Raw genomic sequence first — 144,179 nt, 5'->3', positions numbered from 1 at the left:
GTCGCGGGTTGGCTAATTCTTACGTACAAGGGAGCTTATCGGACGGTGATGGGGAAGGCGTCTAAATGGCATCACTGGAGGAAGAAGTGGGTGGTCATCAAAACCACAAATCTGGAGATGTGCGAGCGGATGAGACGTTGGAACGTCAAGCCCAACTTGGTTGGAAAAGGCAGCTCTTTCCCTCCAGTCTCCACCGTTCTCTGGGAACGGATCTCGACGTTGTTCAAGGCCAAGCCACTCGTCATTAAGGACAAGACATCCTACATACCCGAGGGGTGGTTGCCTCATCTGGATCAACTGGGCGATCCCGTTTTCCTCTCGGTTGTGGGCTTGTGTCCGTATATGCCGAGAGGTAATGTATCTATACTTCCAATCCTTCACTGTTTTATCAAAACTGTACTAATGTCTTTATTTGTTTTTTTAGACGAGGCCATGGATAAGCTGGACGATGCCTCCAAAGGCCAAGTGGATATGCCGTCCTGGCTGGCGAAGGTACTCGACGCCAGCACCTATAAGGCTTGGCAGCGTCAGCAGGCGGCCGAGCAAGCCATCCCAGAGAAAATGGCTCCCCCTCCTGCTGAGGAGAAGGTATTGATCAAACCTTCCTATGTAATTCCCTATATTGTTTGCAACTTATATGTTTTCATTTCTTCAGAAGGCGAGGAAGACGGCCACGGACGCGGCTCCTTCTTCTAAGCGCAGGGCTGGCGGCACAGGGAAACCCGTCTTCAAGTCAGCGGCTTCGAAGGCTCCTAAGGGGTTTGCCGTCCCCAAGGCTGCATCCGCTTCTCCTAGCTTCCAGAAAGCCGGTGAGACGGCTGATCCTCTTGCGGGGATTCCTGAAGTCGTCCGCCGAAACATTCCTCTGAAGGCGGCGGAAAGAGCTAGGAATTCTGGGGGTAAGTTTTACTCCAACATCATAACCACCTGCCGTTCCTCGCCTAGCAGTTCTCTAGTTTCCCCCAGGGATTCTAAGGCCGTTGTTTTTCCCATAGAAATTCTCGATCCTCAGAAAGACATTGATGCTGAATTGGATCAGATCCCTTCTTCAGGCGGGTTCAATTCTCATGACCGCAGGAAGATAATGACGTTGATGCGCAATGCCATTCCTCCCCAATATGCTGAGACTCTCCCCGAGGCGGCCGAGAATATGCTTGCCGCCATGCAGTCCTCGGCACTGGACGTGAGTTTCATTATGCCTTTATTTTTACACACTCGTTTCTCTTTGTTTTACTCTTGCTATTTTTGTGCAGATGTTCATTCTGCTGGACTCACTGAAAAAGTGGCGCACTGCTTTGGTGCATGAAGAGGCTCGACACCGTCTTCTGGCCAGTCAGTGTGGCGACCAGCATTTTGCTGAGCTGGAGAAACTTCGCTTCGACAGGCGGGAGCAGATTAACGCTGTGACTACCGCCCTGGCCTCCAAAATGCTGAGAACGCGGCTCGTCTCCTGCAAATTCATCAGAACTTTTCTGAAATGGAGGAACTTTCCAAGAAAATCAAGGAGAAAGAAGCTGAATTTTCTCGTCTTGAGACTCAGTTTAAGGAGTTGGAGGTCCAGCTGGAGGCGGCTAGCAAGGAGGTTGCTTCGTCAAAGAGTGTTCTCGACCAGTCGACCATGCTAAGTGAGAAATCAACCCGAAGGGGTATGGAGCTTGCATGGAATGCTGAATTTGCAAGTGAACGTCCCTTCAGCTGGTTCGAGAAGTTCCCCACCTATCAGATTGAGGTGGAGAAGGCTCAAAAGGAAGGACGCACTCCTCCTGAGTTTGTTCCCAGCGAGGATGAGGAATGAGCTCCTACGCGTCTTGTATTTATTTTCAACATGTTTTCATGACGCCTTGCTTAGTGGCATTGTGCATAATTTTTGTAATTATGACTAACTTTTTGGAATGACATGGCGACTTTTGAACGTCTTATTGCTTTTTAGCTTTTGTCATCATTTATTTATTTATTTTTATTTTTTGATGCTATGATTATGTCTGACGCCTCCGACTTGAGACGTCAGATGTCTGCCCTGGTCTTTTTGCCGAGGTCTTTAGCTACTTTATATAGCTATGTGTAGAAATGTGTAACCCTGTGTTCTAGGTGATCAGCCTAGTGAGGGTGCTAATCTGGGCCACTTCTTAGGCCTTTAAACGATAAGTCTTTTTTTGGGAGAACGTTAGTTTGCATTTCCGAGGAATTTGATAACATATTTGCCATAAGGATTTCCCAGCAAAGCCGGCTTGCAGGGAATTTTTCATTTAATGTTTATAACATGCTACATGGTGCGTCTAGGTTCTAGACGTCTTTACAAAGCATATAATCAAGATAAGTGTCAATCTAGAAAAAGTACTTCTTGAGGTTATCCGCATTCCATGTACGCAAGATCGGACGTCCCTGCATGTCCTGGATCCGGTATGTTCCGTCTCGGACCTCCTCGTAAATCTCATACGGACCTTCCCAAGTAGGGGTGAGTTTCCCTTGTTCATTGGCGCGTCCGACGGCTTTCATTTTCCTAAGTACAAAATCTCCAACTTTAAGTTTCTTCTAGAAACCCTTTTGTTGTACTCCCTCGTCATTCGGAGTTTGTATAGCCGCTGTCGTAGAGCCGCCTTCCCTCTGGTTTCTGGTAAGAAATCCAAGGCCGCCTTCATCATTTCCCAATTGGCATCTTCATTAAACAACATGATGCGCAGGGTTGGTTCACACATTTCAATGGGTAGGACGGCTTCAGCTCTATAAGCTAACAAGAATGGTGTTTCTCCTGTGGAATTTTTTGCCGTGATCCGTATAGACCATAAAACATTGGGTAACTCGTCGGCCCATAAGCCCTTTGCCTCATCAAGCTTCTTCTTCATCCCTTCAGAGATGATTTTGTTGAATGCTTCTACTTGTCCGTTAGCTTGGGGGCGTCCTACTGATGCAAAACATGCTGTGATACCATGGTCAACCAACCAATCTTCCAATTTGGGCGTCTTGAATTGTGGCCCATTGTCGAAGACAATAGACTGAGGCACGACAAACCTTGTGATTATGTTTTTCCAGATGAATGCTCTCACATCTTGTGCCTTAGTGTTCTTTAAAGCTTCAGCTTCTACCCATTTAGTGAAGTAGTCGACGGCTACTATTACATAACGCAGTCCTCTTGGTGCCGTCGTAGAGGGGCCTAATAAGTCCATCCCCCGCTTGGCGAATGGTATAGGGCTGGTGATTGGCGTCAGTTTATGTGCTGGTCGTCGAATTAGGTGAGCAAATCGTTGGCATTTATCACACCGCTTGACCAAATTGAGAGCGTCTTTTTTGAGAGTGGGCCAATAGTATCCGGTTCTTATAGCTTTTTCGGCCAGGGCCCTCCCTCCTATGTGAGAGCTGCATAATCCCTGATGAAGGTCTTCCAGTACCTCCTACCCCTTCTCGGGGGTTACGCAGCGAAGAAGAGGCCGTGAGAAGGATTTTTTGTATAGAGTTCCATTCCATATCTCGAACCAGGTGCATTTCTTTTGTAATATTTCTGCCTGCTTGGGGTCATTAGGGAGTACTCCATTCATTTTGAAGTTGACAATATCATCCATCCAGGTGGCTGTTCGGTCTAAGATGTCTGTTCTCGAGGCGTCAATGCTTTTGGACTGTTTTACCTCCCAGAATACATGACGTGGCGTGTCGCAGGATCCTGAGCTTACTAGTTTGGATAAAGCGTCTGCCTTGTTATTTTCAGACCGGGGTATGTGTTGTACTTCAAAGTTAGACAGTTGTTGAACTTCTTGACGGACCCTTTCCAGATATTTTATCATGGCCTCATCCTTGGCCTCATATTCTCCTTTGACCTGACTGACGATTAACTGCGAGTCAGATAAAACCAGGACGTCTGTTGCCCCTGCGGCTTTGTGTTAGGTTATGATACATATGATAATACATAAATCATGCGGAAACAACCATTAAGCCAGGAATACATATTATTTACACATAATCATATAGCATAATTTAGATGCATACTTTTGTTGCGTGCCTTCCCTAGCTGCGCCCGAACCGAACAAGAACAAGTCTTTAGGACTCCAAGTGTCGTCCCTCCGTAGATAGTCCACAGCACGTCCGGATCCGCCTTAAGATTGACCAACTAGAATCGCCCTTAAGGTACTAGAATTTTCGGCACTCTTAGGTAAGAATTATGGCTGAATTTTTCTCTCAAAACTCACTTTGAATACTTGAATTAATCTCTGAAAATATGTGACCCTAGGCACGTATTTATAGAGTTATGGAAAGGGAATTGGAATCCTAGTAGGATACGAATTAATTAAACTTAGAATCCTATAAGAACTCTAATTAATTAATTTATCCTTTTAGGAATAGGATTTTAATCATATACTAATTCTAATAGTTTTAGGAATCGTGCATGAACACAAACTCACACACACACGGCAGCCACGATGGGCCGCCCATGCGTGTGCGTGCGAGCAGCAGCCCACGCAGCGAGGCCATGGCCTTGGCGCGCGCTGGGCCTGCCTTGCGGTGGGCCTGGGCGCTGCCTTGGCTGGGCGCGCGTTTGGCTGGGCGCGCGTTTGGCTTGCTGGGCGATGGCCCAACTTCGTGCTGGGCCTTCGTCCGGCAGGCCTCGTCCGATGCTAATTCGTACGATACGATTCCGATTAAATTCCCGGTTCCGGAATTCATTTCCGATACGAACAATATTTAATATTTCCGATTCCGGAATTAATTTCCGTTTCGAACAAATATTTAATATTTCCGTTTCCGGAATTATTTTCCGATTCCGATAATATTTCCGATTCTGACAATATTTCCGTTTCCGGCAATATTTCCGATTCTGGTAATATTTCCATTTCCGATAATATTTTCCGATACGTACCATGTTTCCGTTTCCGGCAACATCTACGACTTGGATAATATTTATATTTCCGATACGATCCATATTTCCGTTTCCGGCAATATCATCGTTTCCGGAGTATTCATTTCTTGCCTGTGACGATCTCAGCTCCCACTGAAACCAAGATCTGTCGATTCCGAATATCCATAGATGGAGTATCTAATGCCATTAAATACTTGATCCGTTTACGTACTATTTGTGTGACCCTACGGGTTCAGTCAAGAGTAAGCTGTGGATTAATATCATTAATTCCACTTGAACTGAAGCGGCCTCTAGCTATGCATTCAGCTCACTTGATCTCACTGAATTATTAACTTGTTAATTAATACTGAACCGCATTTATTAGACTTAACATAGAATGCATACTTGGACCAAGGGCATTATTTCCTTCAGTCTCCCACTTGTCCTTAGGGACAAGTGTGCATTTCCTAATTCCTTTGTCGCTCGATGCTTGCTCTTGAACATAAGGTAAGAGTTGTCATCCTTATTATGTCCAGAGGTGTTCCTCGGTTTCAGAGTTCAACTGATCAAATAAACAGATAATCATAGCCTATGATTCATCCGAGCACGGCCATGCATTTCACAGTTTCTAGCTCTCCGAGTGGCCTTGTACAACTTTTAAGCATCTCATCCCGATTTATGGGAGGACAATCTCAATCTTGCGATCTTGAGATTAGACTTCGTTTGATAGGTGATTACCTGAGCGTTGCCTTTATAGCCTCCTTTTACGGTGCGACGGTTGGTCAACGTCAAAGCAACCAGTTCTCAAACAAGTAATCTCAAATCACTCAGGTATTGAGGATTTAGTGTCTAATAATTTTAATGAAATTTACTTATGACAGATTTTCATCTCTTACAGTAAAGTTTCATAGGTCTTGTCCGATACTAGTCTTCCCAAAGTAAGTATCTATGCAAATGATTATGACATTGCCATGTCCACATAGTTCAAGAAACAGAACTACTAGTCATCTTGCATTCTAGTCGTCTAACGTTTTCTATGCGTCCAATTTTATAGAAAACTCCGACTAGGGACCATTTTCAACTTTTGACATTCAAGTTCACTTGATAGACATTTCTTAGTCACAGGACTGGTCCTGACAGTCTATCTTGAATATATTGTCAAATTGAAGGGACTCATCATTTAATACTAAACCAAGATTAAATGGAATGTGAAAATACATTTCATATATGATAAATGTTCAACCCCAATGTTTTATAACCATGGGCCTCAAACCCATCTTCTAAAACAATTCATGGAATTCAAAGCTATGCTTGATTTCCAGTGCTACAACGTGAGTGTTGCTTCTCATTTGTTGCATAGGTTTAGTTATCATGCTTTGCCAATCTTAATATCCTTTTCATCGAATGTTCTTCGAGATATGATGATAAGATCTTTTCGAGTTTGTTTATTATGTGATCTAGTCTTTCTTACTTCGATGGTGGTTTTACTCATTTTGCAATGAAGAACCATCAAGTTAGCAGACGTTTTTCTTGCTTCAAGAGTGGTTCTACGCATTTTTCAATGAAGAACCATCACGCCAGCAGATAGGTGATCTACCCAAGTTCAGTGAAGAACTTTAAACAACCATGTTTTATTGCTTCTTAGGCAATAATTACTTTTACTTCAACTGTATAGGTTGCTAGTGATGCTTTATTTGGATTTACCTATCCAGGCAGTTCATAGATATGTGGAAGATTCTCCAACTATATCTTAGAACATAGAAATTATTATTTTAATTTCCCACGCAACAACTCATGGTCTCCAACCCATGTTGCCATTTTCAAAACACGATGCTCTATAGCTCGTCCTTATCAATGGTTAACTCCAAAGGGTCTTGCTTGATCCTTTGCCAGTGTTTATGCGTGTAGCATCAATATTTAGCATATCTTTATTTCCTTGAATCAAGAACTATTCCTATGTACCATTTCAAGTATCATAAGTATTCTTGATCTCAATCTAGTTGATCTTCACTTAGATCAATAGAGATTGGTATATGTTCGTCATGCCTAAAGTCATACGATACGTTTTTGGCGATCCTCATATTATATTATACATGATAAATTCTTTTGCAGAATAATTTCCAATTGAATTCTATTCATGTAACTTTAGCTTATCTAGTTTCAGTAGATACTAAATTCAGCTAAATTCTTTGACATATAATATAGGTTAAGAATCTCATTTAGACTCTTTGATGTTTAACTTAGTAAATGCTTATACATAGTTCAAACATCCTTTACTTAGATTTATTCACATGGGTCAAATATCTCCAATGGAGACTTTCGTGTTTGATTTAGTAAATGCCATTACTTAATCCAAAACAATATCATAAGATCTTTGTAAATAGATCTTAATACCCAGTATGTACTAAGTTTCGCCATGGTCCATCATTGATGAATAATTTCAAATCTAAGTCATTAGCATTTGAATGTTATTTCACAATAGAGAGATATGTGTGTGATACACATAGGACCAAATAAGTTTTTATGTACTCCCACTAAACTTCTTATACATCTATAAGAATCATGTATATTTTATGAAACTAAAATACTTATTAGCTTCATTAAAATATAATTCCAATCCCCAATTGCTTGCTTAAATCTGTACTTAGATTTTATAAGCTAGCTTTCTCTTTCAAGCATTTATTTGGATCCACAAATCCTATGACATACCATGTACATAGTTTATTCCAACATTTGATTGAGGAATACGTTTTGTCATCCAATTGCTATATGTACCAATATGCAATCATTGCTTGAATTATAGACTTGAGCATTACGATTATGCATGAGGTTTCAACACAATTCACACCATGAATTTGCTTGTGACCTTTAGCAACTAATCTCGCTTTGTGTGTGAACACAATTTCATGCTTGATGGTTTTTATCCTTAAAACAAACTTGCAACCAATAGGTGTGAACCTATTCTTGCAAATCAACAAAATTTCAATCAAAACATTGAGTATGTTTTATGGCCTCTAACCATTTAAAACATTTGAGTCTATATATGGCCTCTAACCATTTTAGGGAATCTAGGTTTCGTCATAGCTTTCTTACAAGTCACAAACTCATTAATCTACATGATAATAGTTTGACTGCAAGTTGTAGGTTTCTTCACTATTTAATAGAAGAATCTCATAGTTTCATTGACCTGATCTCTATGTTTCTTCACTATCTAATAGAAGAATCTCATAGTTTCAGTGACTTGAATTCTATGCCTACTTGGGTATAGAACATCAAACATTAGAATATCAATAGCCACTTAAAGTCCTTTGAATATTCTGTTCTCTTTGAAGCATTTGTACAGTCTTCTAAGAGATGTCTATTCTTTAAAGCCACTTCTAAAGTCCTTAAAGAATAAGTTCGGATTTTCTGAAGCACTTCGAAAAGCCTCCGGAATGTCCGTTTATGTTTGTTGTTCGCCTCGAAGACTTTCGAGGTCTATTTTCTCCCACTTGTTATTTTGGAAACGAATCTCCAAAAGGACATTATTTCGAGCAAACAAACATTATGTTCTCAAAAATTCGTGGTAGAAACAATACCCTCGTGTCTCATTTGAATAAATCACAATGAAACATATATCTAGACTTGGGCCTTAGTTTGTTGAATAACAAACACTAAGATCCCACTGAGTTTAGCAACTCTTTAGATATATATGATTGAAAAGATATCCTGAAATTACTTTTCAATAGTTTTGACGAATTTGGTTTAGTTTGGTGGTAGTTGAGCATTTTGTTTTAGAAATTATAGGAAAAGTCTTTATGATTTATCATTGATCGAATCAAGTACTAATTGACTTCGATCATTCCAACGTAGATATGCCATATCTTATGGAGCTAGATTGTGAAATTACAACACACAATCATTGATGATCATATTTGGTCTCAAGTAATCATCAACATGATCTAACCTAGATCTTTATGATTTCTTGCCAAGTGGTTTTTATACTTCTGAATCTTTGAACTAGCCAAACAGATTCAACTTATATCACATTTGAGTAAATAAACCTATATTCACTCAAATCCATGTGAAATAATAAAGTCATAAAACCTTTCTTTAGCTTTGAACTCTATCGTCTAGGCGTTCTAACAATAGTTCATATTCTTTGTTACTTTCAACAAGTAAGACTAGCTTGTCTTAAGTTGATCTAGAAATCAACCAACTTTCAAAAAGTCCATCAAAATAGAGCTTATGAATGTTAACTTGTTGATATGGTCTAAGCAACAATGCCAAAGATTAATGGAACTCAATCAAGGGTTTGATTTGAACCTAATAAAGTTCTTTAAAGAGTTGTTTGTTTTAATCAAGCATATTGACTCAACCTGTAATTGACCATTTCATTCAAATAAACAAACAAACAAGCATTGTTTTTGTTCTTCTGAATGTGAGTCTTTCTGTGTTTGAAGCAGAAATTTAGGAATGCTGATTATGGAACAAAATAGCCATTAAGTTCCAGCCTTTGAAAGGACTTAAAACAAACTAGATGACCCTACAACTAATGTAGCATTGCCATGCTTCATTTCCCACTTGTAGGTCATTAGTGTATCCTAGCTTCCATTGTTTGAGTTATTACCGAAGTAAGAACCTCAAGCGGTATATGATACCAAGGAAGTTTGATTGCTAGGTCACTTCTCTTTAAACATAAACTTATAGGTAGAAACGGAATCGTAAATTCCTTTCATTTGTTCCTCGTTTTCCTATTTCTTGTACCATTTCTTATAGTCTTAAGAATTGATTTCTTTAGTGTTGACTTTTAGACATGTCCAATGTCACTCTAACAAGGTTCTTACCATTTAATTTATGTTGAATATTCTGTTTCAACTAGATGATCTTACCAGAAGCTTCTAAAGTTCTCTAAGTATCGATCTATTCGAATGTCTAGGGACTAGACTCATTCGAGAATTAAATGGACAAAGATATTAGGTTGTTAACCATTGGTAAGGCTGAGCGTTTAAACTCAATGCTTTATGATCTCAAAACTACATTGTATTTTGAATTCACAAGCACCAATTGGTTTGCCATTCGATTTTGATATTCGAAAACAACCATAAAAGTCGATATAAGAAACGTACATTTTAAATTGCTCACTTTCTCTCTTTTCCGTGAATCGTTCTTGGATTCACTACCAATCGAGGAAATTTACTGTTACCTTTCTAAAAGGATTTATTGCAGTGCAAAATATTTAATTATAAACAATAATTAAAACATACATTGAAGCATGCAAAGTCTAAACATTTATCATGAATAATAACTTGAAATTAAAGCAACCATGCAATTCAAACAAGTTATTAGCATTTTATTCGATTTTATTGTTCCGGCAGGTGTGAATAAAATGATTCCAAGATCCTAAAATCATTGAAGAACTAAGCACAGTTTGTCGACTTAATCCTAAAACATCTTAGGTAAGCAAAATCCTTTTGCTAATAGTCTAGAAACTATTCTTGGTTGATAGGTACGTCTAAGAACTTATTAGGTAAACCTATCGATTTTGCCACGACATAAAAAGACTCCTTACTTATATCGTTGAGTTTCACCAAAACTAACATGTACTCACAATTATTTGTGTACCTTGCCCCTTTAGGACCAATAAGTAACACCTCGCTGAGCGAAAACTATTACTAGATTGATGTAAAGGATATCCAAGCAAGTGTATATTTTGGCATGGCACCTTATAACTCAATTTTTAAGTTTGGAACTTAAGGCTCTTACTATGTTGGTTAGATTTTAAGTGAACTAAAATCCTTAATCATGCAACATAATCAAGCCACAATCTCATGCATAATTAAGACATATTTAAAGCAATAAATAACTTAAAGCATGCATAAGATAAATGTGATCTAGTATGGCCCGACTTCATCTTAAAGCTTTAACTTCAAAGTCCGTCTTGAAAATCTCCGTGGGAGGCACCATTTTCTTCAAATAGGATAAGCTATAATTAAAACTAATTACAACTATTTGATGGTACGCAGACCATATTTGAATTGAAAAACAACTTTGGTACTTTAGACCAATTACATTCAAATTAATGGTACGCAGACCATATTTTCTATCCTATTTGGGTCATACTAGTCACTTCATAACCTGCAAAACAGTACATATACAATATATACCATTCACCCATTCATTATCATGAATGACCCACATAGCTGGTTAGTAAAACACATTATGCATCACGTAAACATTTGCAGCAATTAATCAAGGGCACTAATAATCTACCAATTATTCAGTCCTTATTAATTCTAATCAAGTTGTTTTAACCTTAAGGATTTGTAGACCTAATCAAGAGTTTTATGACTAAAAGGGCTCCCACTTAAACCAATAAATTCATATGCTTTACTAATTTTAAACATAAAAATGTATTTCTAGTCTAACCGGAAACATACAAATTTAATTAAAATTTAAAGCTCATATAAATTTATAATTGAATCCAAAAGTTTAATTTAATTTCAGTTGTATTAATTCATGATTTTAATTTTAGTAAAATAATTAGAATAAATAAAATTTATTATAATTACAATATTCAAAATTAAAATCCAAGAAAATAATTTAAATTATTAATTTTAAAATTAATTAAAATTACGTAAACTGAAAAATTTCAAATTAAACATTCAAAACGATCTAATCGCGACGCAAACACCCTACGCATTGCACGCCCATGGGCCGCACGCACACAGCCATCGCTGGCCATGTGCGCGCAGCCCATGCACTCGTCGCATAGCTGCTGCATCTCCATCGCAAGCCATCGCACGCTGTGGTGCTTGCTGCGCGCGCGCCAGCGCTCGACGCACGCGAGCCATCGCTCGCTGTGCGCGCTCCATCGCTCGCTGTGCGCGCGAGCCATTGCTCGCTGTGCGCGCGATCAATTGCGCGCGATCAATCGCTGGGCGCAGCGCTCGCTGCGCGCTCTTGCGCGAGGCAGTGCGCGTCGTGGTGCAGCTCGCTTGCTGCCCACACGCAACTGCCTTGGCTTGCCTTTCGCCCATGCCCATTCGTCCATAGCTCGTGGCCCACGACACAAGGCAGGGCTGCTGCCTTGTGCTCGTGCACCATGCCTTGCTCATTGCATTCGTGCCGCACGGGCGACGAGCTCCCTTGCTCGTCGTCGCATGCCCGCACTATACAACACCCCTTAAGGGTAACACGAAGCGTCCATTGCTTTGTGCGTGCAAGTTATATGAACGAATCGCATAAAAATTTAAAATTTATATTTAAAATTAATGACAAATTAATAAATAATATTAATTTCATAATTTTAGGGCGAAAAATCGAAAATTTATTATTCAATTGATTTCCGATTGTCTTGGATTCAAGTCTAGGTCATAAAAATTTAAAATTTATCATAAATTTACAATTTTTATGGTGGTTTTTAATCATAGGTTTCTAATTAAATTATAATTAATTATGAAAATCAAATTAATTCTAAATTATTCTAATTTTCAACAAATTAATCATAATTACAAATTAGATTGCATAATTAACAAGGCTAGGCATTCAAACTTGTTAAACATATACAGTAGGTCAATCAAAAATTCAAGATTTATCAACAAGAATCGCAAATATTTAATTTAACATCTTAAATTTACGAAATTTTGCATTCGAAAAACTAAAACCTTCGAAAAGTCATAGTTAGGCTTCGAATTTGAGAATTCTGGGTTCGGCAGAAAGATACTATTTTTGTCAAAATTTTAGAATGCCTTTTACATGCGGAATTGACACAAAAATCACTCGATTTGGTTGAGTAACGAAGAAACTGCCGAAAAACTGCGTACGTATAATTAAATAAACGCAATTTGCAATTAATTAACAATTACGAAAATTAATCACCCCTTTTAATTCATGCAAATTTGTAATATTTAACCATGTTTATGCAATTTAGATTATGAAAATAATAAGGGGCTCGTGATACCACTGTTAGGTTATGATACATATGATAATACATAAATCATGCGGAAACAACCATTAAGCCAGGAATACATATTATTTACACATAATCATATAGCATAATTTAGATGCATACTTTTGTTGCGTGCCTTCCCTAGCTGCGCCCGAACCGAACAAGAACAAGTCTTTAGGACTCCAAGTGTCGTCCCTCCGTAGATAGTCCACAGCACGTCCGGATCCGCCTTAAGATTGACCAACTAGAATCGCCCTTAAGGTACTAGAATTTTCGGCACTCTTAGGTAAGAATTATGGCTGAATTTTTCTCTCAAAACTCACTTTGAATACTTGAATTAATCTCTGAAAATATGTGACCCTAGGCACGTATTTATAGAGTTATGGAAAGGGAATTGGAATCCTAGTAGGATACGAATTTATTAAACTTAGAATCCTATAAGAACTCTAATTAATTAATTTATCCTTTTAGGAATAGGATTTTAATCATATACTAATTCTAATAGTTTTAGGAATCGTGCATGAACACAAACTCACACACACACGGCAGCCACGATGGGCCGCCCATGCGTGTGCGTGCGAGCAGCAGCCCACGCAGCGAGGCCATGGCCTTGGCGCGCGCTGGGCCTGCCTTGCGGTGGGCCTGGGCGCTGCCTTGGCTGGGCGCGCGTTTGGCTGGGCGCGCGTTTGGCTTGCTGGGCGATGGCCCAACTTCGTGCTGGGCCTTCGTCCGGCAGGCCTCGTCCGATGCTAATTCGTACGATACGATTCCGATTAAATTCCCGGTTCCGGAATTCATTTCCGATACGAACAATATTTAATATTTCCGATTCCGGAATCAATTTCCGTTTCAAACAAATATTTAATATTTCCGTTTCCGGAATTATTTTCCGATTCCGATAATATTTCCGATTCTGACAATATTTCCGTTTCCGGCAATATTTCCGATTCTGGTAATATTTCCATTTCCGATAATATTTTCCGATACGTACCATGTTTCCGTTTCCGGCAACATCTACGACTTGGATAATATTTATATTTCCGATACGATCCATATTTCCGTTTCCGGCAATATCATCGTTTCCGGAGTATTCATTTCTTGCCTGTGACGATCTCAGCTCCCACTGAAACCAAGATCCGTCGATTCCGAATATCCATAGATGGAGTATCTAATGCCATTAAATACTTGATCCGTTTACGTACTATTTGTGTGACCCTACGGGTTCAGTCAAGAGTAAGCTGTGGATTAATATCATTAATTCCACTTGAACTGAAGCGGCCTCTAGCTAGGCATTCAGCTCACTTGATCTCACTGAATTATTAACTTGTTAATTAATACTGAACCGCATTTATTAGACTTTACATAGAATGCATACTTGGACCAAGGGCATTATTTCCTTCACTTTGCTCATCTGAATTCCACATATCAGGGCTTCGTATTCAGCTTCGTTGTTTGACGCCTGAAAGTTAAACCGCATTGCATATTCATAGATATCCCCTTCTGGTGATTCGCAGATAATGCCGGCTCCTGACCCGTTCTGAGTGGCAGAGCCGTCCACATGAACTATCCACTGGGTTTTCTCATTCTTCAAATAGGGTGGCTTGGTCAGTTCCGCAATGAAGTCAGCAAATGCCTGTCCCTTTATTGCCTTCCGCGGTTCATACGAGATATCAAACGCGTTAAGCTTAATTGCCTAGTTGAGCATTCTTCCGGACACTTCAAGATTGGTGAAAGGCCGCTTTAGTGGTTGATCCGTGTATACTACCAGTCGATGAGCCAGAAAATATGGACGAAGCTTCTTACTAGCCAAGAACAGAGCGAAGCCAAACTTTTCGACTGTTGGATATTTGAGTTCAACATTCTGCAGCATGTGACTGACAAAGTAGACAGGTAGCTGCGTCCCATCCCTCTCTGTAAGCAAGACGGCACTTAGTGCGTACCTTGAGATGGCAAGGTACAGATACAAAACTTCCCCTAAGAGAGGGCTGACCAGTCGTGGAAAAGTATGCAGGTGTTCTTTTAGGCGAAGGAAGGCAGCCTCAGCTTGCGACGTCCACTCTAACTGGGTGCCCTTTTTGATGGTACTGAAGAAGTAATGACACTTGTCTCCAGCTCTAGATAAAAATCGTCCCAAGGCGGCAAGACATCCAGTTAGGCGTTGCACATCTTTGACCGTCCTTGGCGACGTCATATTGATGACTGCCTGCACCTTGTCCGGATTTGCTTCAATGCCCCTTTCGTCAATCTAGAAGCCAAGGAACTTGCCAGAGGATACCCCAAATATGCACTTCTTGGGATTGAGTCTCATCTGGTATGTCCTGAGGGTCTCAAAGGTTTCTCTCAAATCGTCGAGGTGATCCATCTTCTGTTTGCTTTTTACAATCATGTCGTCGATATAGGCTTCTATATTCCTCCCCAGCTGCTTTGCGAAAACCGTGTTCACCAACCGTTGGAAGGTGGCGGGGGCATTTTTTAAACCGAACGGCATTACTTTGTAGCAGTACAATCCTTGTTCAGTGACGAATGATGTCTTCTCCTGATCTTCGGGCCACAATGGGATCTGGTGAAATCCGGAGTAGGCGTCCATGAAGCTCATCATGGCATGTCCGGCCGTTGTGTCAACGAGTCGGTCTATCTTTGGCAGTGGGAAACTGTCCTTAGGGCAAGCTTTATTGAGATCGGTGTAATCAACACACATCCTCCATGTCCCATTGGGCTTGGGTACCAGGACTACGTTAGCTACCCAGTCTGGGTACTGAAACGGACGTATGAAGCCTGCATCCATTAGTTTCTTAACTTCGGCAGCGGCGGCCAAATTTCTTGCTTCTCCATGATTCCTCTTCTTTTGTCGTACTGGCTTTACAGCGTTGTCCACATTTAGCTTATGCATGGCCACCGCCGGGTCTATGCCTGGCATCTCCTCTACCGTGAAGGCAAAAATTTCCTTGTATTCTCGGAGCAGTTGTACTAATGCTGCTGACATGGGGTCGTCAGGGTGGACCCCAATGAGGACCGTTCGAGACGGGTCTGCTAAGTCCAGAATTATAGCATAGTGTGCTCCCACTGGCTCAGGTCGTCTTTCTATATTGTGCTCCGTTGGTGTCTCCCGGGTTTTACGACGGCTTGCCAGAGGTTTAGCTTGCTCTTTCCCCTTCGGAGAGGCTCCCCAGGCCGTTGGCTCCAATGTCGATAAGTAACAATCCCTGGCCAACTGTTGATTTCCATAGAGAGACCCAACGCGTCCGTTACTTCCGACAAATTTGACCAGTAGTAAATGAGGAACGATCACAGCTTTTAGGTCGTTGAGCGTTGGACGGCCAAGTATGATGTTGAATGTGGTGAGGTTTGCTACAATTATAAACCTGATGACAACTTCTTTGGTCACTGGGGAACTCCAACAGAGGCTGGGAGCAAAATGGAGCCGATTGGACGAACGATGCTCCCTCCGAATCCTACCAAGGGCCCGTACACTTTTTCTATGTTTTCAGGATTGTGTCTTAATTTCCGCAGACATTGCAGACTGATTATGTCGGACGAGCTCCCCGTGTCCACCAGTACTCTCTTCACCTTGAGATTAGCCACCTTAATCTCTATAACCAGAGGGTCATCATCATATGGCGCTGCCGCCCTTCTGTAATCGTCTTTAAAAATTTCTACAGAGGGTAGATTCTTCTGTGCTGGGCGAAGATGATATGGACCTTTTTGCCGTCCTTCCTTACATGGTTCTCCTACAGCTATTCCCCCTGATATTACCATAACTCTTTCGTTTGAATACTTAGAGGTGGGGCTTACTTCTTTGTGCGCGTCCTCTAAATGGACGTACTGGCGGAGGTGTCTTTCAGCCGCGCGATCAGTTAATATCTTCCTCAACATCCGACAACTTTGGGTGTCATGTCCTTCGTCGTTTTGGAAAGCACAGAAAGGGGCTTGTTGGCAGGAGGTGGTCAATCGTCGGGGAGACGGTTCTATTCCCAGACTCGGTCCTTCAGCAAGGAGGATGTTTTCAAGAGCCGTGTTGAACATAAAGGGACCCCTAGAGGACGACTTTTTTCGCCCTCTTTTTCCCTCGGAGCCGCGGCCATTCTTCCTTCGGGTGACGCTCTCATGCTGTCTTCTAGGAGCCTCTAGAGAGTAATGGCCATGGGCCTCATTTTTCTTCTGTAAAGTTCGCTTCGTCCATCTTCCTGGACGTTCCTCTTTGACATGCCGACTCTCTTCCTCCAGGGTGCTTCTCTTCATAGGTGAGTCGGGATCTTCTGACAAAAACTCTACCATCCTGCCATTATCGTGCTTAGGATTGACTTCGTGAGAACCATCCAATAAGTGCCGCACGGAAATGGCGGCAGCAGGCCGGCTAGCTGCCGCGTCACAATGAGTGTTGGACCCATCTTTAGACACCCCTTCTCTGGCTGGGAGTTCTGTTTTGCCCTTGGTTCGCAGTCAGTTTGAAGTTCAGCCATGACACCGTATCTCCCCACAGACGGCGCCAAATGTTGTGGGATCTTTTACGGTGCTGACGTGGCACGCGTTCCTCGGAGGTATCAAGTATGACCTGGCACGAACTTCTGGCAACCTGCAAAATAAGAATATTCCCGTAGGAATATTCCCTCCGATGCTTAAGTAAGTATAAGCTAGAGAGATAAGTAATTTGTAGAGAGAAGGCAGAGCAAAGATAAGTTTTTGTTGGTGGGAATGAATTGAATGTCCTTTTACCTTGGGATCTGAGCTATTTATAGTGTTAGGGTTTCTTGGGGACTGTGCCCTCAACTCTAGCTGTGGGGTGTGTGCCCCTTGGGGATTTAGGACACGTGGCATTCGTCCCGCAATGATGAGCCTTTTACCATTTGGACCTGCCTTCTCAGAGAGGATGGGCCTTCCAAAATGGGGTTCTGTTCTTATTTCGTTTGGGTACCAAGGTTTGGGCCTTCTTTCTAAGTTTGGGCCCAGCTGGCCGGTATTGATCGTTGTATCCTCTTTGGGCTTTGTGGTGGAGATATTCAAGCCCACATCAGGTTTATTAGCGATTGAGGAAAATATTTGACGACAAGAAAAGTAATGAAATCGACAAACAATTTAATCTGAAATTATTATTTTTTCTCTAATAGAGGCAAGAAACTCACGGACGACGATCATCTAGAAATTCACCAAGAACTCTAACTTATTAGAGTGAGTAAATCAAATTACAACTCTCAAAGAGTAATAAACTCATAATGCGTTTCAAAATCGTAACGTAGAAGGCTTATGTATGCATGGTTGCTCAACTTCTTAGAACATGTTCATGATTTTCCAACAAAGTAAGAATCAACAACAACAACAACAACAACAACAACAACAACAACAACAACAACAACAACAACAACAACAACAACAACAATGTCTTAGTCCCAAAATGATTTGGGGTCGGCTAACATAGACAACAAAGTAAGAATCATAGACCCAAATTCGCTTCGACATAAACCTTTCTAGTAGCTTCAAAAATTTTACCTCCATAAAACGAAACATAAGTAGTGTAATCATATAGTGCGAAGCATTAAGAAGTTGACTCGTTAAAACTCTGTTTTTGGAATGAAAAAAACGAAGATTTAGGATGTTTACACGCTTAGTGCTTGTATTAAGGAAAGAAAGCAAAATAACTAGGGAGTTGACTCGCTAAAGTTATATTGTTGGAATGAAAAAAGCAAAGATTTAGGATGTTTACACGCTTAGTGCTTGTATTAAGGAAAGAAAGCAAAGTAAGTAACTAGGGAGTTGACTCGTTAAAGTTATGTTTTCGGAATGAAAAAATCGAAGATTTAGGATGTTTAGTTGTTTACACGCTTAGTGCTTGCATTAAGGAGAGAAAACAAAGGAAGTAACTTGTGTGAAAAACGGTGTATGACTTCATTTTTGAACATTTTAGAACCCCGGAAGATTAGAGGTCCAGATGCTTCCCTTATACCCTAGGTCCCCAGCAAATTTGGACATTTTAGGAAACCAGGAACGCCAGAGGCCGGGTCTAAGCGCTTATCATATACCCCATGGGTTCCGGAGGGATATTGGGTGTTTAGACCCATCTTCTCGGCCTTCTAAATGACATTTTATATGACTTTCTTAAAAACGCGTGTTCTCAAATAAAAGTCATCCTGGAATTTTAAGGGACCAATAAGTTTGTTTTTTAAAACTGGACTTTGTTATATGACCATGAGGAACATTCCCCAAAAAATTCCGGAATAATCTTCTAAATTTTGACATGGGGGACATATTAGGTGATTAAAAGTTCAAAACTATCTCCTTAAGCCTTTAAAAGGGCACTTTAGATGATTTTCTCAAAAACACGCGTTGAAATAACCTGTTATTCCGAAGCTTTAAGGGACCAATAAGTTAGATCCTTTATTTAGAAGTTTGTAATAAAACAATGGGAAACATTCCCGAAAATTTAAGGAGATTCCAATACCGGGACTCAAACCCTCCAAATTCGATCAATTTGTCGTGTATAATAATTTCAGCAAATTTGGACATTTTCTGAAACCGGAAACATTTGAAGTGCGAACGCTTCCCATATGCCTACGAGTCTCCGGGTGGCACATTTTAGCCGATGAACCGAGATTATTCCGTGCCTTTTACCAACTACTGGTTGCAAAATATAAGGATTCAAGTTTAAAACCACTTTTGACCTATATGAATTGGATCCTTGACACATTTATGATCTAATAAGTATTCCAAAAACTCGGAATTATTACGAATCATCAAACAGAAATCCATAGAACATTGTAAACAAAATCCGGAAACAAAATATCATATTTATCCCTGTGACACTGATAACGTCAAATGACTCAAATCCAACCATTTTTCGGTTCGTTTTTCTTCTTTCTCAACCCGGAGGAAAAACAAAAACAAAATTGATTTTGCAAACAAATAACAAAAATGATTTTCAGTTTCCTCAAGATCCTTGGTTCCTTCGTCCAACACGAGCAACAAATCCAGCTTTGATCGGTGCAACTGACCGTCCAGAACCACACTGCAAAATGTAAACACTATTTAATTAAGCAAAGCCCGCGTGGGGGGAAATAGAGCTAATTATCCGCGAAAATGCAGACTTCAAACAGAGCACGTATTTCAGAATATATAGTGCAAATAAAATGGCATTTTCGTAAATAAACTGATAGAAAAACTAAAAAAAGTGTGGAAATAAAAAAAGAAACGAAAAAAGTGAATTAAATGAATAGAATATGAGGGTAACATAATAAAATTTGAAGTTGAAAAAATAAAATGTAAGCTTAAATGAATAAAAATTGAAGTTAAATGTATATCTTGAAAGTCTATTTATTTACGATTTTGCCATGTGATTTGTACTATTCATCAATAACCGTTATTGATTTAGAATCACCCAGGAAAAGGCCTCAGAACTGCATATTCATTATCATGTAATTTGTCAGACAATGTAGGCAAAATTTTAAATCATCATCGGCCAATGCAAGGAAAACACCGTTTTTTTTCCAAATGAGACCTAAACTCTTTGTAAAGATCTTGAAAATCATCACAGTTGACAGTTGTTTTATTTCAATAAATAGTCATAGGTTGAAAGTTTTTTGTGATCTCTCTATAGGACTATAGCATATAGGCAGAGAATAAGAAAGCATAATGATGCCTCGCTCGTAGTATAAATAGCCGAATTTATCAATTAAGGTAAATGAGAACAACCCTATACTTAAATATCACTGATCTGCCGTACAAGTTTTGCTTACAAGTATTTATTTCTTACATATAAGTATGCCCCACAAAACGGAGTTGAACTTATGCTAAAATGATGTTTCAAGTAAACACAAAAGCTGGGATAAGGCCTCAGAACTCGGATAAAAGTTATTTCATGTGCACATATTGAAAAGTGCTCAATGATAAACTAGTCATCATAAGCCTATTACACAGAACTTTTAACAAGAACTATTTTTTGAGCAAAAAAGTATTTCGAAAGAAAACAAAAAGGTAAGGCTAGAAAGGTAAAACAACATGGAAGGCCTGGATGAAAAACATTGGTTGCTCATGCACATGTAATGTTATATCGCAACAGAGACTCGAATATCAAAATATCATGTCAAAGCTTAAAAAGAGGACACCTAAAGAAAAACAGAGCATTTTTCAACAAACAACTGACCTGTTCACATCTGAGAAAGAAGAGTCGGTTTTCCTTTGACAGTATGGTGTCTGAACTCTTACAACCATTGCAAATAACATACTCATCTGCAGTAAGGCAGCAGTAGGTTAGAAGAACTGGGAATAAATAGAAACTTCTTCATTTTCATCAACTCGAGAAAGCACAAAAGAGGGCGGCACAACTATAGGATTTAAACACAAATTAGAAGGTACACCCAGTTGTATGTAGTTCTACATGCAACCGGGTTAAAAGCACAAATGTGTACATCATGAGTGAAGCAGGCTGCAGATAACAAAGCAACAACAATTTATCACCAATACAATTATTATACCATAAGTTGCTTACTTTCTTATCCAGATTGTTTGACAAATTACAGAATATGATAAGAAAACTGACTTCAAGGTGATAATTGAATGCAGGTACTTACTAACATATCTCCTCAATATCCCTTCAAAATTCTTTGGAGCAAATCGTCCTTTCACCACCAGTCTCTGCTGTCCATCTAGAGATCCACTTGTTCCCATTTCTGCTAGTAAAAAGGTCATGACATGTTCTGGTTGCCTATGCATACTGAAAAAGAACAAATATACACAGGATAATCAATATCAGGTATCATTCTCCTTTGCAGGATATAAGTCTGTAGAAGAATTAACCAGATTACAAAGAAAAGGTCAACACAGCATAAACTGACCACATTCATGCCTAAGACATTACATACTCAGCTACATTACAAAAGAAACTAGTTTTACCCTACCCCACGCAGCCACCCTTCACCCAAAAGGAAGACAAAAGGTATCCTTCAAAGAATTCAAAGGTGAAAAAAAATCGAAAAACAGCGAAAAACTAAGAGCTTGAGATAATCTAGACATCAGCAAAAGATAGAGATCTATATAGTTCAGAAGACAGGTAATTCATAGCGGTCCTTCATGTAATTTTGTTTTACGGTTGAATTTAAGTTATTTATACCAGTGACTAATGCCAGAAACCAAGAGAAAAAGCAAAGAAACACGGTGAGTGTTAGACATACGTTTTGCAAAGATCCATGAAGTTAACAAAAACTGTCTTCTTCGTGCCTTCACGCAACACTTGTGGAGGTCTCATAACTGTTCGACGCCTGTCTCCAGCGAGTTCTGGGTTGTTCTCACGAAGGATGTTGAAAACCCTTCCAAGAAGCTGCACACCATTAAAAGTTCAACACAATATACAATAGTACCTGATAAGCAACAAAATTCACAAAGGGAAAACAACATTCTGCTTTTTAAATTTGAAGATCCATCTCATACACAGGATGACAGGAGGCAGGCAAATGTACATGCCATATATGATATTCCCAGGGTTGATGATAAAAATCCGGTTATTCAGAAAAGGAGCAAAAACAAAAGGGCTTGATGTTTGTCTTCATCTAAGCCGACAAAACATTTCTAGTACGTCGATCCACCAACTTAACTACAGAACAACAATAAATCCACAATCATGCAAGTCGAAAGGAACCAGTCAGCTGGAAGGTCCAGCATCTTCCTTCTCCCTGTATGTTCTTTTAAGATTAAAAAAATGTAGCAATGAAGTTGGTAATTACAAATTTACAACAATGCAAAAGAAGAGGAACTAATATAAAGATCCCTTCTAGATATAGTGATCTCAGAAAGGACCAAAATTGACCATTAAAGTAATCATGTCTTTGTTTGAGTTTTATTATTCAAAACCAACAGAATCACAATATACCATGATAAGAAAAAGAAAAGCTACTCAAGTCCCACAGAAACTGTCTTGGTTTATTACTTTATTCTGTTTGACCAAATGATTGTCTTAGTTCGTGCATTACAGTTTCAACAGTTGGAAGTATATATCCCTGACATTAACATGTGCAGCTTAGTCGATATTAATCAATCGCACCAGTTTTTTGGGGGTAAGTTCTCTTTTGGCATGAGTTAGATGCATATTAATCATCTTTTATTTATGCGGGATTTCCAACTACTACAATCATAGTGATATGGAGGAGGTACAAAGAAAAGCATTTTAATTTTCCGTTTGCACCTCTAAATTAGTAAGAAAATATTTTCACCTCTAAATTAGTGAATGAAATGAAATACTTGCACCTCTAATTATTCAGAAAATGAAATCAATTCAAATTGTAAACAGCTAATGTCGTTATTCACGTAAAAACAACTCAAGAAGAATCCCGAATGACACATATGTTGACTACCATATTAGCCTGAGCACACCAAAGCAATTTCTTAAATGAATCCACTTAGATATATGGCTACTGAGCGTTAATCCAACATCCCATGGCATACAAGAAAAAAAATGATAGCAATTTAGCACTTCCGTATGCAACAATGCAAATAAGACAATAATATATCAAACAAACCTCCTCATATGTATAATCTCGGTCGCTTCCTTCCCAAGGATATAGCGATCGTTCTCCTTGCAAGACTATCCCCTCCCCCTCTTCATCTTCTCCAATGAAGTCTGAGACAAATAACAAATTTACTAAAAAGCTCCCCAGCATATTAGAAAAGCATAAATTTGTATCAACAAAAGCAAAAGAAAAAGAGTTCTCTGCCCGAGTAAACAGTAGGAGCACAAAGTCTTACCATCCTTCTCTTCCCCAAACTCAGGAACATCATCACCTGAAAGATTACTTTCGACCTGCAAAGAAAACCTCCTCATCAGAAATTATTCAACGAGTAAGGCAGTTTTAAAAGTAACATGGAACAGCTTGCCCATTCTTACAGGCTTCTTCTTCTTTTTCTTCAAGCCAGCGAACGAATTTTCAACTCCATCGTTTACTGCAGAAAAAGAACAGAAAACATCTAGAATGAGCATCCCTTGTACAATAAAAACACTAGGAGACTTCATTCCCTATAATGACATTCACATTTGACTTGGGCATGGAGATTAAATTTATATTAAAAACAGAGTAAAGAATATAGGAAGTACTGGGAGAGAGAGAGTAAAAGATTGATGGCATGGAGAGAGAAAAAGGAAGTTTATCTTGGGACAATGTGACGTCCCAAAATAATAAGAGTGAAGTCTATTATGGGTAGGGAATCGAAAAAACTCAAATGCTTGTCATTCCATGTTACAGACTTACAGTAGCTAACTGGAGAATGATGAGGCTAAATTCAGTACCTCATAAAATCAAAATTTAGCCAATGCATCCCAAATAGAAAAAGAAAAGGCAAATACTGCAACAACTTAAACGAGAAAGGCATAGAAACACATACCTGATAAATTCTCTGTTTTCTCAGCCAATTTATCCACAGATTCATCAGCAGGATCTTGAATGACAACCTTCTTCTTCTTTTTCTTCTTAGTGGGGTCAAATGGTACTATCTAGAAATAAAGAAAAAAGATGTGTTAAATTTCCATCCTGGCAACAGAGAAGACGGAGAAATTAAAGTTTCGACCCTACATAACAACCCAACAGAATAAACATGTTCTTGTGAAGGGTCCGTCATTTGGGTAATAACAGGCAAGGTGTTAGTCCTTAACCTAAACAAACCAGATAGCAAATTTCGTCAAAGTTAATAGTCTAGATAGGCTAGGTTAATCATTAAATGGTATTTCATCAAAATCTCACCTTAATGCAGTTTAACCACCAATTTCTGTGGTTAAATTACGATGAAAATATATTTAGGTCAAAATTTGTTGGTGCCATCTTAGTTTTAGTTTTATTTATGTTGCAAACTCAGAATATGTATATGAAGAAGTTGGTCAGACCTTAATCATTCTGTTGATGCAAACTCAGACTTAAGACAAAGATATATTATCTACAGCCTTGCACTCCAAGCAATTAAGATTTTGCTTCCGTAAGTTCTCTCCGTTCATAGTGGACAACAATTCAAGAGCCACATCGACTATTTCCCATAAGAGCAATGCTTTCCCTATATTTAAACCCTCAGCCAGTCTCATTGCAGCACAAATTCATAAGCAAGTAGCGTTGGATGGTTTTGTATTCAGTGGTCCTGCCTCGCATTTTATGCATCGAAGGGGATTATTAAGGTTAGTTAAAATGCATTTCGGCTTCTATTTCCACATCAACAGCTTCTGGTCCCTCAAATACGAAACTCCTTATCGCCTTATGGTGTTGTATGTTTACCACCCCAAAGTACAAATAATCCATACGACTAATGAGCATTTAAGGACCTTTGGTTGTCTGGTTTAATGGATGTATTAATGAGAAACAGACAGGGTTGACAGCAGAACCAGCTGTAGTATTCCGCCCATACCCAAATGGCAAAAAATGGGCTACAGTGTTCATGAATCAGAAACACGAGTAAATTGTTCATACCAGAAACCATGTTTTTCCAAGAGAGTACCTGACACTCCACAACCAAACTCTCCCACAAACATTTCCCCAAACTACACTTCTATGTTACATTCATTATCATTCTTACACTATTTTCATATCTATTTCTCCATATCCTAGCCTCACCCCTTCTCTTGTTTCATCACCTTCCTCCCTCCTCTTGTCATAACTTAATCTTTCGAGCTTCTTCTGCATTCCTGAAAGATGTTAAGTAGGACAGGATATCTTCAAGGTTACATTTTTTACATATGAGCTAATTAGTATCTTTAGACCACCTACCTGTTACACATTAAGATCATACCTCATATCTTTGTTCCTTGGCTAAACCACCAACTTAAAAAAGAAGCCTAAAATTATCCGAATCAGAGACCGATATAAGTACAGGGAATGAGGCTTCAAAGCCAATCAAACATGAGAACTTGGGAAGTGAGTAAATGACTGATCTCCCACCTAGCAAGAAGGCTATTCCTACCAAGTAAGTTTACAAAGTAACTTAAAAATCTAAGTTTGAATATTGATATTTCTTCGAAAACAAAAGGCACTTTTTGGGGATGCATTTCAAAGGCAGGGATTGAATACTAAGCTACGTGACTCTCTTTTAAGTTTCTAAATTAAAAGGCCAAACCTCCATGGTACTGATGGTAGATGTTAAGTTTTGGACAGAGGGTGAATCACTTAAAAGCTTCATTGTGACAATCAAGTCCTCTACAAACTATACAAAACCAAAAAGTCATAAGGTGCTTAGAGGTCTTCGCTACATAAGTTATTTTCGCACTAGTTCACAATTTGCATATCTCTAACCCAGGCTCCTACATGACACCAACATTAGCATCTTCTCTACAAGCTCGTCATGCTACAACAACAACAATATCTTAGCCTTATTGCCAATGATGAGGTCAGCTACACGAACAAAGATTTTTTCTCATGTGATCGTCAACCATGATCCTCTACCTCCACTCTCTTCTATCATTCTTAACTTCTTCCATCCACATCATCTTCGGTCTCCCTCGGCTTCGTCCAAGATCCCCATAATCCCAACCCTCTATTTTCCTTGCCCCTTATATATCCTCGAGCAGGGGATACTAAATTCTCAAAATTCGACAGCTAACCATACGAGGCGACACCATTTTAGTTTTATTGCATTTACGTTGCTACTCGAGCATGTTTTCTGTAAAGTCCTTAGGCATTTCCAATTCCATTACTAACTAATTACCCCTGTATACAAAAATATAATTTGTTTTCTGATAACAAAATACTTGATAAATTTTCTAACAACCAAACATAGAGAACTTTTACAACTTGTACCCACTGAACACTTCATATCAACATCATATATCCATCAAAAAAAACATCAACATTTGATGTGGACGACCACTTTGAGATAAATTCTTGTCTTTTGGGGATTAGGGGTTTTGTACAAATGTTAATGAAAAAAAAAAGATAAAATCTTTCCGTAACACCATGTAAATTAATCTGGCAAACCCTAAATAAATTCATATAAATTAAATTACCTAAAAAACAGATTCTTTTTCACCCACAAAAGGCTAAACAATTAAATTAAATTGGAACAAAAATGCTGCAAATTACTGAAAAATAAAATAAAAAGAAATACCCACATCAGGAATTTCTTCTTTCAATTCAGCGATGTTATCCTCGGTAGCCATGATTTCTTCAATTAACAAAAATCCTGCAACAATTAAATTAAAAAGGGTTAGAATTAAAAATAGATGGGAATAAAAATCTGATATTTTTCAATTTAAAAAAAAAAAAACTGGGTTTGTGAATTGAAAGAGAGATTAAAAGGCTCCCGTTTTTTAATCAAGAACACAAAATGAACGGAATAAGATCCGGTGGATCGGCGGCTGGGTTGGAGAGATAAAATATGAACCTGAGAAAAGGGGTTCACCTGAAAACCCTTGTTTTGCAAGTTGTGAGCTTTGTTTTTTCTGCAAAGTGTGTTCTTCTATACAAGAACCCCCAATATATTCGTAAAACACCTTTTTATTGTTTTCTTTAAAAATTAGAAAAAATAAACGATTTTTTTCGTGAAATGTAACTTAGGTTTAGGCCATGTTTAGTTCACCTTATTTCAGATTTAATCAGATTAGATTAGACCAGATCAGACCAGATCAGAAAAAATAAGTTCAGATTAGAAAAAATAAGTTCAGATCAGATCAGATATGACCAGATTATTATTATTATTATTATTATTATTATTATTATTATTATTATTATTTATTATTATTATTATTATTATTATTGGCATATATTTATATCATTCTTATTATATTTAATATTTTTTTACTATTATTGCTTTAATAAAAAATAATGTTGTTGTCGGCGCAATGAAAATCTATTACTTAAGGAATAAAAAAACATTAACAAAACATTCAAATTCATCATGTCCAAATCAAAATCATTAATTAAGTCCATATCAGAAACGATATGATCAGGTCATATCCATATCAGAACTGATTTTTATAGATCAGAACCATTATATATCTAGACCAAAACTTATAGGATGAGATAATATTAGAGCTGTAAAAAATCGACCCGACCCGAAAACCGACCCGAACCCGACGCGAAAATACTGGGTCCTGAACAAGATTTTGTGACCCGTAACCCGATTTTATCCGAACCCGAGCACCCCGAAAATGAAATGGGTCAAAACCCGACCGAACCCGATTTGGACCCGACCGATTGAAAATCATTGTATTTATAGTAATAAATGAGATTATGAGAAAATTTAAGCATAATAGACACGTTGTTTTTACTATTGTTGTGTGTAATATGATTTTAATTTGAATTATACGCCATTTTAATTCTTTATAATTTCTCAAGTATGTTAAACTAGCAATATGCGTGCTTTTCCATTATTGGTTCATTTTGATGAATAAAACAATAATCTTATTGATTGTTTTAATGATTAGTGGATTGAGGTTTTACTTGAGTATTTTTTTTTAATAAAAAGTGAAAGCCGATTTACACTATATTCAAAGAGACAATAAATGTCAGATTTTGAAAAAATGGAATCAGGATTAATGATAAAATCTAAAGCATTTAAAATAAAAAGAAAAGGAATCGTTATTATACGTTAATAAACGTGCAAAAGTCCAAACGTAACAAACAAAAAGAAACGGATGGAGTATTATAAATATTAAAATATTATTTTAAAAAGAAGATTTTGGTAATGGTGATTTGGGCCATTTACGTTAATTAAAGATAATTCTCATAAGAAAACTTGAATAAGATAATATTATAATATTTAATTTAAAAATTTATAAGAATATTAATAGATTATAGATTGATATGTGTAGTTTTTATAGTTTTTATAGTTTTTATAGACAAAAATAAAGATCAAGATATGTTGGATCGAAAGTCGAAATGGAGTGATAAAAAAGACGACAAAGATAATCCCTTACCCCGTAACAAAAAGGTCATTAAAATGCCAAAAGAGAATCAATTATGCAGATAAATATAATTTTACTTTTGTACTAAGATTTTGATTTTTCGTCATGTGAGGTCTTGAGTACTCCGTTTACATTTTAGATTGCAAGATTAACGTATTATATAACCTCAGTGTTTTTAAATATGAACTGTGTGAATGACTTTTTCTTTTCCAATATTTGTTGTGATTATTTGTAATAACACAATCTTATGTTTTTATATAATTTCGCACGCATCGCGTGCATAAAAGACTAGTATATCAATATACGAATGTCGAGTTAACGAAATTCTGTACGATAAGAATTGTTATCTTTACAATATTTTACATGCAAAAATGAAGAATAGTCAAATACTCAAAGTTACCCGACTTACCCCGATGCGAGTTACCCTTAAACTCTGTTTATAGAAATTCTGTTTATACTTTATATTACCCTTATAAAATAATAATCTCATTTCCTATTCACAGTAAAATAATATCAGGGTTAAAGTTACTCCAAGTTACTCCTCGTCACCGCCGTCACCACCGGCGGCGGCCCGCTGCATACCCTTCTCCCTCTACTTCGTCTTTCATCTCACCCTCTTGCGCAACTCTCTCTCCCTCGTGCTCCTCCACCGCCACCTTTGCCCCGGAGCCACGCCGCGCCAGTATCGCCGCCGGAAAGCGTCGCCGTTCATCAGGAACGCCGCCAATCCGGTTCCGCTCTTCTTCACGAATTTCTGTAAGTACATACACAAAAGAAAAAGAAAGAGAAATTATTTGCTATTTTAATTACTTCAATTAGATTTCTGATTTTATATAATTCAATTTCGTTATTGATTTAAAGTATGCCTATTAGCTAAATTTCAGATTATGTAGTATGTGAAAGTTGTGAAAATTGGTTGTATAAAGTGTTTAATTTGTGACTATTATTTCCTTTTGTTATATGATTGGACAACTTTTTTATGTCAAGTATTCTTATTATGAAAATTTAGGTTTCATGATTTAGTTTTAGAGGTTTATTGATCGCTATTGTTATTATTTGAGTAAGAGATTTAGATATGAGATGATGTTCTTGAAATTAAAGAAGGAACATTGTTTCTTGGGGTTTTAGCTTGAAGTGTGATTGAAAGCACGCATTTCCTTGCCATTTTCCATTTTAACTAGGTATTCTGATTTCAAGAATTTGAATTGTATTAGAATGTGTGTTTGTTTTATAAGTTCTGAAATTGTTTGAAAGAGTGATTTGAATAATTATAGAGTTTCAATAAGTCTTTGATTCTAATTATGACTTGAGTGTCCGCAATTTAGAAGGTGGACCATGGTGCACATAGAGCATGGTGCACCTTAAGAACACTACTATATAATTGAAAGAACATCTGGTTACGAGAAAAGAATATGAGTATTTTTTTTTATTTAGGTTTTTAATAAATAGTAAAATAATATACTTATTTTTATGACAAAAAAGTAAAATATTATATCGCATGTTCTTTTGCCGTAGTGTCATGTTCTTTTGGTTATGCACATATGTTCTTTTGGTGCACCATGGTCCATAGTCCACGGATTGCTTGAGTGTCAAAGTATGTTTAGAAATCATGTTGATGATTGTTAAAGTAAGTTTGATTTTGATGTGTAATTGAAGCTCTAAAAGAAATCTTGAATTTCGAGTATTTAATTAAGCTTTTACTAATTTTGTTATGCCTACTAAAAGAATTAGGAAATGTACTATGAGTACTAATATATACATATTTATTTTTATGAGTTATATCTTATATTTATTTCTCCTATTAATCACATTATATTATCTTAGAGAAAATTACAAAATAAAGAGTTTATTTTAGATTATTTGGTCTTGATCAACAAATTATTTGAAGTATGATTTGTTATAATCCTTGTTTAATTTAAAAGACAGAGTGAGTAGTCGTATGAGAAAGAAGATGTGTTGCCATGCAATTTCTGTTTCCACGTCAACTTTAGTACTTTTAGAGATACAGTTTTAATTAACCAATTAGATTAAAATTCAACTTACTCTACTATTCAAAGCCCTAGAAGCTCTTTTGTAAAACAATACAAGAACAACTTATTTATGTTAATTAAAAAACAACTTTGAAGATAATTATTAAGTGAACATAACTTATAATTATCATAAGCTTATTATTTAAATTGTAATAAACATGTATCAAAAGCGTCTTTATTGCTTAATACATGTACAGTTGCACCTATTAATACCCACCATTTTAATGAATCCAATTCACATATACTAAACAACCATACAATTTGAAAAATCTTACCGAAACAATCGACATGAATACATCTACAAATTTATGACTACAAAATTGGGGGTGCGCGCACATAGCTCCCACAACTAGTAACCGAAAATTTGAGAATGCTCTACTGAAGTTTGACACCAATAACCAAGTCTGAGTAGCAGACTATAAATATACAAAGAAATACTTCAATTGCATTGCTAAAAACTTGATATTAACTGCATTGTTTATACTGTAACTTGATAAGGATAGCTCTAATGTAAAATATTTGTATTAGAATAAAAAGTCTCTGGTATCTGTGAAAAAGAATTCTGGATGGGTGTATAATTATTTTCAATTATGTTTGAAAAATTAGCAACTTTGGTTAATTTATTCTATGATACTGTGTTGATTGAGTTACGAAATCAATCTATAATTTCTTAAAACTCCATTGTCATTTGTCAGCAGCTATTGAATTTTCTTCGGTTGGAGGAGTACCCGTACGTGCTTCGTTCTTAGTCAAACAATGGGCGATGAAAGTGAATTAGGAGATAAGATTGGAACATTTATACTTCCACTTCTCAAAAATATTGAAGAAAGTTTCGATTTTATGATCAGCAAAAGTCGGTTGAAGATTATACTATCTGGTTTTCCAAATGCAGACCTTCTATGTATTCTGCTTGATTCAGGATACTTGAAAATCACAAACGTAGACGAGAGGAAAAATGTTTTGCAAGAATTGCGAGAAACGGTGTGGGAGTGGTATGCAGATAAAGTCTCAATAGTCTTGTTCAAAAGTGGTGATATGTGCTCAATTGATGGCTACGGCATTATTCAGTGTATCGTAGATAATGACCCAAAGATTGATGAAGAATACTGTCATAGGGTGGATGAATTACTATTGGAAGGTGGATCAAAACTTTTTTTATGTTTAAGAAAATTGGATGACTTGAGTAAGTTTTTAGTCATTGAATTGAATTTATTTATTTTACACAATGTCTTTTTTGATTGATTATCTATTCTATTAATTTTGATTTAAAATATTTTGGTTTGTAATGTAAAAGCGATATTATTGTCCCGATTTGAACGTGGATACATGATGACAATTACGTCGATTGGGATTGATAACCTATTTCTGGTGATATTCGAGAAGCTTTCTCCTATGCTTGCTGACTGGAGATTTCTAATTGATCATAGTCAATTGGAGTCTCAATCTTTCTTGGTAAGTAACGTTTTAACCTTGAATTTGAACAATTATACTAATCAATTAATTAATTAGTTAATTATATGCCTATTGAAATGTTGCCTCTATATGTTTTATAGGATCTACAAATGTTGTGCGTTCAGGAAAATAAAAGACGAAAGGATATGAGAGAATTAATCGTTACCTCAGACGCAATTAAGGCTGGAATTCTCAAGTTCGCCAAATATGCTACTGGTGAAATAGTTATTCCATCAGACATGGTTGATTTGGAGGAATTGCAAGTTGTGAAAATTGATCGCCATTTGAAGTTCGCTTTAAGCACTGACAACAATAAGTATATGATTTCAATATATGATTTGATGAAGCTTTTATCAGTGAAACAGTTTTGTACAATCCTCCTTCTAGATAATGTAACAAATCAATCCACTTCCAATATTTTGTTGTTTTGGCTTATGATGTTTGAAATTATTTAATCCTACGGAGTATCTCATTCTTTTTGTTGTGTAGACTGTAACTGATTCAGCTGCCCGGGAAATCACGAGTCATCCACAACATTACATCTCTCTTGTGAAAGCTAATACATGTCGGCTTGTTGTGGTAATACTCCTAACCTTGTTAAATGTTATTGGTCATTGGCCTTTTAATTTTCTGTCTATCCTTTCTTATATCCGTCTGTCTATATTATATTCAGATAAGGCAATGTGAACCTGCAAAATACCTGAACACTAAAGCCAATGTCATGGTAATGCTATTTTGAAAACATGTTTTTTTTTTTGTATTTATTACTCAGAGTAAACTTTTCTAATGTGAACTTTGTAACTTCATGTATTGTGCAGCTTGATTTGGGTGACGTTTGCAGTAAACTATCTCCAAACGGCAACCAGGTCAACACACACTGGTACAAACTCTTGTTATTATGTTTTCTCTATATTAGTCATCGTTCTTTGTATGAATATTAAAATTTTCTTTAATGTATAGGAAATGGTTAGATCAAAAGACATTCAATGATATTCAAATCACTTTGGCTTATGAAATGAGGCGTCGTCATGCATTCGATGCATCTTTAATGGAATCTTCCCCTTCTGCTCACTGATTTTAAGAAATCGTGGTAAGGGACGTGGGTCAGAGAAAATAATATATATTGATTTTTCCTCAATTTGTTTCACTCTGGATGGTTGGCTATTGAGTGAACCTTTCAAGTTCTCTTTTATGTAACCTTTTTGGGGTGAGTTAAAAGTTATTGACAGAATGAAAATAAATTGATTCCCCGTTCTTTTACATACAATATGGAGAAATAGTGGGTTTTCGTTCTAAGGCTTGGTTCCTGTGGTTATACACAATTACACCTTTGGGCTTTATACTTGTAGTTGTATATGATATTGTTGGAGTGTGGATGACCTCTTACTGCCATTTCTAACTACTGATTTCATCTTTTATGTTATTACAGACGGGGGAATCAAGGAGGAAACAAAAGCCCACTAACATAGCCCAAGTGAGGTTCTATCCTAAAATCAATTGGCAATAGGAGGAGTAGCCCACTTAGGTTCTAAACTAGAAACTCTTTGCTTCATCTTTCGATGTGGTACACAATTACTCTCACTTGCTTTTTAACAAATCCCCCCTCAAGTGTAAGCCACTCCCCCTTGAACAGAATGGGCTAAAGCACCTAGACCCTAACCACGTAGGAGACACCAACTGGCAGGCCATAACCGAAACAAGCCCACAGACAACAGACGGGGGAATCAAGGAGGAAACAGAAGCACACTAACATAGCCCAAACAAGGTTCTATCCTAAAACCAATTGGTAATAGGAGGAGTAGCCCACTTAGGTTATAAACTAGAAGTTCTTTACTTTCTAACATTTTACCTGTACTTGTGCAATGTATTCTGAACCTTCTCATCAGTTTCGTCTTCTAGTATGCTTAATGCCACAAATATTGCCAGTATGAAGAATACATTTGATTGACCCGATTAAAAGGGGGATTGCTTACTTATACTTATATAGTCAAGGCTTTGGTGCCTAATTAAGTGTTCTCCTAATATCTGTCGTCAGTAGTTTGACTTAGAGTCTACCAAAAAGAAAGTTATAAAATCACAAGCTATGTTACCTGGAGTCGGGTACTAGTGTCGGATACGATTGTGTCCAAGTATCCGACTCGATTATTTTGGCCTAAAACCAAGTATCGAATCCATTCGGAGTGTCGAGGTTCCGACACGGTGCGTGAGGTTAAATGAAGAGTCCGGGTAACATACAATTTAAACAATTTTAAAAGTGAGGGTATAACCAAAACTTTTAATAAACTAAGGGGTACCAATTAGAAAACCCCATTGACTTATGTATCAGCACACTATAACTCTCTTCCAAATTATTTCATGTTTCAAAGCTACTTTTTCTGTTTTAACTTCATTTGCACAGATCAAGCAGCAGTGCAACAATGTCAAAGAACTTGATAAAAGAATACTCTTTAGTGGACAGTGAATCTATATTTATCTACATACAATGCAATTAGCAGATGTAATATAAATGCTGGTGTGCCTATTTTGCAGAGCTTTCTATCAGTGCATACTTTAACAGAGTAGTATACTTCTTACTTCATCCGTTTCTAAATAGTTGTACACTTGTTATTTACACATGTTATTTCTCTTGATTTATATATTTAAAATATCAAATATTTATCCGTTTAAATAAAATCAGCTATATATAATTTTTAATCTCTTTGTTTCAAAATAAGTGTTCTAGTTTGACCGACTCATATGATATTTTGAGCTTTGTAATCATTTGCCTATGTAAAATCTACCTGAAAACCCTAGACATTTCAATTTTGGTAAAATAATGGAAATTATGGGTTGCCCGAACCCATACTTTATCATTGATCTAAGACAATTTAGTTACTAGATTTTTCTTCTAGGCTAGCTCCTACCGATTAAGATTATTCTAGATTATAAATTAGCATCACATATTTTAGATTTTTCTAGATTAATATTTAACAATTTCCTCTCTCTAGTAGGAGATAGCTTGCCACCGAGTTGACTCGTCGTTAATGGCGTTGCAAGTGATCTGACGCAACACATGCTTCAATCTTCTTGATTTCGTCAACTCCATTCACTGCAAACAAATTAAGATTGATCCCATCTTTAAACAACAATGCAATATATGATAGAGATTTGAGGACGCACGCGGAAGTTTTGATGGACCTTAATAATATATCAAAATTTCATTTTTATCATTGATTTCATTAATAAGAACTGTACAACAATATTTGCAATAACTCATGTCCCTCACTTATCTCTCTGGCAGAACCCTTGTTTCTACTCCTCATATTTTGTGGGAGCTCTCTTGATTGGCTCATCTCTCAACTTATGCATACAACATATTTATAGTGGTATATCCTAGTTTCTAGATTTTTCTACGCTTGTATAATATTACATAATTTCACATCACATGCATGAGATACTTCTGGATACATCATCACTTGATTTTTCATTACTCATCTAGATTTTTCTAGAGTAACATTTGCTACTCCCCCTTAATCTAGAAAAATCTTGTACTCCAAAATGTTTATCTTTCGAAAATCTCGTTGATGCACTTGTCACCAACCACCAATCGGCATGAACGCTTTAGTTCCATTAATTGGCACCCGTGTTACCAACCTCCATCTTCTCGATACCTTTTAATAATCTTGATGATCTTCTCGTTTGTATCCATGTTATCAACTAGCCCACTGATGCACATGTCACCGGTTATCTCCTGAAATTTTTCTTCAAATTTAATTTTGTTATTGGTGCTCATGTCACCAACCATCCCGCTAATGCTTTGTCATTAGCAAACTTCAAAATTTTCTTCAAAATATTTTCTTCTACATTTTCTCCATGACATTTGTTTCTCCAAATTTTTCTTTGGTTGTGGTGCTCATGTCACCATCAGTCACTGGCTCACTGCTAATGCTCATGTCATTAGCAAACTGCAAAATTCTCTTTGTGAATATTGTTTTTTCACCAACCTACTTGCTAATACCCTTGTCATTAGCATCCTTCAAATACTTTTTTCTTCAAGGGGGTATAACTTTCACCTCCTCTTAGATCGCCGCCACTTCTCACCGGGTTTAAGTTTCCCCTTCTCTAGTTCGGGTCGTCGGAGTTCCAAACAGAGTTCTTGTTGTTTGTGTTCTTAATCGGGTTAAATTCACAACTTTTGAGCCTCTTCCAGCCCGGCCCTAATCGGCGGCGCCTGTGTTTGTCGGTAAAGGTAATCTTTTAGGGTTAGGGTTTGTGTTTGGAAGTAAAATTGTTTGATGGGTTGTGTGTGTTTAGGTAGTTAATTGGTTTTGTGGTTGATCGGCTTGTTATTCCCTCGCCCTTCTTATCGCTGCCGTCTTGTTTGTGTCGGACCACCTCGATCTGGACGGTAAAGGGAATCACCGCCTTCTTGTAGTGTCGGACCACCCCGATTTGGAAGGTAAAGGTAATCACCGTTGTCTTGTAGTGTCGACCTACCCCGACCTTGATGGTAAAGGTAAAGATTTTTAGGGTATCATGTTTTGGGTTTGATTTTGCCGATTAAGTTTTCCGTTTGCCTCCTCTACTATGTCTTGGTGTGACCTGTAGGTTAGTTTTTTTAATATGTTTCAAGTTAAGACTTTGTTTTGGGAAGTAATGTGTTGGTTTCTACTTGGTTTTTAGTTGTTCGTATGAGATTGTTGACTGTGGTGTCCAATTGAGTTTTTTGGTTTTAATTGTATGTATCTTAAGGGTATGTTCAATTTGGGGATTGTTTTACCCCTTAGTTCAAAAATTGGGGATAGTTGTTGTGTGTGGGGTGTTAATCTGTGGTCATGTGAACCTCCCTACCATTGGAGCTGATGTTGTAAGAATGGGGTGTGTTCCCGTTAGGTATGAGTGTGGGCTTGGGGGTTGGTGTTTTAGGTGTTTGGTTAGGGAAGGAGTGATGGTTAATGGGAAGGTTCAATGTCCTTGGGCTTCGGTTGTCCTTTGGTCTCGGAGGGTAACTTTTGTTATCCCTCCTTTTAGGTTAGCGCTTAGAGTTGTTCTTGGCGCTTTCAAAAACCGTTAGCTTCTCTCCATCTTTTGGTGGTCCATAGCATGCTAATCAAGTTTTGTTTAGACATTTGTGAGAATTACACAACGTCTTTTACCCATCCCTGCCACATTGTTTCTCTTTTGCTCCTGTCCTTGTTTTCCAAGTTCAACAGGTACTTCCAGGAGACTACTAGTGGTAACATCAGTGCCATCTTCTATAAAGGGAACTCAACCACAAATTTCCTTGATAAGACGTCACCGCGTAGATGGTGTACGAAAGGTTTTTCCAACAATCACGGGCCAGAACGAGGAGGACGTACACACTGCCCTTTTATTGTCTACTTTTGTGGGTTTTGTTATTGTAGTATGTGTAATGGTCTATAAAGGTCTTAATCTAGTTTTAGATTGTAGTTTGTTGTTACGTAATGCCTCTTTAATTTTGCAATATTAAGTCTATGTCCAAAAAAAAAAAAGTAAAATAATGAAAATTACGCATTGGGTTCATCTGCACTCCATGGAGCCCCATTTGTGATCGGAGGTGTAGGGACAATGTGGTCGTCGACCTAGTTTAAAGGCGTCAATAGGTGGTCAAGTGCACCCTTTTCAATATCCTCGACGTCACAAACGAGTTTCCGGTATTGAATTTCCACCTCGGCCGTTGATTTCCTCCCTCCAAGGTGGTCGGAGATAGCTTGCCACCGAGTTGACTCATCGTCGATGGCGTTAAAGTGATCCGATACACATGATTCGAACTCCTTTTTTTTTTTGGTGTAAGCACCCGGTTCACCTTTAGGGTTGATCCAGATTCCGAGCGATGATAGGTTCCAGTCCCCTCCCAATTGTTGTTGCGGGGGATCGATGTAACACCCTGATAATTCCTTATATTTATAATTCTCTTTTTCCGACTAATATAAAAGAATTATCAAGATATTACCGCCACCGTGATAACGGCTAAGGCTATTTACCAGAATTACACAGCCGAAATAACTAACTTTCAAAACATATTAAATAGTTAATGGTCACTTAACAAACTGGAACCATTGCGGCCCAAAACCAAAGTATTAAATAGTTTAAAATCCATTAACTATAGTTTAAGTAATAATAGTAGTCATGACTAGAAATCAAAACAGAGTTTGTAAATACGGAAGAGTAAATAGTCTCTCAACACTATCCCATGATAACTTCTCCCGCAAGTTATCTCTACGAACCTGCTTATTGAAAATTACTCCCCAACAATGCAAGTGCAATAGTGGATCATCATAGGGTCATTAAGGCGAAGGCCATGACCGAAAGACATGAAGCACGAAGTCAACAAAAGATGAGTACGAACAAGCTAGAATGAAATCCTAGACTAACATGCTTCACTCAATAATATAATAATCCATATGCAAAAGCCATTTAATAAACAATTAATCATGGAGACAGACTCGATACTTGACACGACTCTTAACTCACAAATTAATAAGAATTAGCTTCGAACGGATAAAATATAATAACAAAACCACTGAGGGAAACTGAGGGTACCCTAATAATTCCTTGCTTTTATAAAACCATTTTCCAACTTAAAATAAAGGAATTACTAAAGTATTACTGCCACCGTGATAACGGTTAAGGCTATTTACCAGAATTACGCACCGGAAAGTAATGTCAACTAACTTTCTAACCAACATAAATAATAATTATTGAGGCCTCCTACAAGTTGGAACCATAACGGCCCAAAAACAAAAGTATTTAAAAATCCAACAACTCAAAACATAAGTAAAGTATTAAAAAATGCAACTCTCTCAATCATCCCAAGCTACATGATTTCGATCGTACTTTGATCTACCAACCTGCTAAATTAATCTACTCCCCAACAATGCAAGTGCAAATGATGGATCATCATAGGGTCATTAAGGCGAAGGCCATGACCAAAAGACATAAAGCACGTAGTCAGCAAAAGCTGAGTACTTACAAGGCTAGAGTGAAATAAAACTATAAACATGCATCACTCGCTTAAGTACTAATCAACATGCAAAAGCCATTTAATAATAACAAGTAAACCATGAATACAAGACTCGACTCTTGACTCACAATTTAATTAGAATAAGCTTCGAACGGGCCAAAAGAATATTCCATAAAGGAAGAGTGTTGGGAGCCCACCAAACACCATAATAAATAATAAATATCGGACCATACCGAGTGTCGGGACATACCGACGGAATTCCAGCGCATAGATTAAATGAAACAACGTCTTGTATCATTAGTAGGAGATTCAAGCTTTCCGGCAAGTCTCCCCCCATTGTTCATACTCAAGGTATATACGTTCCAAGAGTTTTGAAGCTTGTTCTGGTTGCACTTTATGTTAGGTTATGATACATATGACATTACATAGATCATGCGGAAACAACCATTAACCCAGGACAACATATTATTTACACATAATCATATAGCATAATTTAGATGCATACTCTTTGTTGCGTGCCCTCCCTAGCTGCGCCCGAACCGAACAAGAACAAGTCTTTAGGACTCCAAGTGTCGTCCCTCCGTAGATAGTCCACAGCACGTCCGGATCCGCCTTAAGATTGACCAACTAGAATCGCCCTTAAGGTACTAGAAAATTTCGGCAATTTGAGCAAGATGTGTGTTTGAATTTTCTCTCAAAAACTCACTTTGAATACTTTGAAACTTGTTATAAATTGTGAGCCCTAGCCTCATATTTATAGGGGTATGGAAAGGGAATCGAAATCCTATTCAGATACAAATTAATTAAACCTAGAATCCTACAAGAACTCTAATTTAATTAATTTATCAAATAGAATTAGGAATTTAATCATTAACCGAACTCTGCATGTTTTAGGAAACGTGCACGAACACAAACACTTGCACACACACGCACGGCAGCCACGATGGGCCCCCATGCGTGCGCGCGAGCAGCAGCCCACGCAGCGCCCGCGCGCGCTGCGCGCTGCGCGTGCTGTGCGCGCTGTGCGCGCTGCGCAGCCTGCTGGGCCTGGCCTTGCGCTGGGCCTGGCGTGGCTGTTTGTGCGGCGCGCTTGGCTTGCTGGGCGATGGCCTGGCTTCGTGCTGGGCCTCGTCCGGCAGGCCTCGTCCGATGCTTATTCGTACGATGCGCTTCCGATTAAATTTTCCGATTCCGGAATTCATTTCCGATACGAACAATATTTAATATTTCCGATTCCGGAATTAATTTCCGTTTCGAACAAATATTTAATATTTCCGTTTCTGGAATTATTTTCCGATTCCGGTAATATTTCCGATTCTGACAATATTTCCGTTTCCGGCAATATTTCCGATTCTGGCAATATTTCCATTTCCGATAATATTTTCCGATACGTACCATGTTTCCGTTTCCGGCAACATCTACGACTTGGATAATATTTATATTTCCGATACGATCCATATTTCCGTTTCCGGCAATATCATCGTTTCCGGAGTATTCATTTCTTGCCTGTGACGATCTTAGCTCCCACTGAAACCAAGATCCGTCGGTTCCGAATATTCATAGATGGAGTATTTAATGCCATTAAATACTTGATCCGTTTACGTACTATTTGTGTGACCCTACGGGTTCAGTCAAGAGTAAGCTGTGGATTAATATCATTAATTCCACTTGAACTGAAGCGGCCTCTAGCTAGGCATTCAGCTCACTTGATCTCACTGAATTATTAACTTGTTAATTAATACTGAACCGCATTTATTAGACTTAACATAGAATGCATACTTGGACCAAGGGCATTATTTCCTTCAGTCTCCCACTTGTCCTTAGGGACAAGTGTGCATTTCCTAATTCCTTTGTCGCTCGATGCTTGCTCTTGAACATAAGGTAAGAGTTGTCATCCTTATTATGTCCAGAGGTGTTCCTCGGTTTCAGAGTTCAACTGATCAAATAAACAGATAATCATAGCCTATGATTCATCCGAGCACGGCCATGCATTTCACAGTTTCTAGCTCTCCGAGTGGCCTTGTACAACTTTTAAGCATCTCATCCCGATTTATGGGAGGACAATCCCAATCTTGCGATCTTGAGATTAGACTTCGTTTGATAGGTGATTACCTGAGCGTTGCCTTTATAGCCTCCTTTTACGGTGCGACGGTTGGTCAACGTCAAAGCAACCAGTTCTCAAACAAGTAATCTCAAATCACTCAGGTATTGAGGATTTAGTGTCTAATAATTTAATGAAATTTACTTATGACAGATTTTCATCTCTTACAGTAAAGTTTCATAGGTCTTGTCCGATACTAGTCTTCCCAAAGTAAGTATCTATGCAAATGATTATGACATTGCCATGTCCACATAGTTCAAGAAACAGAACTACTAGTCATCTTGCATTCTAATCGTCTAACGTTTTCTATGCGTCCAATTTTATAGAAAACTCCGATTAGGGACCATTTTCAACCTTTGACATTCAAGTTCACTTGATAGACATTTCTTAGTCACAGGACTGGTCCTGACAGTCTATCTTGAATATATCGTCAAATTGAAGGGACTCATCATTTAATAAACCACAAATTAAATGGAAAAATGAATTCATTTCATTTATTGTGAATGATTAACCAATAATGTTTTACAAAGATTTAAACTCTAAAACTTTAAAACATTAAACAGAGACATCAAAGCCATTCTCCAATATGCTTGATTCCCATAGCTGCAGTGTGCGAGTTGTGCTTCGCCTGCGGCAGAGGTTTAGTTAATGGATCTGATATGTTGTCATCAGTTCCAATTTTGCTTATCTCGACTTCTTTTCTTTCAACGAACTCTCGTAGAAGGTGAAATCTACGAAGTACATGCTTGACTCTCTGGTGGTGTCTAGGCTCTTTTGCCTGTGCAATAGCTCCGTTATTATCACAATACAGGGCTATTGGTCCTTTAATGGAGGGGACTACACCAAGTTCTCCTATGAACTTCCTTAGCCATATAGATTCCTTTGCTGCTTCATGTGCAGCAATGTACTCCGCTTCAGTTGTAGAATCCGCAATGGTGCTTTGCTTAGCACTTTTCCAGCTTACTGCTCCTCCGTTGAGGCAGAAGACAAACCCAGACTGTGATCTAAAATCATCTTTGTCGGTTTGGAAACTTGCGTCCGTATAGCCTTTAACAATTAATTCATCATCTCCACCATAGACCAGGAAGTCATCTTTGTGCCTTTTCAGGTACTTCAGAATATTCTTGGCAGCAGTCCAATGCGCCTCTCCTGGGTCTGACTGGTATCTGCTCGTAGCACTGAGTGCGTACGCAACATCCGGGCGTGTACATATCATAGCATACATTATTGAACCAATCAATGATGCATATGGAATCCCATTCATTCGTCTACGCTCATCAAGTGTTTTTGGGCACTGAGTCTTGCTTAGAGTCATTCCATGAGACATGGGTAGGTAGCCTCGCTTGGAGTCCGCCATCTTGAACCTATCAAGCACCTTATTGATATAAGTGCTTTGACTAAGTCCAATCATCCTTTTAGATCTATCTCTGTAAATCTTGATGCCCAATATGTACTGTGCTTCTCCTAGATCCTTCATCGAAAAACATTTCCCAAGCCAAATCTTGACAGAGTTCAACATAGGAATGTCATTTCCGATAAGCAATATGTCGTCGACATATAATACTAGGAAAGCAATTTTGCTCCCACTGACCTTCTTGTATACACAAGATTCGTCCGCGTTCTTGATGAAACCAAAGTCACTGACTGCTTCATCAAAACGTATATTCCAGCTCCTGGATGCCTGCTTCAATCCGTAGATTGACTTCTTTAGCTTGCATACCTTTTTAGCATTCTTTGGATCCTCAAAACCTTCAGGCTGTGTCATAAACACAGTTTCTGTTAAAACGCCGTTTAAGAAAGCAGTTTTGACATCCATCTGCCATATTTCGTAATCGTAATATGCAGCAATTGCTAACATTATTCGAATAGACTTTAGCATTGCAACTGGTGAAAAGGTTTCATCGTAATCCACACCGTGGACTTGCCTGTAACCTTTTGCGACCAATCTAGCTTTGAAAACTTCAAGTTTCCCATCCTTGTCCTTTTTCAGTTTGAAAACCCATTTGCTTCCAATGGCTTGGTAGCCATCTGGCAAATCGACCAAATCCCATACTTGGTTTTCAGACATGGAGTCTAATTCAGATTGCATGGCTTCTTGCCATTGCTTGGAGCTAGGGCTCGTCATAGCTTGCTTGTAAGTCGCAGGTTCATCACTTTCAAGTAATAGAACGTCATAGCTCTCGTTCGTCAAAATACCTAAGTACCTTTCCGGTTGAGATCTATATCTTTGCGATCTACGCGGGGTAACATTTCTAGATTGACCATGATTCTCACCAGATTCTTCTAAAGATCTCTGAGTTTCATCCTGAATGTCATCTTGAGCATTCTCTAGAGTTTGTTGTTCGACTCGAATTTCTTCGAGGTCTACTTTTCTCCCACTTGTCATTTTGGAAATGTGATCCTTCTCCAAAAAGACACCATCTCGAGCAACAAACACTTTGTTCTCAGATGTATTGTAGAAGTAATACCCCTTTGTTTCCTTTGGATAGCCCACAAGGATACATTTGTCAGATTTTGGATGAAGTTTGTCTGAAATTAATCGTTTGACGTATACTTCACATCCCCAAATCTTAAGAAAAGACACATTTGGAGGCTTTCCAAACCATAATTCGTATGGAGTCTTTTCGACAGCCTTAGACGGAGCTCTGTTTATAGTGAGTGCAGCTGTATTTAGTGCATGTCCCCAAAATTCTAATGGAAGTTCGGCCTGACCCATCATTGACCTGACCATGTCTAGCAAGGTTCTGTTCCTCCGTTCTGACACACCGTTCCATTGTGGTGTTCCAGGAGGAGTCAATTCTGATAGAATTCCACATTCTTTCAGATGGTCATCAAATTCATAGCTCAGATATTCACCGCCTCTATCAGACCGCAGTGCCTTAATCTTCTTGCCTAATTGATTCTCTACTTCACTATGAAATTCCTTGAATTTGTCAAAGGATTCAGACTTATGCTTCATTAGGTAGACATAACCATACCTACTGAAGTCATCAGTGAAAGTGATAAAGTAGCTGAAACCACCTCTAGCATTTGTACTCATTGGTCCACATACATCTGTATGGATTAAACCCAATAGTTCATTTTCTCTTTCTCCAACTTTAGAGAAAGGTTTCTTTGTCATTTTGCCAAGTAAACATGATTCGCATTTACCATAATCCTCTAAGTCAAATGGTTCTAGAATTCCTTCCCTTTGAAGTCTTTCTAAGCGTTTCAAGTTTATATGGCCTAACCGACAATGCCACAGATAGGTGAGATCTGAATCATCCTTTTTGGCCTTTTTGGTATTTATGTTATATACTTGTTTGTCGTGATCTAATAAATAAAGTCCATTGACTAATCTAGCAGATCCATAAAACATCTCTTTAAAATAAAACGAACAACTATTGTCTTTTATTAAAAAGGAAAATCCCTTAGCATCTAAGCAAGAAACTGAAATGATGTTTTTAGTAAGACTTGGAACATGGAAACATTCTTCCAGTTCCAAAACTAGCCCGGAGGGCAACGACAAATAGTAAGTTCCTACAGCTAATGCAGCAATCCGTGCTCCATTTCCCACTCGTAGGTCGACTTCACCCTTGCTTAACTTTCTACTTCTTCTTAGTCCCTGTGGATTGGAACATAAGTGTGAGCCACAACCTGTATCTAATACCCAAGAAGTTGAATTAGCAAGTATACAGTCTATAACGAAAATACCTGAAGATGGAACGACTGTTCCGTTCTTCTGATCTTCCTTTAGCTTCAAGCAATCTCTCTTCCAATGCCCCTTCTTCTTGCAGTAGAAGCATTCGGATTCAGAAGTGGGTTGACTGACCTTCCTCTTTGCAGATTTGGCGCCAGTTTGCTTAGTTGGGCTGGCCTTGTTGCCACCTTTCTTAGCATTCCTCTTCTTTCCAGATTTCTTGAACTTGCCCCCACGCACCATAAGCACATCCTGCTTATCACTTTTGAGCGTCTTTTCAGCGGTCTTCAGCATACCGTGAAGCTCAGTGAGCGTTTTGTCCAGACTATTCATACTGTAGTTCAGTTTGAACTGATCATACCCGCTATGAAGAGAATGGAGGATGGTGTCTATAGCCATTTCCTGAGAAAATTGCTGATCCAGCCGACTCATATTCTCAATGAGTCCAATCATTTTGAGAACATGTGGACTTACGGGCTCGCCTTTCTTAAGCTTGGTCTCAAGAATTTGCCTATGAGTCTCGAATCTTTCGACTCGAGCCAGATCTTGGAACATGTTCTTCAACTCACTGATGATTGTGAAAGCATCTGAGTTGATGAACGTTTTCTGCAGATCCGCACTCATGGTGGCGAGCATTAGACATTTCACATCCTTGTTGGCATCAATCCAACGATTGAGGGCTGCCTGAGTGACCCCGTCGCCTGCAGCTTCGGGCATCGCCTCATCCAGGACATACTCCTTTTCTTCCTGCATAAGAACTATTTGCAAGTTCCTTTGCCAGTCAAGGAAGTTTTTCCCGTTCAACTTCTCCTTTTCGAGAATTGATCGAATGTTGAATGAATTGTTGTTTGCCATATTAAAAACTACAATTGAAAAGAATAAACAAATAAATAACCATTCACAGTTTCTCTTAATAAACTTAAATTCTAGCATACATGCATAATTCAATGTTTATTAAGCATTTTATTCAAGTTATGTGTTCCGGCAGGTGTGAATAAAATGATTCCAAGATCCTAAAATCATTGAAGAACTAAGCACAATTTGTCGACTTAATCCTAGAACATCTTAGGTAAGCAAAAGCCTTTTGCTAATAGTCTAGAAACTATTCTTGGTTGATAGGTACGTCTAAGAACTTATTAGGTAAACCTATCGAATTTGCCACGACATAAAAGGACTCCTTACTTATATCGTTGAGTTTCACCAAAACTAACATGTACTCACAATTATTTGTGTACCTTGCCCCTTTAGGACCAATAAGTAACACCTCGCTGAGCGAAAACTATTACTAGATTGATGTAAAGGATATCCAAGCAAGTGTATATTTTGGCATGGCACCTTTTAACTCAATTTTTTTAAGTTTGGAACTTAAGGCTCTTACTATGTTGGTTAGATTTTAAGTGAACTAAAATCCTTAATCATGCAACATAATCAAGCTTTTGATCTCATGCATTTTAAGACATATTTAAAAGCAATAAATAACTTAAAACATGCATAAGATATTTGTGATCTAGTATGGCCCGACTTCATCTTGAAGCTTTGACTTCAAAGTCCGTCTTGAAAATCTCCATGGGAGGCACCATTTTCTTCAAATAGGATAAGCTATAACTAATTACAACTATTTGATGGTTCGCAGACCATATTTGAATTGAAAAACAACTTTGGTACTTTAGACCAATTACATTCAAATTAATGGTACGCAGACCATATTTTCTATCCTATTTGGGCCATACTAGTCACTTCATAACCTGCAAAACAGTACATATACAATATATACCATTCACCCATTCATTATCATGAATGGCCCACATAGCTGGTTAGTAAAACACATTATGCATCACGTAAACATTTGCAGCAATTAATCAAGGGCACCAATAATCTACCAATTATTCAGTCCTTATTAATTCTAATCAAGTTGTTTTAACCTTAAGGATTTGTAGACCTAATCAAGAGTTTATAACTAAAAAGCGCTCCCACTTAAACCAATAAATTCATATGCTTTACCAATTTTAAACATAAAAATGTATTTCTAGTCTAACCGGAAACATACAAATTTAATTAAAATTTAAAGCTCATATAAATTTATAATTGAATCCAAAAAGTTTAATTTAATTTCAGTCGTTATTTAAATTAATTCATGATTTTAATTTTAGTAAAATAATTAGAATAAATAAAATTTATTATAATTACAATATTCAAAATTAAAATCCAAGAAAATAATTTAAATTATTAATTTTAAAATTAATTAAAATTACGTGAACTGAAATTTTCAAATTAAACATTCAAAACGATCTTTAATCGTAACGCAAACACCCTACGCGTTGCACGCCCATGGGCCGCACGCACACAGCCATTGCTGGACATGTGCGCGCAGCCCATGCGCTCGTCGCATAGCTGCTGCATCCCCATCGCAAGCCTCCGCACGCATTGGTGCTCGCTGCGCGCGCCAGCGCTCATCGCACGCGAGCTATCGCTCGCAGTGCGCGCGCGACATCGCTCGCTGGGCGCGCGACATCGCTCGCTGGGCGCGCGACATCGCTCGCTGGGCGCGCGACATCGCTCGCTGGGCGCGCGAGCCATCGCTCGCTGGGCGCGCGACATCGCTCGCTGGGCGGGCGACATCGCTCGCTGTGCGCGCGAGCAATGCTAGGCGCAGCGCTCGTGGCACGCGAGCTTGCGCTCGCTGCGCGCGAGGCTGCGCGCTCTTGTGCGAGGCAGCGCGCGTTGTGGCGCAGCTTGCTTGCTGCCCACACGCGACTGCCTTGGCTCGCCCTTCGCCCATGCCCATTCGTCCATTGCTCGTGGCACACGACACAAGGCAGGGCTGCTGCCTTGTGCTCGTGCACTACGCCCTTGCTCATTGCATTCGTGCCGCACGGGCGACGAGCTCCCTTGCTCGTCGTCGCATGCCCGCATTATACAACACCCCTTAAGGGTAACACGAAGCGTCCATTGCTTCGTGCGTGCAAGTTTTATGAACGAATCGCATAAAAATTTAAAATTTATATTTAAAATTAATGACAAATTAATAAATAATATTAATTTCATAATTTTAGGGCGAAAAATCGAAAATTTATTATCCAATTGATTTCCGATTGTTATGGATTCAAGTCTAGGTCATAAAAATTTAAAATTTATCATAAATTTACAATTTTTATGGTGGTTTTTAATCATAGGTTTCTAATTAAATTACAATTAATTATGAAAATCAAATTAATTCTAAATTATTCTAATTTTCAACAAATTAATCATAATTACAAATTAGATTGCATAATTAACAAGACTAGGCATTCAAACTTGTTAAACATATGCAATAGGTCAATCAAAAATTCAAGATTTATCAACAAGAATCGCAAATATTTAATTTAACATCTTAAATTTACGAAATTTTGCATTCGGAAAACTAAAACCTTCGAAAAGTCATAGTTAGGCTTCGAATTTGAGAATTCTGGGTTCGGCAGAAAAATACTTATTTTTGTCAAAATTTTAGAATGCCTTTTACATGCGGAATTGACACAAAAATCACTCAATTCGGATGAGTAACGAAGAAACTGCCGAAAAACTGCGTACGTATAATTAAATAAACGCAATTTGCAATTAATTAACAATTACGAAAATTAATCACCCCTTTTAATTCTTGCAAATTTGTAATATTTAACCATGTTCATGCAATTTAGATTATGAAAATAATAAGGGGCTCGTGATACCACTGTTAGGTTATGATACATATGACATTACATAGATCATGCGGAAACAACCATTAACCCAGGACAACATATTATTTACACATAATCATATAGCATAATTTAGATGCATACTCTTTGTTGCGTGCCCTCCCTAGCTGCGCCCGAACCGAACAAGAACAAGTCTTTAGGACTCCAAGTGTCGTCCCTCCGTAGATAGTCCACAGCACGTCCGGATCCGCCTTAAGATTGACCAACTAGAATCGCCCTTAAGGTACTAGAAAATTTCGGCAATTTGAGCAAGATGTGTGTTTGAATTTTCTCTCAAAAACTCACTTTGAATACTTTGAAACTTGTTATAAATTGTGAGCCCTAGCCTCATATTTATAGGGGTATGGAAAGGGAATCGAAATCCTATTCAGATACAAATTAATTAAACCTAGAATCCTACAAGAACTCTAATTTAATTAATTTATCAAATAGAATTAGGAATTTAATCATTAACCGAACTCTGCATGTTTTAGGAAACGTGCACGAACACAAACACTTGCACACACACGCACGGCAGCCACGATGGGCCCCCATGCGTGCGCGCGAGCAGCAGCCCACGCAGCGCCCGCGCGCGCTGCGCGCTGCGCGTGCTGTGCGTGCTGTGCGCGCTGCGCAGCCTGCTGGGCCTGGCCTTGCGCTGGGCCTGGCGTGGCTGTTTGTGCGGCGCGCTTGGCTTGCTGGGCGATGGCCTGGCTTCGTGCTGGGCCTCGTCCGGCAGGCCTCGTCCGATGCTTATTCGTACGATGCGCTTCCGATTAAATTTTCCGATTCCGGAATTCATTTCCGATACGAACAATATTTAATATTTCCGATTCCGGAATTAATTTCCGTTTCGATCAAATATTTAATATTTCCGTTTCCGGAATTATTTTCCGATTCCGGTAATATTTCCGATTCTGACAATATTTCCGTTTCCGGCAATATTTCCGATTCTGGCAATATTTCCATTTCCGATAATATTTTCCGATACGTACCATGTTTCCGTTTCCGGCAACATCTACGACTTGGATAATATTTATATTTCCGATACGATCCATATTTCCGTTTCCGGCAATATCATCGTTTCCGGAGTATTCATTTCTTGCCTGTGACGATCTTAGCTCCCACTGAAACCAAGATCCGTCGGTTCCGAATATTCATAGATGGAGTATTTAATGCCATTAAATACTTGATCCGTTTACGTACTATTTGTGTGACCCTACGGGTTCAGTCAAGAGTAAGCTGTGGATTAATATCATTAATTCCACTTGAACTGAAGCGGCCTCTAGCTAGGCATTCAGCTCACTTGATCTCACTGAATTATTAACTTGTTAATTAATACTGAACCGCATTTATTAGACTTAACATAGAATGCATACTTGGACCAAGGGCATTATTTCCTTCACTTTACGTTTATTAATATTTTATTAAAGGTGAACTCAAGACTCAAACAACATACATGCATACATGCATTTATAAACGACAACCAAAACAATCTCATTTTAATCCTTTAGGACTTGTGATCAATAAATCAAGACGTAGTGAAATTACTACCAAGTTCCTTCTCACAAAAGGTGAGATTCTACATCATGCCTATTAACATGAGGGATGTGCCCTTGCACGACAATCCTAATTCATTTCATATAAAATATTCCCAACTGAACCCTACATGTCACGGCGGCTTACGTGAGCTAAACCTTCACATGTGGTAAACTAAATAGTACAACGAGGTACGAATAATTGGCTCAAAAGTATGCTAGATATCCCGTACAATAGCATAACAATAAATAATTCATCCCTTGCATGTGAAACAAACCATACATGAATAAATATTGAACAACATGATTGACAATGAAATCCATATTCACAATAGTCCCAACATGCTTGTTCAATCAACAAATCAATAATTCCATTATAATAATTCACATGATCGTTCACCCAAACAAATATGAATCCACCAAGTTCACATAATATAATTCACATCAATAACAATCATGTCATGTCCCTTGACACTTAGTGTGGTCGCCCTAGACTTGTACGTACCTTGAATACCTAAGCGTAGGGGCCACTTTGCAAAACGATCACTCACTTAGAAATCACCTCCTATCATCAAAATAATGAAATTTTAATTATTTCCATGTTCATTACATTTCCAGCAACTTTATAAAATATAAAACCTTGTTAATAATTAGAATTCAATAATTCTGTAATAAAATAATCGTCTCAATTTGTAAAACTAATCCCTAGTATAAAAATATACTTTTTCCACCCTTAAAACCAATAAAAATCAACACTTTAAACCTTTAAATCTGAAAATATAATTGATTATCATAATTAAATTAATCACCTAATTATGCTAATCAATTGACCCGTTAGTTCTAGGTTAAAACCCTAACTTGAATTTCCCAATAAGACCAATTTAACATCATAAAAATCAATTCTTTATTACATAACAAATCTGAAAATTCATACTTTAATCAAAATACGCCTCATGAATTAAAACACATAAATCCTCATAATACGGTGTTCATAACTGATTCCCAGCATTTTAATTATTCAAAACAATAATAATAATGTAATTTGAAATACGAAATTGAAATAAAATAGATTAAGGAAAATAGGATTATACAAATCCGGCCTATAGCACAGAACAACCACGAATTAATTGTGATTGGGCGAAAAAATTGAACGAACGAGCAAGAACACACACACACACACACACACACACACACACACACACACACACACACACACACACACACACACACACACACACACACACACACTCGGGTGTGTGTGCGCGCGCGGCAGGGGACGAGCAGGCACAGCGCGCGCTGGCGCGAGGGCTGGGCGACGAGGGCTGGCTGGGCGTGCAAGAGAGCGAGGGCGAGAGGGTTGGCTGGGCGCGCAGCAAGAGAGACGAGGCAAGGGGTGAGGGGCTGGAATGCAACAAGGCACGCAGCAATAGCAATAGCAGGGGCAAAGCAGTAGCGCAAGGCACTCGAGTGCACGATGCGGGCTGCAAGCAAGAGAGGGAGTGGGCGAGAGTGTGCGGCAACGAGGGCACAAGGCACGCGAGTGCTGTGCGGTGCGGGTGAGGAGCCGGCACAAAGAGAGGAGAGGGAGGAAGAGTGTGGGGCAAGAAAAAGAGAGAGACTTTAATGAAAAACAAGGGGATCATTTAATGAGGAGAGTCCTATTTATAGGCTCTCAAATCCCCAGTGGGCTAGCTAGGCTTGGAAATTTGACATTGGGCTTAGCAATTAAATGATTGGGCTAGCCTAAAGCTTAGAATTAAATTCTTTTGATCGGGCTCGTTTAATTAAACGAGTTGGACTTTTATTTAAAACCCAAACCTTTAAAATTACTTTGCGACCCATTAAATTTCTCGACTCGAAAATTAAATTCGTTTCATAATTAATTAAAATAATAAATATTCTAATTAATTAAAATACATTAAAATAATATTTAAATGCGAAATAAATTCTAAAAATCATAAAATGCTTTATAAATATAATAAAATATATTTATAATTATTATAAAAATACGAGGTATTACACAACCAAGCACCAAATAAATAAGGTCGGGCTTTCTACCGACAGTCGGACCACAACGTCTTGTATCATTCAAGGAGTACGAGTTTCTCCGACGCGACTCCCCCCATTGTTCATACTCAAGGTATATACGTTCCAAGAGTTTTGAAGCTCATTCGGGTTACACTTTACGTTAATTAGTATGTTATGTTCAAGACTCAACCCAAAGACATAACTCACAAGCAATTCAAAAATTACACAATTAAATAATTAAACAATGACACTTCATTTTAATCCTTTAGGACTTGTGATCAAACATAGGACTCAAGTGAAATTACTCCATTGTTCCTTCTCAAAACACTATTTGAGATAACCCGACATTGCCTGTTAACAAGCGAGGTGTGCCCTTAGCACGAATAGTCCTTAGTTCAATTCACATAAACTCCTTAAAGTCCCGAGCAAAACACTAGTTATTCCTCTCAAAACAACCAGTGAGGAAGTAAGCATTATTGTTTATCCTAATCAAACCGAAAATGTATAACCAAAATAAGGTGATATGGTAAGATATTAACACTGTCATATTTAAGTTTTTGTTTATTAATACTTACGGAGTAATACTTTCCGATCACAAAATAAGGTGAAATGAATCTGGAGCATAATATTCTGAGCTTTGTAATCATTTGCCTATGTAAAATCTACCTGGAAACCCTAAACATTTGCTCAATTTTGATGCAATTTTTTTTTTTTTTTTTGACATGATTGATGCAATTTTTAGAGTTATGGTGTGTGTGTGAATTGACACATACTCGGGCTGTGACACAACGCGAACCATACAGCTTGTTCAAACTGCAAAAAATAAAACACAAATACAGAGTAGATGAAGGCAATAATCAATAGCGAGTGAACTGGTAGTAGAACAAGAAATTATAGGTCATCCAGAGTTTTAGTTCCCAAAAAAGCAAATGTAACTCGAATACATAGATGCAAATCTGTACACATTGAATATTCAAACAGCTGATTTCCTGAATAGCTAGAATGGGATTTAAAGATAATAATGTACACACCTGTAAATCTGTAATACTATACATGATCAGGAAAAAAAAATAACAGAGCGCAAACATAGACATTCTGAACATTATTTCAGTTGAAACACCAAATCAATCAATGAGAAGGGTCACCCCCGAAGTCTTAAAGTAGGTTATGCAGGCAATGGTTCTTCCATAACTGTCAACGAAGAGCCAATGAAATCAATTGGTTGTTGACACAAATTTCAGGGAAAAACTAGACTTGATCATATATGGCCCGACCCAACCCGAAAAAGTATGGATTCGGGCAACCCCAAATACTCATTTTAGATCAAAGCCCGAACCTGATCCCAAACCCAAACCCGACCCGAAAACCCATTTCGCCCGAAAAACCTGCACTAAATTTATGGTTTGGCCATCTTTATATACCACTAGTTCATCTAAAATTATATTATATTGCTCGAGTAGTGTAGTAATATGAAGTTTTGTACCCTTTTATCTCTTGGTCAAGGTGTCCATTTTCTTAATTATTGTACATGATCTAATCATTCAAGAACATTCTGTATGTATATGTAATAACTAATTTTCTTTTTAACGTTTTTTTATAGGATTTTTCTTTTTAACTTTTAACACTTGTAGTTGCTTTCTTTATTACTTCTCCTTTACATTAATCATCTTGCACTAGTATAATTTGTAAGTTACTAGAATCATTCTAATTTTTCAAGTAATAAATCATAATTTTAGATTGAATATATATATATAATTTAACTTAATTGTTATTTTTGATGATCCTAATAGTTATAAACTAAAAAGTATGCTTATTAATTGGTTTAAAAATAATAATAAAATCATGTAATGATTAATTAATAATGTTATAACAATGTATAGTTATTTGAGCGACAATGACAACAATAACAAAAAATTCGGGCATAAAAATCCGACGCATTTGAGAACACTCGAACAATATATATTATCGGGCCTAAAAATAAGTTACGAGTATATATGAAAAGACCGTATGGAAACATTTATTTAAGTTAGAACAAAATTTGCCAAATATTACTTGGGTTATGTTCAGTTCAACTTATATAAGCAAATCTATATTATTAAAGCAAAGTGATGGTTAATGAGATGACTCAAAACCTCAATCCCTCAACTCTCATTCATCGGCTAAATTAGAAAATGTAATAAATTCTTATGAAAAAAAACAATAAAATCAAATTACATATCTTTAAATTTTAAAATTGGAAACTTAAATAACAATAAAACATATAGGTTGGAAAATTTCAAACACATTTTCAAAGTTGCTAAATTTTAATCAATCTAATAAATATAGATAATATCACTCATCCGAAACCCATTCTTCCCTTTATTGGACAATGATAGAGTGACCCCAAGGGTTTGTAACCCTTTCAATATTAAATTTTGATTGGTTACAAATGCATTGAAACTTTACATACAACACTTTCTCTCTCCAATTAATTATGCTTATGTATTATTTTATGTTATACTAGTCTTATATGCACGCGATGCGTGCGAGATTATATAAAACTTTAGTATTACAATTAATCATCACAAATATGTAGTATGCAAGAAAAAATGTTCGCAAAATTCAACTAAAGAAAAATTAATCGTCCCTATTTAAAAAAAATCTAAACCATACTCCGTAACACAATTTATTCATGTGCTTACATGATTAATAATCAAAACTTAATACCAAAGTAACTAAACATATAAAATAGTTTGTTTCCAAGCCACTTCAATTCCTTTATATTCATCAAATCCTATGTACCCGCAATAATCAAGCCAAATGAAAACATTCTAAATAGAAAACTACACTAGTGGAAAAAGGGTCATTTGCATCGCACTTTTAAGCACATTTGCGTCGCACATCGTGCGTGGCAAAAGCTCTCGACGCAAATGACTAAAAGTCATTTGCGTCGCACATTTGTGCGACGCAAATGAACCTTATTTGCGTCGCACATTTAGCTAATGTGCGACGCAAATAACTTTTCAGGCATGGTGCTGAAAAGTCATTTGCAACGCACATTAGCTAAATGTGCGACGCAAATAAGGTTCATTTGCAACGCACATTTAGCTAATGTGCGTTGCAAATGACTTTTCAGCACCATGCCTGAAAAGTTATTTGCGTCGCACATTAGCTAAATGTGCGACGCAAATAACTTTTAGGCGCAAAAAAAAAAAGTCATTTGCCACGCACAATAGCATAATGTGCGACGCAAATGACAATTTTAGCGCCAAAAAATTAAGTCATTTGCCTCGCACATTGAGCTAACGTGCGTTGCAAATGACTTATTTTTTTTTAAAAAATATTCGTTTTTTAATATTTTAGTTGGAAATTCCGACATGATCGTCTTTGAAATTAGACGCTTCATTCCCAATACCGGGAATACATTTATAATTATACCTGTCACTAAAGTTTACAACGTAATTAACGTTCCCAATAAAAGGCAATTAAATTCGTCATAGATCGATCAACCAACATGTTACAACAAACATAAAATTATTACAACAAAGGTACGTAGCTAGCTAGAGATCAAGTTCATATTACAAATTAAGCTAAAAATTCGACATTGTTCATGAAGTAATCTGCCCAAAAATCTTTCACCTCATTAATCTCCTCCGGTGAATAGGGCAATGTTCTTGAAAAATCCTAAAAAAGTGTAAATAATTCAATTTATCAACGATTGATCAATATAATAGTTTTGTGTACTTCAATTTATTATATAAAGTACGTAGTTTATGAGAACATACCTTAGTAAGATCTTGACTATTACCATGATTCATTATTATGTCGTACATAAAACGCATGACGTAGTAGCCACAATCTAGTGATCCCGGTTGTTGAGCACACTAAATGCATTAAAATAAATAACACAAGTAAAATTTCTATCACATTGTATGTTATAATTTTGAAAAACTTATTTCTTAGGTAAATAATAAACTAATTATATATATATATACCTGTGCTGGAATCCATGTTAATTTAGTTCCCTTAGATTGTCCACCTAGTCTCTTGTAACTCCGAAAAGCACTACACATTCGATAAAATATGCAATTATATATACTTTGTTTACACATGTAAATGCAAAGAATATTTTACATGTAAGTGCAATTATATACTTTGTTTACACATGTAAATGCAATTATATACGTAGTAGTCACATTTAAGGCTAATTGGGTCGTTCTAGGTCATTTTTAGGCAAAAATGATGTTTTCGAACCCAACTTTGAACCAAAGAACCTAAGGAATGTTTTCAAACTTATTACACGTCTCATATGCATAGTTATAACTTTCTAAGTCTCTTTACAATCTATTATTTCACATTTAAGGCTAATTGGGTCGTCCTAGGTCATTTTTAGGCAAAAATGATGTTTTCGAACCCAACTTTGAACCAAAGAACCTAAGGAATGTTTTCAAACTTATTACACGTCTCATATGCATAGTTATAACTTTCTAAGGCCCTTTACAATCTATTATTTCACATTTAAGGCTAATTGGGTCGTTCTAGGTCATTTTTAGGCAAAAATGATGTTTTCGAACCCAACTTTGAACCAAAGAACCTAAGGAATGTTTTCAAACTTATTACACGTCTCATATGCATAGTTATAACTTTCTAAGGCCCTTTACAATCTATTATTTCACATTTAAGGCTATTTGGGTCGTCCTAGGTCATTTTTAGGCAAAAATGATGTTTTCGAACCCAACTTTGAACCAAAGAACCTAAGGAATGTTTTCAAACTTATTACACGTCTCATATGCATAGTTATAACTTTCTAAGGCCCTTTACAATCTATTATTTCACATTTAAGGCTATTTGGGTCGTCCTAGGTCATTTTTAGGCAAAAATGATGTTTTCGAACCCAACTTTGAACCAAAGAACCTAAGGAATGTTTTCAAACTTATTACACGTCTCATATGCATAGTTATAACTTTCTAAGGCTCTTTACAATCTATTATTTCACATTTAAGGCTATTTGGGTCGTCCTAGGTCATTTTTAGGCAAAAATGATGTTTTCGAACCCAACTTTGAACCAAAGAACCTAAGGAATGTTTTCAAACTTATTACACGTCTCATATGCATAGTTATAACTTTCTAAGGCCCTTTACAATCTATTATTTCACATTTAAGGCTATTTGGGTCGTCCTAGGTCATTTTTAGGCAAAAATGATGTTTTCGAACCCAACTTTGAACCAAAGAACCTAAGGAATGTTTTCAAACTTATTACACGTCTCATATGCATATTTATAACTTTCTAAGGCCCTTTACAATCTATTATTTCACATTTAAGGCTATTTGGGTCGTCCTAGGTCATTTTTAGGCAAAAATGATGTTTTCGAACCCAACTTTGAACCAAAGAACCTAAGGAATGTTTTCAAACTTATTACACGTCTCATATGCATAGTTATAACTTTCTAAGGCCCTTTACAATCTATTATTTCACATTTGAGGCTATTTGGGTCGTCCTAGGTCATTTTTAGGCAAAAATGATGTTTTCGAACCCAACTTTGAACCAAAGAACCTAAGGAATGTTTTCAAACTTATTACACGTCTCATATGCATAGTTATAACTTTCTAAGGCCCTTTACAATCTATTATTTCACATTTAAGGCTATTTGGGTCGTCCTAGGTCATTTTTAGGCAAAAATGATGTTTTCGAACCCAACTTTGAACCAAAGAACCTAAGGAATGTTTTCAAACTTATTACACGTCTCATATGCATAGTTATAACTTTCTAAGGCCCTTTACAATCTATTATTTCACATTTAAGGCTATTTGGGTCGTCCTAGGTCATTTTTAGGCAAAAATGATGTTTTCGAACCCAACTTTGAACTAAAGAACCTTAGGCAAAAATTTAGGCAAAATGGCATTTTCATATGCATACTTTACTTACTTGTTTAGTGGCTCCTTAATCATCAAATTTCTCTTCATATGTTGAGAATCAAATATGTAGACCTCACGTTTAGACAAGCAAAGAACTAAAAGCATCCAGTGACTCCTACATACAAACAATAAACGTATGTAGTTAGAAAAAAAAAGTTAAATTTATAACAATCAATTAAAAACGAAGTTCAAAGTAATTTTCATACTTTTCGTAGTATGGACATAAGATGAATGTCTTAGAACTAAGTGCACTCATGGACCTCGTCATGTACAATAGAATTCGATCTGCATCGGACTTTAACATGGTGGCCGAGATCATCTCCGGGCACATGAATCCAATACTATTGGGGTGACAATCATCGTGAAAACACAACTCACTCAAAGCCCTATAATATAGAGTGTAAGAACGTTAAGACAATCATAAAAATCAAATTTAGGGGCAAAATATGAATTTAGGTAACTCACGTAACAAAAACTTGTATTATTGATATATTGAGCCATGCTCCCGAGAGAAGTTGATCGGTGTCTTCAACGGTGACACTAATTTCAAAGTCCTTTTCCATATTGAATTTCCTTTTAGTGCAATGTACCTTAACGTGCTCCCCTTCTTTTAATCCCAACATCATAGTTTTCATCACATTGCACTTACCACTCAAATTTTGCACTTTATAATTTTCAAGGAAATAGGTTTTTGATTTAGTGTTGGACGCTTTTGTTCCACTTCCCCCAACCACTAAAATTTTGCTTCTCTCATCTCCAATTCTCCATTAAAAGCTTCCTTCTCTTTTCGAAATGGGTGATCTTCAGGAAGATACATCCGGTAATCCATGTACACATCTTTCCCACAAAATTTTAGGCGCCTCGAGACCAAATCATCATGACAAACTGGACATGCCTTCTTTCCCTTTACAGAATACCCTGACAAATTTCCATAAGCCGGGAAATCATTTATCGTACAAAAAATCATGGCACGTAAAGTGAAATTGGTTTTGGTGTATGCATCAAACATCAACACCCCTTCATCCCACAACAATTTCAAATCTTCAATGAGTGGCTCTAGATACACATCTATGTCATTTCCGGGTTGTTTAGGCCCAGAGATTAAGAGCGACAACATGATGTATCTACGCTTCATGCATAACCAAGGAGGCAAATTGTATATGGTGAGAAGAACCGGCCAAGTGCTATATTGGGTACTAAGTGTCCCAAATGGGTTCATTCCATCCGTGCAAAGACCAAGCCTGAGATTCCGAACTTCTTCCCTAAAGACCTTGTACTTTCGATCAATGTTCCTCCATTGTGGAGAATCAGCAGGATGCCTCATTAACCCATCTTTCTTCCTCCCTTCGGCATGCCACCTCAAGAGTTTTGCAGTTTTCTCTTCTGAGAAAAGGCGCTTAAATCTTGGTATAATTGGAAGATACCAAAGCACCTTAGCCGGAGAAGGTTTCTTCTTAGTTGATGTTGCATCATTCTCCACGATCTTGTAACGGGACAATCCGCATCTTGGACACTCATGCAGATTTGCATACTGCTTTCGATACAACACGCAATCATTTGGACACGCGTGTATCTTCTCATAATCCATACCCAAAGGACACATAAGCTTCTGGGCCTCATAGTTAGACCTTGGAAGTTTGTTTCCTTCAGGAAGATTACCAGACGTGGCCTCCAAAAACTGTGAAAAACTCTTGTTGGTCCAACCGTTTTCCACCTTTAAGTTGAAATATTCGATGACGGCACCAAGTACAGTTTGTGTAGAACCAGGATATAATGGTGTTGCGGAAGCTTTGATTATACTATCATACATATGGGGACGCTCAACGAAATGATGGTCTTCCACATCATGCATCATATCATCTATCCTATCTTTCTCCTCTTCTTCCTCACTTTCAACACCAATATCATCCTCAATTTCATTATCATCACCAATATCACAATGATTATGCTGACTCGAGCTCGGCATACTAGAACTTGCCCCATGATCTATGCTCTCACCATGCCATGTCCACGTCGTGTAGTTACCCTTAAAACCGCGACGAACTATGTGATCAACAATATCATCAATATCCCGATACCCCCTTGAATTATTGCAATCACAACAAGGACACAGAATTAAACTTGATTCATGTTCTGATTGATGTTTCAAGGCAACCTTAATGAACTCTTGAATCCCTTGTAAGAACCTTGTAGAAAATCGTTTACTACCATACATCCAACTCCGATCCATTTTCAACCACTAAAGATAAAACAATATGACCAAATTTTGTCAAAGGTTAGAATATAAACTATATAGGCTATTCATATCATTATAAATCCATGGCTTCCAACAAAACCTACCATAACTAATAACAAGTTCCCATAGTACAATTCATTTCACATCACAAATTCACAAACCCGAATTTTGTAGCAAACCCAAAACATCATTTCATAACCTACACAAACCATCTCATAAACCTACACAAACCCAAAAATTCATTTCATAACCTTAATTCAACAAAACCTAATTGTAATAAACAAATAATTTCAACAAAACCAACTATTACAATTCATCAAAAACTACAATTAAAATTCAACAAAACCTAAATCTTAAATGTGCACAATTAAAATTCAATTAAATAATATCCACAATTAAAATTCAATCTTAAAATTCAACTAAAATGTACCATTAAAATTCAAACATAATATCCACAATTATAATTAAAATGCACAATTAAAATTCAATTAAATAATATCCACAAAATAAAATTTAAATGTACCGAATTAATCGATGGAGCAATTGAAGAGAGGAGGGCCAGCGGCGTGGCAGCCGACGGCGTTAGCAAGCAGCGGCGACAGTGACCTGTGAAGAGGCCGGGGGTTGAACGACGATCAGGGGGCGGCGACGAGCAGGAAGTTGGAGGACAATGAGCTGTGCGAAGAGGAGGTTGACGCGGCAGGAAGACGAACAGCAGGTCGAGGAAGACGGAGGTTGACGGCGGAGGACGAGGTTGACGGCGGAGGACGAGGAAGGCCGAGGAAGTTGGAGGAAGAAATTGAAGCAGTGAGGGGTGAAGCTTTTGCAATTGGGTTTCAATTTAGGTCGCTGTGGAATATCGCATTGGAGAGCTAGCGCCAACAAAATTAAATTTTAGAAAAATTCAAAACATCATTTGCGTCGCAGAATTACTAAACTGCGACGCAAATGACTCTAGGATGCCCCCAGAGTCATTTGCGTCGCAGATTAGTAAATCTGCGACGCACTTGATTGAGTTAATTGCGTCGCATTTTTACTAATCTGCGACGCAAATGACTCTGGGGGGCATCCTAGAGTCATTTGCGTCGCAGTTTAACAAAGCTGCGACGCAAATGACTAAATTTTATGCTAAAATTTGTCATTTGCGTCACATGTTCAGAATGGCGTGGCAAATGCGGGGATGCAAATAAGCCTTTTTCCACTAGTGCTACCTTATACAGGGTTTAACTTTTATATAAAGAATCCACATATGCCAAAAGCTTAATCGTACCTATTTATTGATAATCTCATAATATCATAATAAGAAGGTATTGCATAAGAGACGTTGCATATCAGACTTAATTACTGAGATTCTCATTCTTGTATCAACCTAGATTTAGCATATAAGGCTGGTAATATACTAAATCCTACAAAATTGATTTGGAAATTTTCTAAAAAAATCAAAGAAAAACAACTTTTCTGCTCAAACACACAAAACCAAGAATTTTAAAAGTTGTAATTAAGCATTAATTATCCAAAAGCAACAATATTAAGTATTAATTATCCAAAAAACCAGCTAAAGACCTCACCTTTAGGAGGTTTCTGACACTAAATCCAACACCCGGTTTCCACTTTTTTGCTTTGGTAAAAAAAACAAAATTTAATCAGCAATTACACAAAACCTAGAAATTTTATGCAACAGAAAAACAACTACAGATTTGATAACCTTCATCGTTACAGCTCAGATTTGATTTTGTGACTCGCACCTGTCTCTAATGATGTTGATGCTATGGACACCATGAATTCGTGCAAGCTGAATGACGCACTGCCCAACCATGCTTGTTGCCCCATTTTGTACAATTGCATCACCTAGTAAAACTCATCCGGGTATAATTTTTTTTAAAAAAAAAGGCTTAAGGCTGCAGAAAAAAAATTGGCATATAACAATGAGGACTATATGATCTGAACATACAATGACAGCATTGTTAGGTTATGATACATATGACAATTCATAAATCATGCGAAAAAACCATTTAGCCAGGAATACATATTATTTACACATAATCATATAGCATAGTTTAGATGCATACTCTTTGTTGCGTGCCTTCCCTAGCTGCGCCCGAACCGAACAAGAACAAGTCTTTAGGACTCCAAGTGTCGTCCCTCCGTAGATAGTCCACAGCACGTCCGGATCCGCCTTAAGATTGACCAACTAGAATCGCCCCTAAGGTACTATAAATTTTCGGCACTTTTGAGCAAGATGTGTGACTGAATTTTGTTAGGTTATGATACATATGATATTACATAAATCATGCGGAAACAACCATTAACCCAGGAATACATATTATTTACACATAATCATATAGCATAATTTAGATGCATACTCTTTGTTGCGTGCCCTCCCTAGCTGCGCCCGAACCGAACAAGAACAAGTCTTTAGGACTCCAAGTGTCGTCCCTCCGTAGATAGTCCACAGCACGTCCGGATCCGCCTTAAGATTGACCAACTAGAATCGCCCTTAAGGTACTAGAATTTTCGGCACTTTTGAGCAAGATGTGTGACTGAATTTTTCTCTCAAAAACTCACTTTGAATACTTGAAAACTCGTTATAAATTGTGAACCCAGGCCACATATTTATAGGGGTATGGAAAGAGAATTGGAATCCTATTAGGATACGAATTAATTAAACCTAGAATCCTACAAGAACTCTAATTAATTAATTTATCAAATAGAATTAGGAATTTAATCATTAACCGAACTCTGCACGTTTTAGGAATCGTGCATGAACACAAACTCACACACACACACGGCAGCCACGATGGGCCGCCCATGCGTGTGCGTGCGAGCAGCAGCCCACGCAGCGAGGCCATGGCCTTGGCGCGCGCTGGGCCTGCCTTGCGGTGGGCCTGGGCGCTGCCTTGGCTGGGCGCTCGTTTGGCTAGGCGCGCGTTTGGCTGGGCGCGCGTTTTGGCTTGCTGGGCGATGGCCCAACTTCGTGCTGGGCCTTCGTCCGGCAGGCCTCGTCCGATGCTAATTCGTACGATACGCTTCCGATTAAATTCCCGGTTCCGGAATTCATTTCCGATACGAACAATATTTAATATTTCCGATTCCGGAATCAATTTCCGTTTCGAACAAATATTTAATATTTCCGTTTCCGGAATTATTTTCCGATTCCGATAATATTTCCGATTCTGAAAATATTTCCGTTTCCGGCAATATTTCCGATTCTGGCAATATTTCCATTTCCGATAATATTTTCCGATACGTACCATGTTTCCGTTTCCGGCAACATCTACGACTTGGATAATATTTATATTTCCGATACGATCCATATTTCCGTTTCCGGCAATATCATCGTTTCCGGAGTATTCATTTCTTGCCTGTGACGATCTCAGCTCCCACTGAAACCAAGATCCGTCGATTCCGAATATCCATAGATGGAGTATTTAATGCCATTAAATACTTGATCCGTTTACGTACTATTTGTGTGACCCTACGGGTTCAGTCAAGAGTAAGCTGTGGATTAATATTATTAATTCCACTTGAACTGAAGCGGCCTCTAGCTAGGCATTCAGCTCACTTGATCTCACTGAATTATTAACTTGTTAATTAATACTGAACCGCATTTATTAGACTTATCATAGAATGCATACTTGGACCAAGGGCATTATTTTCTTCAGTCTCCCACTTGTCCTTAGGGACAAGTGTGCATTTCCTAATTCCTTTGTCGCTCGATGCTTGCTCTTGAACATAAGGTAAGAGTTGTCATCCTTATTATGTCCAGAGGTGTTCCTCGGTTTCAGAGTTCAACTGATCAAATAAACAGATAATCATAGCCTATGATTCATCCGAGCACGGCCATGCATTTCACAGTTTCTAGCTCTCCGAGTGGCCTTGTACAACTTTTAAGCATCTCATCCCGATTTATGGGAGGACAATCCCAATCTTGCGATCTTGAGATTAGACTTCGTTTGATAGGTGATTACCTGAGCGTTGCCTTTATAGCCTCCTTTTACGGTGCGACGGTTGGTCAACGTCAAAGCAACCAGTTCTCAAACAAGTAATCTCAAATCACTCAGGTATTGAGGATTTAGTGTCTAATAATTTAATGAAATTTACTTATGACAGATTTTCATCTCTTACAGTAAAGTTTCATAGGTCTTGTCCGATACTAGTCTTCCCAAAGTAAGTATCTATGAAAATGATTATGACATTGTCATGTCTACATAGTTCAAGAAACAGAACTACTAGTCATCTTGCATTCTAATCGTCTAACGTTTTCTATGCGTCCAATTTTATAGAAAACTCCGACTAGGGACCATTTTCAACCTTTGACATTCAAGTTCACTTGATAGACATTTCTTAGTCACAGGACTGGTCCTGACAGTCTATCTTGAATATATCGTCAAATTGAAGGGACTCATCATTTAATAAACCACAAATTAAATGGAAAAATGAATTCTTTTCATTTATTGTGAATGATTAACCAATAATGTTTTACAAAGATTTAAACTCTAAAACTTTAAAACATTAAACAGAGACATCAAAGCCATTCTCCAATATGCTTGATTCCCATAGCTGCAGTGTGCGAGTTGTGCTTCGCCTGCGGTAGAGGTTTAGTCAATGGATCTGATATGTTGTCATCAGTTCCAATTTTGCTTATCTCGACTTCTTTTCTTTCAACGAACTCTCGTAGAAGGTGAAATCTACGAAGTACATGCTTGACTCTCTGGTGGTGTCTAGGCTCTTTTGCCTGTGCAATAGCTCCGTTATTGTCACAATACAGGGCTATTGGTCCTTTAATGGAGGGGACTACACCAAGTTCACCTATGAACTTCCTTAGCCATATAGCTTCCTTTGCTGCTTCATGTGCAGCAATGTACTCCGCTTCAGTTGTAGAATCCGCAATGGTGCTTTGCTTAGCACTTTTCCAGCTTACTGCTCCTCCGTTGAGGCAGAAGACAAACCCAGACTGTGATCTGAAATCATCTTTGTCGGTTTGGAAACTTGCGTCCGTATAGCCTTTAACAATTAATTCATCATCTCCACCATAGACCAGGAAGTCATCTTTGTGCCTTTTCAGGTACTTCAGAATGTTCTTGGCAGCAGTCCAATGCGCCTCTCCTGGGTCTGACTGGTATCTGCTCGTAGCACTGAGTGCGTACGCAACATCCGGGCGTGTACATATCATAGCATACATTATTGAACCAATCAATGATGCATATGGAATCCCATTCATTCGTCTACGCTCATCAAGTGTTTTTGGGCACTGAGTCTTGCTTAGAGTCATTCCATGAGACATGGGTAGGTAGCCTTGCTTGGAGTGCGCCATCTTGAACCTATCAAGCACCTTTTTGATATAAGTGCTTTGACTAAGTCCAATCATCTTTTTAGATCTATCTCTGTAAATCTTGATGCCCAATATGTACTGTGCTTCTCCCAGATCCTTCATCGAAAAACATTTCCCAAGCCAAATCTTGACAGAGTTCAACATAGGAATGTCATTTCCGATAAGTAATATGTCGTCGACATATAATACTAGGAAAGCAATTTTTCTCCCACTGACCTTCTTGTATACACAAGATTCGTCTGCGTTCTTGATGAAACCAAAGTCACTGACTGCTTCATCAAAACGTATATTCCAGCTCCTGGATGCCTGCTTCAATCCGTAGATTGACTTCTTTAGCTTGCATACCTTTTTAGCATTCTTTGGATCCTCAAAACCTTCAGGCTGTGTCATAAACACAGTTTCTGTTAAAACGCCGTTTAAGAAAGCAGTTTTGACATCCATCTGCCATATTTCGTAATCGTAATATGCAGCGATTGCTAACATTATCCGAATAGACTTTAGCATTGCAACTGGTGAAAAAGTTTCATCGTAATCCACACCGTGGACTTGCCTGTAACCTTTTGCAACCAATCTAGCTTTGAAAACTTCAAGTTTCCCATCCTTGTCCTTTTTCAGTTTGAAAACCCATTTGCTTCCAATGGCTTGGTAGCCATCTGGCAAATCGACCAAATCCCATACTTGGTTTTCAGACATGGAGTCTAATTCAGATTGCATGGCTTCTTGCCATTGCTTGGAGCTAGGGCTCGTCATAGCTTGTTTGTAAGTCGCAGGTTCATCACTTTCAAGTAATAGAACGTCATAGCTCTCGTTTGTCAAAATACCTAAGTACCTTTCCGGTTGAGATCTATATCTTTGCGATCTACGCGGGGTAACATTTCTAGATTGACCATGATTTTCACCAGATTCTTCTAAAGATCTCTGAGTTTCATCCTGAATGTCTACTTGAGCATTCTCTAGAGTTTGTTGTTCGACTCGAATTTCTTCGAGGTCTACTTTTCTCCCACTTGTCATTTTGGAAATGTGATCTTTCTCCAAAAAGACACCATCTCGAGCAACAAACACCTTGTTCTCAGATGTATTGTAGAAGTAATACCCCTTTGTTTCCTTTGGATAGCCCACAAGGATACATTTGTCAGATTTTGGATGAAGTTTGTCTGAAATTAATCGTTTGACGTATACTTCACATCCCCAAATCTTAAGAAAAGACACATTTGGAGGTTTTCCAAACCATAATTCGTATGGAGTCTTTTCGACAGCTTTAGACGGAGCTCTATTTATAGTGAGTGCAGCTGTGTTTAGTGCATGTCCCCAAAATTCTAATGGAAGTTCGGCCTGACCCATCATTGACCTGACCATGTCTAGCAAGGTTCTATTCCTCCGTTCCGACACACCGTTCCATTGTGGTGTTCCAGGAGGAGTCAATTCTGATAGAATTCCACATTCTTTCAGATGGTCATCAAATTCATAGCTCAGATATTCACCGCCTCTATCAGACCGCAGCGCCTTAATCTTCTTGCCTAATTGATTCTCTACTTCACTCTGAAATTCCTTGAATTTGTCAAAGGATTCAGACTTATGCTTCATTAGGTAGACATAACCATACCTACTGAAGTCATCAGTGAAAGTGATAAAGTAGCTGAAACCACCTCTAGCATTTGTACTCATTGGTCCACATACATCTGTATGGATTAAACCCAATAGTTCACTTGCTCTTTCTCCAACTTTAGAGAAAGGTTGCTTTGTCATTTTGCCAAGTAAACATGATTTGCATTTACCATAATCCTCTAAGTCAAATGGTTCTAGAATTCCTTCCTTTTGAAGTCTTTCTAAGCGTTTCAAGTTTATATGGCCTAATCGACAATGCCACAGATAGGTGAGATCTGAATCATCCTTTTTGGCCTTTTTGGTATTTATGTTATATACTTGTTTGTCGTGATCTAATAAATAAAGTCCATTGACTAATCTAGCAGATCCATAAAACATCTCTTTAAAATAAAACGAACAACTATTGTCTTTTATTAAAAAGGAAAATCCCTTAGCATCTAAGCAAGAAACTGAAATGATGTTTTTAGTAAGACTTGGAACATGGAAACATTCTTCCAGTTCCAAAACTAGCCCAGAGGGCAACGACAAATAGTAAGTTCCTACAGCTAATGCAGCAATCCGTGCTCCATTTCCCACTCGTAGGTCGACTTCACCCTTGCTTAACTTTCTACTTCTTCTTAGTCCCTGTGGATTGGAACATAAGTGTGAGCCACAACCTGTATCTAATACCCAAGAAGTTGAATTAGCAAGTATACAGTCTATAACGAAAATACCTGAAGATGGAACGACTGTTCCGTTCTTCTGATCTTCCTTTAGCTTCAAGCAATCTCTCTTCCAATGCCCCTTCTTCTTGCAGTAGAAGCATTCGGATTCAGAAGTGGGTTGACTGACCTTCCTCTTTGCAGATTTGGCGCCAGTTTGCTTAGTTGGGCTGGCCTTGTTGCCACCTTTCTTAGCATTCCTCTTCTTTCCAGATTTCTTGAACTTGCCCCCACGCACCATAAGCACATCCTGCTTATCACTTTTGAGCGTCTTTTCAGCGGTCTTCAGCATACCGTGAAGCTCAGTGAGCGTTTTGTCCAGACTATTCATACTGTAGTTCAGTTTGAACTGATCATACCCGCTATGAAGAGAATGGAGGATGGTGTCTATAGCCATTTCCTGAGAAAATTGCTGATCCAGCCGACTCATATTCTCAATGAGTCCAATCATTTTGAGAACATGTGGACTTACGGGCTCGCCTTTCTTAAGCTTGGTCTCAAGAATTTGCCTATGAGTCTCGAATCTTTCGACTCGAGCCAGATCTTGGAACATGTTCTTCAACTCACTGATGATTGTGAAAGCATCTGAGTTGATGAACGTTTTCTGCAGATCCGCACTCATGGTGGCGAGCATTAGACATTTCACATCCTTGTTGGCATCAATCCAACGATTGAGGGCTGCCTGAGTGACGCCGTCGCCTGCAGCTTCGGGCATCGCCTCATCTAGGACATACTCCTTTTCTTCCTGCATAAGAACTATTTGCAAGTTCCTTTGCCAGTCAAGGAAGTTTTTCCCGTTCAACTTCTCCTTTTCGAGAATTGATCGAATGTTGAATGAATTGTTGTTTGCCATATTAAAACTACAATTGAAAAGAATAAACAAATAAATAACCATTCACAGTTTCTCTTAATAAACTTAAATTCTAGCATACATGCATAATTCAATGTTTATTAAGCATTTTATTCAAGTTATTTGTTCCGGCAGGTGTGAATAAAATGATTCCAAGATCCTAAAATCATTGAAGAACTAAGCACAGTTTGTCGACTTAATCCTAGAACATCTTAGGTAAGCAAAAGCCTTTTGCTAATAGTCTAGAAACTATTCTTGGTTGATAGGTACGTCTAAGAACTTATTAGGTAAACCTATCGATTTTGCCACGACATAAAAGGACTCCTTACTTATATCGTTGAGTTTCACCAAAACTAACATGTACTCACAATTATTTGTGTACCTTGCCCCTTTAGGACCAATAAGTAACACCTCGCTGAGCGAAAACTATTACTAGATTGATGTAAAGGATATCCAAGCAAGTGTATATTTTGGCATGGCACCTTTTAACTCAATTTTTAAGTTTGGAACTTAAGGCTCTTACTATGTTGGTTAGATTTTAAGTGAACTAAAATCCTTAATCATGCAACATAATCAAGCTTTTGATCTCATGCATTTTAAGACATATTTAAAAGCAATAAATAACTTAAAACATGCATAAGATAAATGTGATCTAGTATGGCCCGACTTCATCTTGAAGCTTTGACTTCAAAGTCCGTCTTGAAAATCTCCGTGGGAGGCACCATTTTCTTCAAATAGGATAAGCTATAACTAATTACAACTATTTGATGGTACGCAGACCATATTTGAATTGAAAAATAACTTTGGTACTTTAGACCATTACATTCAAATTAATGGTACGCAGACCATATTTTCTATCCTATTTGGGCCATACTAGTCACTTCATAACCTGCAAAACAGTACATATACAATATATACCATTCACCCATTCATTATCATGAATGGCCCACATAGCTGGTTAGTAAAACACATTATGCATCACGTAAACATTTGCAGCAATTAATCAAGGGCACCAATAATCTACCAATTATTCAGTCCTTATTAATTCTAATCAAGTTGTTTTTACCTTAAGGATTTGTAGACCTAATCAAGAGTTTATGACTAAAAAGCGCTCCCACTTAAACCAATAAATTTATATGCTTTACTAATTTTAAACATAAAAATGTATTTCTAGTCTAACCGGAAACATACAAATTTAATTAAAATTTAAAGCTCAAATGAATTTATAATTGAATCCAAAAAGTTTAATTTAATTTCAGTCGTATTTAAATTAATTCATGATTTTAATTTTAGTAAAATAATTAGAATAAATAAAATTTATTATAATTACAATATTCAAAATTAAAATCCTAGAAAATAATTTAAATTATTAATTTTAAAATTAATTAAAATTACGTAAACTGAAAATTTCAAATTAAACATTCAAAACGATCTAATCGTAACGCAAACACCCTACGCATTGCACGCCCATGGGCCGCACGCACACAACCATTGCTGGCCATGTGCGCGCAGCCCATGCGCTCGTCGCATAGCTGCTGCATCTTCCATCGCAAGCCATCGCACGCTGTGGTGCTCGCTGCGCGCGCGCCAGCGCTCGACGCACGCGAGCCATCGCTCGCTGTGCGCGCTCGCCAGCGCTCGCTGCGCGCGCTCCACCGCTCGCTGTGCGCGCGAGCCCTCGCTCGCTTGTGCGCGCGAGCCATCGCTCGCTGTGCGCGCGAGCCATCGCTCGCTGTGCGCGCGAGCAACGCTGGGCGCAGCGCTCGCTGCGCGCAAGGCTGCGCGCTCTTGCGCGTGGCAGTGCGCGTTGTGGCGCAGCTCGCTTGCTGCCCACACGCGACTGCCTTGGCTTGTCTTTCGCCCATGCCCATTTGTTCATAGCTCGTGGCCCACGACACAAGGCAGGGCTGCTGCCTTGTGCTCGTGCACCACGCCCTTGCTCATTGCATTCGTGCCGCACGGGCGACGAGCTCTCTTGCTCGTCGTCGCATGCCCGCACTATACAACACCCCTTAAGGGTAACACGAAGCGTCCATTGCTTTGTGCGTGCAAGTTATATGAACGAATCGCATAAAAATTTAAAATTTATATTTAAAATTAATGACAAATTAATAAATAATATTAATTTCATAATTTTAGGGCGAAAAATCGAAAATTTATTATTCAATTGATTTCCGATTGTCATGGATTCAAGCATAGGTCATAAAAATTTAAAATTTATCATAAATATACAATTTTCATGGTGGTTTTTAATCATAGGTTTCTAATTAAATTATAATTAATTATGAAAATCAAATTAATTCTAAATTATTCTAATTTTCAACAAATTAATCATAATTACAAATTAGATTGCATAATTAACAAGGCTAGGCATTCAAACTTGTTAAACATATACAGTAGGTCAATCAAAAATTCAAGATTTATCAACAAGAATCGCAAATATTTAATTTAACATCTTAAATTTACGAAATTTTGCATTCGAAAAACTAAAACCTTCGAAAAGTCATAGTTAACTTTTAGAATGCCTTTTACATGCGGAATTGACACAAAAATCACTCGATTTGGATGAGTAACGAAGAAACTGCCGAAAAACTGCGTACGTATAATTAAATAAACGCAATTTGCAATTAATTAACAATTACGAAAATTAATCACCCCTTTTAATTCTTGCAAATTTGTAATATTTAACCATGTTCATGCAATTTAGATTATGAAAATAATAAGGGGCTCGAGATACCACTGTTAGGTTATGATACATATGATATTACATAAATCATGCGGAAACAACCATTAACCCAGGAATACATATTATTTACACATAATCATATAGCATAATTTAGATGCATACTCTTTGTTGCGTGCCCTCCCTAGCTGCGCCCGAACCGAACAAGAACAAGTCTTTAGGACTCCAAGTGTCGTCCCTCCGTAGATAGTCCACAGCACGTCCGGATCCGCCTTAAGATTGACCAACTAGAATCGCCCTTAAGGTACTAGAATTTTCGGCACTTTTGAGCAAGATGTGTGACTGAATTTTTCTCTCAAAAACTCACTTTGAATACTTGAAAACTCGTTATAAATTGTGAACCCAGGCCACATATTTATAGGGGTATGGAAAGAGAATTGGAATCCTATTAGGATACGAATTAATTAAACCTAGAATCCTACAAGAACTCTAATTAATTAATTTATCAAATAGAATTAGGAATTTAATCATTAACCGAACTCTGCACGTTTTAGGAATCGTGCATGAACACAAACTCACACACACACACGGCAGCCACGATGGGCCGCCCATGCGTGTGCGTGCGAGCAGCAGCCCACGCAGCGAGGCCATGGCCTTGGCGCGCGCTGGGCCTGCCTTGCGGTGGGCCTGGGCGCTGCCTTGGCTCGGCGCTCGTTTGGCTGGGCGCACGTTTGGCTGGGCGCGCGTTTTGGCTTGCTGGGCGATGGCCCAACTTCGTGCTGGGCCTTCGTCCGGCAGGCCTCGTCCGATGCTAATTCGTACGATACGCTTCCGATTAAATTCCCGGTTCCGGAATTCATTTCCGATACGAACAATATTTAATATTTCCGATTCCGGAATCAATTTCCGTTTCGAACAAATATTTAATATTTCCGTTTCCGGAATTATTTTCCGATTCCGATAATATTTCCGATTCTGACAATATTTCCGTTTCCGGCAATATTTCCGATTCTGGCAATATTTCCATTTCCGATAATATTTTCCGATACGTACCATGTTTCCGTTTCCGGCAACATCTACGACTTGGATAATATTTATATTTCCGATACGATCCATATTTCCGTTTCCGGCAATATCATCGTTTCCGGAGTATTCATTTCTTGCCTGTGACGATCTCAGCTCCCACTGAAACCAAGATCCGTCGATTCCGAATATCCATAGATGGAGTATTTAATGCCATTAAATACTTGATCCGTTTACGTACTATTTGTGTGACCCTACGGGTTCAGTCAAGAGTAAGCTGTGGATTAATATTATTAATTCCACTTGAACTGAAGCGGCCTCTAGCTAGGCATTCAGCTCACTTGATCTCACTGAATTATTAACTTGTTAATTAATACTGAACCGCATTTATTAGACTTATCATAGAATGCATACTTGGACCAAGGGCATTATTTCCTTCAAATTTTTCTCTCAAAAACTCACTTTGAATACTTGAATAACTCGTTATAAATTGTGAACCCAGGCTACATATTTATAGGGGTATGGAAAGAGAATTGGAATCCTATTAGGATACGAATTAATTAAATTAGAATTATAATAAAACTCTTATTTAATTAATTTATCAAATAGAATTAGGAATTTAATCATTAAACGAATTCTGCACGTTTTAGGTTTCGTATGCGAACAAAAACACTTACGCGAGCATGACCCGCAAGCGTGCAGGCCATGCCCGCGTACAGCCCACACGGCCGCACGGCCCACGCGAGCTACAAGCCCACGCGAGCTGCAGCAATGCTCGCAGCCCACTGCTCGCAGCTGCGCGCGCTGCGCGCGCTGCCACTGCCTGCTGGGCCTGGCCTTGCGCTGGGCCTGGCGTGGCTTTGGCTGTTCGTGTGGCGCGCTTGGCTTGCTGGGCGATGGCCTGGCTTCGTGCTGGGCCCTCGTCCGGCAGGCCTCGTCCGATGCTTATTCGTACGATACGCTTCCGATTAAATTCCCGATTCCGGAATTTATTTCCGATACGAACAATATTTAATATTTTCGATTCCGGAATTAATTTCCGTTTCGAACAAATATTTAATATTTCCGTTTCCGGAATTATTTTCCGATTCCGATAATATTTCCGATTCTGACAATATTTCCGTTTCCGGCAATATTTCCGATTCCGGCAATACTTCCATTTCCGATAATATTTCCCGATACGTACCATGTTTCCGTTTCCGGCAACATCTACGACTTGGATAATATTTATATTTCCGATACGATCCATATTTCCGTTTCCGGCAATATCATCGTTTCCGGAGTATTCATTTCTTGCCTGTGACGATCTCAGCTCCCACTCAAACCAAGATCCGTCGATTCCGAATATCCATAGATGGAGTATTTAATGCCATTAAATACTTGATCCGTTTACGTACTATTTGTGTGACCCTACGGGTTCAGTCAAGAGTAAGCTGTGGATTAATATCATTAATTCCACTTGAACTGAAGCGGCCTCTAGCTAGGCATTCAGCTCACTTGATCTCACTGAATTATTAACTTGTTAATTAATACTGAACCGCATTTATTAGACTTAACATAGAATGCATACTTGGACCAAGGGCATTATTTCCTTCAGTCTCCCACTTGTCCTTAGGGACAAGTGTGCATTTCCTAATTCCTTTGTCGCTCGATGCTTGCTCTTGAACATAAGGTAAGAGTTGTCATCCTTATTATGTCCAGAGGTGTTCCTCGGTTTCAGAGTTCAACTGATCAAATAAACAGATAATCATAGCCTATGATTCATCCGAGCACGGCCATGCATTTCACAGTTTCTAGCTCTCCGAGTGGCCTTGTACAACTTTTAAGCATCTCATCCCGATTTATGGGAGGACAATCCCAATCTTGTGATCTTGAGATTAGACTTCGTTTGATAGGTGATTACCTGAGCGTTGCCTTTATAGCCTCCTTTTACGGTGCGACGGTTGGTCAACGTCAAAGCAACCAGTTCTCAAACAAGTAATCTCAAATCACTCAGGTATTGAGGATTTAGTGTCTAATAATTTTAATGAAATTTACTTATGACAGATTTTCATCTCTTACAGTAAAGTTTCATAGGTCTTGTCCGATACTAGTCTTCCCAAAGTAAGCATCTATGCAAATGATTATGACATTGCCATGTCCACATAGTTCAAGAAACAGAACTACTAGTCATCTTGCATTCTAATCGTCTAACGTTTTCTATGCGTCCAATTTTATAGAAAACTCCGACTAGGGACCATTTTCAACCTTTGACATTCAAGTTCACTTGATAGACATTTCTTAGTCACAGGACTGGTCCTGACAGTCTATCTTGAATATATCGTCAAATTGAAGGGACTCATCATTTAATAAACCACAAATTAAATGGAAAAATGAATTCTTTTCATTTATTGTGAATGATTAACCAATAATGTTTTACAAAGATTTAAACTCTAAAACTTTAAAACATTAAACAGAGACATCAAAGCCATTCTCCAATATGCTTGATTCCCATAGCTGCAGTGTGCGAGTTGTGCTTCGCCTGCGGCAGAGGTTTAGTTAATGGATATGATATGTTGTCATCAGTACCAATTTTGCTTATCTCGACTTCTTTTCTTTCAACGAACTCTCGTAGAAGGTGAAATCTACGAAGTACATGCTTGACTCTCTGGTGGTGTCTAGGCTCCTTTGCCTGTGCAATAGCTCCGTTATTATCACAATACAGGGCTATTGGTCCTTTAATGGAGGGGACTACACCGAGTTCACCTATGAACTTCGTTAGCCATATAGCTTCCTTTGCTGCTTCATGTGCAGCAATGTACTCCGCTTCAGTTGTAGAATCCGCAATGGTGCTTTGCTTAGCACTTTTCCAGCTTACTGCTCCTCCGTTGAGGCAGAAGACAAACCCAGACTGTGATCTGAAATCATCTTTGTCGTTTTGGAAACTTGCGTCCGTATAGCCTTTAACAATTAATTCATCATCTCCACCATAGACCAGGAAAGTCATCTTTGTGCCTTTTCAGGTACTTCAGAATGTTCTTGGCAGCAGTCCAATGCGCCTCTCCTGGGTCTGACTGGTATCTGCTCGTAGCACTGAGTGCGTACGCAACATCCGGGCGTGTACATATCATAGCATACATTATTGAACCAATCAATGATGCATATGGAATCCCATTCATTCGTCTACGCTCATCAAGTGTTTTTTGGCACTGAGTCTTGCTTAGAGTCATTCCATGAGACATGGGTAGGTAGCCTCGCTTGGAGTCCGCCATCTTGAACCTATCAAGCACCTTATTGATATAAGTGCTTTGACTAAGTCCAATCATCTTTTTAGATCTATCTCTGTAAATCTTGATGCCCAATATGTACTGTGCTTCTCCTAGATCTTTCATCGAAAAACATTTCCCAAGCCAAATCTTGACAGAGTTCAACATAGGAATGTCATTTCCGATAAGTAATATGTCGTCGACATATAATACTAGGAAAGCAATTTTGCTCCCACTGACCTTCTTGTATACACAAGATTCGTCCGCGTTCTTGATGAAACCAAAGTCACTGACTGCTTCATCAAAACGTATATTCCAGCTCCTGGATGCCTGCTTCAATCCGTAGATTGACTTCTTTAGCTTGCATACCTTTTTAGCATTCTTTGGATCCTCAAAACCTTCAGGCTGTGTCATAAACACAGTTTCTGTTAAAACGCCGTTTAAGAAAGCAGTTTTGACATCCATCTGCCATATTTCGTAATCGTAATATGCAGCGATTGCTAACATTATCCGAATAGACTTTAGCATTGCAACTGGTGAAAAGGTTTCATCGTAATCCACACCGTGGACTTGCCTGTAACCTTTTGCAACCAATATAGCTTTGAAAACTTCAAGTTTCCCATCCTTGTCCTTTTTCAGTTTGAAAACCCATTTGCTTCCAATGGCTTGGTAGCCATCTGGCAAATCGACCAAATCCCATACTTGGTTTTCAGACATGGAGTCTAATTCAGATTGCATGGCTTCTTTCCATTGCTTGGAGCTAGGGCTCGTCATAGCTTGTTTGTAAGTCGCAGGTTCATCACTTTCAAGTAATAGAACGTCATAGCTTTCGTTCGTCAAAATACCTAAGTACCTTTCCGGTTGAGATCTATATCTTTGCGATCTACGCGGGGTAACATTTCTAGATTGACCATGATTCTCACTAGATTCTTCTAAAGATCTCTGAGTTTCATCCTGAATGTCATCTTGAGCATTCTCTAGAGTTTGTTGTTCGACTCGAATTTCTTCGAGGTCTACTTTTCTCCCACTTGTCATTTTGGAAATGTGATCTTTCTCCAAAAAGACACCATCTCGAGCAACAAACACCTTGTTCTCAGATGTATTGTAGAAGTAATACCCCTTTGTTTCCTTTGGATAGCCCACAAGGATACATTTGTCAGATTTTGGATGAAGTTTGTCTGAAATTAATCGTTTGACGTATACTTCACATCCCCAAATCTTAAGAAAAGACACATTTGGAGGCTTTCCAAACCATAATTCGTATGGAGTCTTTTCGACAGCTTTAGACGGAGCTCTATTTATAGTGAGTGCAGCTGTATTTAGTGCATGTCCCCAAAATTTTAATGGAAGTTCGACCTGACCCATCATTGACCTGACCATGTCTAGCAAGGTTCTGTTCCTCCGTTCCGACACACCGTTCCATTGTGGTGTTCCAGGAGGAGTCAATTCTGATAGAATTCCACATTCTTTCAGATGGTCATCAAATTCATAGCTCAGATATTCACCGCCTCTATCAGACCGCAGTGCCTTAATCTTCTTGCCTAATTGATTCTCTACTTCACTCTGAAATTCCTTGAATTTGTCAAAGGATTCAGACTTATGCTTCATTAGGTAGACATAACCATATCTACTGAAGTCATCAGTGAAAGTGATAAAGTAGCTGAAACCACCTCTAGCATTTGTACTCATTGGTCCACATACATCTGTATGGATTAAACCCAATAGTTCATTTGCTCTTTCTCCAACTTTAGAGAAAGGTTGCTTTGTCATTTTGCCAAGTAAACATGATTCGCATTTACCATAATCCTCTAAGTCAAATGGTTCTAGAATTCCTTCCTTTTGAAGTCTTTCTATGCGTTTCAAGTTTATATGGCCTAATCGACAATGCCACAGATAGGTGAGATATGAATCATCCTTTTTGGCCTTTTTGGTATTTATGTTATATACTTGTTTGTCGTGATCTAATAAATAAAGTCCATTGACTAATCTAGCAGATCCATAAAACATCTCTTTAAAATAAAACGAACAACTATTGTCTTTTATTAAAAAGGAAAATCCCCTAGCATCTAAGCAAGAAACTGAAATGATGTTTTTAGTAAGACTTGGAACATGGAAACATTCTTCCAGTTCCAAAACTAGCCCAGAGGGCAACGACAAATAGTAAGTTCCTACAGCTAATGCAGCAATCCGTGCTCCATTTCCCACTCGTAGGTCGACTTCACCCTTGCTTAACTTTCTACTTCTTCTTAGTCCCTGTGGATTGGAACATAAGTGTGAGCCACAACCTGTATCTAATACCCAAGAAGTTGAATTAGCAAGTATACAGTCTATAACGAAAATACCTGAAGATGGAATGACTGTTCCGTTCTTCTGATCTTCCTTTAGCTTCAAGCAATCTCTCTTCCAATGCCCCTTCTTCTTGCAGTAGAAGCATTCGGATTCAGAAGTGGGTTGACTGACCTTCCTCTTTACAGATTTGGCGCCAGTTTGCTTAGTTGGGCTGGCCTTGTTGCCACCTTTCTTAGCATTCCTTTTCTTTCCAGATTTCTTGAACTTGCCCCCACGCACCATAAGCACATCCTGCTTATCACTTTTGAGCGTCTTTTCAGCGGTCTTCAGCATACCGTGAAGCTCAGTGAGCGTTTTGTCCAGACTATTCATACTGTAGTTCAATTTGAACTGATCATACCCGCTATGAAGAGAATGGAGGATGGTGTCTATAGCCATTTCCTGAGAAAATTGCTGATCCAGCCGACTCATATTCTCAATGAGTCCAATCATTTTGAGAACATGTGGACTTACGGGCTCGCCTTTCTTAAGCTTGGTCTCAAGAATTTGCCTATGAGTCTCGAATCTTTCGACTCGAGCCAGATCTTGGAACATGTTCTTCAACTCACTGATGATTGTGAAAGCATCTGAGTTGATGAACGTTTTCTGCAGATCCGCACTCATGGTGGCGAGCATTAGACATTTCACATCCTTGTTGGCATCAATCCAACGATTGAGGGCTGCCTGAGTGACCCCGTCGCCTGCGGCTTCGGGCATCGCCTCATCTAGGACATACTCCTTTTCTTCCTGCATAAGAACTATTTGCAAGTTCCTTTGCCAGTCAAGGAAGTTTTTCCCGTTCAACTTCTCCTTTTCGAGAATTGATCGAATGTTGAATGGATTGTTGTTTGCCATATTAAAAACTACAATTGAAAAGAATAAACAAATAAATAACCATTCACAGTTTCTCTTAATAAACTTAAATTCTAGCATACATGCATAATTCGATGTTTATTAAGCATTTTATTCAGGTTATGTGTTCCGGCAGGTGTGAATAAAATAATTCCAAGATCCTAAAATCATTGAAGAACTAAGCACAGTTTGTCGACTTAATCCTAAAACATCTTAGGTAAGCAAAAGCCTTTTGCTAATAGTCTAGAAACTATTCTTGGTTGATAGGTACGTCTAAGAACTTATTAGGTAAACCTATCGATTTTGCCACGACATAAAAGGACTCCTTACTTACATCGTTGAGTTTCACCAAAACTAACATGTACTCACAATTATTTGTGTACCTTGCCCCTTTAGGACCAATAAGTAACACCTCGCTGAGCGAAAACTATTACTAGATTGATGTAAAGGATATCCAAGCAAGTGTATATTTTGGCATGGCACCTTTTAACTCAATTTTTAAGTTTGGAACTTAAGGCTCTTACTATGTTGGTTAGATTTTTTAAGTGAACTAAAATCCTTAATCATGCAACATAATCAAGCCACAATCTTATGCATAATTTAGACATATTTAAAACAATAAATAACTTAAAGCATGCATAAGATAAATGTGATCTAGTATGGCCCGACTTCATCTTGAAGCTTTAACTTCAAAGTCCGTCTTGAAAATCTCCGTGGGAGGCACCATTTTCTTCAAATAGGATAAGCTATAATTAAAACTAATTACAACTATTTGATGGTACGCAGACCATATTTGAATTGAAAAACAACTTTGGTACTTTAGACCAATTACATTCAAATTAATGGTACGCAGACCATATTTTCTATCCTATTTGGGCCATACTAGTCACTTCATAACCTGCAAAACAGTACATATACAATATATACCATTCACCCATTCATTATCATGAATGGCCCACATAGCTGGTTAGTAAAACACATTATGCATCACGTAAACATTTGCAGCAATTAATCAAGGGCACCAATAATCTACCAATTATTCAGTCCTTATTAATTCTAATCAAGTTGTTTTAACCTTAAGGATTCGTAGACCTAATCAAGAGTTTATGACTAAAAAGCGCTCCCACTTAAACCAATAAATTCATATGCTTTACTAATTTTAAACATAAAAATGTATTTCAAGTCTAACCGGAAACATACAAATTTAATTAAAATTTAAAGCCCATATAAATTTATAATTGAATCCAAAAATTTTAATTTGATTTCAGTCGTATTTAAATTAATTCATGATTTTAATTTTAGTAAAATAATTAGAATAAATAAAATTTATTATAATTACAATATTCAAAATTAAAATCCAAGAAAATAATTTAAATTATTAATTTTAAAATTAATTAAAATTACGTAAACTGAAAATTTCAAATTAAACATTCAAAACGATCTAATCGTAATGCAAACACCCTACGCATCGCACGCCCATGGGCCACACGCACACAGCCATCGCTGGCCATGTGCGCGCAGCCCATGCGCTCGTCGCATAGCTGCTGCATCTACCCATCGCAAGCCAACGCACAAGTTGGTGCTCGCTGGGCGCGCGCCAGCGCTCGATGCACGCGAGCCATCGCTCGTTGTGCGCGCTCGACAGCGCTTGCTGCGCGCGCTAAAGCGCTTGATGCACGCGAGCCATCGCTCGCTGTGCGCGAGCCATCGCTCGCTGTGCGCGAGCAATTGCTCGCTGCGCGCGATCGACGCTGGGCGCAGCGCTCGTGGCACGCGAGCTTGCGCTCGCTGCGCGCGCTTGCGCGAGGCAGTGCGCGTTGTGGCGCAGCTCGCTTGCTGCCCACACGCGACTGCCGTGCCTTGCCTTCGCCCATGCCCATTCGTCCATAGCTCGTGGCCCACGACACAAGGCAGGGCTGCTGCCTTGTGCTCGTGCACCATGCCCTTGCTCATTGCATTCGTGCCGCACGGGCGACGAGCTCCCTTGCTCGTCGTCGCATGCCCGCACTATACAACACCCCTTAAGGGTAACACGAAGCGTCCATTGCTTTGTGCGTGCAAGTTATATGAACGAATCGCATAAAAATTTAAAATTTATATTTAAAATTAATGAAAAATTAATAAATTAATATTAAAATAATTTTAGGGCGAAAAATCGAAAATTTATTATTCAATTGATTTCCGATTATCATGGATTCAAGCCTAGGTCATAAAAATTAAAAATTTATCATAAATTTACAATTTTTATGGTGGTTTTTAATCATAGGTTTCTAATTAAATTATAATTAATTATGAAAATCAAATTAATTCTAAATTATTCTAATTTTCAACTAATTAATCATAATTACAAATTAGATTGCATAATTAACAAGGCTAGGCATTCAAACTTGTTAAACATATACAGTAGGTCAATCAAAAATTCAAGATTTATCAACAAGAATCGCAAATATTTAATTTAACATCTTAAATTTACGAAATTTTGCATTCGAAAAACTAAAACCTTCGAAAAGTCATAGTTAGGCTTCGAATTTGAGAATTCTGGGTTCGGCAGAAAACTACTATTTTTGTCAAAATTTTAGAATGCCTTTTACATGCGGAATTGACACAAAAATCACTCGATTTGGATGAGTAACGAAGAAACTGCCGAAAAACTGCGTACGTATAATTAAATAAACGCAATTTGCAATTAATTAACAATTACGAAAATTAATCACCCCTTTTAATTCTTGCAAATTTGTAATATTTAACCATGTTCATGCAATTTAGATTATGAAAATAATAAGAGGCTCGTGATACCACTGTTAGGTTATGATACATATGACAATTCATAAATCATGCGGAAAAACCATTTAGCCAGGATTACGTATTATTTACACATAATCATATAGCATAGTTTAGATGCATACTCTTTGTTGCGTGCCTTCCCTAGCTGCGCCCGAACCGAACAAGAACAAGTCTTTAGGACTCCAAGTGTCGTCCCTCCGTAGATAGTCCACAGCACGTCCGGATCCGCCTTAAGATTGACCAAATAGAATCGCCCCTAAGGTACTATAAATTTCCGGCACTTTTGAGCAAGATGTGTGACTGAATTTTTCTCTCAAAAACTCACTTTGAATACTTGAATAACTCGTTATAAATTGTGAACCCAGGCCACATATTTATAGGGGTATGGAAAGAGAATTGGAATCCTATTAGGATACGAATTAATTAAATTAGAATTATAATAAAACTCTTATTTAATTAATTTATCAAATAGAATTAGGAATTTAATCATTAAACGAATTCTGCACGTTTTAGGTTTCGTATGCGAACACAAACACTTACGCGAGCATGACCCGCAAGCGTGCAGGCCATGCCCGCGCACAGCCCACACGGCCGCACGGCCCACGCGAGCTACAAGCCCACGCAAGCTGCAGCAATGCTCGCAGCCCACTGCTCGCAGCTGCGCGCGCTGCGCGCGCTGCCACGGCCTGGCCTTGCGCTGGGCCTGGCGTGGCCTTGGCTGTTCGTGTGGCGCGCTTGGCTTGCTGGGCGATGGCCTGGCTTCGTGCCGGGCCCTCGTCCGGCAGGCCTCGTCCGATGCTTATTCGTACGATACGCTTTCGATTAAATTCCCGATTCCGGAATTTATTTCCGATACGAACAATATTTAATATTTTCGATTCCGGAATTAATTTCCGTTTCGAACAAATATTTAATATTTCCGTTTCCGGAATTATTTTCCGATTCCGATAATATTTTCGATTCTGACAATATTTCCGTTTCCGGCAATATTTCCGATTCCGGCAATATTTCCATTTCCGATAATATTTCCCGATACGTACCATGTTTCCGTTTCCGGCAACATCTACGACTTGGATAATATTTATATTTCCGATACCATCTATATTTCCGTTTCCGGCAATATCATCGTTTCCGGAGTATTCATTTCTTGCCTGTGACGATCTAAGCTCCCACTGAAACCAAGATCCGTCGATTCCGAATATCCATAGATGGAGTATTTAATGCCATTAAATACTTGATCCGTTTACGTACTATTTGTGTGACCCTACGGGTTCAGTCAAGAGTAAGCTGTGGATTAATATCATTAATTCCACTTGAACTGAAGCGGCCTCTAGCTAGGCATTCAGCTCACTTGATCTCACTGAATTATTAACTTGTTAATTAATATTGAACCGCATTTATTAGACTTAACATAGAATGCATACTTGGACCAAGGGCATTATTTCCTTCAAGCATATGATAGATTAACATCCATAAACTATATGATTCGGGAAATAATCCAAGAATTAAATCAACAGACGCCATAAGACCACAAACAATAGAACTTTTCCAAGCCCAGGTAAATGTGAGAGACGGAATTAAATTCTCTTCGCTCCCACCGCTACTCCCTTCTTTGTTCCCACCAACACCAAACCACCCACCACCACTACACCTTGATTCATCTCTTCAGACCCGGAGAAAACAGAGAGCAAGGAATCGAGAATTTGACACATATTTTAATTGTATCGGTTTTAATTCAATAGCAAACAAAGTCACATCATTTTTTTATTCAAAATACAGATTTAAAGCTCAAAAAAAATATGGAACCCGGAAATACAATATTCAAGATTGAGAGTCAGGAAATACCTAGAACTACTCCCCTTAAACTGATGAGCATGATTTGCCACTTGATTGAAACCTACAACTGGTTGCTCACTGTAAAACATAGAAAGTATCCATTTTAAATTACAGAAATCAAGCAAAATAAATTTAAAAAACCCAACAAATATTGAAAAAAAACACTCATAGAGATTTGCTCAAATTGTCAAGGAGCTTTTGATACTCCTGTAAACCCTGTGCCTGTTAAGGAAGTCAAATGAAATCGGAAAAAACACATCAAATAAAAAAAAAATCTCCACAATCAATTGGAAAAAAAATGAAAATTTAAACAAAATTATTGAAATCTCACCCTTATTGAATTACGCATTCTCAAGTCCTGCAACAAAACTGAAATCAATTACAATCGAAAATCAAGGAGATAATCAACAAACTGAAATCTTTATGAAGAAACTGAGCAAAAATCAACAAATTACAATCACTTTTAACCTGCAACAAAACTGAAATAAAAAATTGTAATTGTAATTAAAACCCTAAAACTGAAATAAAACCCAGAAAATTAAAAATAAGAGATAATTACTTTGCATTTCGAGGAGGGTGAATTGGAACTGCAGGATACTCCGTTGCGTCGGTGGCTCCGATGTGGAGGTCGTCTTTTCAACGAACTTGAACAATGGTGGCGACTACGATCTCCTCCGTCGCGGTTTTCGATGGAGGCGACGGCGAGAGACGGAGGAGAGAACGAAGAGGGGAGAAGGTTTTTAAAAGTAGAAGAAATCGGAAGAAAGAGATAGGGAGATGGAGATGGAGATGGAGTAGAGAGAGAAAGAGCGAGGGTGCGGTTGAAAACCATCTCTACGGGAATGGCGAGGAAGAACCCTAGGTTGGCAAGGTAGATTAGAAGTAAAACCGGGGAGGGTGTATTCGTAAATTGCCTGGGGGACACGAAAAGTTAATTTACAAAAATGACCTCAGGAGCTGGCTTATATAATAGAGATGTATTCTTAGGGGTTGCCAACCCTCATGGTCAACCAAACATTTTCCAAAAGTATTGTTGTATTACCAATATTACTACTCCACACGTCCCTTAATACTGGCACCGGTTTGACCGGTGTAGAGTTTAATACATTTGAATTGACTTCTTAATTTAATGAGTATTAGTTGGTAGTGGGGTATTTTTTTAATATAGTTAGTGGGAAATGTGTAAGGGGTGGTGAGTGGTGAGTGGGGGGTGTGAATTTTTAAATGATTTTTTATAGGAAGTAGGGGTGTAGGTGGGTTAGTAGCTAAGTGTGAGAAATGATATAGTATTGGTAAAAATTTCCATTTATGGAAGCGGTACAAGTATTAAGACACGACCCAAAAAAGAAAGCGGTGCGAGTATTAAAGGACGGAGGGAGTACGTGCTTTGCCAATATTCGATTTTTGCCATTTGTAAAAGATGTATTGTTATGAGAAACATGTAAGAAAGTAGATAATATTATATTTTCATAAATGTTAATTTCTAATTTAATTTGGATCTATTCCGTTGAATTTGACCCTCACAACAATCTTTTAATTAGGTTTTCATGATTGAATTTTTCACTAGCTTTTTAGTTTTTTTTAAAAAGTCCCGTACATTAGTACGGGCACAAATTAGTAAGTGCTTATTTCAGAAACCCTCGTATCATATCAGATCAAAAAATCCAGATCAGATCATGTCATGCCAATTTTTATAAGTAAACTTTTATTTTTTATTTTTTATTGTAGAATATGGTTTATTTTTAGCTTTAAAAAGTTCAGATCAAAACAGAAAAATTTAAATCAGACCAGAAAAATTGAAATCATATTTTTTATCCTCCATGGAAGCAGCTTCTCAGGTAAGATTCTTTATTTTTTTTTTTGTAATCATCGATCGAATATCAATTGCACAATATAGGTTTTAGTTTCACACTACGGCAACTTTTGTGTAAGACCGCCTTACCGGAAAGACCACTTTGGTTGCTTAACTAATTGGTTCCATTTCTTAACTAATTGGTTACATTGCTTAATTAATTGATTCAATTGCTTAACTAATTAATTCCCTTGCTTAACTAATCAGTTTCAATGCTTAACTAATAAGTTCAAGTGCTTAACTAATTGGTTCCATTGCTTAACTTATATTACACTAAGGTGGTTTTTTGTGTAAGACCGCCTTATAGAAAAGTTTGTATTCCCACTATCTTTGAGTTCATTGTCAATACTGCCAATTTAGGGTTCTTCTAGGTGGATTATTGAACTATTTTATTGGTTTTAATTACTCAACTTTTGTAAGTGTGGAACGAGCGATTTTGTTGCTACGATTTTGCTATCATATGCTTCTTGTTGTTTATCTTAAGGGAGAAGGGTATTTTATGATTTTGGAGCGTAATTTGACAATTGAGTTTGCCTATAGTTTAACACCCTAGGATTGATTGATCCCCTCTTAAAAAGTTTGATTTTAGGTGAATGAAATTCTTGGGTTTTATGTATTGATGAATTTTCGATTGTTCGGCACATACTATATGCACAACGATTTGATTTTTTTTTAAAAAAAATTCGGTTGGTTGGCGTAATTTGGATTATACACTCGAGTGCACAATGACTCAATGAGCACTGTGCACCCTGTTGAACATTTATTGAAAATCTAATAAATATTGAGAATGATTTTAATGTACATGTTCATTGGCTATGGCCCTATTTGGTTCATTATTAGTAAAGGAAAGGAAGGGAAAAGAAAGGAAAAGAAAGGAAGGGAAATAGGTTTTATTTTCCTGTGTTTGGTTTAGGGGAAAGAAATGAAGGGAAGAGAAGGGAAAGCTAAATGACAGCTTTTAATTTTCTCTTTCCTTCCGAATTCCTCCAATTTTTGAAGGAAAGGAAAGTGAAAATTTTGTAAATGAGCTTTCCTTCCAATTCCTTTCATTTCCTCCCACTTCCCATATAATTATTTGTACCAAATACAGGAAACCTTATTTTACCTTTGCTTTCTTTTCTTTTCCTTCCAATTCCTCCCACCCAAATAAAGCCATAGGTCAAAACGCTACCCGCTACCTCAAACGCTACCGCCGAACACGCCCTAAGCCATGTAGAGATATACGGTCCTAACTTTTGTTGCTTGCCGTAAGCCGTGTGCAGTGATCAAATGTAGTATTCACCATGCATCTGTGTCCATTGATTTGCGTTTAGTTGAGTCCATTGATTTTGGGTTTTTTTTTATTGCTACCCCTTGTTTTTTCACAAGTCTTGGCGTGTACCTTCATTTAAATTGTTTATGTAGAACACGTGATCTTATCCTTGTTGACCTACCGTGGTTTACGTTAGATTTATTTTTACACGACAATTCTTGTGTAAGACCGCCTTATCGAAAAGACCACTTTGATTGTTTAATTTATTAGTTCCGGTGCTTAACTAATTAGTTCCGGTGCTTAACTAATTAGTTCCATTGCTTAACTAATTGGTTTAAGTGTTTAACTAATTGGTTCCATTGAACTTATGCGACACCAAGGTGGTCTTTTGTGTAAGACCGCCTTATATAAAAGTTTTTCTTTTGTACAGCTTAGTTTCAAGATAAAGCGAATTATACTTTCTAATTAAGTTGACCTAATCACAATTTCTCACTCCTTTCCTTCCCTCCTCCCTGTTTCCAAATGAACCATCATCTTCCGCCAAATGTGCTAGCTCTCTCTATTTATCGTTAGAATCAATTCATCATCCGCCATTCTCCTCACCCTTTATCTTTTGTTTTTCACATTTTTGATTTGATTGTAGCAAAATTCTCAAAAAAAAAGGAAAAGGGGGGGATAAATTCTCTACAAAATTATGTAGGAACTTTTATGAGTATAGTACTTGTGCAATGTATTCTGAACCTTCTCATCAGTTTCGTCTTCTAGTATGCTTAATGCCACAAATATTGCCAGTATGAAGAATACATTTGATTGACCCGATTAAAAGGGGGATTGCTTACTTATACTTATATAGTCAAGGCTTTGGTGCCAAATTAAGTGTTCTCCTAATATCTGTCGTCAGTAGTTTGACTTAGAGTCTACCAAAAAGAAAGTTATAAAATCACAAGCTATGTTACCTTGTCAAATATTGTGCAATCTCGTGTCATTCTCATTAATAACACACGTATATATAGTACAACTCAGTTACCTAAACCCTAGGTACACATTAGGTAACTCACCATAGTTAGGACTCTACAGAATATTCACAGAATAATATCTAATATCTTAACATATCTTAACATCCCCCCTCAAGGTGGAGCATGTAGATCTCGAATGCCCATCTTGTTCAAAAAAAACTCAAATTGCGCCTTCCCCAACGCTTTGGTGAAGATATCTGCTAACTGAACCTTCGTCGACACGTACGACGGACTGATGATCCCTTCCTTGATTGCATCTCGAATGAAATGACAATCTGACTCGATGTGTTTTGTCCTTTCATGGAACACCGGATTCTGTGCAATATGCAACGCAGACTGACTGTCGCAATACATCCTCATGCCTTGGTCGTGTGTCACCCCCAAGTCGCGTAGTAGTTGTTTCAACCACTTCAACTCACACGTCAGAGCTGCCATCGACCGATATTCTGCCTCAGCAGACGACCGAGAAACAGTATGCTGTTTCTTGGTCTTCCAAGAAACTGGCGACATACCAAGTGACACAAACCATCCAGTCACCGACCGACGCGTCATTGGACACCCTGCCCAATCCGAGTCGCACCACCCCTCCAACTGCAACGCACTGTCCGACCGAAGTAGTATACCTTGACCCGGACACTTCTTCAAATATCTCACTACTCGCAATGCTGCTTCCCAATGTGCCTCCTTTGGTGCTTGCATAAATTGAGATAGGACATGTACAAAGTAGGCAACGTCTGGTCGCGTGACAGCCAAATAAACCAGACGTCCGATCAGACGCCTATACTGCTCACCGTCCGACAGGTCTGGCCCGTCTGCCAATGCCAACCTATGATTCTGTTCCATGGGAAAGTCCACAGGCTTTGCTCCCAACAATCCGGCCTCTGAGATGATGTCGAGGGCATATTTTCTCTGACATACATAGAACCCTTGACTACTTCGTGCCACCTCTAACCCAAGGAAGTACTTCAGAGCCCCGAGGTCTTTCATTTTAAAACACTCCTTCAAGTATGCCTTAAAACTCTCAAGCGCAAACTTGTTATTGCCCGCGATAATCATGTCGTCCACATAAATGAGCACACTCAGCTGCAACGTACCTTTAGACAGAGTAAAGAGCGAATAATCGGACAGCGACTGTCGAAATCCATAGTGCGTCAATGCCGTCGACAACTTCTGGAACCAACATCTAGGTGCTTGTTTCAACCCATACAACGACTTTCTCATTCGACACACTTTGTCAGAGTGATTCTTCTGGAATCCAGGAGGAATCTTCATATAGATCTCTTCCTCCAAGTCACCGTGCAAGAACGCATTGTGGACGTCCATCTGATGCACGTCCCACTGTTTGACAGCTGCGACAGCTAGGAAAGTTCGAACTGTCGCCATCTTCGCGACGGGAGCAAATGTCTCATTATAATCCAACCCTTCCTCCTGATGATTCCCTAAACATACCAATCGAGCCTTCAGTCTCAACAAATTCCCATCCTCATCACGCTTCTCAGTATACACCCATTTACTCCCCAGTGCTTTCTTCCCTTCCGGTAAATTTTCCAACGTCCATGTCCCCTGTTCCTCCAACGCGTCGATTTCAGCAGCCATTGCCTGACGCCACCCCTCATGCTGCATCGCTTGTTTAAAACTCTTAGGAACTTCCCTTCTTGTAATGCTGCTATATAATGCCTGTGCTTTGACGAAAAACGCTCATAATTAACAAAATATGTGATAGGATAAGGAGTACCTGAGAGTGATGACGCCGTAGGTGTTTTGTCGGAAGTACTATATTTTTCCCGTATTGTATGTATCACACAGTCTTTCAGCTTTGTCGACGGAAACTTCGCACGCTTCCCCCTTCCTAACTCCGTATCCTCCACACACTGCCTTGTCTCACTCTCGTCACTACCCGTCGTCTCCTCTACACCTGTCTGTGAGGAGACGACGTCTGAATCCACTCGACTAGGTGTTTCATGTTGTTGTTCCTCCCTCACAGGCGACGACACTCCCCTGTCGTCACCACTGGTCAATGACACCCCCTCATCAGCTCCCGGAAGCGACAACACTCCCTCAGTATCACCTGTAGGCGGCGACACCCCAGCAGTATCACCTGCAGGCGACGACACGGTCTCAGGACCCGTAGTCCCACTCTCATCCAAACTCCAATGGTCAAGCCCCCCATGACCATCATGCACCAGTGGCAACACATCCGATTCATCTACAAAAGGAAACGTCCCTTCATGAAACTTGACATCCCGTGAGACGAAGAACTCATGTGTCTCTAGATCATAAAGTTGCCATCCCTTCCTGCCAAACGGATAACCCAAAAACACACATCGGCGACTCCAAGACTCAAACTTATCCCCTTTACACCGGAGATTATATGCATAACACAGACACCCAAACACGCGGATAGGCACATACGATGGTGGTTTACCAAACAACATCTCATAAGGTGTTTTATTGTCAAGGATCGGGGTAGGTGTACGGTTTATCAAGTAACAGGCGGCCAAAATACATTCCCCCCAAAATTTTATTGGAAGATTTCCTTGAAAACGTAACGCCCTCCCAACATTCAAAATATGTTGGTGTTTTCTCTCGACTCTCCCATTTTGTTGAGGCGTCCCAACACACGACGACTCAAACAGAATCCCATGTTGACGAAAATAATTTTGTAAGCAATTGAATTCAGTACCATTATCACTGCGTACTACTCGAAGGGATCTATTAAACTGACACTTAATCATGGCAACAAAATTAAGAAATGTCGATGCAACTTCCATTTTATTATTCAGTAAATAAATCCACACACCTCTAGAATAATCGTCAACAATGGTAAAAAAATACTTTGCCCCACAAGACGAGGGAGTCTTGTAGGGTCCCCATAAATCAAGATGAACCAATTCAAATGTGCGACTAGCACGACTAACACTAACTGGAAAACTCTCCCTACATTGTGTCGCCCGCGGACATACATCACAAATTGTTTTATTCTTCCTAATCTTATGACTCACATGAGGAAGTAACTGCAACACTTTTTCCGACGGATGCCCCATCCGTTGATGCCACAAGTCGACCACACACTCCACTGCTAGCACACGAACCTTTGGAGCCCCACGGAAAAAATATAGTCCTTCCTGTCGATCACCTACGCCAATCACCATCCTCGTCGAGCGGTCCTGAAGAACACACATTTTGTTAGTAAATTGAGCAGCACAATGTAATTCGTCACTTAATTGAGTTACAGAAATTAAATTGCAGTTCAATTTAGGCACAAATAGAACATTATCGAGCACGAAACCATCCTCCAAGACCACCGAACCATACTGGTTTGAATTTGCAGGTTGACCGTCCGGCAACACAACCTGTTGATTTCTTGATGTCTTGATATTTCTCAGGATTGAAATATCACCCGTCACATGACGTGATGCCCCACTGTCAACAATCCAACGTAAATCAAGATTACCTTGCAACTTGTTTGAAGGTCGTGACAAGATGTCAACTATTTGCTGGACTTGCTCCTTCGTCACCCCAACAAGCTCATGATTGGTTGTCGTCACTGCACCATGCGATCCGTCTCCACTCGTCACAGTGGTTGTCGCCCCTCCTGTGGCATTGCTCACGGCATTGGCACGAGCGACACCACTGGTCGACGACGCTGCCCCGCGAGCTACTCTGCTTCCTCTAATCGACGTCCTGCCTCCTCGACCAGGCCCTCGTCCACCTCGTTTCTTCTCATCCCACCATTCAGGAAATCCAATCAGCTGATAACAAGTTTCTTCCTCATGACCCTCACGATTGCAATGACCACAAAATCTGCCACTGACATCTCCCGACCTCGACCGAGCCTTAGTCTCGACCTTGAACGCCATGACACTCTCCGGACCTCTCGCAGCCTTGGCGCGCATGGTCTCGGTATTCATAACCGTCTGGTACGCCTCGTCGAGTCCTGGCAACGGCGATCGTGCTAACAGTTGTGCACGAATGGCTTCATAGTGATCATCCAGGCCAATTAGGAAATAGTGCAGACGATCTTCATCGTGAATGTCCCCCACCTGCTTCGCTATATTACACGTACAACCCGCACATACACACCTGGGAACTCGTGCATACTGTACGTACTCCTTCCATACCTTCGACAAGCGGCCATAGTACTCCATGACGCCCTCAGACGTGCCCTGCTTGCAACCACTCAGAGCCATCTTAATATGGCAGACCCTGGTGCCCGACACGACGCAGTACCGCGTCCTCAAATGACTCCACAACTCGTGAGCAATATCAAAGTCCTCCAGATTCGAACGCAAACTCTCGTCAATGGTGTTTGTGATCCAAGACACCACCATCGAATTGACCGCAATCCAATGTTTCATCTTCGTCTCGTCCGTAATGGGCTTCTTCACAGACCCATCAAGAAAACCAAATTTGAATTTTGAAATCATCGAGCGACGAACGGCTTTGGCCCATTCATCGTAGTTCGATGCTCCTCTCAGTTTCACAGGGGTGATAACAATACCGGGGCCGTCGCCTGACCCGAGATAGTAGTCTAGGTCGACGGCGGCGGCGATGACCTTTGGTGGTGCCTCCTCATCGGAACTCATGGTGATACTTAAGGAATTGTTAACTCCTAATCTCAATACTCAACAAGCGAAGAAAGTCGCTGTTCTCAATACTCGGCTACACTCTCTCAAATTTCTTGCGGAAAAAAAATCTAGGGTTTTTAACCTAGGCTCATGATACCATGTCAAATATTGTGCAATCTCGTGTCATTCTCATTAATAACACACGTATATATAGTACAACTCAGTTACCTAAACCCTAGGTACACATTAGGTAACTCACCATAGTTAGGACTCTACAGAATATTCACAGAATAATATCTAATATCTTAACATATCTTAACATACCTGGACTCGGGTACTAGTGTCGGATACGATTGTGTCCAAGTATCCGACTCGATTATTTTGTGAAAAATATCCATAATTTGACATGAAAAGGGGGGGATAAATTCTCTACAAAATTATGTAGGAACTTTTATGAGTATAGTACTTGTGCAATGTATTCTGAACCTTCTCATCAGTTTCGTCTTCTAGTATGCTTAATGCCACAAATATTGCCAGTATGAAGAACACATTTGATTGACCCGATTAAAAGGGGGATTGCTTACTTATATTTATATAGTCAAGGCTTTGGTGCCAAATTAAGTGTTCTCCTAATATGTGTCGTCAGTAGTTTGACTTAGAGTCTACCAAAAAGAAAGTTATAAAATCACAAGCTATGTTACGTGGACTCGGGTACTAGTGTCGGATACGATTGTGTCCAAGTATCCGACTCGATTATTTTGTGAAAAATATCCATAACTTTGGCCTAAAACAAAATATCGAAGTGTTTTGTATCAGCACTCTCTAACTCTCTTCCCAATTATGTTTTAGTGCAGTCTAGTCTGTTTCATGTCTGCTCATTTGACCGTTGGGGCATGGTGATGTTGGAATCTAATAACAACATCATTAAGGCTTGATATTGCCTATAAAGGGGTGTATAACTAAAATTGAAGGTGAGGAAAACATAGCAAATTGAAGGCCTCGAATTAATCTAAATAATTATTACTGTGCTGTGTAAAATTACGAAGTACACTAGATATACAGGATTAGAAGAACCCAGATCTGAATATATAAACTAGTACAAGCCATTGAGATCTGGGCATTAAGCCTTGAATTCTTTAAATTAACAACGAAAATGAACCATTGATATGCTGCTAGCTTGATAAGTAGTCATAGTCATGAGAATTAAGAGAAATAATGTTGCTCCATAATGATTTTTTTTTTAATTTTTTTTTTTGACATTTAGAAAGAAAGACAGATTTACATAGTACTCAGAAAGAGAGGGCAATATGAGTCAAGGTCTCAAGGATTATAGAGGCAGCAGTTGGATAATAGGGTTTCAGTTTCATTTGGGCTTTTATAGGGTGAAGTAAATACGGGAATTTGATACAACATATTCAGGTCCGACTCTGCTCAGGGTCGGATGCAGGTTCAACTGACATCCATTAACACAACCCCAACAAATGAGAAGGAAATGTTGATTTTTTTACATTTGACACATTTGTTTGGCTACAATAAGTCATTAAAAGTTGATACAAAATCAACATTTTTACTATTGTTCATTTGTACAGATCAAGCAGCAGTGGAAACAATGTCAAATGAACTTGATAAAAGAATACTCTTTAGTGGACAATGAATCTATATTTATTTACATTACATACAATGCAACCTTGACATACATTGTTTGATGCCTAGCAGATGTAATACTCCGTATATAAATGCTGGTGTGCCTATTTTGCAGAGCATGGTGTGGCGTAGTCTATGGTCACGACCTGGAGTTCATTTGCGTAATATAAATAGAACGACGTGGTCATGTATGATAATTATGTACAAGTTGTACTCTTTCTTGCGTAATTGTACTTTGAATTGAGTAACTCTTTAATGCTAGCTATGCTGGATATTTATGACAATAATCTATATCTATTGCTTTTTTAAGCTCCGTGAGTTTTGATGATTCTTTGATAGGACTGGGTTTCAGTGCATACTTTATACGGGAGTAGTATACTTCTTACTTCATCCGTTTCTAAATAGTTGTGCACTTGTGATTCACACATGTTATTTCCTTAATTTTTTTAACCTTATAAGATTTCTCTTGATTTATATATTTAAAATATCAAGTATTTATCCGTTTAAATAAAATCAGCTATATATAATTTTTACTCTCTTTGTTTCAAAATAAGTGTTCTAGTTTGACCGACTCATATGAATCTGGAGCATAATATTTCGAGCTTTGTAATCATTTGCCTATGTAAAATCTACCTGAAAACCGTAGACATTTGTTCAATTTTGATGCAATCTTTGGAGTTTATGGTGTGTGTTTGAATGGACACACATTCGGGACACAACGCTGAACCATACAGCTTGTTGTTCAAACTGCAGAAAATAAACACAATACAGATTAGATGATTGCAATTATCAATAGCTAGTAAACTGGAAGTAGAACAGGAAATTATAGGTCATCCAGAGTTTTAGTTCTCAAAAAAGCAAATGTAACTCGAATATATAGATTCAAATCTGTACACATTTAAGATTCAAACAGTTGATTTCCTGAATAGCTGGAATGGGATTTAAAGATAATAATGTACACAACTGCAATACTATACACGACCAGAAAAAAAAAATGGAGCGCAAACATAGGCATTCTGAACATGATTTCAGTTGAAACACCAAATCAATCAATGGGAAGGGTTGTGTTCTGTTATGCGGGCAATGGTTCTTCCATAATTGTCAACGAAGAGCTAGTGAAATCAATTGATTGTTGACACAAATTTCAGGAAAAAAAACTAGACCTGATCATCTATGGCCCAGCCCAGCCTGAAAAAATATGGGTTTGGGCAACTTCAAATACACATTTTAGATCAAAGCCCGAACCCGGTCCGAAAAAACCCAATTTGACCCGAAAGCCTTCACCAAATTTATGGGTTTGCGAATGATTTTTTTGTGTTAAAGTCCGACCCGGCCCGGCCCGACTTGAATTTTGATCACCTCTACAAAATACCATCAATATCTCATGGCGAAAACAGAAAGAAAGAAGAATGCGGAAGTACAAAAGGGTAAATACCTTTTCTCTTTTCAGGAACTTTATCTGAAACCTCCTCATTATTATCATCAGCAGTCATATTTGAATCAACAGGAGCCTTGGTAGGAACATTAGGTAGATCCAACTTCTCTTCTTCTTCTTCAAGAGCTGCTGTTGGAACTTCTGGTAGATCTTGGACAGTAAGTTATACCAACAAATGCATACCCAGTTAGAGAAGATTATGAGAAAGATCATAGACAATGTTCACCTGTAAAATGCAATCACATATTCACATGTATGATAGAATATTATCTAGTACTTCTGCATTTGTGCTTTTCCAAACACACAGGCATAGTCCCTTCTCATACTGGTATCCATATTCGTCCAGTTCTCATAAAGCCTATACTTCTTGCTTGCACGTGTTCGTAGTTCAAAGTTCACAATTTTTACCATGTCTAAACTACCAACCACTGAATTTATACAAAATATGAACATTATGGTATCTTGAAGGTGCCATGAAATACATCTCTGCATGTACGGGTGAGTATATATATTATTCATCTAGATTATCCTTTATTTACATTGAACAAGCTGTTTCAGAAAACTTCTGAAGCAGCTAGTGTGTTTTTGGTGTTTTACAGCTTCCGGACACTATAAAAGTTGAATCAGCTCAGAGTGTGTTTTTGGTCTTTTACAGCTTCTGATGGTCATTTCTACTTATTCCATCGGTTTCAAGAATATATAATTTAAAAGGTTCTGCAGTTTGAATCCCTGGAAGTCTCTATTTACTAAGTTATATATAGTCTCTTGTAATTCACTACAATATTGCCCGTGGGCTTAAGTATGTGATGATTTAAAATCTGAACATTCTCTCGTTATTCAAGTTCTCATAGCAGTTTCAATCAGCTTACCAAGTTCTCATACTAGACAGTGTAGGAACAATGACTAGTAATGAACGAATAAACTTATCTTTATCCAAGTCGTGGCGTGTATGAACACTGCCCTAAAGTTGAATTTTCCCCGTTACGTACACACGGCCTCTTGACAGTCAACCTCCAGGGTTACACGACATCTATCTCGTTGGTGTAGTACAAAAAGATAGATTGAAAACGAGATTGAACGTTGCCCAAAAACGAACCAGAGAGTATGTGTTTTAGAGGAAAATTTTCGGAGAGGAGTTAAGTTTCTGTGTGTCTTTTGTGAAAGAGGAAGGCACAATAAATAACGGAAAGCTGAAAAATTATTTCGGGAAGGAAATAAATTCGGTAATCAATTAGAATCAATCAATGACTCAATTTCCGGAATAAAATCTGTAACCGTTATGGAAAATATTCGGTTACCAAAATAGCCGTTACACAGGACTGATCGGCGGTAAAAAGGGCCCCACCCACACCCGCGAACGCGCCGCGCCACTCGCCCTCGCCCGAGGCCGGCCCGGCCCCCGCGCGCGCGTGTGCGGTGGCCTAGAGCCTCCTCTCAAGTCTTCTAACAAACCTATTAATGAAGTGTGGATATATAAAGTGGGTAATACTCTTGTTTTTTGTCAATGTGGGACAAACACAATTTTCATTCTTTTGAAGCAAAAACTACCTATATTTCCAACAATCCCCCACATGATTCAAAAGAACAGGAAAAACTAGAAAGGAACGTTTTGGGTAACGAAGACTTTTGTTTTGAAAGTGTCAATGTCTTTTGGACTTGAATTAATACCCAACGCATACAAAAATATCTTACAGTCGTTTTAGGTAGATTTCTCTTTGAACCTATCACGAAGTTAGTAAACCACTTTTGCGCGTTTCAACTTTTCTCAAATCAAGACTCGTTTTCGCAATTTGTAATTTTTAGTGCCCCACAAAGTACCCGGATTTTCATGAATGCTCTAGTGGTCCAAGCCTTAAGGACTCTCATAGGGGATTGGGCGTAACCCCCACATTCACATAGATAAGTTCATCAAGTTTGTACTGTCACAAACCACCTTCACAAGGCTATGAACTTATTAAGAGCCTTAGCTCAACCTTACGCATATGACAGTTAGAAAAATACTACATCACTTTTATTATTAGGAATGGTAGTAGTAACAAACATGAGTTCTTTTGTGATTTCGTTTGACCCATTGAACTTAGATATTTCTAAGATGGGTGTCCACCACAATTTACTCCACAATAGGCTTTAAACCCATTCCTTGTGCTGACTCAAGCACCATTTTTCTACAAAGGCCTTTGGTGAGAGGATCTGCAATATTCCTCTCGGACTTTACATACTCGAGTGATATTACATTTTTTCTGATCAGATCTCTAACTATAGCATGCCTTAAGAGAATATGCCTTCTCTTTCCATTATAGGCTTGATTTTTCGCTACCCCAATTGCAGCTTGTGAGTCACAATGCATTGAAACTGATGGAGTTGGTTTCCCCCACAATGGAATATCAGCAAGCAAACTCCTTATCCATCCAGCTTCCTGTCCTGTCAATTCTAAAGCAATAAACTCAGATTCCATAGTAGATTTGGCAATGCAAGTTTGTTTAGATGATTTCCATGATATAGCTCCTCCAGCAAGAGTAAAAACATAGCCACTAGTAGATTGAATTTCATCACTATCCGACACCCAATTGGCATCACAATATCCCTCAAGAACACAAGGTGCTCTATGATAATGTAAACCCCAATTGATAGTGCCTTTCAAATACTTCAATAATCTAATCAATGCATTCCAGTGATCTTGATTAGGATTATGAGTATATCTACTCAATCTACTAACCGCATATGCTATATCAGGTCTAGTATAGTTCATCAAAAACATCAAACTTCCAATAATCTTGGCATATTGTTCCTGTGATACAAAATTACCTTTGTTCTTTTTCAAATGAATACTAGAATCATATGGGGTTTGCACTGGAGTGCAGTCAAATTGACCAAATTTCTTTAAAATCTTTTCAATATAATGAGATTGGTTTAAAGACATCCCATATGAAGTTCTAGTAATCTTTATGCCAAGAATCACATCTGCCTCTCCTAAATCCTTCATCTCAAAACAAGAATTTAGAAAAGCCTTGGTTTCGTTCACTATGTCTATATTGGTACCAAAAATTAACATGTCATCCACGTATAGACATATGAAAACGCAACCAAGTTTTGAAAGTTTGGAATACACACAAGCATCAGAATCGTTTACCTGAAAGCCATTAGAAATAATAGTTTGATGAAATTTGTCATACCATTGTTTAGGTGTTTGTTTTAAGCCATACAATGATCTAATGAGCCTGCATACCTTATCTTCCTGTCCAGGAACAATACATCCCTCTGGTTGCTTCATATAAATTTCTTCATTCAAATCACCATTCAAAAAGGCAGTTTTTACATCCATTTGATGCACAACAAGATCATGAATGGATGCAAGTGCAATTAAGACTCTAATGGTGGCAACTTTAGTGACAGGAGAATATGTATCAAAATAGTCTACACCATGCTTTTGACGATGACCTCCTACCACAAGCCTAGCTTTATACTTAATCAAAGATCCTTTTGGAGTATGTTTCTTAGTAAAAATCCACTTACTACATAAGGGCTTGCAACCTCTAGGAAGATCAGACAAAATCCGAGTGTTATTACTCATGATAGACTCAATTTCACTATTTATGGCCTCTAACCAAAAACTTGAATCAATTGACCTCATAGCTTCTCCATAGGATCTAGGGTTTTCTTCTAAGAGAAATGCATCAACTTCTTGCTCGTCTAATAACTCTTTCTCAATTAGGAAGGCAGTAATAAAATTGGGTCCAAAGCTAGACTCAGTTCTAGTTCTTTTACTCCTTCTAGGTTCTAGAGTCTCACTAGATGATGCAATGTCATGATGCACAATGGAAGGTGGAGATGCAACAGGTAAGCATGCTTGAACATTAACTTTCATAGGAAAAATATGCTCAAAAAACTCTACATCCCTTGACTCACGAATTGGTCCAAAACCAGATGCATCCTTAAGAATGAATCTATATGCAGCACTGTTGGACGCATAACCTATAAAAATACCATCCACGGTTTTCGGTCCAATCTTACTCCTTTGGAAATCAGGAAGTCCTATTTTTCCCAAACACCCCCACACTTTAAGGTAACCCAAGTTAGGCTTAAACCCTTTCCACAATTCATATGGGGTTTTATCTAATTTCTTATGGGGAACACGGTTAAGGACATAGCAAGAAGAAAGAATTGCCTCACCCCACATGTTAGTAGGCATACCAGAACTTATAAGCATAGAATTCATCATATCCTTAAGTGTCCTATTTTTGCGTTCAGCTATTCCATTCTGTTCTGGGGTATAAGGAGCTGTAACCTCATGAATAATCCCATTAGCTTCACAAAATTTCTTTAAAGGAGTTCCATCATATTCACCACCTCTATCTGATCTAACTCTCTTTATTTTCAGGTCTAATTGGTTTTCAACCTCAGCCTTATAAATATGGAATTTCTCTTCGGCCTCATCTTTAGTACTCAATAAATAGACCTTACAATAACGAGAAAAATCATCCACAAAGGTAATATAATAACGTTTGCCTCCTCTACTCATGGAATTCTTAAAGTCGCCTAAGTCACTATGAATTAGTTCTAGTAGGGTAGAAGATCGACATACATTCTTATTAAAGGCTTTTTTCGGGTGCTTAGCTTCTACACAAACTTCACATTTGTCAAAAGAGGTATTACTAAAATCTGGAATAAGACTAAGTTGTTTGAGTCTCTTGACAGATGCAACATTCACATGACCTAGTCTAGAATGCCATAAAGAAACTGACTCAACAATATAAACATAAGCAGAAGAATTATTATTATCAGTCACAACATCAACCACAAGTAAACCCCCATTACAAAATCCCTTACCCACAAATTCACCATTTCTGGTAAGTACAAGTTTATCAGATTCAAAAGTTAACTTGATACTTGCTTTGTTAAGTAAAGCACCAGAAATGAGGTTCCTGCGGATATCGGGTACATGCAAAATATTTTGCAAAGCAATAGTTTTTCCAGAAGTAAGCTTTAGAAAAACTTTTCCTTTGCCAAGTACACTCACAGTGCTTGAGTTGCCCATGAAGACACATTCTCCTTCAGAAACTTTTTCATAGTCTTGAAACATTTCCTTGCTCGAACAAATGTGGCGAGTTTCTCCAGTATCAACAACCCATTCAGTCACGTTGCTCACCAGATTCACCTCGGACACAACAGCAGCAATGATGTCTTCAGTGAGATTAGCTTGAGGCTTGTTCTCCTTTGGCTTGTTCCCAGGTCCATGTCCTTGCCTGCATTCCCTAGCTGAATGACCATACTTACCGCAAGTATAGCAATTTCCTTTAAACTGCATTTTCTCTTTGTTGTTGTTGTTGTTCTGCCTTGTGCCATGGAATTGATTTGGACCCTTGCCTTTCGGTCCCTTATTATAACCTGCATTTCTTTTAGTTTCAACAAGATTAGCAGTAGAGGAAGAATGGTCAGTATATTTTCCCTTGGTTTGGATACGGTTCTGCTCTTCAATCTTAATGTGGGAAACGAGTTCTTGAAGGGTAAAGTCCTTTTGTTTGTGTTTCATGGAATGGACATAGGTTTGCCAAGAAGGGGGTAATTTCTCAAGGAGACAATTGGCTTGGAAAAGCTCACAGATTTTCATACCCTCAGCAACAATATCAGCACATAAATGTTCATACTCATGAACTTGATCAAGGACAGGCTTATCATCAGTCATACGAAAATTTAACCAACGACTACAAGCATATTTCTTAGTCCCAAAATCATTAGTCCCATACTTGGTTTTCAGAGCATCCCAAATTTCCATAGCATTCTTAGACTTACTATAAATCATATAAAGAGAAGCAGTCATGTAATGCAACAACATCCCACGACAAGTTTTGTTATCTTTCTAAAAATCCCTAGTGGAATTAGCAGGGGCAGCAAGAGAAGTAAGACAATAATCTACCCCAATTTGACCCAAGAAAAACTCCATCTTATCAGACCACATCTTATAATTCTTCCCATCGAAAGGATCTAACTTAGACATATCAGGGATAAAAGGGTTGGGAAGCATGGCAGACGTAAAAGGGATAACAGTAGGGATATTACCAGCCATTGAAAAATAAAACACGGAAGAAAAAATTCAACTTTAGATTGTAGGAACAATGACTAGTAATGAACGAATAAACTTATCTCTAACCAAGTCGTGGCGTGTATGAACACTGCCCTAAAGTTTAATTTTCCCCGTTACGTACACACGACATCTTGACAATCAACCTCCAGGGTTACACGACATCTATCTCGTTGGTGTAGTACAAAAAGATAGATTGAAAACGAGATTGAACGTTGCCCAAAAACGAACCAGAGAGTATGTGTTTTAGAGGAAAATTTTCGGAGAGGAGTTAAGTTTCTGTGTGTCTTTTGTGAAAGAGGAAGGCACAATAAATAACGGAAAGCTGAAGAATTATTTCGGGAAGGAAATAAATTCGGTAATCAATTAGAATCAATCAATGACTCAATTTCCGGAATAAAATCTGTAACCGTTATGGAAAATATTCGGTTACCAAAATAGCCGTTACACAGGACTGATTGGCGGTAAAAAGGGCCCCACCCACACCCGCGAACGCGCCGCGCCACTCGCCCTCGCCCGAGGCCGGCCCGGCCCCCGCGCGCGCGTGTGCGGTGGCCTAGAGCCTCCTCTCAAGTCTTCTAACAAACCTATTAATGAAGTGTGGATATATAAAGTGGGTAATACTCTTGTTTTTTGTCAATGTGGGACAAGCACAATTTTCATTCTTTTGAAGCAAAAACTACCTATATTTCCAATAGACAGTAGACTAGACACTGCATATATAAAGGCAAGTATCTCAATGATAAACATACATGTGCTTCTAGATTCTCAAATTCTGCTAATATTTCTTCCTCGTCATCAGCAGATAGTTTCTCCCCCAATATGGCATTTATTTCCTAGAAACAGATACCAGATGAAAGATTATTAGTCTTATATATATATATATATCAAAAAAAAGCAAACAAACAAACTAATTCTACCAAGAAATGCCCACACAGGTTCACATAACATATAGAGTGAACAGTTAGAGCGGATCGATTATAACTTTTATAAGCAATTCTGAAGAAAATATAAATTGCAACTCATAGTGCTCTGGTGCCTTTGCAAAACCACCTTCCATCTATGGTTTTCTATAATGTACCTATAATTGTTGTCCCCATGTCTTTTTCTTCCTAATTTATATTGGTAGCATAAATAATTTGTCAAGTCCATCTGTATGTGCCGCCTAACATGTCATCACCAAAATATAAACATGAAGCTCGATGTAGATTCTATTCCTGTTATAAGCACCAATCGTTGCAAAGGACACACTCAGAAGTTGATAGCAAGGTCATCCACTTAGAGCAGGAAGCTGACATTTTAGCCGATATTCTTCCAAGCGCATGTTGTTGAATCGAGGCCATTATGTGGCTTGAAATGACCAACTAGTGGGGCTTTATGATTCCAAACTTGCTTATATGACCATTGTTATTCGGATGGAACACTACAAGAGGGGGGGTGAATTGTAATATGGAACTTGCTAGCCAATTTTTGCGGAATTATAAAGAACATAAGCAAGTAGAGAAACATTGCAAGAGAGATTTTACGAGTAAACTTTCCAGGGCCCAACTGGAAAGAAAACCTCGACCCACTAGGGATTTCAACTCAAACTCTTTTCACTATAGGGCAACAACTCAGTTACAATCCTATAAGAAACTCGGCCCTTACTTGAGTTCCTCTACGAACTCAAGTTCCCAATAGTTGTTCCCTCAAACAACTACGCTCTCACTGACTTCCTTAAAACTCTCTCTTGACTCTTAGACTTCACTCAAAGCCTCTCTGCTTCTCTCTCATAGACTTCACTCAAAGCCTACCCAAATACATATCAGGGACTCACTCAAGTTCCTGCCCCATACATATCAGGAACTCACTCAAGTTCCCGCCCAAAACTTGATACAAGAATTCACTCAAACCCTTGACCAATTCCCCATTACAAGAGTTCACTCAACCCTTGACCAACTCTCAAAATATAGATGATTGAAGCTTGGTATCCCTCTAATATGTAGCACGTGAAAGAACAATGAGGAACATGTCACTCGTAGGAACTTGGAACTCGTAGGAACTGATTCAAAAATGTGGAATGAAAAACATATTCTTCTGTAACATTATTCCACAGCCAACCCTTATGGAATGACACAAGTCAGACCCTTTAGAATGAAGATATAAGCCTCTATTTATAGCATGCACAAGACTTAACCATAATCCCACTTATTCCTCCACTAACAGTAAGTTTCCTAACTTCTAGGCACTTACCCATGATAAGTTAGTTGGGGAGAAACTTGGGGAGAAAGCAGTCAAAGTCTTGGGCACAACTTATACCACGTTTACAGTAAAACAGTTAGAGTAAAAATAGGAAACAAAAAGAAAATAAATACTTGGAGAAAAAACAATGTTTTATCAAAACATAATCCAAGAGATATTTTTCCAAAACTCACTTTTTATTTATTTTCTTATGTAAAAATATTTTACTTAAAACCTTTTCATAAACGTGAAATAAATACATGAGTTCCCGTTCGTACTGGAACTTGCGTTACAAGTTCCAACACTCACAAACTCATTATACGTATCTTAAATTTTGACTCTTTATTTTCCAAAAGCAGGTAAGATAAAAATAAATAAAAGATGCAATTATAATCAGAATCCTAATTAAAGTTGATTTAATTTAAAACTTATCTTTTATTTAAAACTAAATCTTATCCTAAAATAAGTAGTGCATATTATCTAAAACACTTAACCAAGTAGAGATTTATTAAGAAACAAAACTCTAAATAAATCCCTATAGATTACGATAATAATATGCAACATATTTACTGACTCTTAGATTCTTTTGACTCTAAGTTCCACGAGTTCCTTTTGGCACCTTGTTCCATTACCTTTCACGCTACTACATACTTACATGAATCCTAGAAGATAAACTCTTATTTCATGTCTTCATGTTCCATGCTGCTTCGCATGTTGGTTGTTCCACCTCTGGAACTTCTCGAACCATGTTCCCCCTCAGGAACTTATTTATGCCTGCTTGATTAGTTTCTCTGATTGTCTAAGTTTGCATGCTTTGGCCTTCTCTTGTTCCTACTCTGGAACTCCTGGTTTTCTTAGCATAGAAACTTAAACATTTATTAGTTAAGTTTGCTTGTCATCATCAAAACCATTTGGGTCAACAATTTCCCCTTTTGGTGATGACAAACCAAGCAAACTTAATAGAGAAAATAAATCCAACATGCATAGAAAAATAAAACAAGATATTTACAAGAGATTAGAAGAATATACATAGTTGCATAGAAATATAAAACAAGATATTTGCAAGAGATTAGAAGAATATACATAGTTGCAACATACTTGAGAAAAGCAGATATTTGAGACTAGGAACTCAAAATATTTTGCCTTCAATGTTTACCCATCTTTTCCCCCTTTTGGCATCATAAAAAAGGTTTAGCTAATAGTATCAATTTAATCCCATCACAGCACCACACTAACGAGAATGGTTAGTCAGAATTAGAGACAAAACAAAATATCTCCCTCAATGTTGTACTGTTTAGACGATCATACTCAAACAATTAGAATTCAAAGTGGAAAGAAATTATCATAAGCCAGTGTTCCTTCGCAACAAGCAGCACATCAAATAAGTTCACCCAGAGAACAAAAAATAAATGAAAAATTGTTTCAAAATACATAAACACCACCAATTTAGATTTTGCAAGGATAGGCTAATTTATGAGGTAAAGGTTAGGCATGGCTCATGATTTTAATGAATGTATTCATTTGTCACTTGTTTCTCTACATGTCTCCTTCTTTACGAACTTTCAACTGAAGTTCCTCGCCATAAAATACATCATTATTCCTTTCTTTCTTCTATTCTTCTTTAGCAGTACGTATAAATTCTTTGAAGCTTTTTGATAGTTCCTTGATTCAGTTTTTGTAGGAAATTACATTTATGGTGTAAGTTCCCATGTGAATCTTGAAGGAACTACATATTTTTTGAGATAATTCTTTGAGGTGTAGACAACTTCATTTGCATTTCAACTTGGAAACTTGAAATGCTTGTAGGAACTTATGATCCCTTCACTTTCTCTTTTCACATATCTCTCCTTTTATTCCCCCCTTTTTTTTTCGGATCTCTTTTGTCTCCTTTTTTTTCTCTTTTTTTTTTTTTCATCTCCCTTTTTTTTTGTTTTTTTAAAAAAAAAAATATACATGAACGCTCTATTAATCACCTTCCTCATTAGTTCCCTCTCAACTATTGCTGCATCGATTTAGTGACAAAGGAGGAATATTTTATAAAGGATTTTTGTATAGTGATGAATTTTTGAGAAAGTTGTTGGAGAGGAAAAATAAATCAACGTGTGGTATTGATTTGGATTTTGTGATTTCTAATACGTTGATATGGTAAGGAAACATTTTTGTGAGGAACAAAACTTAATTGGAGCATGAGTCTTTTAGGAGAGGTGAAAGAGGTGGGTCGAGGCTTTAAGTGTTTTAGGTGTTTACGATAGATTGAAACATTTAAAAGATAAAAATTTATTTAATTGGGTGTAACTTAACAAAAGATAGAACATCCTCGAGGGAAATTGAGATCGGAAAGGAGTCCTTTTATTAAGCAAATACGAAAAAAATTGTAAAGAAAAAAGAACGAGATAGAATTGAATCAAAAGAAAAATATAAAATTGCTTGTCGTACTAGTAATAGGAACACAAAAAACAACATGGCTTATGACTCTTCTTTTTACTTTTTCATCAGTTAGCTCAAGTAATTATGAACTAAACATACGTGAAATTAGGAGAGTCCTTCACAATGTACAATTCTAATCTATGTTTACACACAAGAATTGTGTGGGATTAATTTTACTAAAAGCTAAAGACTTACAGTTTTGCCATATTTGAGGAACTTCAAGGAAAATATATTCAGCTTGAATACACCGAGTTCCAGTCACATTTTCTCGTGCTTCTCATCAAGAGCTTTATTAAATGGTAAATGCGACTTTTGGAGATTGGATTGGAACCTCTCGCTTAGACCTATGGATATGGCAATATTTGGTCTATTAGCGGTTAAATATTAGACAATTTAACAATCATACCTCTGAAGCTTTGTGTATGGCCCACAATCATCCCTTAGGAACTTTCATATAGTCTTGCTCGTGTTCATGTGGGAGTGTGACGTGTCTCTGCATTCTTACGCTCATTTTTTTTTTTTGAGTTTAGCAAAGTACTTACACAAAGATTTGTTAGTTGTACCAAAGAATATATAATCAATGATAAACAAGTACAACTACCAAATTACAACTTGCATTCATATGAAGGATATTCAAAGAAATTTCATGATGCATGAAAAAACAATAAAATAGGCTATAATGCGTTTGCCTTTTACAACACAGACTATAAGTGTGACACATTTACTTTAAGAATACATAAGTGCCTTATTAAAATATGTATAGGGGTTCCAATTCAACAAAATTCTTGGAAAAGACTGTGTTATGCTCATGTCATGCTTCATTAAGTCTTTATCCTCCAAACAGTCCATGAGTAGATGAAATAATAAGGAAAGCATATTCACATAATGAATTGCAAGACTTGTACACTTAAATTAATAAGTTAACAATATAACATATTAAAACATTCTATGATATGAATAAGAAAAATGTACCTTATATAAATTTTCACCATGTACATGATTTCTTTGAAGTGTTGGACTGATTTTGATGACTTTATGTTCAAGTTCCTAGAGTGCTAGTTCCACCATCTTGATGCCCTCACATCTTGTGGAAACATTCATTTGTACTCGAATATTGTCAATCATTCTTCAGAAGTTCCTTGACATGCTTTTGTCATTTGATCATCACAAATATCACTCTCTATTTAATTTTTATAGAAATCAAGAGAGTGGTTGTTGTGTTCTTTCATCATGTTCATATAAACACTTATTCTCATGAAACCTTATAAAACAATTCGTTAGGTTCAACATTTATGTATATATATCACTAATAAATCGGTTTCTCTTGAAAACAAAATATGTTAATTTTAAAATCAAATTTCAAGAAGGGACTTGACATTGATCCTTATAAGAAAAAAGTCATCTTCTGTTTGGAACAACCTAAGTCCCATATGTGCAACAACATAAAATTATATATAATTACCTTATAAACAAGCTACTGGAGAGAGAGTCTCCTAAAACTCAATACCTTTCTGACTGGTTGTTCCTTTCAAGAACCAACCTTCTCTGAGTTCCTTTGTCGATGTCATTGATAAATTGATTGCATGAATGTTGTAGTGCACACAGGAACTCGATGAATGAAACTGGCAATTTCTCTACTACTAGAGCAGTAGTGGAACTTGTTGCTTGATATTGATTGATCGAGTTGATCCTTAGCTTCAAGAATTGGAACTTAAACCTTAGTTTGAAGTTCCTCGACATGAGGTTATGTAGCTGGCTACTTTTTCTTTTAATAGTGACATATTTTATCATTAGAAACTCGATTAATTCTACAGGAAATTGCGAGTTCAATATTGAAATAAACTTTAACCTGTTTGCTGGGAATAAACATGTTAGTTTCAATCACAAGTAATATATTCACTTATTTCAACGCACATTTTTATATTTGTTGTAAACTCTGGATCATCTTCAATAACCCCTAGAAATATCAAGTTATTGTTAGGAACCAAATTTTGATCCACAAAGTATGTGTTCCCTCTTTGATTCCCTTCAACTATGACATTTCTAGTTATTATTGATGATGTAATTTATTTTTAAAATAACAGAGTAAACATAATTTTGGAAACTCTAAACAAATGTGCATTAATTACTCGACAAAAAAATAATTCACAATGGAACGGGAACTTGACTTACCAACTTTTCATTTGGAACCAATCTTGCCTTAATTGTCAAAAGTTATAAGTTTTCCATTGTAGGTAGCAACCGAACGATAATAGTGAATTTTCTTTCATAGAAAAATCTTTGTCGATATATAACGAGTTGTTCCCCCTTAGTTGTAGCCACCTCATTTTTCATGTTACAAGTAAGCTAGAACATGTTCCTCTGGTCTTCATGACCATTCTCCATCTTGAGTTATTTAAATATGAGTAATCTGGGAAAAAATAACACTCAAGTGTAATACTTTTATGCAAAGTTATGATTAGCAGGTTAGTCTAAAAAAAATATATACTCAAACATAATAACAAAATATAATGTTCCTAGAAATTTACTTCACGAAAGAAACATGAAACATATATTTTGTTCCATGGAACTTAGGTTAACAAGAATCAAGAACTTGTACATGAAAAACTTTGACACCATAGATTTGCTATCAAATAGTTTATGTACCATTTATCAAGTTACTGTAACCTTGAGTTCGTGGATTGTTCCACCAGATCTTAGGGAGAGTTCCTTTGATCAATGGAACTTATTATTATGCATTTTATAAATATTAAATTCCAAAACGAAACCTATAACACAAATAAGGTTAGTTTGCACAAAAATTTAAGAAAACAGGTTTATAAAAAAATATTCAACATTAATTAACACAAGTAAAATGAGGGAACAACCTTACTAACTTTTCACATGATTGAGTTCATTTGAGATGTTCAAAGTGAATTCCAATTATATAGTGCATGTGAGTTGATTCGTTGATATGACTCATTATATTAGGAAGGATCTTACATGTTGGTGGAACTGGAACTAGTTTACATCTTAAGTTACAAGTTCCGAGCTTGAGTTCCTCTTCACTGTTCCAACGAATCTAATGGATTTCCAACTCATTTTTTCTTGGTGTAATTCTGATGTTGTCCCTTTACTTCATACACACACACTCAATCATGAGTTATAAACCTGTAAAAATAATTTCTTCTACTACCTTCCATAACCATGCATTAGTAGTAAATATATTTAAGTTGCATAATTTAGAAGATTAAAGTATACAAAAATTGTATACTAATAGACCTGTAAACAATTCATGGTCTTGGGAACCTGACATAATTTCAGTTCCTTTCTTTTTAGCAATAGCATCTTAGAAAATGATTATTTTAAACTGCTAGATCTAAGATTCAACATGCATACATATAATACGGAGTAAATATTAAATATACTCATAATACATGGAAAAACCGTTCTTTGGACAATAAATGATATAACATTAAATTATGTAGCCCAAAGAATAAAGTTCCCTTCGCAGGGAAACCAAGTTCCAAGAGTGGCTATATGCATTGTTCCTCTGTCTTGTTCCTTGAACCAATCTTATTAAACAAATAATGCATGAATGTAAAATCAGTTTTAGAATCTGAAATTTGTCTCACAAAAACATATTTGAGATAATCCAAAGTCGATTAAAAAATTAAAAATACATCTGAACAATTTTCAAAAAACCGTTGTCAGGAACTTGATTTAAATAAATAGCGTATACATATAAAGATCTCGAAAATTAGATGGTTACCTTAACTGTATCATTAAGGATCTTTTCGTTGCAGCCTTTATCTGTTCCTTGGAATGGTGCTGAAATGAGTTCCTTTATTCGAAAGTTCCTCTTCGGATTTTGATCCTTGTTCCCATGTGGGGAGCTGATGTAATGTATCTTTATAATGTCGCAACTTCGTGAGTTCCTAAGTATAACTCGTGGGTCAACAATGATCCAGCGAGTTCCTCAATGTAGAACTTAAATTCACAGGAACTCTGACATATTAATGTGCACCTTTGTTTTTTTTTTTGTACCAATTTCTTTGTCAAGGGAACCCAACATGACTTGGGTCCCTGCTTGTTAGTAGTAACTGTTAAGAAAATAATCAACACAACAACTACTACCAAGATACAATATTCCTTCATATAAATCATATTCAATATATTCATGATGCATATAAAATAATAATTCTTAGGCAGGAAAAAAATAAGCAGGATATTTCGTTGCCTAAAAATTAAAAATTCCTAGTTCCACAGATTCTTGTATGCATTTTTCAAAAGAAGTTTCCATGAAATAATTTTAATGTACTGTAGTTTGAAAAATATAAGTTGAAAAAGCGTCTATTTAAATTAGATTTTAGATTTTTCAAATTCGATTTTAAATCAAAACAAAAGTTCCATTAGAAACAAAGCAAGGAACACGCAATAAATTAATGTATGCTCACAAAGAAGGTCTCAAAGATGAGATACATACCTCAAATATTTTGCTGTATATCCTTGAGTGACTTTCATTCATCAAGAAAAAGTCTTCCTTCGTTTTTTCTTTGTTCCGGAACAACATTGGGCTGAGTTCCTTTCTTCAAGTTTCTCATTAGTGTTCCTCCTGAAGGAAATAATGCCCTTGGTCCAAGTATGCATTCTATGTTAAGTCTAATAAATGCGGTTCAGTATTAATTAACAAGTTAATAATTCAGTGAGATCAAGTGAGCTGAATGCCTAGCTAGAGGCCGCTTCAGTTCAAGTGGAATTAATGATATTAATCCACAGCTTACTCTTGACTGAACCCGTAGGGTCACACAAATAGTACGTAAACGGATCAAGTATTTAATGGCATTAAATACTCCATCTATGAATATTCGGAACCGACGGATCTTGGTTTCAGTGGGAGCTAAGATCGTCACAGGCAAAAATGAATACTCCGGAAACGATAATATTGCCGGAAACGGAAATATGGATCGTATCGGAAATATGAATATTATCCAAGTCGTAGATGTTGCCGGAAACGGAAACATGGTACGTATCGGAAAATATTGTTGGAAATGGAAATATTACCAGAATCGGAAATATTGCCGGAAACGGAAATATTGTCAGAATCGGAAATATTACCGGAATCGGAAAATAATTCCGGAAACGGAAATATTAAATATTTGTTCGAAACGGAAATTAATTCCGGAATCGGAAATATTAAATATTGTTCGTATCGGAAATAGATTCCGGAAATGGAAATTTAATCGGAAGCGTATCGTACGAATTAGCATCGGACGAGGCCTGCCGGACGAAGGCCCAGCACGAAGCCAGGCCATCGCCCAGCAAGCACGCACGCCACAGCCCAGCGCGCACAAGGCCGCGCATGCGTGGGCCGCGCTGCGTGGGCTGCTGCTCGCATGCGTGGGCAGCCCTTGTGGCTGCCGTGTGTGTGTGAGTTTGAGCTCATGCGAGATTCCTGAATCTGCAAGAGTCAGTGTATGATTAAATGTCTATTCCTATTGGATAAATTGATTAAGTAGAATTCATGTAGAATTCTAATTCCAATTAATTCGCATCCTACTAGGATTACGATTCCTTTTCCATAACTCTATAAATAAAGGCCTAGGGGTCATAATTTATATAGAAGTTTCAAAGTATTCAAAAGTGAGTTTTTTTTTGAGAGAAAATTCAAACACCCATCTTGCCCCAAAAGTGCCGAATTTTCTGAGTACCTTAAGGGCGATTCTAGTTGGTCAATCTTAAGGCGGATCCGGACGTGCTGTGGACTTTCTACGGAGGGACGACACTTGGAGTCCTAAAAGACTTGTTCTTGTTCGGTTCGGGCGCAGCTAGGGAAGGCACGCAACAAAGAGTATGCATCTAATTATGCTATATGATTATGTGTAAATAATATGTTTCCTGGGTTAATGGTTGTTTCCGCATGATCTATGTAAATGTCATATGTATCATAACCTAACACCTCCTTCTTCCAGGAACTTTACTCAGCAGGATTGCCTGCTTTATCAAGAGTTCCAGCTCTGATACCAATTGTTATTCGGATGGAACACTACAAGAGGGGAGGGTGAATTTTAATATGGAACTTGCTAGCCAATTTTTGCGGAATTATAAAGAACATAAGCAAGTAGAGAAACAATGTAAGAGAGATTTTACGAGGAAACTTTCCAGGGCCCAACTGGAAAGAAAACCTCGACCCACTAGGGATTTCAGCTCAAACTCTTTTCACTATAGTGAAACAACTCAGTTACAATCCTATAAGAAACTCGACCATTACTTGAGTTCCTCTACGAACTCAAGTTCCCAATAGTTGTTCCCTCAAACAACTACGCTCTCACCGACTTCCCTAGAAGTCTCTCTTGACTCTTTGACTTCACTCAAAGCCTCTCTGCTTCTCTCTCATAGACTTCACTCAAAGCCTACCCAAATACATATCAGGAACTCATTCAAGTTCCTGCCCCATACACATCAGGAACTCACTCAAGTTCCTGCCCAAAACTTAATACAAGAATTCACTCAAACCCTTGACCAATTCCCCATTACAAGAGTTCACTCAACCCTTGACCAACTCTCAAAATATAGATGATTGAAGATTTGTATCCCTCTAACATGTAGCACGTGAAAGAACAATGGGAAACATGTCACTCGTAGGAACTGACTCAAAAATATGGAATGAAAAACATATTCTTCTATAACATTATTCCACAGGCAACCCTTATGGAATGACACAAGTCAGACCCTTTAGAATGAAGATATAAGCCTCTATTTATACCATGCACAAGACTTAACCATAAACCCACTTATTCCTCCACTAACAGTAAGTTTCCTAACTTCTAGGCACTTACCCACGATCAGTTAGTTGGGGAGAAACTTGGGGAGAAATTAGTCAAAGTCTTGGGCACAACTTATACCACGTTTACAGTAAAACAGTTAGAGTAAAAATAGGAAACAAAAAGAAAATAAATACTTGGAGAAAAAACAATGTTTTATCAAAACATAGTCCAAGAGATATTTTTCCAAAACTCACTTTTTATTTATTTTCTTATGCAAAATATTTTACTTAAAACATTTTCATAAACGTGAAATAAATACACGAGTTCCCATTCGTACAGGAACTTGCGTTACAAGTTCCAACACTCACAAATATGGGTGTTCATTAGCGGGTACCCGGCTTTTCGGGTACCCGAAAGACCGGGTACCCGCTTTGTCGGGTAGTTAAAAAAGTGGCCCATGACCCGACCCGCGAAATCCGGGTACCCGGCTTTCGGGTACCCGACTTTCCCGAGTCGGGTCAAGGGTACCCGAATTTTCTTCACTTCTTTCAATTCTACTAGATTTTGTACCAAACTTTAAAATAAAAATCTATTCGGAAGTTATAACGAATCAAACCTCCTGCCTTTATTTACTAAGCAAATTGCAAAGAAAATAAAGTCAAACTTTTCATCTTTATATTACTTTTTTCCATATATTTCCTAACTTCAATTTGTATTTAGAAAAAAAAAGATCCAATAATATAATGGAAGAACATCCTCCAACTGAAAAATGTGCTTTGCAAATTAAACAGAAGTGTTGGGTAAGCAAGAACAAAGGGGTAGTGGTGCGGCGGCGCAATGGGTGGTGGAGTTGTGTGGTGGATTGATCTGGTGGTTGAGTTTGTGAGTATTTTTGGGTTTGTGTGACTGTGAGAATTGTAAAAGGAGGAGGAGAGGATGTGAGAGTGGAGCTTGTGATTTTGTGCGGCTGTGAGATTGAAACAAAACAAAATAAAATCCTACAGAGTACATAATTCAAAAGAGGCAAAGACCAAGTACCAACAATCAACTTTTTTCACAAAAATACTTATATCGGGTATACGGGTACCCGTTTAACTAATAGTATGGCCCATGACCCGACCCGCATACCTTGATAAATTTGCGGGTCGGGTACCCGACTCAATTATTTAAGAAAAAATAGATAATTAACCGGCTAATTAGTGTAAATTTGTGGGTCGGCGGGTCAGCGGGTCGGGTAATGCGGGTCGGGTATTTTTGGACACCCCTACTCACAAACTCATTATACGTATCTTAAATTTTGACTCTTTATTTTCCAAAAGCAGGTAAGATAAAAATAAATAAAAGATGCAATTAAAATCAGAATCCTAATTAAAGTTGATTTAATTTAAAACTTATCTTTTATTTAAAACAAAATCTTATCCTAAAAAACTAGTGCATATTATCTAAAACACTTAACCAAGTAGAGATTTATTAAGAAACAAAACTCTAAATAAATCCCTATAGATTACGATAATAATATGCAACATATTTACTGACTCTTAGATTCTTCTGACTCTAAGTTCCACGAGTTCCTTTTGACACCTTGTTCCATTACCTTTCACGCTACTACATACTTACATGAATCCTATAAGATAAACTCTTATTTCATGTCTTCATGTTCCATGCTGCTTCGCATGTTGGTTCTTCCACCTCTGGAACTTCTCGAACCATGTTCCCCCTCAGGAACTTATTTATGCCTGCTTGATTAGTTTCTCTGATTGTCCAAGTTTGCATGCTTTGGCCTTCTCTTGTTCCTACTCTGGAACTCCTGGTTTTCTTAGCATAGAAACTTAAACATTTATTAGTTAAGTTTGCTTGTCATCATCAAAACCATTTGGATCAAGAACCATCGGACACATCTCAAAATTTTAGGAGTTTCCGAGACGGGGTCCCGGAAGCTCCAAATTTGGTCAAAAACGGTTAGAGGTTAGAGGTCCAGTCAAATTTATATTTTGTATTACAACTGCAGTAATTTCTTTTATTTGCAGGCCATATTTTACCTTTTTTACTGCTTTGATCAAATTTTAAATTCTACCCCCAACTCCAACACTCCGAGAAAAAGAAAAAAGAAATTATGACAGTCAATTCCTTAGGTAAACTATACGATATATCAGACCACTTCTAATCTCAATTTCATCCCACTGAAGAGGAAACAAAATGAATAAAGTGATGCATACCTCTTGATAGGCTCTCGCTTCTTTAGTATCATCCATCAACTTCTGAACATCATCCAGGTTAAGCTCACTTTGTATTGCTTTCATTGCGCCGTTTCCCGCCTTCAAGCTCTCAAAAACAACCTTCTTCTTGCTGGATAATTCTATATCTGCCAACTAAATCAAATAAAATTGTAAAACTAAGATCTTCAAAAGAATAAGGCCATTTAAACTAGCATAAAAAACTGGAAGACTATATTATCTTTAGTTCTTACTTGCTGTTCAACATTTATTAGCCAAACATCAACTTTCTGAAGCAATTTTTCTTGCACCTTCTTCTTCTTTAATGCAAGCAAGGCTCTATCTTTTCTCTTTTCACGAATCAAGTCCCTTGCGGCTTGTTTTTCAGCTTCGATGACCACTTCAAGCTGAAAAGAAAAAAATCCACGATGAGAAAAGAAGAAGTGCTACAGATGTGCACTTGATGAGAGGAAGGATTAAATTGTAAATTTGAGTATGCCACCAGAGAAAAATACTTCCTCCGTTCCGGATTTATTGCACCATCTCCTTTTTAGCCAGATTTTTTGGAGTGGGAAATGAATGGTAAAATTACTTAAATGCTCATATGATTAGTTGTTAAAGCAAAATTAGAAAGTGTGTGCAAGTGGACGAGTCTGATATTACTGTTCCTGAAAAGTGGGTATGCTTTTACTGACAGATTAGAAAGTGTGTACAAGTGGATGATTTCCCACCAAAAATGTCGCTGAAAGTTTCCCACCAAAATACAAGGCATACAATTCTGTTCTAAAATTCAAAAGCTCCCAAAATTAAGATCTGAAAATTTTCAAAATTCCCACCAAAAATATTCTCTGAAAATTGTCCTTTTGGTGGCTGATTTACAAACCCTACCACCTTCACTATAAAAGAATCGAGTAACCAGAATATTGTTTTCTAGTATTCTCTCAAAAATTACAGCATTAAGTGAAGTTTTCTAATTACTACCACATTAGGAGCTTGAGAATTTTGCACAATCACATCACACACGGGCACACGTCATTTGTAGGCTTCAGTTTTGTTGTTTTCATAGCACACACTAACACAGTAGGGGATGGATTTTGAAGAGCTCGAAGAGCTTTACAACCTGGAACAAAGTCAAGGCTTTGAGGAAGGCTTTGAGGATATTGAGGTAACATTTTCTTCTGAATCTGTAAGTGATGATGAAATTGAATTAGAAAATGATGTAGAAATTAACGCAAATCCAGTTACAGTAGTTATAGAATTCGATGAAGTAGTGAATGTCATGTTAACAAAAAATGGGAAAAAAACCCCTTTGAACTAACAGACCTAGATCGACAGGAAATAGTTCAAACCCTTATCTTAGGACAACAAGGGAAAAGGGTCCAAGTAGGAGGGAAAACTGTCTCAAAATATGCAATAAAAAATTTAGAAACTAAATTCAAAGTAGATAGATCCACTATTGGTAGGATTTGGGCTAATGCACGAAGTCAAATTGGGAAAAAAAGAGTAATTGATGTAACAAGTAAAAAAAGGCAGCGAGGGAGGAAGAAGTTAGACTTTGACCCAACTGTTATTGGCGCAATACCAATTGAAAAAAGGACTACAATTAGAGGGTTAGCTGATGCATTATACTTGGGTCATTCCACAGCTAATAGGCTACTTAAGGCTGGAATACTTAGAGCACACACCAACAACATCAAATACTCACTTAAGCATCACCACAAAGTGAGAAGAGTGCAATACATCATGGATAGTATCATTCCGGAATGGTTAATGAACTTCCTAAGTTTAGTGCAATGTATAACATGGTGCATATCGATGAAAAGTAGTTTTACGTGAGTGATAAGACTCAAAGATTCTACCTTTTTCCTTGGGAGGATGACCCATACAGAGCAACACAAAGTAAAACATTCATGGCTAAAGTAATGTTCAGCTCCGATGTAGCAAGACCACATATTACAAGTGATGGTGAAGTAATTTAGGATGGGAAACTTGGTATTTTTGCATTTACAGAACAAGTAGCAGCAAAAAACAACTCAAAGAACAGATGTGTAGGCACAATCGAGACAAAAGCTCTACACTCAGTCACCAAACCTATCATCAGATCAATGCTTATTGATGAAATGCTTCCAGCAATCAGGTCAAAGTGGCCATTAGGAGCATGCAAGGAAATATGGAAACATCAAGATAACTCTAGCCCACACATCCATGCAGAGGATACACAGTTCAAAGAAGCTGCTACTAAGGATGGTTTCAACATCAGGTTAATTAATCAGCCAGCTCAAAGCCCTAACATGAATGTGCTTGACTTAGGTTTTTTCAGAGCCATCCAGTCAATTCAATACAAAGAATTTCCAAAGTCAGTGGATGAGTTGATAAAAGCAGTTAAAGATGCATACAATATTTTTGACCCAAAATCGTGGAACTACACATGGCTGCATTTGTAGTATTGTATGCTTGAAATACTTCAAGTTAGCGGGGGAAACAATTACAAGAACCCTCACAAGGGAAAGAGAAGGCTAGAAAGTATTGGACTACTTCCTGTACAAATTGAAGTTCCAACAGTAACAAGGGTTTAAGCTCAGCAGTTCCTAAGTGAGGGACATATTGAAGTCAATATTACCCAAGAGCACAACATTGAAGACAATATGTCTCAGATTGAGTATGAGGTTTGATAAAAGAAGTTTGATTACATTTTGAGAGCATAAAGAGGATACGATTACATTTTGAGAGCAAAAGAGAAAATCGCAACTGCATTTTTTTGGGGTCCACAAATTCTAGATTAGTTCAGTTTATGTAACACCCTAATAATTCCTTGCTTTTATAAAACCATTTTCCAACTTAAAATAAAGGAATTACTAAAGTATTACCGCCACCGTGATAACGGTTAAGGCTAGTACCAGAATTACGCAGCGGAAATTAATGTCAACTAACTTTTCAAAACATAATTAATAAATATCGAGGCCTCCTACAAATTGGAACCATGACAGCCCAAAAACCAAAGTATAAAAAGTTCAACGAATTCAAACATAATTAAAGTATTAAATAAAGTAGTTCGAAATACGAAAGCATGCAACTCTCTCAATCATCCCAAGCCTCATGATTTCGATCTACCAACCTGCTATATTATTCTACTCCCCATCAATGCAAGTGCAAATGATAGATCATCATAGGGTCATTATGGCAAAGGCCATGACCAAAACACAAAGCACGTAGTCAGCAAAAGCTGAGTACTTACAAGAATAGAGTGAAACAAAAATATAAACATGCATCACTCACTAAGTACTAATCATCATGCAAAAGCCATTTTATAATTAACAAACAAATCATGAATACAAGACTCGACTCCTGACTCGACTCTTGACTCACAATTTAATTAGAATAAGCTTCGAACGGGCCAAAGAAATATTCCATAAAGGAAAAGGTGATGAGAGCCAACCATACACCCAATAATAAATAATAAAATCGGGGCATACCGAGTGTCTTGCCATATCGACGGAATTCCTACGCATAATATAAATGAAACAATATCATGTATCATTAGTAGGAGATCAAGATTTTCGGCAAGTCTCCCCCCATTGTTCATACTCAAGGTATATACGTTCCAAGAGTTTGAAGCTTGTTCTAGTTGCACTTTACGTTTATTAATATTTTATTAAAGGCGAACTCAAGACTCAACAACATATACACATACAATTAATAAACAACAACCAAAACAATCTTAATTTAATGCTTTAGGACTTGTGATCAACAAAGCAAGACACTTGTGAAGTTACTACCATGTTCCTCCTCACCAAAGTGAGATTCCACATCATGCCCATTAACATGAGGGTTGTGCCCTTGCACGACAAATCCTAATTCATTTCATACAAAATATTCCCAACTGAACCCTACATGTGCGGTGGCTTACGTGAGCTAACCCTTCACATGTGGTAAAATAAAGAGTACAACGAGGTACGAATAATTGGCTCAAAGTATGCTAGACATCCCGTACAATAGCATAATAATAAATAATCCATCCCTTGCATGTGAAACAAACCATACATGCATAAATATTGAACAACATGATTGACAATGAAATCCATACTCATAATAATCTCAACATGCTTGTTCAACAATTAATCAAATACATCCAACATCATAATTCACATGATCGTTCATCAAAATTAACATGAATCCACATAATATAATTCACATCAATACAATCATGTAATTCTCTTGACAAATGGTGTGGTCTCCCTAGACTTGTACGTACCTTGAATACCTAAGCGTAGGGGCCACTTTGCAATAACGAGCACTCACTTAGAAATCACCTCCTATCATCAAAATAATGAAACTTAAATTATTTCCATGTTCATTAAATTTCCAGCAACTTTATAAAATCTAAAACCTCATTTAAACTTTAGAATTCAATCGTTTTTCAATAATATAATCGTCTCAATTTGCAAAACCAATTCCTAGTACGAAAACATACTTTTTCCGCCTTTAAAATCAATAAAAATCAACACTTTAAGCCTTTATTAAAATCTGAAAATATAATTGATTATCATAATTAAAATCATCACCTAATTATGCTAATCAATTGACTCATTAAGTCTAGGTAAAAACCCTAACTTTAAAATCCCAATAAAACCAATTTAACGTCATAAAAATCAATTCTTTATTAAATAAACGAATCTGAAAATTCATACTTTAATAATTAAAACAAGCCTAATGAATCACAACACGTAAATCCTCAAAGCACGGTGTTCATAACCGATTCCCAGCATTTTAATTATTCAAAACAATAATAATTTCATAATTTAAAATACGGAATTTAAATAGAATAGGTAAGGAAGAAGAGAATTATACGAACCCGGCCAATAGCACGGAACAACCACGAATTAATGTGATTGGGCGAAAAAGATTGAACAATGAACAAAAACAACACACACACACACTCAGTGTGTGCGCGCGACAGGGGACGGGACACAGCAGCGCTGTCGCGCACGGGACAAGGCAGGCACAACACGCTGGGCGCGCGCGGGACAAGGGGCAACACAGCACGCTAGGCGCGCGAAGCAAGGGGCAATGCAGCACGCTAGGCGCGTGAGAGGAACGAGAGGCGAGAGGTGTTGGGCGCTGGGCGCGACAACACACTAGGGCGCAAGGGCGAAGGCATGACAGCACGAGGGCACGAGCACGAGGGCTGTGCGGGCGTGCGGGGCGAGCCAGACAAGAGGAGAGGAGTGAGGTGCAAGAAAGAAAAAAGAGGGTTTATGAAATTAAGGGGGATCATTTAATGAGGGGAGTCCTATTTATAGGCTCCCTATTTTCAATGGGCTAGGCTTAGAAAATTAGAATTGGGCTTCGGGAATTAAGTGATGGGGCTAGCTTAGGACTTGAATTAAATTCTTTTGATTGGGCTCGTTTAATAAAACGAATTGGACTTTTCATTTAAAACCCAAACCTTTTAAAATTACTTGCGACCCATTAAATTTTCCGACTCGAAAATTAAATTCGTTTCATAATTAATTAAAATAATAAATATTCTAATTAATTAAAATACATTTAAATAATATTTAAATGCGAAATAAATTCCAAAAATCGTAAAATGCTTTATAAATATAATTAAAATATATTTATAAATATTATAAAAATACGAGGTATTACAGTCTACCCTCCTTAAAAGAAGTTTCGTCCTGAAACTTGGGTTCAAAAATCAAAAATTCAAACTCAAAACTTGAGACTTTATGAGACTTTTAATGCGTTCACTTGCAAAAATTTTAAGTTGTTGTACTCTTTACATGATTAAACAGGACAATAATAAGTGCAAATTCAATAAAAAGCACTAAATTGAGCATAAAATAGGGGAAAACAAGGTAAAAAGCGCGAAATTCTACCGCACTCTACCCCCCCCTTAAAAGACACGAGTTACGACCCCGTAACTCAACTAACCTCGGGAAAAAGCTCGGGATATTTCTTTCTCATTTCGTCCTCCACTTCCCAAGTTGCTTCCTCAGATTCTTGATTAGACCACAACACTTTGACAATTTTCACATCTTTAGTACGTGTACTACGCACTTTACTATCGAGGATTTTGACAGGTCTTTCCTCAAAAGTTAAACTTTGGTCTAATTCTATGGTCTCCGGTTGCAACACATGCGACTTATCCGGGATATATTTCCTTAATTGAGATATGTGGAACACATTATGCAATCTATGCAAGTCCATAGGCAAGGCTAGTCTATAAGCTACCTTTCCAATTCTTTCTAAGATTTCATATGGGCCTATGTACTTAGGGCTTAACTTCCCTTTCTTTCCAAATCTCATGACACCTTTCATTGGCGACACTTTGAGCAACACCTTGTCACCTATATTGAACTCTTCATCCCTACGTTTCAAGTCTGCATAACTCCTTTGGTGATCCTGCGCCGCTTGAATCTTTGATTGGATGGTTCGGATTTTGTTCATGGTGTCCTCTATCATTTGAGGTCCCAACACTACGGTTTCACTAATGTCATTCCAACAAAGGGGACTTCTACACTTCCGTCCATACAAGGCCTCAAATGGTGCCATTCCAATACTAGCATGATAGCTATTGTTATATGAAAACTCAATCAAATCCAGGCTATCTTCCCAACTTCCTTGTAAATCAATGACGCATGCCCGAAGCATGTCCTCAAGGGTTTGGATGGTTCTCTCAGTTTGTCCATCTGTGGCTGGGTGGAAGGCTGTACTCATTTTCAATGTCGTACCAAAGCTCTTCTGCATACTTTTCCAGAAATTCGAAAGAAACCTTGAATCCCTATCTGATACGATATCCTTAGGAACTCCATGTAACCTCACAACATTCTTAATGTAAGCTTTAGCAAGTTGTTCCATTTTCCAGGTTTCCTTCACTGGTATAAACACTGCTGACTTGGTCAACCTATCTACCACAACCCAAATTGTATCATTTCCGATCTTCGACTTAGGCAAACAAGTGACGAAGTCCATAGAAATACAGTCTCATTTCCAACTTGGAATCTCTAAAGATTGGACCTTTCCTTGAGGTCTCATGTGCTCTATCTTGACCTTATGACAAGTCAGACATTTAGCCACAAATTCAGCCAATTCGTTCTTCATTCTTGGCCACCAATAGATCTTTTTTAAGTCCTTATACAACTTGTCACCACCTGGGTGCACAGAATATGGCGTATTATGCCCTTCTTTCATTAATCTCTCCTTCAATTCTCCACACTTTTGAGGCACGCACCACCTGCCTTTGTACCTCAAACTTCCATCATCATGGATTCGGAATTCTAACTCCTTACCTTGCGAAATCTTTTCCTTGATTCGCTCCAACTTTACATCACCAGCTTGATTCTCCCTAATCTCATCAAATATTGACGTCTAGATGGTTAAGGCATTCATCATTCCCTCAAGTTTTTCACCACTTACTATTTAAAGGTTCAAACGCTTCATGTCCTTACACAGCTCGTTAGAAACTACTAACGCATTAACACTATTACTTGATTTCCTACTCAAGGCATCCGCAACTACATTCTCTTTTCTTTCATGGTACTGAATATCCAAATCATAGTCCTTGATTAACTCCAACCACCTTCATTGGCGCATATTCAGATCCTTCTGTGTGAAGATGTACTTTAAACTCTTATGATCCGTAAATATCCTACACTTTACACCGGCCATACAGATAGTGTCTCCATATCTTCAATGCAAAGACTATAGCAGCTAGCTCTAAATCATGGGTAGGGTAATTGGATTCATATGGCTTCAAATGCCTCGACGCATATGCAATAACCTTCCCGTTCTGCATCAATACACACCCTAAACCATTCTTAGAGGCATGACTATACACATCATAGGTACCACTCTCATCTGGCAAGGTTAACACTGGCGCGGTTGTCAATCGCGTCTTCAATGCTTGGAATGCTTCCTCACACTGGTCATTCCATTCAAACTTTGCTTCTTCTTCATCAAGGTTGTCACGGGATTGGCTATCCTAGAGAAGTCTTGCACAAAGCGTCTATAGTGGCCAGCTAATCCTAGAAAACTTCGAATGTCAGTCACACTCTTGGGTGTAGGCCATTCACTAACAGCTTTGACCTTAGCAGGGTCAACTGCCACTCCTTCCTTTGACACAAAATGTCCCAAAAATGCAACTCTTTCCAACCAAAAATCACACTTTGAGAACTTGGCATACAACTGGTTATCTCTCAGGGTACTCAACGCAGATCTCAAGTGTTCAACGTGATCCTCCTCACTCTTGGAGTACACTAGGATGTCATCTATGAAAACCACTACAAACTTGTCCAAATAGGTATGGAATACACGGTTCATTAAGTCCATAAATATTGTAGGTGCATTGGTTAACCCAAAAGGCATAACATTGAACTCATAATGTCCGTATCTAGTCCTGAATGCGGTCTTTGGTATGTCCTGATCAGCGATTCTCAATTGATGATAACCCGAACGCAAATCGATCTTTGAAAAGATTCCTGCTCCTTTCAGTTGGTCGAATAGGTCTTCTATCCTAGGTAAAGGATACTTATTCTTGATCGTGACCTTATTGAGCTCCCTGTAGTCTATACAGAGCCTCATACTTCTATCCTTTTTCTTCACAAACAACACTGGTGCTCCCTAAGGCGATGCATTTGGCCTATTGTAACCTTTCTCCAATAGATCCTCCAACTGGCCTTTTAATTCATTCATTTCTGCTGGAGCCATTCGATATGGTGCTTTTGAAATAGGTGCGGTTCCAGGCACTAAATCTATGGTAAAGTCAATAGGTCGATTGGGAGGCATCCCCGGGATCTCTTCCGGAAACACATCGAGGAATTCATTAACTACTGCAATATCTTCAGGCTGATCTTTGATCACATGCTCTAGGTTTCTCACATTGCATAAGAAGACTGGGTTCCCTTTACCGACTAGCTTCACGAGTTCCATTGCCGTGATAATCCCTATGTTCTTGGGCTTACCAAAACGACGATATGACACTACTTTGCCTAGGCTAGACCTCAAGTGAACCTTCTGCTTCTCACAATCTATTTTGGCTTTGAACATGGCCAACCAGTCCATTCCTAGAATTACATCTAGCTTTCCTAACTTAAACTCGATTAGGTTAGATAAGAACACGGTCTTGGCTATGGTCAAAGGCACATCTCTATGGATCTTGGTACACTTCACTATGCTACCAATAGGTATGACTATAGGTACTTCAACTATTTCAGGCTCTTTCAACCCTAATTTCCCCAAAGCATCTACTGATATAAAAGAATAAGTCGCACCAGAATCAAATAGAACTTTAACTAAGACGGAATTAATAGAAAATGTACCCGCTATGACGTCAGAGGAAGTTTCCGCTTCTTGCCTAGATATCACATTTAGCTACCCTTGGGCAACTCCTTTGTTATAGCCACCTCCATTGGTGTTTCCATTGTTGTTTCGGTTCCCATTCTGCTGTTGATTTCCTCCAGGCTTTCCATGGTTCTGGTGATTGCCATTGATATTGCCATTGTTACCACCTTGGTAATTCCTTTGGTTTCCACCTCCATTTCCCCCATTTCGGTTCTGATTATTCCGATTATTGCTATGGTGGTTACCTTGGTTAGGCTTCCCATTCTTAGAATAGCATTCATACTCCCTGTGGCCTAACTTCTGACAGAATCTACAAGTCACTAAGTTTCCGTCACAATCCTTTCCAGGGTGATTCATGTTACAGCGCCTACCGTCGTAGGTCCTTACTCCATTCCTTCCAGACTGATTTCCACCACCTTGGTTGTTGCGATTACCACCATTGTTAGCCCTAAACTGGAAGTTCCCATTTCCTTTGTGCTTCTTAAAATTCCCCTGATTCTGATGGTTATTCCCTTGATTCGAGCTTCCACCATCCTTTCTCTTTTCAGTACCCCCATTCTTCCTTTGTTGTAACCCATACAGGTGAGCAGCTTTTCCGTACAGGGTGTCTAATGAGGTAAAGGTCTCTCCAAGAAACAACAATTGCAAGTCCATGGTCAATCCATTTTCAAATCTTTGAGCCCTGAGCTCTTCCGTTGCCACCACTTCCGGTGCAAACCTAGACAGCTTTATAAACTTAGAATAGTATTCCGTTACAGATAGACCCTCCATTTTGAGTTCGATGAACTCCTGCGCCTTTTGCTTCTTCAGATAAGGTGGGTAAAACTTGTTCCTTAAAGCGGTTTTGAATGCTTCCCACCCAAAGTTAGGTGTGGCTCTAAGGGTATTCTCACATCGTTGCCACCATAAATCAGCTTCACCTCTCAGGTAGTACACAACACTGTTCACCCGAAGGTTTTTGGGGCAATTCACAGCTAAAGCTTATCAAACTCTCTAAACCAGTTTTCAAACACACTTGGTTCAATCGCTCCGCTATACAGTGGAGGCTTTCTTTGAGCTATTTTCTTAAACATTTCCCCAGCCGGATCATGCACTAGGTTGGCTCTAGATTGAGCTAGGTCTCGAACTACCTCAGCTAGTTGTCTAACCACTTCAGAAATCTCTTGGTTAGCCATATCCCTTCTCCTGAATAAAATAAAAGGCTAACTTTAATATTGGTTGGACATGACATTACCAAGGCACTAGTTCGACAACGAACCCACTCACAACAAGAACACAGTTACACGTGCCCTAGGGGGAAGTTGACGCCACTTTTGGGCCTTCTCACCCCACTATTCGATGCATGTAATTTAGATGGTTGCTACTTGACCACCTTGCACATAAAATTTCATTGAAGAAATAGAAATTAATCCATTTGTGATACCCACGAAATTAGAATTGAAAATTGAACTTAAGAGATAACGAAAAAGAAATTCTATCCTTTTATTAATGCTTCAACGAATAGGTCTTACATCCACTAATGACATAACATTTATTCCTCAAACTATGATAGAACTAACAACCATAAGTAATAGCTTTGCTACTTTATTATTCAACGAAAAATAAAAACTAAGGATTACATTTCTCTAAACACTAACATCATCACGACGGTCATTTCTTTCCTTGTATTGCTCTGGAGTAAAGTCTTGATCATTAGGATCATCCAAGTCTTCTTCCGGGTCAGAGTCTTCATCCATAGCCTCATCACCCTGCTCCACATCAACCACATTATTGTAACACCCCGTATTTTAAGCCTCTTTTATTATTCTGTAATTACGATTATTAACGTAATTACGTCCTAAATTTTTCCGATCTATTTTTGATTATCGTATTATGTCTACCTTTTTACTGTGACATAATACCAATTAATTGAGCCCAATATATTTTTACATACTTGTTCTTTCAAGCCATTATTACTCAAAAATCTGATTTCTATTGTAATTTATCATTTTGCCCTTTGTCAAATAAAAAGAACAAAGTCCATTCTCCTCTTCAACCTTCCTTTTATACGTGTAACCTCCATGAGAAAAGATTGATTGAAAAATATTGTTGACTTCTCTTTGTCTCACATTTCAGTCCAAATGCATTGCAAACCCCAAATTTTCTTCCTCTCTTATACGTGCCAAAACCTTGATAACTTGGTTGCCAATTGTCCATAAATAATTTCCAATTTTGTGACTTCATCAATATCAACCATTTCTATAAATTGCTCTTCCAAACTCCATTTTTATGCAAGTTAAAAGCAATTGATATTTCTGATTGTTATTCTAAGCTTAATTTGTTTCCCTCTTTATTTATTCCCTTGATTTTTCACCATTAAAGACTACCCATTTTCTCTCTCCTCTGTTTCACCACCGCGGCTCCACCGCTGCCACCACCTGTTTCCGGCGAATCCTTCCTTCACCGCCTCGGACCAGTGCCCAGAACCCTGACCCGGCACCACCTTTTCCCCGTCGCCGTGTCCATGCCGCTGTGGCCCTTTTTCTACGGGTGTTGCTGCTGTTGCGTGACTACTGCTATTCTTTCTCTGATTGAATTCTCATGGTCTTGTTTTATTGAGTACTTGGATTTTAAAGGTGTGGGCCATGGTTTTATGTTAAGGAGCCAACAATCTTATGGAGTAAGATAGTGGACCGTGAGTTTAGTAAAGAAAGAACTATTTTGGGTTTATTTTTCCATAAAGGTAAAAGTTTATTAAGTTCTAAGTATCATAATTTTAAGTAGGCATATTACTAAATTAATTAAAGGATCTTATGATTAATGCATATTGTTGAGGTTGGAAACTACGGGAAGTATTTGGAGTATAAGGTGTTCGGCTCAAACGTTTTAGTTAAGGATCGATCGAGGTAATACTTATGTCTAGCAATTATATTTATGCCCGTATCTAAAAGTATTATTATGTAATTATTATGTCTAGCATTTTATCTTATATGCCCGTATATGTTAAGATAATTTTTATGTCCCGTACTTAAGTTTATATGCCCGTATATGAAATGTGTGACTATTATGTGATTATATATTTATTATGTGTTTTATGTGATAAATGATATGATATATGTTTATGTTTATGATTATGATCATGATGTTATGATGTTAAGACGTTGTTCGGAAATAATTATAATATTTATAAAGTTATTTTAAAGAAATACGATGTTGCTTTTGTCGGCCTGGAAAAGTGAACTGAACTAGTAAATGGGCGAGTTACAGGTAGAGGCAAGTCAAAGTCAAAGTTAAAGGGAAACAGTTCCCACCTGAAAAGATGTAAGAAAAGTCCCGCCAAAGCCTGTACTTGCCAATGAGCTGTAAAGGAAATGATTCCTTGCCGACACAGTTTTCAAGATAACGAGATTAAGTTAGTTGTTTCCGAACAATAAATGCTAATGATTGATATGTGCCAAATAATTTTCAAAATAAAACCGTTTTGACGGGCTGGAGTAATATTACTGAGTTTTCCACTCATTTTTGTATTTTCTGTGTTTTTCCTGTTTTCTATTTTTATGACGGTGTACAGGTTCGATTAAGGAGCTCAAGTTCTCAAGTCAAAGTTATTACTGGAGTTGGTAGTTTATTATGGGGATATCGAAATGAGAATTATTTTATTTATTTTTGGGAAAAATTTGTATTATTTAAGATATGTTATTTGAGGATTATCTTATTTGTGGGCCCATACCCACAGGTCCCAGGATTAATTAAGCCTAATTCCGCTGCTAATGATCAGTTAAGTACGGTTCATTACCGATAATTTAGGAGCCGAAAAGTCGGGGCGTTACAATTATTCTCTTCAAGCTCATCCTCAGATCCACTAGATATCTCAATTGATGGTTCAGGAACTACAGGATTAGGATTCTCAATCTCTACTACATCATCATCATCATCGTCCTCCTCAACATCACTAGCTTGCTCATCATGAATCATGCCATCCTCACCATCACTTTCTATTCCTCCATAGCCCATACCTAGACCCGCAGAGTACTTCCCATCCTCATAGCTATTCTCCGCAACCTCTAAGATAGTAGTAAGAACTTCAGTATCATACTTCCACCTACCATCTCCACTCCCATATTTGTACCAATTAGGGGTACCATCATTAAAATGCATGTCACTGAACTTGTTCTTGAGGTCTATGTAAGGGTTCTTATGGGGCAAACAATGAATAACCATACTAGTCATCATATCTTTGTGCCTAAGGTGGGGCATATCCTTGGTCGAAGCAAAATAGTTGCAAGCAAACACGATCTTCTGGACATACATGTGAGGAGTCTCGTTATCCATCTTCTCTAGGTATCCTAGACTGATGAACTTAGAAGGTAGCATCTTTAATTCCTGAAAATTCACAACTAGAAAGTCTTACTAACACGTTCCCATAGAAATTCCAACCCAAAAAGGATACAATAAGTAGTTCGTGGAGCCATACAATTTCAATGCACAAGTATATGCTCAACATGAAATATGATGCAATTAATCACATAAAGTAAGATAAAACATGATTAGAACACATACATGGCAATTAATAAAGCACATTGTCACGTAATATGCATTCTTAAACTAATATGCCCTTCTTAATCTACCCATTCCTCACTTGAAAATAATATTAATTTTCGAAATTAATTAAGAAATAACTCCTAACTTAGTTGAAATTATTAAAATTAAAATAGAAAATTAATAATAATTAATGATTAATTAAGTTAATTAATTTCGGATAATTAATTTAGGAAACCCAAAAAAAAAAATTTATATATATTTTTTTTAAAATCCTAAAATTCAAAAATTAATTAGATAAATAAATAAATAAATAATTCGGACAAATTAAAAGAAATCCGAAATATATATATATATATATATATATATATATATATATATATATATATATATATATATATATATATATATATATATATATATATATATATATATATATATATATATATATTTCGAATTTAATTAGGAAATTCCGAATAAATAAAGTAATTTAAATAGTAATCTAAACTTTTCAACTTATTTCAAATGACCCAAAATAATTGAGATTTGACCTTTAAAATATTGAGTACTCAAAATAATACGTTTTGACTTTGGAAAATAATATTTAAAAATCCTAAAGTTCCGCATTAGTCTCCGATTACTACTTTGTAGTATTGCTTACTACAAAGAATGAATGAAACTAAGCTCTAGTATACCACTTTGTAACACCCTAATAATTCCTTGCTTTTATAAAACCATTTTCCAACTTAAAATAAAGGAATTACTAAATTATTACCGCCACCGTGATAACTGTTAAGGCTAGTACCAGAATTACGCAGCGGAAACTAATGTCAACTAACTTTTCAAAACATAATTAATAAATATCGAGGCCTCCTACAAATTGGAACCATGACAGCCCAAAAACCAAAGTATAAAAAGTTCAACGAATTCATATATAATCAAAATATTAAATAAAGTAGTTCGAAATACGAAAGCATGCAACTCTCTCAATCATCCCAAGCCTCATGATTTCGATCTACCAACCTGCTATATTATTCTACTCCCCATCAATGCAAGTGCAAATGATAGATCATCATATGGTCATTAAGGCAAAGGCCATGACCAAAACACAAAGCACGTAGTAAGCAAAAGCTGAGTACTTACAAGAATAGAGTGAAACAAAAATAAAAACATGCATCACTCACTAAGTACTACTCATCATGCAAAAGCCATTTAATAATTAACAAACAAATCATGAATACAAGAATCGACTCCTGACTCAACTCTTGACTCACAATTTAATTAGAATAAGCTTTGAACGGGCCAAAAAAATATTCCATAAAGGAAAAGGTGATGGGAGCCAACCATACACCCAATAATAAATAATAAAATCGGGCCATACCGAGTGTCGGGCCATACCGACGGAATTCCTACGCATAATATAAATGAAACAACGTCTTGTATCATTAGTAGAAGATCAAGCTTTCCGGCAAGTCTCCCCCCATTGTTCATACTCAAGGTATATACGTTCCAAGAGTTTTGAAGCTTGTTCTGGTTGCACTTTACGTTTATTAATATTTTATTAAAGGCGAACTCAAGACTCAACAGCATACACACATATAATTAATAAACAACAACCAAAACAATCTTATTTTAATGCTTTAGGACTTGTGATCAACAAAGCAAGACACTTGTGAAGTTACTACCATGTTCCTCCTCACCAAAGTGAGATTCCACATCATGCCCATTAACATGAGGGTTGTGCCCTTGCACGAAAAATCCTAATTCATTTCATACAAAATATTCCAAACTGAACCCTACATGTGCGGTGGCTTACGTGAGCTAACCCTTCACATGTGGTAAAATAAAGAGTACAACGAGGTACGAATAATTGGCTCAAAGTATGCTAGACATCCTGTACAATAGCATAATAATAAATAATCCATCCCTTGCATGTGAAACAAACCATACATGCATAAATATTGAACAACATGATTGACAATGAAATCCATACTCATAATAATCTCAACATGCTTGTTCAACAATTCATCCAATACATCCAACATCATAATTCACATGATCGTTCATCAAAATAAACATGAATCCACATAATATAATTCACATCAATACAATCATGTAATTCTCTTGACAAATGGTGTGGTCGCCCTAGACTTATACGTACCTTGAAAACCTAAGCGTAGGGGCCACTTTGCAATAACGAGCACTCACTTACAAATCACCTCCTATCATCAAAATAATGAAACTTAAATTATTTCCATGTTCATTAAATTTCCAGCAACTCTATAAAATCTAAAAACTCATTTAAACTTTAGAATTCAATCGTTTTTCAATAATATAATCGTCTCAATTTGCAAAACCAATCCCTAGTACGAAAACATACTTTTTTCGCCTTTAAAATCAATAAAAATCAACACTTTAAGCCTTTATTCAAATCTGAAAATATAATTGATTATCATAATTAAAATCATCACCTAATTATGCTAATCAATTGACTCATTAAGTCTAGGTAAAAACCCTAACTTTAAAATCCCAATAAAACCAATTTAACATCATAAAAATCAATTCTTTATTAAATAAACGAATCTGAAAATTCATACTTTAATAATTAAAACAAGCCTAATGAATCACCACACGTAAATCCTCAAAGCACGGTGTTCATAACTGATTTCCAGCATTTTAATTATTCAAAACAATAATAATTTCATAATTTAAAATACGGAATTTAAATAGAATAGGTAAGGAAGAAGAGAATTATACCAATCCGGCCTATAGCACGGAACAACCACGAATTAATGTGATTGGGCGAAAAAAATTGAACAACGAACAAAAACAACACACACACTCGGTGTGTGCGCGCGGCAGAGGACGGGACACAGTGATGAGTGACATTTATGTCACTCATAGGGGTAGTTTTTAGGTATTTTTCTAGATTATTTTATTATATATTTATCTAATTTAATCATTTTTAGCCTTTATTTATTTTATTTTATATTTTGTAGCTTAATTAGCTTAATTAGTGTTTTTTCTTTGTTTTTAGGCCTTAATTTCATATTTTGTTTGTTTTCCTTATTTTTATAATTTTATAGTTTAATTATTTTAGTTTTCGTTATTATTTCTAAATTTATTCCTATTTTCTATTTTCTATTATTATTATTATTATCATTATTACTTGTTTTTCTTTTATTATTTTGTGTTTCTCCCCTAGTGTTTTATTTTAATTGTGTAGGTGCTTATTGTTCGGGATGCGGGAGTAAATCCCCGGTTGTTGTTTTTTGAGTTTATCTTTCGAATTCGAGTCTAGTTTAGTTTTCCTTGCGTTTTCTTTTTGATATTTTGAAAACCACAAAAAAAATATGGCAACTACCCTTGTTCCTCAAAATAATGAATCGATTACACTTGATGATCTTCTCTATCTCCATGATAAGTTCTTAAGTTCTTTGAAACATGAATCATCCAAATCATTATGCGAGATGCTCCTTTTCATGAAATATATTGATTTTCAAGAAGAACATAGAGTAGATTCTAGTTTGAAATCAATTGAGAACATGTCCCAACGAGTTATAAAAGGCTTTTTGGGAATCTTTAACCTCATGCATGAATCTATTAAGGATATTTCGCGGAAAAGAGAAGAGTTTGAGGCTATATTGCCACCTATGCTGCATGACATTGAGGAATTGAGTATTGGAGAGTTTGTTCCTACTCGTTCCTCTTTGAGTGAATGCCTTGATGATGGTGATGAAAATCTCTTTGCTCCATTTTGTTTTCAATTGCTCAAGTCGATTCTAATTGAGGATGAAAGTAATTTTGCCAACCAAAAAGAGTTTCTTGAGGAGAGTTTGCCTATTTCTTTTTCACTTCCTTATTTTTATTCTTCTTTTTCTTATTTTCTTGTTTTTTCTTTTGATCCTTCTTCTTTTAGGCATCCTTGTCCTCATTGGCATCGAGTTCTATCATACTCTATGCATGCATTGCATCTTGTCATTGCATATGATTTATCTAATAAAATGTGTGCTAGTGCATATGATAAACTCTTGCGATCATTGGCTTGTTATTTACTAGAAAGGTCATGCTTGAGACCTTAAACAAGCCTTTCTCGGGAAGTAACCCGTGTTTTATTGCTTTCATTTTCTTATTTCATTTGAATTTCACTTATTTTTCTTTTCAATTCTTGATTTTGTTTTAGGTACTTAAGTGGAATAAACGTTCATTCTCGATAGCATATGGAAACAAAGCACAATTTTGGAGAAAGTTGATTTCAAATGGGGAAATTGGATCATTTGCGGGTATTTACACCCACCTACTATCCGGTAGTGTAGACGCCTACTTTTGTCCCCATTCCCGAAAGGGAAGGTTCGATGATGAGAACATAAATCTCCACTTGGCAATGCATCTCCTATAAAATAACGAATCTCAATCACCCTTTCATTTCAGCCAAAACTGCTATTTTTTAGAAACTTGCTAAGAATAGTAACTGCCGTAAAAGGTAGTTGTTAAAAGTGGAAAAATCATAAAAGATAGAAACCTGTCAGAATTAGGTGTTGCACTCCAACATAAATCCTAAAAGAGATAGAATTTACAAAGGAAATCTATTCCTGGTATAATTCGAAAATAGGAGTTACGTATTAATTAAATTCCTAACGAACCTAGAGTTCGTAACGGGCCCAGACGCATTCCGTCATAAGTTAATACGCACTAAAAGACTCGGATAAATCTCCCAAAAGCTCCGTGTTCTAAGAGTCCAAATCTGACAAGAACTCGGCCCAGATCCCATTTTCAACGCCTGGATCTGGGCGCTGAAAGTGCCTGGGGCCGTTTTATCTCCGGATTCTTTTTGGATCCGTATCTTAAAATCTATCTTTCCACACACTCTTTTCCTATAAATACAGCCTAAAACCGACGTAAAAGAAGACACAATTCCATAATATGAGTATTGACTCTAGCCTTAAGCCTAAGCCTCACGCTGCGAAATTGATCCGGCGTTCTGTCGCAATCGATCCAAAAGTCGAACAGAACGCATCCTGCCCCTTGTAGCTTGATGAATAAAGCCTAAATACTGGAACATTGCTTGGACACCCAAGATTCGCTAAATAAAAGGAGAAATAGAAAAGCAAAGTGGTTAGTTTTCTGAGAACCACAATGCACCTCTCAAGGGTGCGTTGTAATGTGTCCCTCATATGATTTAATCGCTTTCATCACCCTTTTATAAAATTGTCAAACTATTAATTTGATTGATCTATCACGCCTAATAAGATAATACCCTGGACCATTGAATTATCATGCTAGGTACCTTAAATCAATCTAAATAAGATAATCACGATCGATTTAGTATTATGTGTTGCATATTGCTAAAATCAATTTAGAATAGTTTAATAGTTTAACGCATGTCCCTTCAATTATTTATGCTGAGCTAGTAAGGATAACCTGCCTCTGGAGTATTATCGATGAGCACTCCTCTCGGTAGTTACAGTCCCCCGAACTCTCAATCTCTGCCCTGCGGGTGTACGTTGAGCGATCCCCAAACCAGGGATAACAAGGGAACCTATGGCCGTCGTGGTCGAACATAATGGCACTCCCTTTATGTCACGATAACCGGGTTTTATCAGTTTTTCTCATTGTCGTTAAAAACTGAATGACGACTCCTATATTACTAGTCGATTGGGTGTAAACTCACAGGAAATCCAATTACACTTGATCTGACAACGTCACGCCCACGAGGGACGAGGTCACGCATTAGCCTCGTGCTTTTTTTACCCCCTCACAGTGGCGACTCCACTGGGGATGTTAATGAAATACTCGTGCTCGTAGGTAATCAAATTAGCCGAAGGGTGAAACGATCCTACCCCGCGTCTATTTCCCTATCAAGTTGGGACGACCTGAAAATCAGCATATTAATGTGAACGGACAGAACCGCATAACGAATCTTGGCTCCCTTGGCATGTTTCATCTCGGGAGTTGGGAATAAGGATACCCATCACCACCCGGGGGGTGCATACGCTTCGAATGTTGTCCACTCGGCACTTTCGCTAGTAGTACACCTATCCTAAACCGAATCGCTCGCCCACTAGGTCCCTCTCATTGGTGCATGCCCCCTTGGCTTACATCGTGATTGGCCTCTTGGGACGAAATTCGCTCGTGAATGCACTTCCCCGACCGAGGCATGTGTTGGATCGACGATAGAGGAGGTACCAAGCCGGCGCAAATATTACCCATAGAAGCCTATCATAAACTACGTGACATATTATTTTGCTTCATGTTGTAATGTTAGTTGTGTTTAACGAATTATGTGATTGTGTGTGACAAATAATACTAGAAAACCAACGACCCTAAAAATTGCCCAAACATTCATAAACACCAATTGGCCAAAGAGTTATACCAAAATACGTGTTCCGCAGCCCCAGGCGATCGCCACAAAAATAAGCGACGCCCAGGACAGCCTGTAACGGTTTCCACAACGCTGCACAACGCGTAAAGGACGTTATTAGGCAAGCACGCAAAATTAAGTCATATATACGAAAAAAGGATACGCGAACAGAATACGAGTACCAGTCAGGGATGCATTTTCAGCGCCCCTGGCTAGGCACCAATCATTTTTAACGCCCGTGCTGGGCGCTGAAGTTGCTGCCTGGCCTTTTGGTCAGGCGCGGCAGCCTCGGTACCCGCGCACAAAGTATACGTAGCAATAAAAAAATTCGTAACAGATTTGCTGCAAGGAAGTATGAAAAAGGCACTCGATTCTAAAAACGACTTACAAACTAAAAAACTCCTTGTGTCGTCATTAGGCCTCCTATGACGACAATGTTCGGCACCAAAACTGAGCATGCTAATTAATATAACTTTGAATGTCACACGGGCAAATGTTTCGAAAATCCAAAGAATGACCAAAAGAAGAACCAAAAGTGTACCAACAAGAGTGAGAATAGAAAACCAATAGAAAGAGTCAAAAGTCTAGACTAAGTAATGCTTAACTTTGGGCCTAAACTTTAGCTTGTCTTATGCATAGGGCTGGTTCTGCCACTTGGTGTCGATCTGAAAACCAAAGGTTAGTGCGTCTTGAAGCTACATCACCAACACAAGGTCTAGTAACTCCAAGCTCCATCCGTCATTCCCCCTTTCAAGGATCTCCGCTTTCCCAACCTCAATTCGCACCCTCAAACATGTCCATGGAAGAATTACGAGATCAAATGGTCCAAATGACCCAACTTATGAGTCAACTGAAAATGGAAAACGAATCCCTAGCGGCTGCACAAGCCAAAGATGACCTCGATAACGAGAAGAAGATCGAAAAAAATGGTTCTGCAGCAAACCATGGGGAGCAAGTATTTCTCCCTCGATCCTAAACCTTTTCCTGGCAAACTACCGGAAAAGTTTAGTTCAACCGACTTACCAAAGTTCAAAGCCACGGACAATCCCCGTGATCATCTCTTGACCTTTGTGAATGCCATGAACTTGAAAGGTGTGGACAAGTCCATGTATTTGCCTGCCTTTCCTTTGTCCTTGGAACCTGTGCCACTCAAATGGTACTACCACCAGGACCCTAAGCTCTTCCCCACTTGGGAGGACTTTGTCAATGTCTTCATCAAGCAATACTCGTTAAACATGGATTTTCAAGTCACCATGCGCGAGTTGGAAGTCCTCTTCCAAAAGAAAAATGAAGGTTTCACAACCTATTTTGCTAGATGGAGAGACCAAGCGGCCCAACTAATCAATAGGCCTCCTGAAACTGAATTGGTCCAAAAATTCATTGACAACCTAGACCCAGCTTATAAACAACACCTTAGGTACTTGGGCCTTGATACCTTCAAAAGGGTTTATGATGTAGGAATAAAGATCGAGGATGACCTCGCAAAAACAGTACAAAGCAAGCCTGCGTACAAAAGTAACACCTACAACAGGGGCCACACGCCTCAAGCCCAAGAAGTCCACGCCGTAGAAGAAACCCCAACCCGAAGGAACCCTGGAAGGTGGATCCGAGATCGAAAGTTTTCCCCACTCGGGTCGACTTTGGTACAAGCCTTCCAAAGACTAACCGATCAAGGAAATCTAAGGCCCATAGGCCCCACACCCGACCCTCCATTCAAAAATAAATATTGGGTCGAGGGCACCTATTGCAAATTCCATCAAGGAAATGGACATGATACTGAAAACTGCTGGAATCTTAAAAACACGATCCAGGATATGATAGAGGATGAAATAATACCTCTCCCTAACGTTGGCAAACCCAACAACAACAAGAGCCCACTCGGTTCTTGTCACATCTCTCTCGATCAACCAGAAAATAAGAACTTTGACCCTACGGTGTATATTACGCCTCAAGGCGCACCACTCGCCATGGTCCCTATGGATCAAATCGGGAGAGAAGTGTGCGGTGTGTGGGATGATGATGCTGAAGATGTCTACCTGTCTCAAGTATCGGGCCAGGACCTCTTTACTGAAACTTGGCCCGGGCATGCTCCCATCGACACCACCCCTCAAGAGCCCGAAGTTGACAATCTCACTCGGTCCGGGAAGGAGAAGAACACCCATGCTGTGACTTCCCTGAACCCTTCGTTCAGGATGGCCTGCTCAAGCCCGGATTTGAAATTTTCCATGACTGTCATACTTTGGATGAGGCACCCCATCTCACCAAGACTGAAACAGCTGAAATATTGGACAACCAAGCTCTATGGACATTGTTTAACGAATCGAGGCCTATGGAGGACGGGACTGTGATGACTACCCTAGCTCTACAAGATGAAGGTTTCAATCCAACTCGGTTAATCGCTCCTACATCAACACTAGAAGAGGCCGAGAACAGACGGGTGAAGACATGTCAGTGGGTCAACGCAAAGGGAATAGAGTTCAAGATGAGTACATGCGAAGGACCAAGGTTCTACGAGACTAAACCCAAGGCTTGAGCCGTAGAGAGCACTTTAGCAAAACGCCTAGTAGTTCTTTAGATGATAGAAAGAATAAAGCTCTAGATATGGTCCTAAGAACCCTTAGAATATTGATTAATTTATTTCAGTGTGTTTTCCTTACTTTCCAAATTAATAAAGGCGTAAAATTTCTCCTAAGATATTATTCTAACACTAAATAAGCACTAATCATACTTGCAAATATAAAAATAAAAAATGTAAGGAAGCGACCCACTTTAGGCCCAATAGCAAGGCCCACTCGGTCTTGAATCATGACATCGAAACCAATTCCCGAAAATCCACAAAATAAACCATACCATCCCCTTCATATATTTCCAAGACATAAGGGTCAAACCCGTGCAACCCAAAGAAACCAAAAGAAATCAAATCCAAACAATGCAAATGTTGCTAAAAAAAAATTCATAATCCTATCATCCCCATCATTAACAACACGCACCTCAACCCACCCAAAAAGCCTACGCAAAGATCTTCATATCTTCCGCACCCTAACTCCATTTTCAAATCCGTTTCGAGTCACGAATAGAAAAAATTAATCCGGACGAAAATGCGTTTAACGCTAACAGTCCAAAAAGCTTCCGAAATAGCGTCAAAATTGATTTATGACGAATAAAAAGTAAAATGAAACAAAGAAAAAGGAATAAAGGCAAGAACATGTGAAGGAAAAGAAGCAACGCGCCAAGAAATCTACCCAGAAATCATTTTCAGCGCCCAGAGCTGGGCGCCGAAATCATTAACGCCCCAGCCTGGGCGCTGAATCTCTCTCTGCTTGCCAAATTTTGCCCAGAAGTGCGCGTCATTTTATCCGCACATACACGGAAAAATAACGAACACTTGGGGGGGGGGGGGGGTACAACACGTATTCAAATATATGTACCACCAAAAAAATACATGTACTCAAAAAATAAAACAAATTTTTGGCTTACTGCAAAGCAGCAGATTAAAATAATAATAAACTTCACTTATTCTACCGTTTCAAATAATATGTTTCCACCTCAGAACGTACTTATCGAATTCGGCATACTAGAATTTATTCTAGCTAGAACTACGCGCGACCTGATTCTAAGTTAAAGTTATTTAACAAGGATACGTAGGCAATCCTATTTATGGATTCCGTCCAATCAAATAAAAAATATAATGTGCATAAGTGTTGGAAATGAGCAAATAAAAAAAGAGAAGCAAAACGAAAACAAGAAAAATAAAATTACGCCATTATTAATATTTAAAAATAATAAGAAGGAAAACAAAAAGTGCTAAGAAACAAACACAACTTAAATAAATAAAGGGCACCTACACCCTAACAAGAACTACACTACTCGAGTTCTTCCGGATCATCAAATAAAGTTTTGTAGAGGGAAATGTTCGTAGGGTCCACCCCCACAGGCTTCTGCGCTACCTCTATATCAATCTCCATAAGAACAGGCTCCTTGACACTAACTTCCAAGGATGCCAAGGCCTCAGAAACATTTTCAGTTTGAACAGCTATAGCCCGCTCAGCCTCAAGGGTACAAACAATGGTAGGGGAAGGATTATCAACATCAATTGGATTAGCCACTGGTTCTACTAGGGGCTGAACTTTCCTAACCCATACATTATTCCGGCGACGATCTCCGCGAGAGCTTGCATTTCTTTTGTGCACGGCAGGTCCCTTCATGTTAGGCACATTTTTAGGCCTAGAACTGGAACGGGGAGGAACTTCCTTTCGCTTTTGATCAGGACGAGCTTTTACAGTCTTAATACCATGGTCGCGAGGATTAGCAGGATCACGGCTCTCATACTTAGCCCTACCTCGAGGTATCAAAAGCTCACCCGACTCTTCATTTCGAGCCTTAGTTCTCACAGCCTTATCATCAGAACTCATCCACAACTTGTAGTTTTCGGAAAGACCCACAAAGCCATCTGTAGCCGCGGTCCAACGCGGGAGGCCACCATAATACTTAGCCCACGCTTGAACCCGTGCTTGTGAAAAGACCGCTACTTTAGGTGGTACCGTATCGAAAAACGGGATAGTCTGCCTTAAGCCGTATTGTCGCATGACTCGGTAAGGAAAGATATAAACGGGCCGAGATAGCCCCAACAAAGAAACATAAACTAACACCTCGGAACCCCCCGTCATATTAGTCAAACCCCACCACGGTACCACCCACTTAATAGAGCATATGCCATGAGTGAAATAGGAGGCCCACTCGGCCTCGTCCTGGCCTTGGTGCAAATACTTTCGGTTACCAAAGGCTATAGGGCGATAATGTTTAGGATCGGCAGGAGCTTCTAAAAGCCTAAGTCGTTCCATGAGCCAAATCTGCAAAAAACGGGTACAATCAGAAAAATAATAATAAATGAAAGTCCTGCCTGGGACGCACTTTCAACGCCCAGGACCAGGCGCCAGAAATTCCGACGCCCAGCTCTGGGTGCTGAAAATCAGCTCCAGGCAGGGGGCTGTCGAGGCAAACGAAAAAAAGAAAAGAATAAAAAATATGTGTATTACTTTGCGCGAATAAACGATCGATTACCTGCAGCAATAGGGGGCTCCCCTTAAAAATTTCAGACTTGGCATCCCTTTTTAACTCATCCGCGCTCAGCAAGGTCTCGGCAACAACCAACGGCATAATGGAATAGCAACTCTCCATCTGGCTGATCAAGGGGATCAACCTTATGTCACCGAACTTGCCATTGTTATTCGACAGTAAATAGTGGTTCAACAAGCAGAATACAAGTGCTCGAATATTCAATTTCTGTTCGGTCATATTTTTACTAGGTCTAAAGTGATGTTTTACAAGCTTTGCCAAATTAACCTTATCACACACAACGATCTCAGCGAGCATGTTAGCATCTAGTCCTAGGAAAGCCCCTATAGTTGTTTTACCCTCTTCAACAGTGCCAGGGGTAGTAGGAGTAGCATTGGTAGGATAACCAAGGATCGCGGCAAATTCATCTGGCAAAGGGCATACTTCATTGCCCCGAAAGACAAAAACATGGTGATCAGAATCCCAAAAGTTCAGGGCCGCATACAGAAAATTATAATTAATATTATTTTGTTGTAAGCCTAAGAATACCTCTAAGTGGTATCCTTTCAACAAAGCTTTTTCTATGGGATTAAGGGCTCTTAGCCAGCGCCTAACAACTCGTTGGAGGGAGAAGGGAGGAATCGACATGGCAAGAGTAGGGAAGAATAAAAGCTAAGCAATTGCGAAAGAGAGGAAGATTGAGAGTGGTGAAAAAGAAAGACGTACCTAACCCCTGTGTATACACGAAAGCATCAAGTGACATCCTAATCCCATTCGGAAACGCGTTAAGAAATTCGGAACTAAGAAAAACTGCCAAAATAGAATTTCCAGCGCCCAAGGCTGGGCGCCGAAATTTTTAAACGCCTGGCCAGGGGCGCCGGAAATGTAGCCCAAGGCCCGGATCCTTCAAAACGCGGAGCAGGAAAGGACTTAAAACCGTGTTAGTAGACACGAGGCCCTGTTATAATCAAGATCAAGCCCAAAGCACCTTTAGAGCCCGAATAGTGAAAAAAAATGTTAAAGCTTGTCGAAACTTAGACTCATCTCAAGAAAAAAATATGTGTACATTTTTCAAGGCAATATAGAAAAAATAAAAATCAAGGTCATTCTTCGAAACACAAAAACAAAAAATCAAGTCGTTGGTTTCTCAAATTAAAAAGCGTTTATTTGTCAAAAAGATCAATCCGGGCCAAAGTAAGCTCGATGTATTAATTATTGAAAAAGGAAGCAAACTTTGTCGCCCGAAAAATGAAGTCGCACTCCACGAGTTCATCAAAATAACATACCACTACAAAGATCGCTCGCACTTACGAGCACGATCCCAAACACGATTAAGGACGTTATAAAATACGTACTTCTCTTGACAAAGAACGACCACCAAGTACAAATGCTCGGGGGCTCGAGAGAAAGAAAATATGCGTTTCAAAAAAGGGATGCAAGTTGAAACAACGTCTCCAAGCTACGTCCCGTGCTTGGACAAATTCAAAAATGAACCCGACCTCGAAGACAAAGGTCTCCATTAACATTCATATATGGTCCCACCGGTCATTTCACAAGGACCCAAGTAATGGCATAACTAGGCCAGTTCTAAACGGTGACATACATGCTATGAGCCGTAAAGACTTGTTCAAAACCAGGAAAGGCAGACGACCACGAAACGATGGTCCGTTTAGACACGTTGCCAACCCACATTCAGGTTGCAGCTAAATCGGAGCATCCCTCGAAAGAATTCGCTCTTACAGGAATGAATAAAAAAGAAATTCTCAAAAGAAATCCCAAGAACAAATGAAATAGGGACTGGCCCACCTCGATCGGGCAAGATCGCGCCACGAACCATGCGAGTCCCAAATCGAAAAGACGAATTCAGGTTCGCCCACCTTCAGCGGGCGGGGTCTGCGTCACTAACCGCGCAGGTCCTCAGTTTTCGAAAATGAAAAGAAAATAAATTCTTCAAAAACATAAACAGGCTCGCCATCTTCAGCCGGCGGGGTCTACGTCACAAACCGCGTAGGTCCTTATTTTCAAAACATCAAATAAGATTCGTCCACTTCTATCGGACGGGGCTTCCACCCTCAGCGGATAGGCTCGCCCACCATCAGCGGGCGGGGTCTGCGCCACTAACCGCGCAAGTCCTTAGTCGCTGCAGCGATAACTTTTCCTGGTTTCCCTTTTCCAAAAATCAAAGGATGGTTTCCCTTTTCCAAAAATCAAAGGATGGTTTCCCTTTTCCAAAAATCAAAGGATGGTTTCCCTTTGCCAAAAATCAAAGGATTGGTTTTCCGCTTTTCCAAAAAAGAGCGATGTGCTGGATTTTCCTTCGTTTTACGTCTTATAAAAACAAGGGGGTTTTCTCGTTTAGCTAACCCTGAAAATGAGAATCTTTAAAACGTTTTACCTCGTGATTGGGCTTGGCCAGGCCTAGTTACACTTTATAGCTTTGATTTCGAAAACTTCTTTAGACACTTCCAATGACAAAGTGAGAGAGTTTCTATACTATCAGTTAACAAATTCCAATGACGCGTGAGGAATGTGTTAACACTTCAAGTGATGACCCTTAAGTCAAATTTTATTACTCGGGGGATCGTGAGACCCTCGCAAAACAGGTCACATACACCATGGCTTGTATGACGCACTCCGTCTAGTACTTTGACCATCGTCTCATCTCGAGACTCAGTCAAAGTGGGGGCTAACTGTAGACGCCTACTTTTGTCCCCATTCCCGAAAGGGAAGGTTCGATGATGAGAACATAACTCTCCACTTGGCAACGCATCTCCTATAAAATAACGAATCTCAATCACCCTTTCATTTCAGCCAAAACTGCTATTTATAGAAACCTGCTAAGAATAGTAACTGCCGTAAAAGGTAGTTGTTAAAAGTGGCAAAATCATAAAAGATAGAAACCTGTCAAAATTAGGTGTTGCACTCCAACATAAATCCTAAAAGAGATAGAATTTACAAAAGAAATCTATTCCTGGTATAATGCAAAAATAAGAGTTACGTATTAATTAAATTCCTAACGAACCTAGAGTTCGTAACGGGCCCAGACGCATTCCGTCATAAGTTAATACGCACTAAAAGACTCGGATAAATCTCCCAAAAGCTTCGTGTTCTAAGAGTCCAAATCTGACAAGAACTCGGCCCAGATCCCATTTTCAACGCCTGGATCTGGGCGATTTCGGCGCCCAGCCCTGGTCGCTGAAAGTGCCTGGGGCCGTTTTATCTCCGGATTCTTTTTGGATCCGTATCTTAAAATCTATCTTTCCACACACTCTTTTCCTATAAATACAGCCTAAAACCGACGTGAAAAGAAGACACAATTCCATAATATGAGTATTGACTCTAGCCTTAAGCCTAAGCCTCAAGCTGCGAAATTGAACCGGCGTTTTGTCGCAATCGACCCAAATGTCAAACAGAACGCATCCTGCCCCTTGTAGCTTGATGAATTAAGCCTAAATACTGGAACATTGCTTGGAAACCCGAGATTCGCTAAATAAAAGGAGAAATAGCAAAGCCAAGTGGTTAGTTTTCTGAGAACCACAACGCACCTCTCAAGGGTGCGTTGCAATGTGTCCCTCATATGATTTAATCGCTTTCATCACCCTTTTATAAAATTGTCAAACTATTAATTTGATTGATCTATCATGCCTAGTAAGATAATACCCTGGACAATTGAATTATCATGCTAGGTACCTTAAATCAATCTAAATAAGATAATCACGATCGATTTAGTATTATGTGTTGCACATTGCTAAAATCAATTCAGAATAGTTTAATAGTTTAACGCACTTCCCTTCAATTATTTATGTTGAGCTAGTAAGGATAACCTGCCTCTGGAGTATTATCGATGAGCACTCCTCTCGGTAGTTACAGTCCCCGAAACTCTCAATCTCTGCCCTGCGGGTGTACGTTGAGCGATCCCCACACCAGGGATCACAAGGGAACCTATGGCCTTCGTGGTCGAACATAATGGC

General features: G+C 38.1%; 3 protein-coding genes, 2 long non-coding RNA genes and 1 other non-coding gene across 13 annotated transcripts; 2 read left to right on the top strand and 4 right to left on the bottom strand.

Annotated features, from left to right (window-relative positions):
• Window positions 1–19,449: 19,449 nt before the first annotated feature.
• Window positions 19,450–27,193, bottom strand: LOC110777762 (eukaryotic translation initiation factor 2 subunit beta). Of its 2 annotated transcripts, none has more exons than XM_021982348.2 (10): window positions 27,105–27,193; window positions 26,815–26,885; window positions 24,114–24,222; window positions 23,620–23,675; window positions 23,481–23,535; window positions 23,255–23,355; window positions 21,914–22,059; window positions 21,314–21,456; window positions 20,887–20,972; window positions 19,450–19,752 (listed from the first exon to the last, which is right to left on the bottom strand). In XM_021982348.2, the coding sequence occupies exons 2-10, from the start codon at window positions 26,860–26,862 to the stop codon at window positions 19,675–19,677; spliced, it is 822 nt and encodes a 273-aa protein (XP_021838040.1). In that variant the 5' UTR covers window positions 26,863–26,885; window positions 27,105–27,193; the 3' UTR covers window positions 19,450–19,674. The 2 variants fall into 2 exon arrangements, with proteins under 2 accessions (XP_021838040.1, XP_021838041.1); XM_021982349.2 differs by having other exon boundaries at window positions 27,087–27,111.
• Window positions 20,128–20,207, bottom strand: LOC130464702 (small nucleolar RNA SNORD34). The gene has a single exon (XR_008925057.1). It is a non-coding gene; the product is annotated as a small nucleolar RNA SNORD34 (small nucleolar RNA).
• A 1,892-nt stretch (window positions 27,194–29,085) lies between the features above and the next one.
• Window positions 29,086–35,418, top strand: LOC110777763 (uncharacterized). 6 transcript variants are annotated; one of them, XM_056832970.1, is made up of 9 exons: window positions 29,086–29,364; window positions 31,337–31,821; window positions 31,933–32,090; window positions 32,192–32,482; window positions 32,580–32,669; window positions 32,764–32,814; window positions 32,909–32,970; window positions 33,051–33,180; window positions 35,081–35,418. In XM_056832970.1, the coding sequence occupies exons 2-8, from the start codon at window positions 31,395–31,397 to the stop codon at window positions 33,163–33,165; spliced, it is 1,194 nt and encodes a 397-aa protein (XP_056688948.1). In that variant the 5' UTR covers window positions 29,086–29,364; window positions 31,337–31,394; the 3' UTR covers window positions 33,166–33,180; window positions 35,081–35,418. The 6 variants fall into 6 exon arrangements, with proteins under 6 accessions (XP_056688948.1, XP_021838043.1, XP_056688949.1 ...); XM_021982351.2 differs by lacking the exon at window positions 35,081–35,418 and adding an exon at window positions 33,520–34,068; XM_056832971.1 differs by lacking the exon at window positions 33,051–33,180.
• Window positions 35,419–61,464: 26,046 nt separating this feature from the next.
• On the bottom strand, window positions 61,465–84,378 carry LOC110797622 (uncharacterized). Of its 2 annotated transcripts, none has more exons than XR_008923178.1 (4): window positions 84,040–84,378; window positions 83,812–83,838; window positions 83,490–83,702; window positions 61,465–62,139 (listed from the first exon to the last, which is right to left on the bottom strand). It is a non-coding gene; the product is annotated as an uncharacterized lncRNA (long non-coding RNA). The 2 variants fall into 2 exon arrangements; XR_008923176.1 differs by having other exon boundaries at window positions 61,465–62,089; window positions 84,040–84,376.
• Window positions 84,379–94,884: 10,506 nt separating this feature from the next.
• LOC130462883 (vacuolar protein sorting-associated protein 20 homolog 2-like) lies at window positions 94,885–115,968 on the bottom strand. The gene is made up of 6 exons (XM_056831852.1): window positions 115,954–115,968; window positions 115,187–115,339; window positions 114,936–115,088; window positions 102,081–102,162; window positions 95,248–95,412; window positions 94,885–94,910 (listed from the first exon to the last, which is right to left on the bottom strand). Exons 1-6 carry the CDS (start codon window positions 115,966–115,968, stop codon window positions 94,885–94,887), a joined length of 594 nt encoding a protein of 197 aa, XP_056687830.1.
• Window positions 115,969–126,297: 10,329 nt separating this feature from the next.
• Window positions 126,298–128,012, top strand: LOC110797623 (uncharacterized). The gene is made up of 2 exons (XR_002535885.2): window positions 126,298–127,159; window positions 127,825–128,012. It is a non-coding gene; the product is annotated as an uncharacterized lncRNA (long non-coding RNA).
• Window positions 128,013–144,179: the final 16,167 nt, after the last annotated feature.

Source organism: Spinacia oleracea, chromosome 6 (genome assembly GCF_020520425.1).
Source record: "Spinacia oleracea cultivar Varoflay chromosome 6, BTI_SOV_V1, whole genome shotgun sequence".
Taxonomy (NCBI): domain Eukaryota; kingdom Viridiplantae; phylum Streptophyta; class Magnoliopsida; order Caryophyllales; family Amaranthaceae; genus Spinacia; species Spinacia oleracea.
This window is presented reverse-complemented; position numbering and strand designations above follow the sequence as displayed.

What these genes read in the sequence shown, in the direction of transcription:
- LOC130462883 (XM_056831852.1), bottom strand. An exon ending in TAATAAATGTTGAACAGCAA is followed by an intron (nt 115,089 to 115,186) that starts GTAAGAACTAAA and finishes TATTTGATTTAG; the next exon opens with TTGGCAGATATAGAATTATC. An exon ending in AGTTCCTGAAAAGAGAAAAG is followed by an intron (nt 94,911 to 95,247) that starts GTATTTACCCTT and finishes CTTCGTTGACAA; the next exon opens with TTATGGAAGAACCATTGCCC.
- LOC110777763 (XM_056832970.1), top strand. Translation starts at nt 31,395, where the DNA reads ATGGGCGATGAAAGTGAATTAGGAGATAAGATTGGAACATTTATACTT. An exon ending in AAGAAAATTGGATGACTTGA is followed by an intron (nt 31,822 to 31,932) that starts GTAAGTTTTTAG and finishes GTAATGTAAAAG; the next exon opens with CGATATTATTGTCCCGATTT. An exon ending in CAATCCTCCTTCTAGATAAT is followed by an intron (nt 32,483 to 32,579) that starts GTAACAAATCAA and finishes TTTGTTGTGTAG; the next exon opens with ACTGTAACTGATTCAGCTGC.
- LOC110777762 (XM_021982348.2), bottom strand. Translation starts at nt 26,862, where the DNA reads ATGGCTACCGAGGATAACATCGCTGAATTGAAAGAAGAAATTCCTGAT. An exon ending in TGAAAGAAGAAATTCCTGAT is followed by an intron (nt 24,223 to 26,814) that starts GTGGGTATTTCT and finishes CTTTATTTCTAG; the next exon opens with ATAGTACCATTTGACCCCAC. An exon ending in GATATTGAGGAGATATGTTA is followed by an intron (nt 20,973 to 21,313) that starts GTAAGTACCTGC and finishes GCCTTACTGCAG; the next exon opens with ATGAGTATGTTATTTGCAAT.